Source organism: Malus domestica, chromosome 16 (assembly GCF_042453785.1).
Source record: "Malus domestica chromosome 16, GDT2T_hap1".
Lineage (NCBI taxonomy): Eukaryota > Viridiplantae > Streptophyta > Magnoliopsida > Rosales > Rosaceae > Malus > Malus domestica.
The window spans coordinates 8,241,563-8,377,531 of record NC_091676.1 but is presented as its reverse complement, the minus strand read 5'-3'; the positions used below and the strand labels follow the sequence as shown (position 1 = coordinate 8,377,531).

Here is a 135,969-nt window from a genome sequence, read left to right as displayed (position 1 = left end):
ATTAATTAGTCAATAAATTAATAAACTATTAAAAATAATACTAGAAAAACCATATATTTAACCATATTTATAAACTACATAATGTGAATGTTAATAATTAAATTATTACTTAATTATTTTATTAACGAGCTTATTTTATATTGAGTCACATCATATGGTTTATAAAGGACCGTGAATATATTGGCAGTAATAAAGTAAGACGTTGAACATTCATGCAAAAGTTCAAACCACTAGCTTTTATAAAATAGTCAAAACAATATTTTACAGTGTTCATGAGCCAAAGGTTCCTTACATACATTTTTATGTAGAGGTTTGGAGTGTCCTTTCCTAACCCCATTTTCCTGGCCTCAGATACATTATGCAAACCACGCCCTAGCTACTTCGATCACTACTCACACCATTGCACAATTTTCAATCAGTGCACTGCATTATATTTCCCCTAATTATTCATTACACTAGCTTAGCGAGCTTCATTAACTCATAATGCATTGCGTGGGACAACACGGCATGTGAGTGGTTTCTTCATTTCGAGAGAGAGCCTCAAACACTCTGAAAGGTCTACAGGCTCCGTCGGTAACAATTTGAATTGGTGCAAAAGCCTAGCAAGCCACAAATGCACGGTAGCTAAACCCAACGCTTTGCCTGGGCATACTCTCCGACCAGATCCAAATGGTGCGAGCTTGAGGTCCGAGCCCATTATTAACACATCCTCCTCGATGAACCTCTCAGGCCTAAACACCATCGGGTCCTTCCAGATGGACGGGTCGTGGGTTATGGCCCACATATTGACCATCGCAGTTGTGCCAGCTGGGATAAAGACCTTGTCCACATGGACATCATGGACCGCAAGACGGGCCCATGACAGCAATGGGCCCGGAGGGTGCATTCGGAGAACTTCCTTGACTATGGCTTGTAGATAAGACAGGTTTGGAAGGTCGGAGTCTCGCACGTGCCTATTGTTCCCCACGTGTGTGTCAAGTTCTTGTTGTGCTTTGGCTTGGATGTCTTGGTGTAAGACCATCCTTGCCATAATCCACTCCAGAAGTATTGCAACCGTGTCTGTCCCTCGAAATATCATTTCCTGGATAATGTCACAAAACCAAAAGACAAAAAGGCTTGGTTAATTTAAGCACAGAAAATCTTATGGTTGTACTAGGAGCTAGGAGATCAAAATTATTAGGGAAACAAATCTTAGTATATATGTTAATTTAATCTAAATTAGTGCAATGTGCATGTTCCACCAAGAATCTTAAAGTCCCATGAAAAATATGGTAAACAGGAAAGAGATCAACGTGGATAGCATAAAAGAGATATTTAATAATATAGATCGCCATAATATAGGCCAAACTTAGATAAAATTCGTACGGAGTATGATTTAGTCCTAGTGGATAATGGATAAAAATATCAATAATTAATCCCCAAGAACAAAAATAGCATGTGAAAGGTTCTCCATCATCTTATTGTGGCAATTTCTAATTTTAACTTAATGATGACGGAGTCTAAATCAATCTTCTTGATTACTTTGAAGCATTTAGCGTTGATATATTTGACAATGGTATTTGATTAAATGATTTAAAAAGAGTGATAAAAGACTGCTAAATCAAATTTAATACTTAAATACGTGTTGAAATTGAGTTCAAATATACATTCAAGAAAAACCGACTCTAAATGGAACCATATTATAATTTAGAATCTTATGGTCAAATGCCAAGTTAGCAGCTAGGGTATGGTGTTATTCAATCATGACTCTAGATAGCTTTTGCAGCAGGATTTTGGATTGTCACTTTTATAAAGTCCTGGGAACTATAGGGAAAAATATCCCCCATAATTATTGATCTGTCAAACGAACTATAATAAACTTAACAACAATTATTCACATACATATAGATGATCGTTAATTTGTAAGTTGATAAGTTCTAGTATATGTGAATTAATAATTGGCAGTTATTCACGTATGTAAGGGTCATATAAAAATCTTATACGAAATGTTAATCACATTTGTTATCGAAGCAATATATATCTGGTTTTATGAATCTGTACGTTTATTAAAGATGTGATCAATATTATATGATGCATGCAACAATATATAAAATGACATATATATATATATATATACATATACATATACATATATATTGAGCAAATATAGTGAATTATATCAAGAACAATTTAAAGTTTGAGAGATTTTTTATGGCTCACCCACAAAACAGCCACCGTGTCTGAATCATTTAGTTTATCTTCTTCCGGCAAAGCTAGCAAGGCACTGAGAAAGTCACTGCCGCCACCGAAATCTCCTGCTCTTTTTCTTTCCCTCACAATTTGCCCCACCACACACTTCACCTCAGCCGCCAATTTGTGACACTTCCTCTTCACACCATAAAAGTCCAAAAACCTCAAGGGAAAATAATCCTCCAAATTAAACCTAGAAATCAAGTCGTACCCTTGTTTAACTAGCAACATTAACGTTAGATTAGTACTCACCTCCTTCTCTAAACCTAAATAACTAGTGCCAAAAACACTCTGGATTATGTTATCCAAAGAACCCTTTTGCAATATTGCTTTTAATCCCACAACCCTATTTTCCTTCATCTCATCCCAAATTGTCACCACCATTTCATCGGCCACTTTTTGCCTTACGGTTTCTAGGCCTCCGATTCTCTTTGGTGAAAACATATGGACAGCTGCTATCCTGCGCAGGTGGCGCCAATACGTTCCTGAAGGAGCAAACCCTATGGCACGCTCAAACATTAGCAACTTAGCTGATTGCTTGATCGGACGGTCGGAAAATGACGAGCCTCCTAGGATTTGCCTAGCAGTGTCAGGATGGCTGCTGATGATGACACGAGTAGTGCCTAAGCTGAATGCCATGAGCCTTGTTGCCTTGAGTGAAGTTGCCATAGTGGAGAGTTTTTGGTGGGCAAGAGAACCCATATGATGGGGTAGGAATCCTAGTATAGGCCACCCAGCTGGTCCCCGGAGGCTGGAACCGTTTTGAGAATTTTGGGTATGACTGTAACATGACCATGCAAAACCTCCGGGGACAAGGCAGTGGCATAGAGAGACAAGGAAACGGTAGAAGAATGAGAGGAGGAAGAGAGTGAGAGTGAGAGAGTTTGAGTACGACGTCGTACCTCCAAACCAAAAGACTAAGATTGAAAGGTTGGCTAGCACGAAGAGTTTCATAACTATAACTATTTGAAGTTAAGCGGGGAAGTCTAAAAGCTAGTGGAATTGCCTAGAAACAGACATTTGTCATGAGGATGGAGTGTGGGCTGATTTGAATATATAGTACGTGGAAAGTTGATTAGGGTTAAGGGCCTAGGTCAGTTTGTTAACCATGGTTAAGCATGCCCAAGCTAAGGACCATTTCCATCTTGTTAACAGTTAATATATATTATTCATCTTTAAAAATGTTACTCGATGTTATTGAATGCCGTTCACTAACGTATATAACACGTAGAATAATAATATTGTGTAGTAACATATCGAGTACACACAAGAATTTTACGCTATATTTAAAAATAACAGTTCACAAAATCTGTATTTTGAAGTAAGGCCAAATGGGTTTCACGTGGGTTTCACGTCGAACCCACAATTTGGAATTCTATCCCACCTCAAAATCAAAATCACAATCACGAATCCAAGCCTTTTGTTTTGTTTTTTTTTTGTAGATTTATCGAAAAACAACTTCACGTTTGAAGATCCAAGAAGATGCATATTGTCTAATATCTTAGTGAATAGGTGTTAGATTTCCAACTTTTCATCCATGCGTTTTGGGTTCGAAACTCCATCTTTTATAAATTATTTTAATAATTTCGAACCCTTCCATATTAATAATAAATTCAAAAAAAAAATCCAAGAAGACCATCAACGACCGTCCCTTTTCAATGTATTCTTTTTGCCTTATACTCATTAAGGGCAACGATCACATGATGTGTATGTCGTAGGTTGATGATGGCGTGTGTTTGAAGATATATTTATTCTCATCAAACATGAGAGAATTTTGAGTGTGACAAACACATACTGGTATTATGATAATTATTTTCGTGTTATAAGTTATAATATGGGTGTACAACATGATCGATACGTTTGCTCATGGTGAGCAATTATCAGTTTTTGTTATAGAGTTGCACGCACTCAAGGCTGGATTGTTTCCAACTCATGAAGATTTTCTCCCTTATAGCGACTGAAACAAATTGTTTGGAAGCGATTTAGGTAGTGAACTCACCAGCATTGACTGTTGATGGTATGTTGGTGTACGATATTTGAAATTTGATGGTATATTGGTATATTGTAAGTGTTATGCCAAAAGAGTCGAATATGGTGGCATACAAGACGCTTGTTATGCGGTGCGTGCGAGAGGTTTTTTTCTTTCTAATAACTAGTTTTGCAATTGTAAGGAGAGCGGGGTGCTTTTTTCCTTGTTTGGAAGTTTTCACAATTAATTTTCTCCGAACAAGGTTTTCACAAAAACCCCCTCACCTTCTACGACTCTTTTTAACAGAGTCAATAATGTTTTACTATTTTTACAAAAGCATATAAGATTACTAAATAACTGTGCATAACACATACAATGGTAAATATCGATATTATCCCGATATTTCCATCGAAATTTTCGTGTTTTTGGACTACCGATATTTCCGATATCATCGATATTTTAGACCTTGATAGGAACTCTATATGGTACTAAGTCACTCATGTATCTTACCATGCAATGTATAAAGTGTAAAATATTGTACTAATTCATTATATATAAATGATTATGGTGTGTTTAAACTTCTTTCATTAATTACTACATATCTTATACACTCACAATGTTTGTCAGCTCGCTATATAATCAACTTAAATCAGTTAAATTCATCGTGCAATGCATTTCCTTCCAATTTTTTTATGATAAACTAATAGATAATTGACTAAATAAACATCCTACAAAGTTTCAATAAAAATTTCCAAGTTTTTATTACAATTTCTGTGATTTTTATTCAATTTTTATCGATATCGATAATATCCCGATATTTCCATCAAAATTTCCGTATTTTTGGACTACCGATATTTTCAATATCATCGATATTTTAGACCTTGAATGTTATTGACAGTGTGACGGCCACACTGAAAACTTATCATGAAACACAACAGTGGGTGCCCACCATGAAACTGCCGGGTTGTCACCTTGGAGGCTTGGACAATATTTTAGCTTGTGAAAATAAAAGCCAACGGTCCAGAATCTATACAAGGCAGCTGGAATGCATTAACTCCGACATGTCTAATTATCCACACTTGTGGTTAACAATATTCAGCTTTGTTTAAACTTAAAACCCAGCTAAATTAAATTACTAAATTCAACCTTCGATTCGACGGCTGTGTCGGTAGGCGTCGGCCACACATTTAAAAATACTTTTTATATTACCACTTAATAGTACGGTTTAGTAATATTTTTTTTATTTGTAAGTAAGAGATCTTTAGTTCAATTCTGCTAAAGGCAAATTCGAACTAAATTATCATGACTAGCTCATTATGAGACTTAACTCACTCTCTCACCCCTTAGACTAAACACAACCTTTGGCTATTTGCCAAATTTCCCCACTTATTCCCTCCCCCAACCCAAGCCAAATCTTTGGGTTAAAAGCCAAATGCCAAACGAAGGCCAAATACCCCCCAAGAAATAGCCCAAAAACGTGTGGACGTGCCCAAGCCCAGCCCACTCTAGGCTTGGTGACCCGCACACGCAGGCGTCAGCCTTCAGTGCCTGATAGGGTGGGACCCACTATCAGGGCCACTGTTGGCCACAATTATGAGCCCAACGGCTCTTTTGTTCATCAGACATCTCACATTTTTGGACCGTTGGTTGATCCAACGGTCCAAATTCGAATTTTGTTTTTAAAAAAATGTTATTTTAAAATACATTGAATCCAACGGTTGAGATCAAATATAATCAAATCTAACGGTAAAAAAAAGATCTAACGGTCCAAATTTAAATTCAACAGCTAAAATAATAAAAAAAATTATTTAACTCAAAATTCACCCAAAAACTCTATAAATACCTATGTATTTGTTCAAACATCCACACAAAACTCAAATTTCTCCTACAATTCTTCCAATTTTTCTTTCTACCATTTCCAAACTATTCAACATGGTAAGAGAGCATATTAGAGGTCGTAATTGAACTTGTGAGGAAGATGTTGCTTTATGATTGGCATGAGTTTCTGTTAGCGAAGATGGTGTAGTTGGCACAAATCAAAATAAAAAGGTTTTGTATGTGCTTCATATGTGTTCTGTGTGTTTTATGTATTTTGTGTTTATACATCTCTATCATGATTTTTGTTGATGCACAAAATCAGTGAGGACTTTGGTACAACAGAAAGTGTTAAGTTTGTGACATTCGCTAGATTGCTCTGGTCACTAGTGTGGATAAGTATGTAAATGGATAGGGACAGAAAAGCAAACACAAGATGTACGTGGTTCACCCAAATTGGCTACATCCACGGAGTAGAGGAGTTCTCATTAATTATGAAGGGTTTACACAAGTACATAGGTTCAAGCTCTCCTTTAGTGAGTACTAGTGAATGATTTAGTATAAATGACATTATGAAATATTGTGAGAGAATGATCTCCTTTTATAGAAGAGAGTTTTTAGCTTTGTTTTGACATTGACACGTGTCGTGTTGTGATTGGCTTCCGATGTTGACACGTGTCGTGATATGATTGGTTTCTGATGTTGACACGTGTCGCGCAATGATTGGCCTTCTGGTTGGAGGGAAACTCTTTTGGGTCCTTGCCGATATAACGTTGACCGGTGCTCGGTAGTTTTAAGATTGGTCAAGTATAGTACAAACAGTGCTCCCCTAAGTTCCCGAGTGAGTGAAGCTCCTCGGTTGGGGACTTGCAAGATCCAAGTCGTTGAGTAATCACGAAACTTCTAAGTACCGAAGTGTGGTATCGTCTTCACTTGCCTTATTTGTCTCATAGGTAGATGCGATATATTCTCTGGAAGTACTATTCCTCAATCCAGGGGTGGTATCTTTAATCGGTGGAGATGCACAAGGTAATGTATCAATTTCACTTAAAACTTACTTGTAGTTTCAGGCTTGGTCAAGCGTGATACAAACCATGTAATAGGAGTCCTCCAAGTCACTGAGCTAGGAGATCTGCCGAAAGAGGTGACAGACAAGGTAAGCAATCAGAGCTCCCAGTAATCAGTCCCAGATCAGAAGTTTGATTTTGAGTTCCAGCTGATTGTTCTCATTCTCCCTATCTTGCAGGCAGTAGGAAGGATAAAGAGAAGAAAAAAGATAAGATAAGATATGAAATACTTTTGCTTTTAAAGAAATAACTTTTCACATGCTTATTCTTGAACTCGGCTGGAGGGTTTTTTGGTTTCCTCCAGAGTATAAGGTCGACTCAAGAATTTGAAGGTCAAAACAAGTCCATCAAATCAAGAGTGCGTTCGACCTTGATGATATGGGATACTTTTACTGTTGACAAAGTAATAGATGAATCGGCACATGTTCTGTTGCGCTTATCTCCACATGCTTCCTTGTATCCTTTTCACTTGCCCTATTTGTTCCTTAGGCAGATGTGGTATCTTTTCTGGAAGCATAAGATGTTGAAGATGAGTACTCGAAAGCAATGCCAGGCCAGTAATCAGGCAAAGAGTTCCAGGTAGTCATTTCCTGACTGGAAGCTTGATTCCAAGTGCTAACTGATTGCTCTCTTTCTCATTGTCTTGCAGGTAAGAATAAGGTCAAAGGAAAAGACAGGGAAAAAGCATGATATGGGATAATCTTGTTTTTAACCCTGATGATATGAGATACTCTTGCTCTGGTGTGACTTGTTTGCAGAGGTATTATCGGGGGGAAAATAAGCTGAGTATTTCGAAAGGCTTCGTTGGGAATGCCCTCTCAGATATGAGGAAGGGTTGAGCATTTTTGCAGGTCTGCCTGTCCGTGAAGGATAGAGGTCGACATATATAAGAGTCTCCCTAACAACAAGTAGTAATGTTATTCCTTTACCCTTCTTGGTCATAGCAATGCAGTGGGAGCTGCAAGCTTCACGTGTTTTAACTTTGTCAGAGCACTTTGAAAAAAGTGGTCTGTGGTATCTGGAAAACTGAAGTTGCGTGTGAAGATTGCAGACAAATTTTATCCAAGGAAATCTGGCTCTCGAAGTTCGGAGAATGGTACCTCTTCGGTTTTTGAACAAGCAATCTTGTTGGGGATCTGGCTCTCGAGATTCGGAGAGCGTTACCTCTTCGATTTTTGAACAAGCAATCCTATTGGGGATCTGGCTCTCGAGATTTAGAGAGTGGTGCCTCTTCGATTTTTTAGAAAGCGATCCTGGTAGGAGTCTGGCTCTCGAGATTTGAATAGCGGTGCCTTTTCTATTTTTGAGAAAGTAATCCTGGTGGGAGTCTGGCTCTCGAGATTCGAATAGTAGTGCCTCTTCGATTTTTGAGAAAGTAATCCTGGTGAGAGTCTGGCTCTCGAGATTCGGGGAGCGGTGCCTCTTCGATTTTTTAGAAAGTAATCCTGGTGGGAGTCTGGCTCTCGAGATTCGAATAGTAGTGCCTCTTCGATTTTTGAGAAAGCAATCCTGGTGAGAGTCTGGCTCTCGAGATTCGGGGAGCGGTGCCTCTTCGATTTTTGAGAAAGTAATCATGTTGGGAGTGTTTTCTCGATGTGAGTAAAGGTTGGGCATTTTTGCCAATCTCTCTTGCCACGGAGCACGGAGGTTAACACACATAGGGACTTTCCAGTTATCAAGCAGTGGTGTTGTTCCTTTTCCCTTGTGGGTAATGGTAGGATAGTTAGACCTTCAAAATTTATGTGTCTAAACTTTGTCAAATATCTTTGGCAAAGTTATCTATGGTACCCGAGGAGCTAATGTTGAGTGTAGGGATTGTTGACATATTTTACTTAGGAAAATCTGCTTCTTGAAATCCGAAAAGTGGTGCCTTCTAGATTTTTGAACAAACAGCCATGCTGCCCTTTCTTTTATAGGGCACCAATTGTGTGCAAGAAGTACGTTTAGAGAGTTATTGCTTGTAGGAATTTTCCCTTTATTTTCGTACTTCAGAGATTTATTGGACCTCATTTCTCCTTCATCATTTCTAAAAATGTCTGGCCCATCCAACCATCGTTTTGACTTGAACTTTGGTGAAGAGGCAGCCATGCCTCCTCAAGACAACATATGTCACCCATCATTCTTATCCCCTACTGGTCATTTTACCGTCGGAGACTTTGTAATGAAGAATGATATGACCGCTACAGTGGTGGCCAGGAACCTTCTCACTCCCAAAGATAACAGACTACTTTCCAAACGGTCTTATGAGTTGGCTGTCAAGGATTCTTTGGCTCTCAGTGTTCAGTGTGCAGGTTCTGTGTCTAATATGGCCCAACGCCTATTTGCTCGAACCCGCCAAGTTGAATAATTAGAAGCTGAAGTGATAAGTCTCAAACAGGAGATTATAAGGCTCAAGCATGAGAATAAACAGTTGCACATGCTCGCACATAACTATGCTACAAACATGAAGAGGAAGCTTGACCAGATGCAGGAATCTGATGGTCAGATTTTACTTGATCATCAGAGGTTTGTGGGTTTGTTCCAAATGCATTTATTACCTTCGTCTTCTGGGGCTGTATCGCGTAATGAAGCTCCAAATGATCAACCTCTGATGCCTCATCCTTTTGGGGTTCTATCCAGTACTGAAGCTCCGAATGATCACCCTCTGATGCCTCATCTTTCTAGGGCTCTGCCGATTGCTGAGACTTCTCCTAAGCAACCTTTGTGAAGGCTCTTCTTGTTTATTTATTTTGATTCATGTATATATACATATTTGTAACTTATCGGAGATATCAATAAATAAGCTTTGCTTCATTTCAATGTATTGTGTTAAATACACCAAAGCCTTCTTCACTAAGTTCTTTGAATTTTTTCTTTTGTTGAAGCTTGTATGTTGAAGCTTTGTGAGTGAAGCATGTATGCTGAGGTAGTGCTCCTTTAATTTTCCGAGTGAGGAAAACTTCTCGGTTGGAGACTTAAAAAATCCAAGTCACTGAGTGGTCGTGAGACTTCCGAGTATCAAGGTGCAGTAGCATATGGTAGGAGTCCCCCAAATTTCTGGTAGAGAGAGTTGACGAATGAGGCATTTCCTTTCTAAGTGGTAGCCCAAAACTCATCCTTCATATATATTTGTCATGAAAGTTGTTAGGCCCAAAGAAGATGAAGCCTAGGCAATTTTTTTTTTCGAATTTTTGAATATATATATATATATTAAGTTTTGTAGGTGAAGCTTTGGTGTTGAAGCTTTGTAGGTGAAGCTTTGAGGTTGAAGCTTTGTTGGGTACCATGAATTGATTTTGCTTCACACTATCTTGATTAAGAGTGTGTGAAGCTTTATAGGTGAAACTTTTGTGTTGAAGCTTTTGTGGGTGAAACTTTTGTGGGTGAAGTTTTTGTAGGTGAAGCTTTTGTGGGTGAAGCTTTTGTGTTGAAGCTTTGGAGTTGAAGCTTTGTAGGTCAAGCTTTTGTGTTGAAGCTTTTGTAGGTGAAGTTTTGGAGTTAAAGCTTTTGTTGGGTACCATGAATTGATTTTGCTTCACACTATTTTGATCAAAATAGTGTGAAGCTTTTGAGAATTTGTAGTTGTCTTTCATTGATGAAGCTTTTGTTGGTGTAGCTTTTGTAGGGGAAGCTTTTGTGGTGGGGAGTGATGAGTGATCGGCTCGGGAGGGGAGCGAGGAATAATTGCGTAGCGTTAACACTTATTACATGAGCGGGATATTCTGATGGCATCTTGGTGGAGTGTTGGCCAGTAATACCCTTGGCGAAAAGCCTTGTGTGCTAGAGATCGAGATCCAGCATGATCTCCGCAGACTCCTTCATGTATTTCCCGAATGACAGTTTCCGCCTCTGTGGACGTAAGGCATCTTAGGTATGGTAGGTTAAAACCCCGTTTGTAGAGTTGGTCATTATTGATCAAGTAACGGGTAACGTTGTATCGAATCTTCTTAGCTTGGACTTTGTCATTTGGAAGGGTGTCGTGAGTAAGGAATCTATAAATCAGGGTAATCCAACTATCCTCTTGTTGTAAGTTGCACACTTCCGCAACCATAGTGCTTAGTACTGCCAACAATTCGACCTGAATTTTTCTCCCAATCTTGTCTTCCACCGCTGCGGTGAGGCGAGCCAAAGCATCTTCATGACTGTTTGCCGCTCGAGGAATTTGGGTGATATGGTAGTGGAAGTGATTGAGCAACAATTGTGTTTGTGCCAGATATGCTGCCATAGAGCTATCTTTAGCGTCAAAGTTGTTTGTGACCTGGTTAACCACCAATTGGAAGTCACTGAAGATATCAATTCATTTAACCCCAAGGTGTTTGGCCAAACGTAAGCCTGCTATGAAGACTTCATATTCGGCCTCATTGTTCGACACCTTGAATTTAAAACGAAGAGCATACTCTATCGCCACTTTGTCAGGGGTCGTAAGGACTAGTCCTACTCCACAACCCTATTGGTTAGAAGAGCCATCAACATATAAACTTCATGCTGGGGCTGTTGGTTCTATTTTCTAAGCTTCCGAGGGTAATGAAACCACTTTTTTAGGCGTAGAAACAATGTCAACAGGATATGTGAAGTCGGCGATGAAGTCTGCCACTGCTTGGCCCTTCTCAGCTGGCTTTGGTTGGTATGAGATGTCAAACTCACCCAATGTTATCGCCCATTTGATCATTCGCCTGGAAGTGTTAGGACTTTGGAGTATCTGTCGAAGAGGATAATTGGTAAGCACGATGATGGAGTGTGCTTGGAAATAAGGGCGAAGTTTTCGAGCAGACATGACCAATGCTAGAGCCAATTTCTCAATGTTGGAGTATCGTGTCTCCGCATCTTGTAAGGCTTTGCTAGCGTAGTAGACAGGCCGTTCGACATTACCATCATTTCAAATGAAAACGGAACTTACTACTGAAGTCGATACCAACATATAGATAATAAGAGTGTCACCAACTTCAGGTTTGGAGAGTATAAGGGTTTTACTCATGTAGCCTTTGAGGTTTTTGAATGCCTCGGCACATTCATCAGTCCATGTAATGTACTTCTTACTTCTCTTAAGTGCTTTAAAGAAATGAGCACATCTGTTTATGGCCTTAGAGATGAACCTAGTTAAGGCTGCCACCTTGCCAGTAAGGCTATGAATGTCTTTTGAAGTTACTGGTTCCTTCGTGTCGATGATTGCTTTGATCTTCTCAGGATTAGCCTCAATGTCTCGTTGGCTTATCATGAAGCCTAAGAATTTGCCAGAGCCTACGCCGAAGGCACATTTGTTGTGGTTCAACCTCATTCGATACCTCTTCAGAATGGTGAAAGTTTCAGATAGGTTGGTGATGTGTTGGTCAACATGTTTGCTCTTGACTAGCATATCATCAACGTAAACTTTCATGCTCTTCATAATCTGTTCGGCGAACATTAAATTGACCAGTTTCTGATAAGTCACTCCTGCATTCTTTAGGCTGAAGGGCATGACGTTATAGCAATATAGTCCCCTATCAGTAGTGAAGACTGTGTGTTCTTGGTCCGGAGGGTTCATGAGGATTTTGTTGTATCCTGAGTAAGCATCCATGAAGCTTAGGAGTTCACACCCTGCCATAGAGTCTATAAGTCTGTCTATGAGAGGAAAAGGAAATATATCCTTTGGGCATCCTTTGTTTAGGTTGGTGTAATCGACACATATTCTCCACAAGACCTTTTGAAACAGGAGACTTTCCTTGGTCGGATTCTTCTTAACAAGGATAACATTTGCTACCCACGTTGGATAATTGACTTCGCAGACGAAGCCTATACCTTTGAGTTTTTCAACTTCTGCCTTCATTGCCTCGTACCATTCAGCGTCATAAAATCTTCGCTTCTGTCTCACCGGCTTGGTCTTGGGGTCAATACTTAAGCGATGACAGATGATATCGGGAAAGATGTTTGGCATGTCCTCGTATGACCAGGCGAAGACCTCAGTGTCCTCTTGCAAAAAAGAGATCAATGTCAACCGAATTGGTGGTGACAAGGTGGTGTCAATCTTCACCATGCAATCTGGATAATCTTTTGAAATAGAAACATTCTTCAACTTTTCAGCGGGTTGTGCTTGCTGGGTGAAAGAGTCGTCTCGAGGATCGTCAGGTTGACTATTGCCACCGTGAATATCCAAGTTGGCTTCGTCTGGGCTGGTCATGTATAGAAAGGGTTTCCTTGGGCACATGCAAGTGCTGTTGCTTGACCGAAGTGATGTAACATGATCATGCACTAAGTTAATCTCCTATAATATAACCATTACCATAGGGGGTTGGAAATTTCATCAACAACATATATGTGGATACCATGGCCTTGAGATTTGATGCATGTGCGTCCCAAGATGACATTGTATGTCGTTGGGCAATCAACCACCAGGAAGTTAGTGGTAATGGTAGCTGTGTAAGGGCCTGTACCAATGGTGAAAGGTAAGTGTATGCTCCATAAAGGTTGCACGATATCACCGGAGAAGCTTATCAGAGGAGAAATCGAGCGATCGAGCAAATGTTCAACTACATTAAGTCCCAGAAAGTTTCAGCAAACATGATATTGACCAAAGCCCCCGTGTCTACCAGGATTCGTCGTACTTCAAAGTTAAATATGTGAGCTTCCACGATCAGTGGGTCGTTGTGAAGGTAGATGATACCTCTTTCTTCCTTAAGGTAGAAATATATTGGATCCCAGTTAGGCTTTTGATACTTGCCTCCTCTAATGTCTTCCACATGAAACACTTGGTGGCCAGGCCTTAAAGCTCGTTCGCTGTTTTTCATAGCCTTGTTGGAAGATTTAGATATGGGTGTGCCGCCACTTATGGAATATATCACATTCACCTAACGTTGGTTACGGTTACCCCTTGGAGGGTGAAAGATGAATTGATCAATTTTTCCTTCACATGCCAAAACTTCAATATGATCACGAAGGGTAATACACTTCTCGCCGTCATGGCCGTTATGCTCGTGGTAGTAGCAAAATGTGCCAATGTTCTTCGTGGGCTTGTAACCCGGGTGCCTCGGCTTTGGCTTCGGTATCAGGTGTGCTATGTTGGGGTAAATGGCCACACATGTGGCGTTTAAATGTGTGTATGCCTCATACCTTGGGGTAGGGCCTATCCTGACACGTGCTTGACCCACTGTGTTGACTGTCTGGGGTCAGGGATTATCGTGGCGATACCCTTGGTTATCGCGATAGTGTCTCTTACTCCTTTTACTAAAATGAGACTAGTGAGGATGGAAATCTTTCATTTTTCCCTGAGATTGATATGTCTGTTGACTTGGCAAAATATTAAGTAAGGTAGGGGAGGCACCGCTGCCGTTTGGAAGGTTGAGGTATTCTCATTTGGGTGGGTCTGACTTCCACTTCCTACTTGCTGATAGGGGATGGTAGTTAGGGATTTCTCTTGGTATGTCCTTGCCTCGGCGGAGGCATGGTTATAAGCATGCGTCATTACCTCAGAGTAAGTCTTCCAAGTGTTGGCATTGATTATGTACTTAAAGAAACAGTCACGTAGGCCTGCCGTGAAGGCTTTAAGGGCAGTCTTGTCATCTGCCTCGGCACAACGGAAATACTCATGGCTGAAGCAGCCAGCATACATACGTAATGACTCGTCTGGTTTCTAGCGAATAGTGTACAAGTCATCTGCAGAGTGCAAGCGATCGGTCTGGAAAATATGTTGAGAAACAAACAGTTCCTCAATTCCTCAAATGAGTCTACCGTCTTAGGTGGAAGACGACAATACCAGTTTAGAGCTCTGCCAGAGAGGGTGGAAGGGAAGAGAAGACATCACTCTTCGTCGGTGTGCATCCAGTATGCCATGGTAGACTCAAAGAGGTTAAGGTGTTCAATCGGGTCCTCATTTCCAATATAGAGTTGCAAGCCAAGCTTCTGCTTTGTTTTTGCTTGGAGAGGGTGTCGAGGATCCTCCTTGTAAGAGGGTCATGCCTAGGTTGGTTCCAATCAGGTATCTCAGCTTGTCGTTCGGCCTTCAACTTGTTTAATTCCTTAAGGAGCTGTAGGACAAGAGGGTCATGAGTAGAGTCATGTACCACTGGAGCTTTCTTTCATAAATCTCCATCTCCTCTTGGAAGTAGGAAGGTTTGATCAAGAGCATGTGATTTTTCCCTGGACTCGCCGTATTGACTTACAAGGTATGTCTGTCGGAACATCTCTAAGTCCCATATACCTTCGTGTTTCTCTAGGACTTGTTGCCTCTTCCCCAAATTGGTAGCGGACCTGGGACATGAGAGGGGACCGTGTCTTTCAGAGACCCTTGGGTCATTGATCTTTGAGCTTACATGGATGGGATTGTCTCGACGTTGCTTTAAAAAGTCTCGACCGTCGCGAAATACGGCTTTCGATCCTTCCACTCCTTAAGTAAGAAGGTGCATTCCTTCACTCCTCCTACTTCAAGTCGAAACAGCTGGGTTGAAAGAAGTCTCATGTTAGTCGCTATTTCGATGAATAGCTCGCTCCTCAACAGGAATACCCATGTCAAGGGCAAATGACCCTCCGTGTTGGGGGGCACCCAGTTGATGGTAAACTTCTACATGGGTAATGAGCTATTGTGTTTTAGTATATCTAGCCTCGTGGAGCATCTCGAAGACCTTCTCATACTACTCTTGGAGTATCTCATTCTTCATCGCTATCTTGTTGTTCCGAGCCTCCAGCTCATCGACTTTAGCCTGAAGAGCAAACTTCTTTTGTTCCTTCTTTCGTTGCTTCGCACCAGGTGCAAGAGGGGTGTCATTCTGTGTGTTGTAGCTTCCTTCGCTCCCATGTTGGAAAGGGATGCCTGGTCAAAAGAATGTACGAATAGTGGAAACCAGCTTAACAAAGCTGAAGAGTGGGAATAAGTGTCTTTCCCACAGACGGCGCCAAATGTTAATGCACAAAATCAGTGAGGACTTTGGTACAACAGAAAGTGTTAAGTTTGTGACCTTCGCTAGATTGCTCCAGTCACTAATGTGAATAAGTATGTAAATAGATAGGGACAATGAAGCAAACATAAGATGTACATGGTTCACCCAGATTGGCTACGTCTACGGAGCAGAGGAGTTCTCATTAATTGTGAAGGGTTTACACAAGTACATAGGTTCAAGCTATCCTTTAATGAGTACTAGTGAATGATTTAGTACAAATGACATTAGGAAATATTGTGGGAGAATGATCTCCTTTTATAGAAGAGAGTTTCTAGTTTTGTTCTTACATTGACACGTGTCGTGTTGTGATTGGCTTCCGATGTTGACAAGTGTCGTGCTATGATTGGCTTATGATGTTGACACGTGTCTCGCAGTGATTGGCCTCCTAGTTGGAAGGAAACTCTTCTTGGTCCTTGAAGATATAACGTTGACTGGTACTCGGTAGTTTCGGGATTGGTCAAGTATGGGACAAACAATTTTCATGTTCTTCCATAGTGTTTCATAAGTTTCTTGTATCGATTTAGTGATTTTTCAATATTTATCGGAATTTAAATATTTTTAGATTAAAATGTTTATAAAATTAATTTACGATAGTCTATATAATTTTTTTTTTTTAAAGTAAATTTAAGAAAAAAATTAGTTAAAAAGTAAATTTAAGAAAAAAATTAGCCAAAGTTCATTTTTAATAATCTCGGGCTAAAATTTTAGGCTAGAATGGTTGAACCAAAAAAGCTGTTTTTGGATTAAAAGCTAAATTTTGCGGACTAAAAAATTTGACTTTTAGCCTAAGGGTTGGAGATTGTCTTAGTGTTGATAATATCGTATGTATTAAAAAAACTTAATACTTTGCCACTCATATTAGAATAGTTGGAAAATCTCAAAGAGCCCGTGTGCTTCCGGCTGATTCTGAATTGCCCAAGCAATTGCGAACCACCGAGGCTTTCCGGACGATTCTTTGCAGCTCGATGTACATGCCACCACCGAATCGTTTCCAACCATGTCATTCACAAAGCATTCAAAAAAAAAAACAAAAAAACAAAAACCTCCCACTCCCCCACACGTTCTCTCTCTCTCCCCCTCTCTCCTTCTCATTTTCTAAAAAAATGTGTTCATACACACAAAGTGCGTAGTCAAATACTAATTACAATAAAAAAACTCAGCTGAGACCAAAATTATGTTTTGGGACGAACATAAAATTGTGGGCAGTGAAAGATGGTAGGGAAATGGATTGGTAATTCAAGTAGGATTTTAACCCTTTCCCAGTCGGAGCCCAGCATTCAACCTGATACAGATGACCATTCCAACCATCCGACCCAGCATTGATCAAGCGTGCAACACACAATTTCCTAATCATGTTATGTCGTTCTGTTAATAAATCTCACCATTAGGGGAAAACTCGCAAAATCAATGATCCAGATTGACAATCTAAAAAACCACGGCTAAAAAGTATGCACAATGTCTCGCAAAATCCATAACAAAACCTCACCAAAAAATTGATGCAATTTCAATTCCGTTGCAGCCTAACCATTCAGTACAATACAAGCATGATATGTTCCCGTAGAATACGGGTGCAGAAAGACCAAGTTTTCACAGATCATTTTGTAAAAGATTCACAAAGTACACACAAAAGAGATTCCCCACTTAATTTAATTCCCAAATTCCTGCATGCGCAATATAAAGGCTTCCAAACCACATACTAAGTAAACTAATTAACAAATCAAAACCAGCTTTAGAATTTAAAAGCCAAAGCCAGAAAAACAAGCCCTCCCTCAACCAAATACAAAGCATACAACCCATTTGCATCAAAATATATACAAAAATGTACCATCTAAACCGACTTTCAAGAGAATTTAGCCGACGCTAGCATCCAATACTTGATTTACCAATCAGATTAAAGGTTGCTCTCAATCCAAAAGCACCCGATATCATTGGGGCCTATCAACAATAAACTACAAAGGAGGCAAAGCAAATGACCATAAAGTTGGTAAAATAAAAATCCCACAACACCGAAGGAAGGGGTGTGGAAGCCTCTCCTCCATCAAAGTCTCATTAAACTAAGAAATTATTAATGATCATGAGGACTCTACTTTGCTCAAAGCACGACAGGCAGATGATAAACAAATCAACTTGTGCAACCTAATAGATCCCTTATTGGTGAAAAGAGAAAATATATTGAACTATGAGCAGTGTTTAAAAAGAATTAAATCTCGGACACAGACCACCAATTGGTATTCAACCAATGGGGATCAATCAAAGAGGACACAAAAAGTAGGGAGTCTTTGCGGCAGAAACTATATGTTCCATAGTCCTATAAGGCTCTCCCAAGTATTAGCCAGACCCTTCTGGGAGGATCTCTTAGAATAAACCCTTAAAAAATGCAACCAAAGTGGAACACTTAGCTAACTATTGCTGCTTTTAACATTATCAAAGTATTTTCCTAGCATCTACGCAACAACCAGCCAGAAAATATCAAGGACTAAAAGCATATTATAGTCTAGAGAGCATCTTTGTTTCCACTAATGGCAAGGTGTCCAGTGTGTATATGACACCTTACCCACTACTACATACCAATAATAGAAACTGGCAGCAGGTCCTACAGAAGAAGGAAACAACCTTGATACCAACAAGGGGTGAAGTTTTTTTAATAATTAAACACGATGCTGCATCCTGGATTCTGCAAATCATCCCTACAGGCACCCCGCTTCAATCACTCAACCCAGTTCTTTTAGAGACTTTACCAGTCAATCTATGTAAGTTTATCTTACATTGCTGGTCCCAAGCCCGGATAAAGGAGGAGGGGGAGGGCGTCGGGTAGTCGACAGCCGGCACTCCTAGGTTACGTCGAATCCTTATGAAATCTATTAGGCTTCCCAACAAGACTCCTATTTGGTATTCAGATTTTTCGTGTGAGCTAAAGGGGATAGTCTACTCCTATCTCTATGATAAAATGTTCGATTCAGAGAGTTTGACCCTAGTTAATTTTTTCTCGCAAAAAATAAGAACAATTTCATCTCTGTCATCAGAACTGCAAGCAAATGGCCTCCTTCAAAATATTAGATGACATTGACATTTGATAAACAATATGAACAAGAGAAAATTGGAGCAATAGTCTCTGAACTTTGGCCCAATTGGAGCTTTGGTCTGTAAACTAAAAATCTGCGAGTAGTGGCCTATGAACTTGTTATAATGTGGAGCAATGGTCCTTTTGGCTACTCCGTTAGAACTTCCATCCATTTTTTGTCCCTTTAAACCTTTTATTTTGAATGGAAGTTCCAACGGAGTTAGCCAAAAGACCCATTACTCCACATTATAACAAGTTGAGAGACTAATACTCACCGATTTTTAGTTTAGGGACCAAAACCTCAAGTGAGCTAAAGTCCAGGGACACTTAGCTAACTATTGCTGCTTTTAACATTATCAAAGTATTTTCCTAGCATCTACGCAACAACCAGCCAGAATATATCAAGGACTAAAAGCATATTATAGTCTAGAGAGCATCTTTTGTTTCCACTAATGACGGTGTCCAGTGCGTATATGACACCTTACCCACTACTACATACCAATAATAGAAACTGGCAGCACTACTACATACCAATAATAGAAACTGGCAGCAGGTCCTACAGACGAAGGAAACAACCTTGGTACCAACAAGGGTGAAGTTTTTTTAATAATTAAACACGATGATGCATCCTGGATTCTGCAAATCATCCCTACAGGCACCCCGCTTCAATCACTCAACCCAATTCTTTCAGAGACTTTTTACCAATCAATCTATTAGGCTTCCCAACATGACTCCTATTTGGTATTCAGATTTTTCGAGTGAGCTAAAGGGGATAGTCTACTCCTATCTCTATGATAAAATGTTCAGTTCAGAGAGTTTGACCCTAGTTAATTTTTTCTCGCAAAAAAAGAAAACAATTTCATCTCTGTCATCAAAACTGCAAGCAAATGGCCTCCTTCAAAATATTAGATGACATTGACATTTGATAAACAATATGAACAAGAGAAAATTGGAGCATTAGTCCCTGAACTTTGGCCCAATTGGAGCTTTGGTCTGTAAACTAAAAATCTGTGAGTAGTGGTCTATGAACTTGTTATAATGTGGAGCAATGGTCATTTTGGCTACTCCGTTAGAACTTCCATCCATTTTTTGTCCCTTTAAACCTTTTATTTCGAATGGAAGTTCTAATGGAGTTAGCCAAAAGAACCATTACTCCACATTATAACAAGTTCAGAGACCAATACTCACCGATTTTTAGTTCAGGGACCAAAACCTCAAGTGAGCTAAAGTCCAGGGACCATTGCTCCAATTACCTCTATAAACAACTTTAGGGCCACAAAACACGAACCAGAATTAGATATGACAAAATAAATAAAGGACGGTGTTAGATTTACAAAGAGATTTATACTTTGCCTAACAAAAAGTTACAATTTCCCAAGCCTAGACCATTGTCTGAGAATTGCACATTTATGAGGACAAGAACATCAAAGTTTCATAAAGAGTGGGGCTCATAATGTTCTTATTATAGTTTAAACTAAGAGAATCATTAATTTGAAGGTCAATGATTGTTAATATAAAAAACTGAATGTATAAAAATAAGATATTTACCAAAAAAAGCAGTGTTCCCAACAAAATTGGTTCCACAGTGACCAAACCAAGAGCCAAAAGAAAGAGAATCAGAAATATTATCCACTGCTTTATTTCAAAGGATTTTGCCTCACTACTTTTCTTCTTAGACATCATTTCCTGTACTAGATATGCCCTAATAAGTCCTATCCCGAGTAGGAGTTATCATTAACTCGGTCCACATTGTAGTCAACTCAATTATTGAGGATACTTGAGTGTTGACTGTTTGAGACAATAGATTTATAGCTAAAAAATGATTGAGATTTTGCAAGTAAAAAGAACTTTACGAAGCTAACTTTAAGTTTTCAAGCACACAACATATTTCTACCTGTAATTCTAGCTTCCAGGGCTTGGTCTTACACATGATGAGTCAAATAACTGGTAAGAAAAGCATAAGAACTATATTTCCTTGGAAGTGGGAGATTTCTATTGGTCCAATGATCAAAGTGAACATGCTAGTGTGTGCCCGTATAGGAGTTTACAATGTAAAAACTTGAGAGGCGTTCTCTTAGCCTATAAGAGGACTTTCAAAACAAAATAATGGCCTTGAGATAATATATCTGACCAATATTATACTTCACCTCATTAAAGATGTTTAACAACTGAATCCCTAGTTTTATATTTACTATTAGCAAGTGGCAGCCTCCCTACGTGTATATTATATTTATCACTTATGGTTTAGCGCACCTGTTTATTTTTGTAGTCCATGTATTTCCAAAAAGAATAACAAGATTACTTTTTTCACATGCTCATTTTTCTTTCTAATAAAACATCTAATCATTCATGTAGAGGAACAAAACATGATTCAAGACTTGGTTCTATCATGATTGCATCCAGCTCATCATAAGAAAGTAACTTAGTATTTTACCAAATTATATGCTTTAGACACTTAACAATGATGATATATTAATAATTAGTTTCCGGGTTAATAATTGATCCATTAGTGGAAAATCAAAATGTGCAATACCAGATTGAGCCATCTTAGTAAAATACTAAAATTACATTAGCAGCAGAAAATTCAACTGGAGTAGTTTATAATTTTTTTAAATGGAAAGTAATAACAAAAGATAACTCTTCATTCCCAGGTTTTCACTCAACTTTTATGTATGTCTGAACCTAAGAAGAGGACTGGTAGCTTCAAACAATAGCTTGACCTATTAACACTGAGGTGAAACGTTACTACAAGTTAAACGAAAGAGTTATTTACAAAAAAGGCCTGAACTCCACTTATTTAAAGAGAAAATAGCTACGTCCCTTAACAGTTTAAAGAATAACCAACTTTTACCAATTGGGGACTAAACCATCCTGGATTACCTGGGGAAGGAAAAAAAAAACTGCATTTAAGTCTAAATTTCCTAAATCTCCAAAAGGACCAAAACCAAACCCCAAATTTTCTCTCCCTTTGTCTCATGCAAGAGAGAGAGGGGGGACTGAAAACTCCATTGATATCATTCACCAATTGCTTCAGAACTTTTTGCTAGCCAGACGACCCACAAAAAGAGGAGAGCAAACTCCGTTACTACCGTTAACTTTGGTGCTGTTCCACTAGTATAGTGACCACTACGCTAATGGCAAAAAAAAAAACGACAAATGGAGGAGGGGAAGACAGTTGATTGTGGAAAACTCGTCATGCAGCCGAGTATATCCTTGAAACATGCCGCCAATTTTTCATACAAACTCAATTCAAATTTTTAGGCAGAGATTATGTCGGTGAAGGGCCTTCAGCATACATTCCAAAGATTGAGGAATACGCCTTTTCTTTTGACTTCTTTGTGTGTGGGTTATGACTTATGAGAGATGGTGAGTTATCAGATTAAGGGTATTCTGTTATTCTTCAGTGAAGCTGGCTAGAATTACATGCTTTAAAAGGTTGGCTAATTCAGAACTAATAATAAAAGACAAAATTCTAGACCAGACCTCCCTAGAGTACGGATATATTACACCACAACAACAACAACAACAAAGCCTTTTCCCACTAAGTGGGGTCGGCTATATGAATCCTAGAACGCCATTGCGCTCGGTTTTGTGTCATGTCCTCCGTTAGATCCAAGTACTCTAAGTCTTTTCTTAGAGTCTCTTCCAAAGTTGTCCTAGGTCTTCCTCTACCCCTTCGGCCCTGAACCTTTGTCCCGTAGTCACATCTTCGAACCGGAGCGTCAGTCGGCCTTCTTTGCACATGTTCAAAATCACCGGAGCCGATTTTCTCTCATCTTTCCTACAATTTCGGCTACTCCTACTTTACCTCGGATATCCTCATTCCCAATCTTATCCTTTCTCGTGTGCCCACACATCCCACGAAGCATCCTCATCTCCGCTACACCCATTTTGTGTACGTGTTGATGTTTCACCACCCAACATTCTGTGCCATACAACATCGCTAGCCTTATTGCCGTCCTATAAAATTTTCCCTTGAGCTTCAGTGGCCTACGACGGTCACACAACACGCCGGATGCACTCTTTCCATCCAGCTCGTATTCTATGGTTGAGATCTCCATCTAATTCTCCGTTCTCTTGCAAGATAGATCCTAGGTAGCGAAAACGATCGCTTTTTGTGATCTTCGCTAGATTGCTCCGGTCATTAGTGTGGATAAGTATATAAATGGATAGAGATAGGAAAGCAAACACAAGATGTACGTGGTTCACCCAGATTGGCTACGTCCACGGAATAGAAGAGTTCTCATTAATTGTGAAGGGTTTACACAAGTACATAGGTTCAAGCTCTCATTTAGTGAGTACAAGTGAATGATTTAGTACAAATGACATTAGGAAATATTGTGGGAGAATGATCTCGTAATCACGAAACTTCTAAGTATCGGAGTGTGGTGTCGTCTTGACTTGCCTTATCTGTCTCATAGGTAGATGTGGCATCTTCTCTGGAAGTACTCTTCCTCCATCCAGGGGTGGTATCTTTAACTGGTGGAGATGCACAAGGTAATGTATCAATTTCACTTGAAGCTTACTTGTAGTTTCAGGCTTGGTCAAGCGCGATACAAACCATGTAGTAGGAGTCCCCCAAGTCGCCGAGCTAGGGGGTCTGCTGAAAGAGGTGACAGACAAGGTAAGCAATCAGAGCTCCGACTGATTGTTCACCTTCTCCCCATCTTGCAGCAGCATGAAGGATAAAGAGAAGAAAAATGAGAAGAGATGATATGAGATACTTTTGCTTTTGAAGAAGTAACTTTCCACAGGCTTATTCTTGAACTGAGCTGGAGGGTTTTCTGGTTTCCTCCAGAGTATAAGGCCGACTGAAGAATTTGAGGGTCAAAACAAGTCCATCAAATCTAGAGTACGTTCCACCCTGCTGATATGGGATACTTTTGCTTTTGACAAAGTAATGAATGTATCGGCACGTGTGCTGTTACGCTTGTCTCCACATGCTTCCTTGTATCCTTCGCACTTGCCCTATCTGTTCCTCAAGCAGATGCGGAATCTTCCCTGGAAACATAAGATGTTGAAGATGAGTACTCGAGAGCAATGCCAGGTAAGTAATCAGGTAAGGGGTTCCAGGCAGTCAGTTCCTGGCTGGAAGCTTGATTCCAAGTGCTGACTGATTGCTCTCTTTCTCTTTGTCTTGCAGGTAAAAACAAGGCCAAAAGAAAAGACAGGAAAAAAGCATGATATGGGATACTCTTGCTTTTAACCCTGATGATATGAGATATTCTTGCTCTAGTATAGCTTGTTTGCAGAGGTATTATCGGGGGGAAAGAAAGCTGAATATTTCGAAAGGCTTCGTTGGGAGTGCCCTCTCAAATATGATGAAGGGTTGAGCATTTTTGCAGGTCTGCCTGTCCGTTGGGGATGGAGGTCGACATATATAGGAGTCTCCCTAACAACAAGTAGTAATGCTATTCCTTTACCCTGCTTGGTCATAGCACGGTAGTGGGAGCTGCCAGTTTCACATGTTTTAACTCTGTCAGAGCACTTTGAAAAAGTGGTCTGTGGTATCTGGCTCTCGAGATTCGGAGAACGATGCCTCTTCGATTTTTGAGAAAGCAATCATGCTGGGGGTATGACTCTCGAGATTCGGAGAGCAGTGTCTCTTCGATTTTTGAGGAAGTAATCATGTTGGGAGTCTGGCTCTCGAGATTCGGAGGGTGGTGCCTCTTCGATTTTGGAGCAAGCAATCTTGTTGGGAGTGTTGTCTCGAATGTGAGTATAGGTTGGGCATGTTTGCTAGTCTACCTTGCCACGAAGCACAAAGGTTGACACACAGGGACTTTCCAATTATCCAGCAATGGTACTGTTCCTTTACCCTCTCTTCGATTTTGAGAAAGTAGTCATGTTGGGAGTCTGGCTCTCGAGATTCGGAGGACGGTGCCTCTTCGATTTTGGAGCAAGCAATCTTATTGGGAGTGTTTTCTCGAATGTGAGTAAAGGTTGGGCATGTTTGCTAGTCTACCTTGCCACGAAGCACAGAGGTTGACACACAGGGACTTTCCAATTATCCAGCAGTGGTACTGTTCCTTTACAGTTGTGGGTAATAATATGGTAGCTAGACCTTCAAAATTTATGTGTCTAAACTTTTGTTAGTGCTGTTTCTTTGCTATTCTTTTACCTTTCTTGGTCAGAGCGATGTAGTGGGAGCTGCAAGCTTCACGTGCTCAACTTTGGCAGAGAACTTTGGCAAAGTTATTTGTGGTACCCATGAGCTATTGTTGCGTGTGGGAAGTGGGTGATTGAACAGTAAGATTCATGTGCTTTCTACTTCACCAGAAGTCTTCGACAGAATGCCCATAATTTCTGCAAAGCTGAGTGTGCGTGTGACAGGTGTTGACAAGGCTAGAAAAGTAGGTGCCTCTTCGATTTCTGAGATCGGCCCTCGTGGTCTCTGAGCAGCCCAGCTTTTGAGAAAGCGAGCGCCTCTTCGATTGATTCAGAGAACGATGCCTCATCGATTTTTGAGAAAGCAATCATGCTGGGGGTCTGGCTCTCGAGATTCGGGGAGCAGTGTCTCTTCGATTTTTGAGAAAGTAATCATGTTGGGAGTCTGGCTCTCGAGATTCGGAGGGCGGTGCCTCTTCGATTTTGGAGCAAGCAATCTTGTTGGGAGTGTTTTCTCGAATGTGAGTAAAGGTTGGGCATGTTTGCTAGTCTACCTTGCCACGAAGCACAGAGGTTGACACACAGGAACTTTCCAATTATCCAGCAATGGTACTGTTCCTTTACCCTCTCTTCGATTTTTAAGAAAGTAGTCATGTTGGGAGTCTGGCTCTCGAGATTCGGAGGACGGTGCCTCTTCGATTTTGGAGCAAGCAATCTTATTGGGAGTGTTTTCTCGAATGTGAGTAAAGGTTGGGCATGTTTGCTAGTCTACCTTGCCACGAAGCACAGAGGTTGACACACAGGGACTTTCCAATTATCCAGCAGTGGTACTGTTCCTTTACCCTTGTGGGTAATAATATGGTAGCTAGACCTTCAAAATTTATGGGTCTAAACTTTGTTAGTGCTGTTTCTTTGCTATTCTTTTACCCTTCTTGGTCAGAGCGATGTAGTGGGAGCTGCAAGCTTCACGTGCTCAACTTTGGCAGAGAACTTTGGCAAAGTTATCTGTGGTACCCATGAGCTATTGTTGCGTGTGGGAAGTGGGTGATTGAACAGTAAGATTCATGTGTTTTCTACTTCCCCATAAGTCTTTGACAGAATGCCCATAATTTCCGCAAAACTGAGTGTGCGTGTGACAGGTGCTGACAAGGCTGGAAAAGGCTGGAAAAGTAGGTGCCTCTTCGATTTCTGATATCGGCCCTCGTGGTCTCTGGGGAGCCCAGCTTTTGAGAAAGCGAGCGCCTCTTCGATTTTTGAGATCGGCCTTCGTGGTCTTTGAGCAGCCCAACTTTTGAGAAAGCAAACGCCTCTTCGATTTCTGAGATCAACCCTCGTGATCTCTAAGCAGCCCAGCTTTTGAGAAAGCAAACGCCTCTTCGATTTCTGAGCAGGCGCCTCTTCGATTTCTGAAGCTTCGTCGAGTGCAGATTTTTATAGGGGCTGGCATTAAGTTCCAAAGCACACTTGAATCTCCACCAGTAGAAGCTTCATTCTTGCACTTCTAAGATCTTGATTTGTCCGACCTCTTCTCTCTTCAACACCTTTGAAAATGTCTGGCCCCTCCGACCGTCGTTTTGACTTGAACCTTGTTGAAGAGGCAGCCCCGCCTTCTCCAGACAACATATGGCGCCCATCCTTCGTCTCCCCTACTGGTCCTCTTACCGTTGGGGATTCCGTGATGAAGAATGATATGACCGCTGCGGTGGTGGCCAGGAACCTTCTCACTCCCAAAGATAACAGACTACTTTCCAAACGGTCTGATGAGTTAGCTGTTAAGGATTCGCTGGCTCTCAGTGTTCAGTGTGCAGGTTCTGTGTCTAATATGGCCCAACGCCTATTTGCTCGAACCCGCCAAGTTGAATCATTGGCGGCTGAAGTGATGAGTCTCAAACAGGAGATTAGAGGGCTCAAGCATGAGAATAAACAGTTGCACCGGCTCGCACATGACTATGCTACAAACATGAAGAGGAAGCTTGACCAGATGAAGGAAACTGATGGTCAGGTTTTACTTGATCATCAGAGATTTGTGGGTTTGTTCCAAAGGCATTTATTGCCTTCGTCTTCTGGGGCTGTACCGCGTAATGAAGCTCCAAATGATCAACCTCTGATGCCTCCTCCTTCTAGGGTTCTGTCCAGTACTGAGGCTCCAAATGATCCCCCTCCGGTGCCTTCTCTTTCTGGGGCTCTACCGACTGCTGAGACTTCTCCTAAGCAACCTTTGTGAAGGCTCCCTCTTGTGTGCTTATTTTGACTCATGTATATGTACATATTTGTAGCTTATCGGGGATATCAATAAATAAGTTTTCCTTCATTTCAACGTATTGTGTTAAATACACCAAAGCCTTCTTCGCTAAGTTCTTTGAATTTTCTTTTGTTAAAGCTTGTATGTTGAAGCTTTCTGAGTGGAGCATGTAGGTTGGGGTAGTGTTCTCTTAATTTCCCGAATGAGGAAAACTTCTCGGTTGGAGACTTGGAAAATCCAAGTCACTGAGTGGGATCGGCTATATGAATCTTAGAACGCCATTGTGCTCGATCCTGTGTCATGTCCTTCGTTAGATCCAAGTACTCTAAGTCTTTTCTTAGAGTCTCTTCCAAAGTTTTCCTAGGTCTTCCTCTACCCCTTCGGCCCTGCACCTCTGTCCCATAGTCGCATCTTCTAATCGGAACGTCAGTAGGCCTTCTTTGCACATGTCCAAACCACCGTAACCGATTTTCTCTCATCTTTCCTTCAATTTCGGCTACTCCTACTTTACCCCGGATATCCTCATTCCTAATCTTATCCTTTCTCGTGTGCCCACACATCCAACGAAGCATCCTCATCTCCGCTACACCCATTTTGTGTACGTGTTGATGTTTCACCGCCCAACATTCTGTGCCATACAGCATCGCCGGCCTTATTGCCGTCCTATAAAATTTTCCCTTGAGCTTCAGTGGCATACGGCGGTCACACAACACGCCGGATGCACTCTTCCACTTCATCCATCCAGCTTGTATTCTATGGTTGAGATCTCCATCTAATTCTCCGTTCTTTTGCAAGATAGATCCTAGGTAACGAAAACGGTCGCTCTTTGGTATTTCTTGATCTCCGATCCTCACCCCTAACTCGTTTTGGCCTCCATTTGCACTGAACTTGCACTCCATATATTCTGTCTTTGATCGGCTTAGGCGAAGACCTTTAGATTCCAACACTTCTCTCCAAAGGTTAAGCTTTGCATTTACCCCTTCCTGAGTTTCATCTATCAACACTATATCGTCTGCGAAAAGCATACACCAAGGAATATCATCTTGAATATGTCGTGTTAACTCATCCATTACCAACGCAAAAAGGTAAGGACTTAAGGATGAGCCTTGATGTAATCCTACAGTTATGGGAAAGCTTTCGGTTTGTCCTTCATGAGTTCTTACGGCAGTCTTTGCTCCTTCATACATATCCTTTATAGCTTGGATATATGCTACTCGTACTCCTTTCTTCTCTAAAATCCTCCAAAGAATGTCTCTTGGGACCCTATCATACGCTTTTTCCAAATCTATAAAGACCATGTGTAAATCCTTTTTCCCATCTCTATATCTTTCCATCAATCTTCGTAAGAGATAGATTGCCTCCATGGTTGAGCGCCCTGGCATGAACCCGAATTGGTTGTCCGAAACCCGTGTCTCTTGCCTTAATCTATGCTCAATAACTCTCTCCCAGAGCTTCATTGTATGACTCATTAGCTTAATACCCCTATAGTTCATGCAATTTTGTACGTCGCCCTTATTCTTGTAGATAGGCACCAAAGTGCTCATTCGCCACTCATTTGGCATCTTCTTCGTTTTCAAAATCCTATTGAAAAGATCAGTGAGCCATGTTATACCTGTCTCTCCCAAAAGTTTCCACACTTCGATTGGTATATCGTCTGGGCCTATTGCTTTTTTATGCTTCATCTTCTTCAAAGCTACAACCACTTCTTCCTTCCGGATTCGACGATAAAAAGAGTAGTTTCTACACTCTTCTGAGTTACTCAACTCCCCTAAAGAAGCACTCATTTCATGTCCTTCATTGAAAAGATTATGAAAATAACCTCTCCATCTGTCTTTAACCGCGTTCTCTGTAGCAAGAACCTTTCCATCCTCATCCTTGATGCACCTCACTTGGTTTAGGTCCCTTGTCTTCTTTTCCCTTGCTCTAGATAGTTTATAGATATCCAACTCTCCTTCTTTGGTATCTAGTCGTTTATACATATCGTCGTAAGCCGCTAACTTAGCTTCTCTGACAGCTTTCTTCGCCTCTTGCTTCGCTTTTCTATACCTTTCACCATTTTCATCAGTCCTCTCCTTGTATAAGGCTTTACAACATTCCTTCTTAGCCTTCACCTTTGTTTGTACCTCCTCATTCCACCACCAAGATTCCTTTTGGTGTGGGGCAAAGCCCTTGGACTCTCCTAATACCTCTTTTGCTACTTTTCGGATACAACTAGCCATGGAATCCCACATTTGGCTAGCTTCCCCCTCTCTATCCCACACACATTGGGTGATTACCTTCTCTTTGAAAATGGCTTGTTTTTCTTCTTTTAGATTCCACCATCTAGTCCTTGGGCACTTCCAAGTCTTGTTCTTTTGTCTTACTCTTTTGATATGTACATCCATCACCAACAAGCGATGTTGATTAGCCACGCTCTCTCCTGGTATAACTTTGCAATCCTTACAAGTTATACGATCCCCTTTCCTCATTAGAAGAAAATCTATTTGTGTTTTTGACGACCCACTCTTGTAGGTGATCACATGTTCTTCTCTCTTCTTAAAGAAGGTGTTGGCTAAGAAGAGATCATATGCCATTGCAAAATCCAAGATAGCTTCCCCATCCTCGTTTCTCTCCCCAAAACCATGGCCACCATGAAAACCTCCATAGTTGCCTGTCTCCCTGCCCACGTGTCCATTTAAATCTCCTCCTATAAATAACTTCTCCGTCTGAGCAATTCCTTGCACCAAGTCTCCAAGATCTTCCCAAAATTTCTCCTTCGAACTCGTATCCAACCCTACTTGAGGTGCGTACGCACTAATCACATTGATAAGTTCTTGTCCAATTACAATCTTGATTGTCATGATTCTATCTCCTACCCTCTTGACATCTACAACATCTTGTACCAAGGTCTTGTCCACGATGATGCCAACACCGTTTCTCGTTCTATTTGTGCCCGAATACCAAAGTTTAAACCCTGAGTTTTCTAGATCATTTGCCTTACTACCAACCCACTTAGTTTCTTGTAGGCACATAATATTTATCCTTCTCCTCACCATAACTTCCACTACTTCCATAGATTTTCCCGTTAAGGTTCCTATATTCCACGTTCCTAAACGCATTTTGCTCTCTTGAACTCTACCCTTCTGTCCTAGCTTCTTCACCCTCCCCCGTCTAATAGGATCAAAGTACTTCTTTTGTGTGTCCCGGGTAAAGTTGATAGGAGCATATGCTCCCAAACAACTTTGAGTGGAGTCGTTCGAAAAGAAGTTTCTATGGCCCCCTTGCTCATTTAACACTGCATCCGGGTGCCGATGGAGATACAGCGACCCTTGCTCACTTATCACTGTGCTCAGGCCACACAGCGCGCCACTTACGGGTGACGCCCTAGCTTTAGCGCGATTTTGTTCTGGATTCATTTTCATAAGGATTCGACGTGATCATGGAGTGCCGGCTGTCGACTACCTGACGCCCTCCCCCTCCTCCTTTATCCGGGCTTGGGACCGGCCATGTAAGACATAGGCCATAAGCAAACCAATCAACAGACTATCCAATATTTGCAAGAGCAAACAATAATTCATATAAAAAATGATGTTCTAATTATCATAGCAACATAAAAAAGTTATGGTCAAAATCAACATGTAGTCAACATACCACATGATTTACTTGAATTACTACAGCTCAACCAGATGGATATCTTAAAGAAAATATTACCCTTTAACCAAATGCACTGGCAGGGTTACTTCCGTCTTACGATAAATAAAGCTTATCTTGGGGGTGGTGGTGGCATGTGGGATTTTGCCATTCCAACCCATGCAACAATGCCAACAGCAAGGATAACCCATCCAAATATGTCATACTTCAGATCACTGCTCTTCTTGGTCTTGGAACTCTGGGATAAATAAACAATTTAATTAGAAGTTCCTAAGAGAAGACTGAAACATTCTTGCATCTACACACTGAGAAATGTAAACTATCCTAAGGAAACTTATACATGCACTAATAAATATGTCTTCAAGCTAGTTTCAAAATAGGGAAAAGATGCTACAAGTAACCGAAACTAAATAAAAATAATAAAATTATAGTGATATTATGTGCTCATTCATGTGTGCTATCTATAGTTAGACACAATTTATCCTTGCCCTTTGTGTGTGTGTGTGTGATTCTAACCCTGACCACATCCAGTCAAAATTGAAAGCCATGTGCCATGCTCCGTAACCTTTATGCCTTTTATGGTAGCAGTAACGTATTCATATCACGAGAATACAGTATGACATAACTGAATTAACAAAAAAATCCAACAGTAGTTTGGGTATTTATAATTTGTTAACCAATCAGATCCCATATGACTGGTGACAAGGCAAATAAAGTGTAATTTGATACAAAAAGAAGAGTAATATACTTGTCAATCACACTTCTAAATGGGGCAGCAGTGTTAACCGACGGGTACTATTTGAACCACTAATTTGTGTAACGTATGTAGACTTCAACCATTCTATAACATATACATATCTGGAAGCCTGATAGTTCGCAATCAACCAGAAATATACATATTACAACCTTTAAATAGAATTGTAGTAGTAATTGAGCATGCAGGTTCCTAACCAAATAATAAGTTGAATGACAATATAAGAGAGTTGTTAAACATCTCAATACAAGGAAATTTAATATCAATGATTCAATATCAATTACATGACGGACAGCTAAAAACCAAACACAAAAACATTTGCGACAAACAACATGTTGATGTTGGAACATATTGCACTTAGAATAAAGAAATAAATTGAGAATCTAACCTTTGTACTGGATGATGAAGGAGCAGGTCCCCCACCCAGAGTTTGCTGACCCAACGGTCCCAGTCCATGCTTATGGATCTCCATATGCAATTCTGGTGCCTATGGATACATGATCAACAATTACCCTTGTTGCACTTGCAATGTAAATTCAATACATAATAATGTGTATTAAACCAACTATGACAACAATCTCCTAAAGTAATTTGTTGGTACTCAGCTGGATAGAAGGTCCTAAAGTTATCAAATTTACAAAACATGATTGCTTCTGCCCAGCCATATACCCATAACCAATTAGAATATATATATTTTTAAAGTGAAATGAAACTTCTGCCCAGCCATACCCGTAACCAACTAAATAGATCCACGTACGGGTGCAATTTAGCATCCATGACCCTTTCTAAACATTGTCATAGCCCAAAGCGAACCATTTATGAATAGTTTTAAAGTTTGAATTATCATAAGTCTACAAAGCCCCCTCCTTTTTAACTTTATTACCTACTAAATTCGTCATGCCATTGTATTACATACTAGGCCACCAAATATTTGAACATTCCAATCAACCACAATATTAACATTAAATTCAAGTATCTCTAAGGTAGCCAAGCAATCTCCGAGGTCAATCTACGAAAGTTACACAATACATTACTATAAATCACTAACAGAATAACCTGCCAAGTGGAATAACAATAGCAATACCTTAGATGTAACTTCTAAGGACTTCTGATAAAGCTCGTTACCGGGGTCCTACAAAATCAAACTCGCTGTCAATACTCTCTCTGATTCTAGAATGCTCAAGTATAATATAATATAAAAACTCGGATATCCAATATATAACCTCATCGGCCGCCCTCTGGAAAAACTCAGTGGCCTTATCGAAATAAGGCCTTGCCTCGTCGAGATCAGGGGTCAGAAATGCAAAAGAGGTGTGGGCATTTCCTAGGCACCACAGAGCATCGTGCTTCGTGGGATTTATCTGCAAAGCCTCCTCCAGCTTCGAGATGCAATCTAACCAAAATTTCACGTTCAATTGAATCCTCATTACAGAACACAAATTGCAATCGAAAATTGAAAATTGAATGGGAAAAAAAAACACCATAACAACTAATAATTAGGGTTTATGAAAACAAAATAATAAAAAAATTACCAGTAATCATGCTCTTCGAATCCGCAATGCTCTGAAACTGCGACAGTTCAAGCAGCGCTCCTCCCCATTTCGTCAAATTCTGCGGTAAAAAACACCACGGTTAATCCAAGCCGGGTGAAAATTGAGAGAGAGAGAGAGAGAGAGTCCGAACATCGGCGTCGAGAGGGTTCTTGGCGTAGTTAACTTCGGCGGTTTTGCGTGTGTGCTCGAAGAGCAAGAGGCGATCGAAGTCTTCCTGGGAGAACTGCATGGCGGCTGACGGCGATTTTTGGTGCAAAATAGGTTAGTATGACTCACTCTCTGGCTCAGAGCAGGGAGTTAGGGTTTGTACGTTTTTTTGGGAAGGGAGGAGGAAGAATAGTACACAGCTTTGAGCTTGCTTGAGCGCGACAAACCACGGCAGGATTTCGTGGTTGACACGTGTGCTATCTACCACTTGGCCCGGTTCACGTGACCGGTCTTACAACTCGTTTGAAAATACTTTTAAATGACTAAAATCAATTTTTAGGGTTGATTCGGATCGGGATCCCTCATTTCTCGAAATTCAGGATTCTCGAAAGTGTTTCAGGATTTTCGGCTCACTTCAGGATTGGACCTTGAAGCCCAAAATGTTGGGTTTTTTAAACTTTTTACAATTTTAAGCTGTTTAACAAGTAAGCCCATCAATTTTTCAGAAAAAAAAGAAAAGAAAAAAGGAACAATTGTAGGCTTGCAGGTTGCAACCCACTGCCTACACGCACAGCCCACTTGTTTCAGACTTTCAGTTTCACAATTTCACCACAATATCACATAAAGTTTCACAATATCACAATTTTAGTTTCACAATACCACCACCTGTTACAATTTTCATACCAAGGAAGCAACAACTAACAAGTTAAACTTAAATTGTCTACCAAACTAGTTAATTAAAAGTGCGTGCAACCAAAATGAAATAAGTTAAGTTTTACAAACCAAACTTCCAAATGAATTTAGATTAAGTTACAAACCAAAAACAAAACATAGTTTATAAGCAAGAAAGTACATGCAACCAAAACGAATCTTAAGTAAGTTCATTCCTTTTAGCCCTTTCGGCCCCTTCTCCTTGTTGATGAATGACCCGTTGCCGTTGATGGTGAACCCCTTCCTCTTGTTGATAATTGAACCCTCCTTTGTGTTGGTGTAGATGCTTTTGAAATGGGTGGTCGCGGAGGTAGTGATGGGCGGCGTTGAACTTGAGGTGGTGGAGGATGTGGCATTTCAATTTGTGTGGGATTCTCCTCACCTCCGATATTAGGCAACTCTAAAACGATAAAAACAATAAAACACAAAATATATTTAGAAAGTGAATGCATAAATTATAAAACTAAGAAAATAAAAACATGAAATCAAATACTTCACTTACCCTTATCCAAGACTTCAAGTTCCTTGTAGAACATGAGGTCGTCAATTGTAGGCTCCTTGTAGAAGGACATTTCATTCCCCCTTAGCCAATCACTTGTATACACCAAAGCCTCAACTGTTCTCGGTGTTAGGGAAGGAAGGTGAAGAAAAAAAAAATTCCCACGGAAAGGGTAAGTTCTCGTTGACCACGGCCTACAGGAACCGGGGCCGAGCTGACTGATGATAGCCTTTTTAGCCTTTTTCGCGGAGAATCTTTCCTTTCGTCCTTCTGGCAAGGGTTCCCCCGCTCTTGAAGGATTGGATTTGGTGGAATCATTTGGGTTTAAAAAAGTACATCCCAACATACCTCCCCCTTTAGATATATAAAAAAGTCCCGCATTAGATATATATAATATTATCAAAAAAGCCCCGAGAAGTACATCCTTATATGTAGGCGATTCTCCCCGGAAATTCCCATAGCATGTGCTCTTTACAATGAGAAAGTTGATGCAGATCCTAACTCATGGTGTTAAAGAGTGATCTATAAAGATCCTGGGTACGGCAACGGAAGATACCGAAATTTAGGAACTCAGTACAAAAGCCCTCAGGGATCAACGCATTATATAAAATAAAACTGAAAGCCTGTTTGTACTTTTTATCTAGATTTAAGACGGTGTTCAGCTTCGCGTGCACACAAAGAAAGCTATTGGTAAACAATCTCAGGCACATCCCTAAGACGGGGTCTATTTGGTGATTTAGGGTCAATGTTAAGCCCTAGGGAGGTTATTCAAGATTATGGTGGAATCTGAATAATACAGCAACAGTGTATCTAGGTACCAAATCCCATATAGAGATTACCGAGGTCGAGAATGTCCGGTAGTCGGCTCTGCTAGTGGAGGGTCTAGCATCCGGTGGAAGCTATAAATATTTCAGTCTCCAATGAAATTGTTTACCGCATTAAAGTATGAAAAAGTTAAGTTCGATAAGGGGAAATTTAGATTTATTTGTAAGTATTCTACGTATAATAAGGAGGATATTCTTGAAATATTTTGGAATAATGTATACAAAGAAATCAAAACTGAAAAGAAATCTTGCAATATTCATAGTAATATAAGTACCCCCCTTGAGTATCAGCTAATGTTGAAGGTGAAACAACCTTAGATTCCCAAGGTAACGTCGTAGAAATCATGGGTATATTTAATTTAAGAGGGAGTAGGGATAAGTTGAAATTGAACAACGCATAACAATATGCCGTTTTATAATAATTATTACCTTTTATCTTTGGTGCTTCATCAATTTTCATATTTTCATAAGAGATCAAACCTCTCATACACAATAAGTCTAACAAGTGTTTACCAATAACATAATTTCTTTTTATCGTATTATTAACATCTTTTTTATAAACTTTGTTATATCTAGTTTCTATCAATACAACTGATTGGATCTGTTCAAGCAGAGTAGCAACCTTAACAACCGAAAAATTATCTAAATGGTTGAATACTTTCCCTAGTACATTCAGAAGTATTGCTTCTAGTGTATATTGACCTAAGTCATTAATCAAAATAAAATCTTTTTCGGATAGATTTTGACTCTTTAGAAATTCCTTTGCAGTTATCTTTTCCTTATCAATTAATTTACGCATCAACTCGGGATAGTGCTTATAAAGACTTTGATAATCGCAATTTAAAGTAATATTTTCAATTTCAGTCTGTAAATTTACCAAAGTGAGGATCTACAATTTTTCCACCAAGACTAAAAGCATTCTCACTAGCAACGGTGCTACTAGGAAGAGTAAAAATATCTTTAGCAACCTTACTAAGAGTTTGATATGTTCCACAATTGACTTTCCACCAATCCAAAATATTGAAACCCTCATATGTTAAGCTTTGGTGAGATCATTGAAATACATATCCACTTCATTGGATATCTCGTTTTGTTAGGCCGCCACTCTTTTTTTATGGATCTTCCTTTGCATTCTTGTAGCAACATCATCATCTTCCAACCCCGAAGAATCATCTACCACGACAATTGGCCTTTGATCCACGGTAACACTATTACTACTAGAAACCTCTGCCTCCTTATACGTCTTAAACAAATCTGTCAAGTTTTTTTTAATACTTGTCTTCACATCCAAGATTGCCTCACATGAATAGCGGAGTTCCTCTAGGCTTGCCTCCAACATTTCAAACTTGTACATCAGGTCGAGTGCTTGGGCTATAAAGAGTATATGGTTAACCTTTTCATTGTCCCCCCAATACTTGTCAAACTTAAGATTCATGGAAGTTGCCACACTTTGCAAAGTGGATTAGAGGAATTGCAAATCTTTTCTTCTATCTCCACTTGCTATGCAATCACCGTGTCAAGTATTAAGTTTGAAGTTGGAGTTAGGGTTGCACTAAGTGTCAAGGTGGCATCATAAAACCTTTTAAGAAAGTGAGCAAAACTAACCACCCTCTCCTAATCTTCGACCACCGGAGGACCCACCCGTTTCACCTTGGTTGTGACCCCATTAATCTCTTTAGATACCTCCTCTTGAAAAGTAAGAGATGAAAGTGTTGCACTCATCCGCCATCCTTGAGAACACTTGCTTAAATTTGAAGGCACTATTGAGCATTTCATAGGTGGCATTCCACCTTGTGACAATTAAAAGGAATATTCGACATCTTATCAAATCTCATAAAGACGTAATACTCCCTAAAAGTCTCCCACCTCGCAGGGGATGAGTGTATGAATTTGACACAATTCCTTATCCCTTCAATCTCACGACTAAATTCTGTCATTCCATCTTTAACTATCAAATTGAGGATGTGGCAAGCACACCTCATGCGTAAGTGAGCCTCGTCAAGTACAAGAGTACCATTGGACTTAAGCCTTCTCTTTATGTATGCAATAGTGATGTCATTGGCACTAGCAATGTCAACGGTAATGCTAAATACCTTGTCTATGCCCCAATTATTCAAGCATACCTTTAGACACCTCCCAATATCATCACCCTTGTGAGATGTAATTTGAACAAAATTTAGGATCCTCTTATATAAAGTCCAATCATTGTCCAAAAAATGTGCCATCACCACCATGTAATTAATATTTTGGATTGAGGTGTAAGTATCGATAGTGATATTCACCCTCAAACCATCAACCACCCTCTTGATTTTTTCCTTCTTTGTAAAATACAATTCCAAAACCACCGCCGCCACCTTGTGCCTATTTGGAAGCTTGTACTTTGGATTCAAGTCATGGATCCAATCTCTAAAGTCCTCTTGATCAACCGCCCTAAAAGGCATCTCCGTTTTTATTATCCACTTCACACATTTCATATTAAGTCTTTTTTTATTGAAAGTGTGAGCAACAACTTAACCCCTTATCACCCATTGTGACAACAATGGTTGTTTCGAATTCGGTGCCTCGTAAAAACTAGAATCTGGGCATTTCTTCAAATGATTAAGAATACCTTTTGTCCCATGTCTAGAAGACTTCGCCGACACTTGCATTTTGCAATGACTGCACTCTGCCATAACCGTTGTAATTCCAAATTCATCGGTCACATTTACCTTAGTGGCATCATTCCAAGCTAGACTTGGCCCCTTAGTCCTATTACTTTTTTTCCGTTGACCCACCCTACTTGCTAATGTGGCCACCGAAAGCATCTGCCGCTTGTCCAATTCAACATTATCCTCCTCACCTTCTTTTTCCTTTATTTCTTCATCTATTTCTTCTAACCCTATATCAGCATCCATATCAGGATCATCATCACAATAATCTTCATAGTATTCAGTTCGAATGTACTGTGGCTTTCGTTTTACTAAAACCGAGATCCTAGGTGTACTAGTAGATTGTGACTAGCTACCACTACCACTACCAGACCCGTCCATCCTAACAATGCACAATAATATATCACAACATAGTTCAACATATATATAATATTCATATATCTCATCTCATATACTGATCAAACACATATATATCACAACCATAAACTGATCCATAAACTGACAGAGTGCACATTCCATAAAATGATCCATAAACACATATATATCAAAGTCAAACACATATTTATCTCAGAATATAATCAAAATATTCTATGTTAAAGTATTTTCTCTCCAAATGTAAGTTTGAGCATGCCATGGAGTCTAAAGATAGCATAAAGATCTTCAAAATCGATACATTAATTTATTCATGTTAGGAGTATGGCATACAATACAACACAAAGTGAAGTGAAGAACATCACAAGATGTGTTCAAATCAGTGCAATCAATTATGAGTGCGATATACATAACAATGGGAAAACTACAAGGGGATGAGAAAAATAGACCGGAGATTACGAGGGAAAAAGCAAGGCATGCAAAAACAAAAATATTTGATGCTCAATATCTTTTAGTTAAGAACTAACCACTTCAGATATGCATGTTACCTGTATATCCGATATTGCTCTGTTGCTGGAATTAGACAATGAAAGCTCTACTGTGGTCTACTTCCTTTTACAAAATTTATGTTTCAGATCTTCCTAAAGTCGTTTGAATATTGGTGAGAATGCTCCTGCAATTAACATAGAACCATATCTTATACATTTTCCATTGCAAAACATTTGGAGAGAAGATACTTTGACATAACACATAGAACCATATCCTGCACTTACCCACCCTAATTCGAAACCCACAATCCTCAAACCCTCACTCACACATTCGACAATATACTCAGAAATCAAGTTAATCAACATGAAATTTGACCATAAACACTAAAGAACAAAACCCCAGTGAAAATCAGAAACCCTTACCTGGATTTTGGGATTCGATTGGTGTCGACTTCGAGACTTCCTTCCTACGTTTGTGTGAGTTGATGGAGGAGGAGGAGCGACGTGGATTCGAAGAAGGAGCGGAGCGGCAGGACTGTAAGTGAGAGTGTGAGTGACTGTGAGAGAGACTGAGAGAGTGAGCGAGAGCGATTGAGAGAGAGTTTGAGAGACCTAACAAATGACCTAACTCAATGGACGGTTGGATTAGATCTTCTTAACAAATCCAACGGTTCAAGTAATTTATAATTAAAAATTAAAAATACATAAATATATATATAATATTCGGTTCGGTTCGAGATTACCGAACGCTTTCAAAGTTGTGGCCGAATCTCAAACAGAAACTTTCGGGACGGGTTCGATTTCGGGTACCAAATTTTTCGGGAAATTCGGAAAAAAAATTCCACCCCTAGCGTTTTTAGAGAAATTTTTTTAAACCACTTAGTAAAATGCAAGCTTCTTATGAAGAAGCACTTGAAGTTGTACTTGCTAGAAGCACATAATTAATGTTTCTTGCAAAAATCACTTTAAGTGATTTTGAAATCCGAATACATTTTTGAGATTAAGGGCAATTCACAAGCTCCTCCTTCTTATATGGGCCCTCTTCCTTAGCCCACCACCTCAAACCGATGTTTCTTGAGCCTTCTTGGTGGTGAAATGGGCTTATTCGTGGGCTTAGAGGTGGGGTTCCACCACATCTAATAAAAAAATATCTCTTTTGGCGGGAACGACATTTCGCATGGCGGGTACAAAACGTTTTTGCCCAAATAGCCATCGATTAAAGTTGCAAAGCTACATCAACTGTCACGACTCGCGGCACACAACTAGCGCAATATTGTCCATCCGAAACTTATCAACTGAATATTTCCCGCCGATTCAAAAACCTAAACATCGTTTTCCCCTTTTCCACCAGTCATTCCGGACCAGAGCTTCGCCGCCATCAATGGCAGAAGAAGAGATCGCAGCTCCAGAGGAAGCGAACCCAGCAGGAGAAGAAGAAGAGAAGTCAGTACAAGAAGAAGAGAACCCAGTACCAGAAGAAGAAGAAGAGAACCCAGTACCAGAAGAAGAGGAAGAGAACCCAGCAGGAGAAGAAGAAAACCCAGCACAAGAAGAACAAGAGAACTCAGTACCAGAAGGAGAAGAGAACCCAGCACGGGAAAAAGAGAAGGCAGCAAAAGGAAAAGGGAAGGCAGTAGCAGAAGAATGGAACGCCAATCGGATCCGACCCGAATTTCCGAACGGTCGGGTCAAGAGGATAATGAAGCTGGACAGGGACATTAACAAGATAAACTCGGAAGCCTTACTCCTCGTCTCGTACTCCGCCCAGCTTTTCCTCGAATTCCTAGCGGAGCGGTCGGCCGAGGTCGCTACGGAGAGGAAGCGCAAGGTCGTGAAGCTCGAGCACATGCGAGTCGCAGTCAAGAGGCACCGCCCGACATGCGATTTCCTAATCGATGAGCTTACTGTGCCCTCTCAGCCGTCCAATCATCCGGCAACCGACCGGAGTCAAGGTCGCTCTGTCGTCAGTAGTTCAGCTCCAGCTAAACGAGACCGAAGCCGCACCGCTGCCGATAGACCAGCTCCAGCTGGTACTCGTCTGATCGATGGTTTCTTTCACAAACTGGCAAAAAAATCCCCGATCCAGACAGAAGAAGCCCCGATTGAGATCGACGAAGCCTCAATTGAGACCGACGATGCCCCAATTGAGATCGACAATGGTCCAATCACGAACGACGATGCCCCAATTGAGGTTGATGATGTTCCAATCGAGAGTGACGAAGCTTCAATTGAGAATGAGGAACCCCTAATTGAGACCCACGAAGCCCGAATTGAGATCAACTAGTCATAAATCTTCGGTCTTTGTAGGCCGAAAAAAGAAACATTTTGTTTGGTCAGGTTGTAATGGTGAGAAATCAATGGACCAGGAGACTGATTACAACTTTTGTAATTATTTATCTAATTATCCAATGCATTTGATATTTTGATCTTGGTGGTTACTGATTACAATGTTGTGTATGCAAGTTTTGTTCTCATTGTCTTGTATGATAGTTGAATCTGCTTGCTTCTTGTCATGATCATCGTCGAGAAGTGGGGTATCGAAACAGGAAGGAGGTATTTCATCTTTTAGTTTTGTTCATGAGAAGTGATTGAGCTTCCTGTTGTTTTTCTATGTACATGATATGGTAAATGGAGCAAATGCATTAGATTAGTGCATGAGCAACAGGAACAAACCTATTGTTGATGACAGTCGAAGAGACGAGAAAAGCAGAAGGCATGCCCTTACATTTCTTACATACTTATAACAGCCAATCTTGTTCAAAGGAATTGGGGAAAAATTCTACCATTCTGCTCCCATGTATGTTTTGTGTTGTTCAAAACAGAAGTTCTTTACTTTCTGGCTTGTGTTCATATCCCAATTATTGCTTCATATTGTTCTAAATTTCGATAACCCCTTTTCTGTGCTTTCTGTTTTCCATTTTAATTCTTATTTTTGAATTAGGTTGGTCTTTTGATGCAATTTCTTCTTGTCCTGTTGAGATAAACACATTGTATGTATTACCAATCTTGATTGAATAGCTTAAATGAGAATCACAACAATCCTTGCAATATTACAGTCTGAAACCCATGATTTGCAAGCTGCTTAATGTTTTACTTTTTCTAACCTGCAGTGCATGGTAGTAATAAGAAAACAATCTTAGAACTTGTTTATTTTTATTTGCAATTACAGTTGTCTAAAAATTCTAGACTCTTTTGCTGGTACTGGGGTAATTCTTAAAATACAGTCTCTTTAGCTGAATTATTAAACTGAACTTATTCTTCTGGATGATCTATTAGGTCTTTCCGCGCAACTAGCTCTCACGCCTTTCTCCTCCCCCATAGGACATGGCAATTGGCAAATCAGACACAATTCAGGGAGATTGTGGACCAGAAAACGTTGACACCACTGAAGCTGTTTCATCTCTAAGATGAGAAACAAGGCCAGGTCGAGCAAACATCTTTTGTCTGTGTGCCTTCTTGCCTTCCTTCATAAAGGAAATGCCTTGAGGGGCTGAGTTTACACTGTTTGGTCCCAATTGCTGAAGGCCTAGTGAAAGCCTTCTGTTTAGAGGCATGGCGTTGCTAAAACCTCCGTTCAAAGTCCTGCTTGAAGTTTGCCTTGTACTGGTGCTTGGCCTGGTTATGAACAGATTTTCTTGCTCAACTACTACTTGGCTTTGGACCTTCTTCACTTCCTGTGAGGGAAAACTTGCCTCATCACATTGGTAATTAATACATAGGCCAATAGACCATTACTGAATGAGAAATTATTCTATCGAGTTACATGCAAATATCTAGGAGGTCTAACTGGAAAACTGCAAACATAAAACAGTTTCTGCAGTCTGATGAACCTTTAATTACATTGTCAAATAAAACTAACCCGTTGTCTTTGCTTATCCTCCTCCTTTTCCTGCCTTAGCACATTATACTCTTCCAACATTTCTAGGAGTGGTACCTGCATGACATGTTTTCCCTGAAATTGTAGTTGACTTGGAATACCAGTCTACCAGAGAGAGAAAGCATGGAAAATTTTGAAGACAAATAAATACAGTGTAAAGATGGAAGCTACTGTGATACGTGGAAGTACAAAACTTAAGACATTCATAGAACCCTGGGACACGTAGGTCCATAATTTCTTGTCATCCTTAAAGGCTTAAACCATGTTACATCCAGCTTTTGTATCTTCTTATCAGATCGATTAATGTGTATGTGGCTATTTTTCAGTAATATTCATGAAACAAGAAGTTGCATTTAACATATTTATATGCATTCAACTAACGTTTGAGGTCCACTGAACCAAGTGACAAGGGAAATTTTTTTATGTTTGAGTGGAGAAAAAGTCTAACAGAAACACCAATCTCTTGAATTCAGGTTCTGAAATTTCAATTTATTCCTTGTTCTGAGTGATTTTCCTTTGATTGTGGAAATTTGTTGAACACAAACTTCTCTACTCTAGTTTCAATACAGTATAGCATATTGTATGTAAGGCATAACAATTCTTTACGTACCTCATCATACAAGAAAGTTTTCTTTCTTTCTTCTTCCCAACTCTTAGTATTTGTTATTAGCAAATCCACCAAAGCTGCATTTTATGATATTGTGAGAAAACTTATCTTTATTGGATCTCAGTAACTGTGTGATGCAAAAACATGGCACATACATTAAAGATTTCCTTTCTTCTTTGATTGATATCTAGGGAGAAACTGCAACTCATCTGGCTAAGATATTCTTATTAGTGTTACGTATAACATCAAAGTTTAGTGTTTGTATGTAAACTTTGATTGGACCTATTACATATGACAATCCTGCTTCTGTTGTACGTGAATGTGTATAGCTAACAAACAATTTTTGGATTTACCTGGGATTTTGTTGACTAATACTCGGGCACGTTCTGCACGTCTCAGGTTCTTGTGTGCACCTCTGCTGACTGAGTACCGGTTCTCGTCCTAAAGGAGGTGCTCTTAATTAGTAAAACTGAAGTCTATGTGTGTACATATAAAGGTATGAGCCTACTATAAATGAAGATCCATATACTGACTCTAGTGTATTCTTCCAACCAACGCTCCTCGTCACGTGCTAGCATCCACTTCTCCACCTTTTCCATGATAGTCATTCTGCTAGAAGCTTCTTCTTTTGCTCTTGATATCTGTTGATCCAAGCTCATTAGGAGATCTGCATGGTCAATCTCCCCTGTTGTACATCAAGGTAAGTTTACAGTCTACTTTATCCATAAACAAAGAAAATCATCTTAGTTCTTACGAAAGAAATGAAAATCACAGAGTCACACCAGAGTTGATGAGGTTAATAAGATTATCAATCTCTGATTGCAAAGGAATTTCCATGTGCGATTTATTGCATATCTCCTTGAGCTCATTCTGTTTCTTGAAAAATAGTTCTTTCATCTTGCTTGCTTTTAAGTGATCCAGTCTCTTGACTTCAGCTTCAGCCTTTAAAACGAATTTGAATGATGTTATTACTCTTTTCCGATACAACGAATTACCATCAAAATTTATACTTGCCTGTTGTATTATATTTAGGGTCAGGCTTCCTGGATCTGATACTTCTGCCGATGAGAGTGATAATAAGCCAGTGACATGGGAAAACGATTGACGATCTTTATAGGGTGTGTCCATGAGATCCCATAAGTTTGTCAATGCTTTGCCAAGATGGTGAAGCTGAAAATATATATACAGAAAGATATGATACTGATGCTTTATCTGACAAGTGAGATTGTATCTTGAAAATCCCAGAAGAATAGAGTTGTATATTGAAATGGAAAAATAAGCGAAAATAGGAAAAATGAGAGAAGTTGAAATACCAAAACCATGGAATTTATGCTTGAGTTTACCATAACTTAGGCTACTTAGTCAGTTCTATGAATTTCTTTCTGTAATTATATCTCTGTACAACTAAGACATCTTTAGTGAGAACTGGTACAACTGCGTAGGTAATTGTCACCTTTTCGAGTCGCTTTTGCTTTTCTTCCTCTAGGGATTCAACTGTGCTGTTAAGTTTAGCCAAAATATTGTTGCTTATGTTTTTGGCCAACCCACATAATTCATTCAAGCTTGGATGAACCTTGGTGATAACCATTGAGGCTTCTGTTCCTAATATCGAAGACAAATTGTGGACTGCATCTATATATTTTTCGACTCTCATGAGCCTTTCATTCTGCAAGACAAACAAAAGAAGGAGATTTGAACTTATCATGTAGAAGGACATATTATTCGTTGTCCATGAAACAATTTCTGAACTACATTATGGTACCTTCTCGTTGTGGAGTGTTTGTAGCTCCGTCTGATACTCCTCTAGTTTTTTCAACGAAAGATCATTCTCATTCACCACGATATTTGATGATAAGTCTCCGTACTCTGACTGACCTGCTATTTCTGCAGAAATTTTCTGAATTTGCCCTTGTACTGCTCGAAACTTATTCACCCTATCTTTTTTCCTCAATCTCATCTCCCTCAATGCCGGCGTGAGTGAATCCAGCTGCTCTTTCAGCGTTCCCGCCAATTTTTCTGGCTGATGGGATAATATAAGAATCACCCCAAGAAAGTAAGAATTCCTTATATTTCCTCCAAGTTCACATATGTATATGAGTTCTATATTAACATGCATGCAATGTTAATAGTCATACTAATTTTACAGAGTTAACCGGTATTGCTAAATGATGTACCCGTCCAGGGAGAGACCGTTCGCCCAGCGACAGAAGAAGATGGGTGAACTCAGCCTCAGCTTCAGCCAACTCCTGGTGCAAGCGAGCTCTCGAGGTATTTGCAGTATCAACCTTCTTCCTATAAACCTCCAGACATTCTTGCTCTAAATCCAGCAGCACCTTCTCCCTTTCAAACTGATCTTGCCCAACTTCATTCCAAATCATCTGCTTCCATGTAAGTTAAACAAAACAGAAATTTAAAAGTCTCAGAACGAGAATCATTCAAAGGCATTATAGTTAAGCAGCTTCTTCCGATAAATGTAGAATGAAATCTTGCCTGCAATTCCTGAAGCAAGTATCCGCACGAAGTTTCCAAAAGCGTGGAGCTTCGCATTCCCATCGGCGTCTGAAACGAACCCATCTGACGTTTTTCTTTTTTTCTCCGGTGATCAGGGCAAACCTGGCATGCAGTGCGGAAAGAGAAAGAACGTGGGATGTTCCTTGATAAGGCAGATGTGTTATGGTGGACCTCTTGGGTGTGAGTTTTGCTTAAAAGACAAGTGTGCCAAAAGGTAGGTATTGTCCAAGCTTTGGGTTCAAGGATCTCTGCAGGTTTTTGTTTTTACAACCCTTGAGCTTTTGTGGCTTTTGGTCGGTCTTTTTTTTTTTTTTTTTTCCTTCCCTCTTTTATTATTTGAATAAAAACTTGAGGAGAAATTGTTGTAGTTAGGGTTTCTTATTCATAGGTGCACACCTGTTTTTGCACCGCACCGTACCGCACTGGCCATGCTTTGACTTAATTCCTAAGCAATGAAGAATATGGTTCTGCCTTCCCTGTTAACTGTTTTAGGTTCTAATTTGTATTAGCAGCATTCCAGGTTGGGCCTTTCATTACTTTATTTGGAAAATCTTCAGTTATGTATTGGCCCATTAACATTTTGATTGAGCATTAGCCTTTTTTCATTTTTTTTAACGTGAAAGTAACTCGAACTTAAGATCTTTTATGATATTTGGGAGAGTGTGCCACAAATTCATTTGAAAATGCTTGTATGGGAATCGTTACAACGAACAAGTGTTTTTTTTTTAGTACGCACAAGTGTGTTTAGTTGGTAGAAAGCGTCGTTTAGCCCTTCTAGAAACAATCTTAAACATATTTTAAGATCCAATTCAAAATGTTTATGTAAAAATCACTTATAAACGCTTTATGTAAGAAAGTTACAAAGTCTTTGAATCAAGGATTATTTTCAATTTTTTCTGCAAAATGTTATCACATATGTTTTTTATTATATGAAAGCGCTGAACGATTCCTAACAAGTCTTAGAGTTTGTTTGGATGTGTTTTTTAAAATGACTGAAACCGTTTTTGGTGAAAATGTTTTTAGAATTGATATTTACTAAAACTGTAAGTGAATCTTGGAAAATTACTTAAAGTACTTTCTTGAAGAAACACATAACTGGTTCTTCAAATGCTTTAGGAACCTAAAACTATTTTTCCTAAAAGCGCTTTCAGTCAGTTTAAAAGTACATCCAAACAAGCTATTAATTGATAGTGGGTTGTGGTTGATTCATTAATAATCACACTAATAACATTTGTCTCTCTAATATCATGTGGATGAGAAAATGCAACGTCACTAACCTGCATTAGGTGTGGGATTAAAATCTTAATAAGATGATTAGCACCACACTTAGAGCTAATTAGCAAATTCATAATGTGACAGTCTTTTGGCTTGTAAAGAGGATAAGATACCAAGAGTGGCTGTGGCTGTCACCCAAAGGAGGCATGAAGTAGAAATTGAAACCGAGTTCCAGATCTGCCAAGAAGGAAAGAAAAAGAAAAGTTGAGCAACCCAATCTCTCTTCATATTACGCAAACTGGACTTGTCAGCTTTCAACCACGAGAATTTGGGAAATCAAACTTGAGGAGTATTTTGTTCTACTCCACATGAGAATTGGTTTTCTTTGTGGTTGACAAGTAAGAGGGAAAACCTACAAAATAGCACTTTACGATCTCTATTACAGGAAAGAACTTAAATGAAACAGGTCCACAATTATTGTGACGTCTCGGGCCAATTTTACAAGGTCATGTTAAGAGTCTTATACATGACCTTGTATTAGTGGTTCAGGATGCCACGATGATGATAAACATGTTTTATGTAACTCTTTCTTACTCTGAAGAGGTATTACCGTATTATTGAAAATATATCATCATTTGAGTGTCTTACTGTTCACGTACTACAAAAAAATAAGTATCTATGTTAAATTTTAGGGTATTTTTCAAGTTGATATTCATTTGGGCTATATGCTAGGAGAAAATGATCATTAAAAAAACGGGGCAAAAGCAAAGCCCAAATGCTAAGGTCACGTTAAGCACACCATAAACCATTAGGTTAGTCGGACACATCCCCAATCGGTGGCCGGTAGCAAATCACAAGCATTTCCCAAATGTAATTAACACAGAATTTCCTTGTTTCCAAAAAAATAAAAGCAATTTTTTTTAGTATATCGATATTTTTACACTAAGAGGATGAGTAGTTCGGCTAAGCTATACAATGGCCAGCCTAATTTAATATCGAATTTGCCATCAACAAGATTTGAACCTAAGACCTCTTACTTCCAAGTGAAGAGAAATACTATCATACCGTAGTACTAAATGGCAAAAACTTTTTTAAAATCAAAATAAAATAAAACCCACATTAATTTTATGTTTAAAATTTGGAATAGAAAATCTCCCAAGATTAAATGAAGTTCATTAAGAAGGCAACCAAGATGGTTCATAACCATTTTAATTACCACAGATAAAACTGTCTTAATTATTTATTAGAAAACTTCAAAATGAGAGTTGTTTCTTGCTCAGCAAACTAACAGAGACGCCTGCAGAGGGTGAGTCCATCTCCGATGGAAACAACGGCTAGCTCAACACGGTCATCCGCGGCGAGAAAGCTGTTGAGTTCCAGCAAATGTTTTCTGCCTTTCCTTGCAAATTCTTGCACATTCTCCTCAGGCTCCGCCACTGTCCCAAACCACAATGTGTTATCATAAGCTATGATTCCTCCAACCTTCACAAGCTTCATCAGCAGCTTGTGATATCCCATGTAGGAGTCCTTGTCGGCATCCACAAATGCAAAATCAAAGCTCCCTTCTTCCTTCCCCTGCTTAATTGATTGCACGTTTAATTCTCCAAATCAAATAATGTATTAACTACTACTACTTATTACTTAAGCTAATTATCGTGATGATATATTACATCCCAAATTCATCATTATTTACTTAGAATCAACATTATATTATTAAACACTCATAAAATAGGTTTAACATGCTAATTTGAGAGTGCGGATAACATTCTCCATAACAATGTAGCTTTCTCTTTGTTTTAAAGACAAATGCTAGTCATATTTACCAATTTGTTACTCGAAATTAGTGTTTCAAAAGACTCGGCTCGGAGCACGCCTAGGCGGCCTTGGAGGCAAGGCTGCACCATTTTCGCCTCTGTTTTAAGGGAGTCGGCGAAATACACGCCTAGGCTTCTTGGGATGCGCCTAGGCGCCTAAGGCGTCGATTGGGCGTTCCTTTTTATTTTTTAAGTTTAAAAAATCTAGAAATTTTTTAGAGTTGTAGAGCTGTTTTGAGTTGCAGGCCATGAACACCAGTGACGACTAGGTTTTTTAGGCTGAGTTGGTGTTTTTAATTTTTTTTCTTTTTTTTAATGCTTAAACTGACCCCACTTTGTCACATTTATTACCCCATTATCTTCACTTTTTTTTAAAACTAATCCCACTATAAAGACATTTATTACCCCACTATCTATTTTCTCTTCATTTTTTTATTTCTAATATTTATTTTCTCATATACTAGATATATATTAGATAAGCATTGTTTTGTTTTTGTTTTTATTATTTTTCTGAATATTCTCATGATTGGTCGTAGAAAAGAAAACATCTTTTTATTTGGATTATTAGTTTCTTAATGTTATATTATTCTTTTTAAAAAATTCGTTATATTTTTTCCCTTATTTCTCTTTTTTTTTAAGACTACATATCCCACCCAAATATTATCCAAAAACTCTCATATAAATAGGCACTTACTTAAGTAGATGTTTGAAATTGATTAATTTGATTGCTTGATTAAACTTGGTTATGTGATTTAAACTTGTCTGTGGCTATTTATTGACCCTAAAAACTACCAAGCCTACGTGGCGCGTAGGCCGAGTAATCTATAAGCTAACTACGTCATTCGGTGAATGCGGGGCGTGCCAACTCGTCGGCCGAGCTTGGCCGAGGAGTAAATTTGTTGATGTTGCGTTGGGTGCACGGCTGACTTCTGAGTCTTGCTATTGCAGCCGAGAAAGGAACACGTCTCGGCCTCTTGGGTTCTCGAACCTGAAGACAAGGCTACTATTCTTACTAAGTTCACGAATCGATGTTGTCGGATTCGGTCACAGTGATGGTATTCGTGAGAGTAAACTCACGTCGAATCGACACCAAAGTGTAAGGGCACAAATACTCAAAGCAGATATGAGTCTTAATAGTGAACGTGGTTCGACCGTCTGAATGCCGAACTCTAAATCCTACTTGAGAATATCCAATCATAAAATAACTCGGCGTGCAATGCGCCGAGCTCAGTAAGCTGTAACACCTCACTTCGCCGAGAAGGCTAATAAGATGACCTCAATCAATAAGGATTCAGAAACCCTTCTCGACTGAGACTTGGATAGGTAACCAGCCGTCCTCACCGCAGTGTTGTTGGTGCCAACGGAAGATGTTGTGAGATCGGCTGATTCTACGAGGACAGAGCTATCTATGCCGACTGAAGATATCACCGGTTGCTTTCACAGTGCTGTTGATGCCAACGGAAGATGTGTCAGTGAAAAGAAAAAATAAAAATCTCAAGTTGTTAAGAGAGTTTGCGCAGGGCAATTGTGTGTTGAATTGGAGGTCCCTTGAATGTTGCCTGTAACTCTGTATTTATAATGACGAATACGCACTGGTTGATAAGATGAGAAAGACTCCCAAACTATTAAAACTCATTTTATCTCATCGAATCCAAGATAACCTGCATGCTTGGATAACGTCCATCTAATCAACCATCAATTATATACATATATATATATATATATATGTATGTATATATGGCTGGTAGCCTTTGACACGGCATGCAGGCCATGTCCATCATCAATTCACTTCATCTGACAACATCCATAAACCTAGCCCTCTTATATATATATATATATATATATATATATATATATATATATATATATATATTCACTTCATCTGACAACATCCATAAACCTAGCCCTCTTATATATATATATATATATATATATATATTTGGTGACATTAGGTCTGCGAACTCATTGGAAAGGTGCAAACTTTGTTTTATATATATATATATATATATATATATATATATATATATATATATATATATATATGGCTGGTAGCCTTTGACACGGCATGCAGGCCACGTCCATCATCAATTCACTTCATCTAACAACATCCATAAACCTAGCCCTCTTAAGTCTCCTATCTCATCCTCACCTCATCAACAATAGCCATCATCATTCTGATCAAATGAATTTTAAATCCATTTTACTTCCAAGTGTTGTCAGACATCCCAAATCAATTCGAATTGTACTGCTTATTCGGGACATGAATCGCATTCTATTTATCTGGTTTAAGAAGATACCGAGATAATTATAATATTATCCTTTAATAACCAAATTATATCCACTTTCTCATCTGACGGTTGAGAATCATGCCCACTCAACGGCCTTGATCGCTTGGGCCGATGGTGTAAAATCGGGTCCAAACACTATTATATTTTTATATGTATAAAATATGTATTAAATAAAAATTAGGTCTCGTGAGGCTTCGTCTCACGCTTTAAGGCTTTTGCCTAGGCGGGTTTATCCATCAAACACTTCGCCCACGCCTTCGTCTTTTAAAACATTACTTGAAATCTAGAGACAAACTTAGGTGGGCCAGCTTGACCAGCTTAATGATCATGCACTCTACCGAAGAAAAGAGCTCCACTGTATATAGGTTCCTTCCAACCACACACAAGTACAATTTTCAATGCACACAGGCCACCCCGCGTTATAAATTATAATGGCCTAACCTACTTTCTCCCAACATAAATCACAAACATTAACTTACTTTGGTAATGAGATCATTTAGGAGCGTGAAGGCATCTGACTGGCAGAAGTTAGTCTTATGTTCCACCCCAGCCTTCTGAATAAATCGCAGTCCAACCTTATAGGCTTCTTTATCTACATCGACTACTGTTATCTGAAATTTTGAAATATTAATCTAGCCAACCACTACACGTAAAAGGATGAAGTTAATCTAACTATTTCAAAGAAAAAAAAAACACATGAATAATATTAATAAACGACTATTACATACTTTGCCATCAGCAGGCAGTGCAAGAGCAGTAGTGAGAAGAGAATAACCAGTGAAGACACCGAGCTCCAACGTCTTCTTCTCATTCATCACCTTCAGAAGCATCGATAGAAGCAGACCTTCATCTACCGGCACATTCATAAGACTCCTGCGTGTTCGAAATGTAATCCTTTAGGCTCAAGTAATTATATATTCATTTATGAAGAAGCGTCAGGGCCGTCTTTGAGATTTTGGAGGTCCTGTGCGAAATTTATAAGGCCATGTCCAACCGATGACTGGCTAGAGGGCTTGTTTTAGCCCTATGGCCATCCAAGATTCTCCAAGATATTAATATTTTAATGAACAGTACATGACCATATTTGCCTTCGTCTCCAACCGAGGGCCAGAGGGCCAGAGGGCCAGATGGCTCGTTTTGGCCATTTCACAAAAAACCGTCTCCAACCGAGGGCCAAACATAATTTATTATTTAAAAACTACAACTTAAATGTTTTTTTAAAATGTTGTTTAAGTTTCATGTTGTATAATTTTTATGTTGGTTAATGTTATTTAATGTCGTTTCATATTGTTTAATGTTGTTTCATGTTACTTAATTTAATTTAATATTGTATAATGACTTAGGAAGTTATAGGAAAAAAAATAGAATTTAAAAAAAATATGAAACAAATTTTGTGAAATAGAAGTTATAGGAAAAAAATGAAATTTAAAAAAAATATATGAAACAAATTTTGTGAAATAGAAGTTATAGGAAAAAAATGGAATTTAAAAAAAATATGGAATAAATTTTGTGAAATAGAACTTATAAGAAAAAAATAGAAGTTATATGAAAATTTTTGTAAATAAAATAAATAATAAAACTGTAAAAAAAAAAATCAAATGCAACAGCTTTGTAAATAAAAAATAATAATAAAACTGTAAAAAAAAAAAAAAAAAAACAAATGCAATGGCTACTAGCCGTTGCATTTGAATTTTTTCTTAAGAAATCATGTTGGTTATAACCGACAGAAATAACAAAACATTAAAAAAAAAATAGCCAGCTCCGAGCTGGCTAGCTGGCTGCATGAAGCCAACCCTCTAGCCCTCCAGCCCTCCAGCCCTCTCCGATTCCGTGGGGCCCTCCCAGATTCCAGAGCCCTCTGGCCTATCCCTCGGTTAGAGACGGTTTTCAGGCTATTTTCGGCCCTCTGGCCCTCTGGACCATTCGGTTGGAGATGGCCTAAAAGGGCCCGCCCTTAAGATAGTTTTAAAAAAGGTAGGACAATGTATAGACGCTAAAAACCAATCACTTAAATCAAAACTAAGTTTAGCACTCACTGATTGCAAGTTTAAAAATGTCATTAATAATAAGTATAAAGAGCTACAAACATACTGTTCACTAAATAATAAAAAGCAGTTCAATCTTAAAAAAAAAAAAACTTCAAAAACTCTAACTTTGCTGTTTCACTTGAATATATAACATTATTATATAATAAAATTGACAAAAAAATACCATTTTTAAGGTGTTATTATTGGCACTCAAAATATTTCATTATACTCCAAATTTTTATACTTAAAAGAAAAAAATTACGCTTATAATGAGTGCACAATGAAATTTAAAGTGCTAACATTATTACATAACAAAAATAATTTTTAAATATAGAAAATTATTACATATAATTATTAGATGACAAAAAATTTGGGATCCTTTCAAATTTGGGGCTGTGCGACTGCACAATTTGCTCCCCCTCAATGCCTCATCTGAGAAGCGTACAAGAGGATTGGGTGCAAAATGTGGTCTCGTTAAAACCTTGGCGGGGATTTAAGCCCAGTACGAAGGAAAAGGAGTACTACAAATATCAAACCCTACCAGACTGCATATTTCTCGATGGTGGCCTCCCTTAGTTGCTTCAGTTGCTCGTGTTCTCTTGGAAAGCAGCTTGTTTCGAAGATTTACTGTACTATCAGAAATTAAGGCCGTTAATTGACTGCGTTTGTTTGAGGATAAGACCATTAGTTAATGCAAAATATAATTAGCACCTTCTGTTTCTTTAGTTTGTAAATATTTCAACAACAACAAAATGTGGACACGTAAACCTGAATTTCAATAATTTTTGATACAACGATATATTTATGAATTGATTGCGAATTCGTCATTTCAAACCGTTTTCTTAAAACAAAATAAAATAAAATGACAAAGAAAATGGTTTAATGCAGAAGATAGACATTTGTACATCATGATATATGGCCATCTCATAATTTAAAAATTAAAAAAAAAAGTATCCGATTCCCTCGTTGAAAAATTTAATAATTAAAAAGTATCTGATTTTTAGCTGAAAAGACTAAAGATTATCAATGTTTATTTATTTTTCCACAGTACGAGAAATTTTTATTAAAAAAAATTAGAGCGAAAATGTTGAAAACTCCAATCCGAATATGAAAGAAAGAATCTGGAAAATGAGAAAGAACTAGGCAATACACTAAGGATAGAAAATCACTTATATGAAATAGGAGGTCAAGACGGTGGTGTTACAAACTAATCATGGAACACCGTGTAAGAAAGTTAAAATGCCTGATAAGTTTGGAAGAACGTCACTCTAGCGATCTAGTTTCATGTGAAACTCTCTTTTATAAGAATGTATATGATCTGTAAAAGCGACGGGTTACATTAGGGAAAAGAAAACGAGAGTGTACCTTGAGAAGTGCTGGGGTTTTGAGGATTATCTTCTCCTGTCTGTCGTCTGCCATGGCGGAGTGAACAACAAAAGAGCAAATGTTTATTTTCTTCAATTTCAAATTTTCTGTGAAATAAGCAGTTGGGTGCATTGTGTGTTTTATATTGGGAAATTGGGAGTAAAGGGGTAGGTGGCAATAACATGGCCTTAAAAGGAAAGGTCGTGCCAGACTTTTTGATTGGGTTTCACTTTTTATTTGATAGGTGTGGGCCGTGTGGCTGGTTGGGCTGTTTTAGCTATGTGGAAAATAATTTATATGTAACAGGTTTATTGTTAAACATTATTTTTATTTAACGTTTATGATATAGTATTAGTAAATAAAAGATAATTATTAAGGAGTGTATTGTATATAACGTTCAATGGATTTTCACAGAGCTATGAACATAAAGATTTTGAGGGAGTTTAGTTGCCTTTAATAAGTTCATGTGGATTTGATTTGAATATTTTCGTAGATCTTAACAAAGTATGTGAGATTTTTATCATGAATTTTGGAGCCCTTATTCTATATAAAATTTGATGGACTTCAAAAAGTTTTGTTTGACTCTCAAATTCAAGTGTATACAATATAATCTCGTGGTATTCAATTAAGATTTTTGTAAGTCTATATAGGTGTGTTCAAAATTTCTTTGATTTTAAAGGATTTTATAGACTTTGAGTGCTTTTATAATAAATATTTTGTCATTGTGAATCCAATCACTACCCATAAGATTTTGCTGGATTTTATTTTTCCCACTTCTAATCATATACTCCATCACTCACCATAATTAATACAATAATTATCACTAGCTACCACCACCACCACCTTACCATGACCATCTATGTGTCACCTCACCGCCACTACACCACCACAACTATTATCACCTTGCCATGACCATCACCATGATCCTGTCACCCCCACCATCACCTTATCAATACCACCACCATAGTACCATAACCTCTTACAATCACTCGCCGATGTCATCACTACCGTGACTACCATCTCTACTACCAGTCTACCACCATCTTATATACCTTAACCATCGTCAACACCCCCTTTACAACTACCATAACCTTCTACGACTATCTTATGGCCGCCACTCCTGCCGTGACCACCAACTTTACCACCATTATCACCACCTCATCAAGATCGTACCCACCCCCACTCCTCCATCACCCCAACACCAGGCTACAACCACAATCTCACCACCCTTACTCTTATCTCCCTCACCAACGACTAGAGGTGGCAAATCAATTTATTGAGTTGTTAATGGGTATGCGTTTAATTTGATATCACCATAATATAGAGGTAATAATGGTAGTGGTGATGATAGTGTAAGGTGAAATCAAACTAAATGAGTCTTAATGGGTTTTCTGATTTGCCACCTCTACCAACAACGCCACCTTTACTACCACCATCTTGCCTACAGCCGCTACATGTAACTTCCATCATCATAATTACCGTCACAACCTCAAACGTTGCTGTACCATGATCATATCATCCTCATCACATGATAAAATTGAAATATCAATATTTATTAAATGGTCATTAAAAAAGTCATGACAATATATAAAATTCTATTAAGATGACGGTATTACGAGTGTTAATAATATCACATAACAATACCTTGTCACCTATACTATTTTATTTGCAATTACCATCCATCATCATTAGCCATTAATCCATCCAACTTTTCTTCGAGACCATTCTCCATGTCTACTTTACTCTATTGATAGGGACCATTGCAACTTGAAAACTTATTGAGGAAGTTGGGTACTTTAATGGAGGAATAACTTAATCTGGGTACTGATATGGTTGTGCCGTTAGCCCATCAATGGAGATTACTCGCATGAATATTTTAGTTGAGTTGTGTCATTTGCTTGTGGAATTTAGTGTTAACGGTACACCTAACCTTACCCCACACACACCCCCCCCCCCCCCCCAACCCCACAAAAAAAAAAAAAAAAACCAAAAAAACCACACTAAGATTATCCTAAATAACATCCAGGTGCATCTTCACCACAATTCATCATCTTTGTCCGAACATGAAAATACAACATACTCTAAAAGTCAAAATAAAATAATAATTATGGACTGTTCTCCATGAATTGGACTTGTTAACACGAGTACACTATCATTTTAGTTTTTCGTACTAATAATATAAGGATATGTGTTAATTTCTCTTTACATATTCTTATATCATTGACACAAGATATCATCATGACAGTTTACCATACCATACACGTTGCTTTCTGCTCCCCATGAATAAAGGCTCGAGCCAACATGCTATGGGCAAAAAATAATTTGAACGTTAAAAAACCGATCGAACCAAATCATCATTGAATATGAAAAATTTCAAATGTGCTCCGTGTATCTATTATCTTGAATTTTTAACCGTTAAATTTTAGTCATCGTATCTTTGACCACAATCTATGACACGCCCCGACCCAGAATGTCCAACTGAATTCTGAATCGAGCTGTGTCGGTCGACACCAAAAATGTGACGAAGCCATAAAGTGTAGTAATATGGAAAACATGAGTAAATTTAAACTTATAGGTGACTAAATGCAATAGTGCACATGTTAGTGGGATTGAACCCAATTCACACGTGATGTCAGAACATAAGTACAGTACAGTACAATAAAAGTAAGATAAGAATTATACCATCGAAGGTACTCTTCTATACCAACATTTGTCAAGAATCCTCGTCGACACGAAAGCTTGGTCACTAAAACTTGGAGGGACGAAAAACAAGGGTGAGTGAGCCTAAAAATAATAAAATAGTAATTTTACAAAAATATCTTTTGGATTCGTAGTTTTGTAAAATCTTTGTCGTAACTCCGATTTCAATTCTGCTTGCGCCCACGTGTTCGTAGTGACGAGTACTACGATAATATGCTAAGAATGGTTCATACGTGTTATGATACGACATAGCCAACGAAGGTCAACAATCTCGCCTCCAGAGGCATTTTCATCAATTCGCTCTTTTAAAAGTGATAAAATCATAAAATTAGAGACAGGTTATTACAATCTAACAATTAAATATCCGAAGTATAGGAACCTCACAAATGCCACCACCACCACCACCACATATAAATAGAAACTTCAAACTTGTGGTCTCTTTTATTTTCAGCATTTGGTTAACTTTAACGAAACAAAATCCCCTGCTTTTCCCTGTGTTTTCTGTTCGTTGCATTTGTAAGTAAAATGTCAGGTCTAAGAGCCCCGTCTGATTATTCTGAGGAGCCACCTCGTCATCCAAGTCTCCTTGTTAATTCCCAGGTCGGATCACGACATGAATATTAATATAATTATTTTATTTATCCATTTTCTTGTCTATATATGATATATCTGTTTTGCGTCGTGCAGGAACCTTTTAATGCAGAACCACCACGTGCGGCGTTATTAGAGTCGTACGTGACACCGGTGGATTTGTTCTACAAGCGAAACCATGGCCCTATCCCTGTCGTCGATGACATTGAAAGGTTCAAAACATCTTACCATTTTTTACAATAATTTATTTATAATAATAATTTCAAAAGACATAAGCTTGCTAAGTTGACTGGAGCAGAATGCTCTTCTCAACGCTCGAGAAAAGACTTCAATCCAATTTTTTCTTTACTCTTTTGTTCAATTTCATGAATTTTCAATTGTCTCCTCCAAAGCAATGTTATGCCATTTTATATTTACTTAGTTAGTGTAGTCCTCGTGACGACTCTTAATGTTAATGAGAAATACTTCGAGAATTGAACCAAAGAGAAAGACGTCAACTGTTAATGTTTGTTGCAACAACAATTGGGTTCAAAGTTTCTTTTGTTCTTCAAAACGATGTTTTGAGTGTTATTGACTACGGCAATGGAGTTTTTGCGGGCTTGTTTGTGAAGAACCCGTTCACTGACGGCTACAACATTTTTGGCGAAGCAGGTATCGATTGTCTATATGCGGTTTGGTGGAGAAACCCTTGGAGATATCAATGGTTGACATTGTGTAAGTACTTATTAGTATATCGGAGGGAGACCTAATCATGATTAGTTAATCTGCTTAAACAATAACATTTCGGTTTTGCGAAAACAGGAATCTGCCGAAGCACATTGTGACAGCCACTCTACAAGTAAGTTTGTCAACTGTGATGCTGAGCATTGTATAATTTAGTTACAGCTGCTCGATAGTAATTCGATTTGGTTTGTTTCAAGCTAAGCAGTGTGCAGGTAACAGAAGGACCGCAATGAGCAAAGTGAAAACAGTGAAAGGCGTTGGCTGGGACGTTTCCGCCATTGGAAACGGTAAACTTGCTACAATCTGTCCTTATTAATTTCCTTCACTGTTAAAATGTGAGTATTTAAAGTAAACTTGATCGTGTTTGTTTGTCTTATGTCTTCTTTCAGCCGTTTGGGGTGGGGCTAAACTCGCTGACGTTCTCAAACTTGTGGGAATCGCTAAGTTAACATCAGTTTCCCCGTTGGGAGGAAAGCACGTTGAGTTTGTAAGCGTTGACATGTGCAAGGTGAGCTGCAATTTTTGTGCTACATGTTAATCGCATTACTCGGGAATGTTTTATATGGTACAATGATTTCTTAAGGAGGAAAAAGGAGGACCTTACAAGGCGTCAATACCGATGATTCAAGCAACAAACTCGGACGCTGAAGTTTTACTAGCATATGAAATGAATGGAGAGGTAAAGGAATAGCTTGCGTGAAACTCTTTTTGTTTTGGATCAAATTTCTTGAGTTGTTCTTATACTATCTGACCATGTTGCTATTTTAAAGCCTCTAAACCGGGATCATGGGTATCCGCTGCGTGTAGTTGTTCCGGGTGTTATAGGTGCCCGTTCTGTCAAATGGCTGAGTTCCATCAACATAATCGAAAACGAATGCCAGGTTGGTTTTCACAAATCCAATTGCGTGGCCTGCTCTTTATGCTTGTGACTCCTGAGATGGATATAATAATTGTGTTTTGTGGTTGAACAGGGATTCTTTATGCAAAGGGACTACAAAATGTTTCCTCCTACTGTGAACTGGGAAAATATCGATTGGTCAACCCGGCGGCCTCAGATGGATTTTCCTGTTCAGGTACTTCTAGATATCGATAGTCTGCTCCTAGCCTCCTGCTACAACTCTTTGCACGTCGTTACTGTTTAATGCAGCTTCAGTATCTAACTTTACTGATATGATTCTCGTTGAAATAATGGATATTGTATTTGATGGTTTCTGCAGTCTGTAATTTGTTCTTTGGAGGAAAAAAACGCTGTAAAGCCTGGAAAAGTACGTTTTCTGTATACAATTAGTCATTACATTTTGTCACACTGCCCTTCAAAATTTACTTACATTTGATGTAATTTTGCACACAAGCGCGTGTTTCTGTGCAGGTAGTAGTTCATGGATATGCCGTGTCTGGAGGTGGGCGGGGGATTGAGCGAGTAGATGTATCGTTCGATGGTGGCAGGACGTGGGTGGAAGCAACCCGATACCAAAAGAGTGGAGCTCCATATGTTGCAGATGATGCGAGTAGCGACAAGTGGGGATGGGTGCTTTTTAAGGCTGAGGCGATTGTCTCTCGCAGCACTGAAATCGTCGCTAAAGCAGTAAGTAACCGTTGCTTATAATTCGACTACTTCTCTGCTCATGTTATCTTACACATGAATCTTGTTGAACAGATCGATATAGCTGCAAACGTCCAACCCGAAAATGTGGACGCCATCTGGAACCTGAGAGGAATACTGAACACATCGTGGCATAGGGTTCGAATTCACGTTGAACACACCGATTTGTGATTCTTTTTCGTTTGAATATTTGCTGGTGTACACATTGTGCGCCCTTCGAGAGTTGCTCGGTGATCCAAATGTAAGCTCTGTACGCAATTCAAGCAACCAGGATTCTAAGCCTACTACAGAACCTGGGGATTTCAGTTGCACCTTATCACTTTGTATCCAGTCTGCATGTTTGTTCATAAATATGCAATCATTCTCTATAAGATATGTAAGATTCATACTGATTTATCACCCGAGCGGTGTTTCGAATCATATGATATTCAAGTTAGAAAACTCTCGGTCTGCTACCAATTTAGATGATGCCTTCAGCAATTTAGTTTCATTAAACAAATATTACATAGACATCGATCTGAATAGCCTAATTGGAAACCACATTTCTTGGGAGGGCCGTCAATTTGTTTAGCCATCTCGTCAAAAATCAACTGGACGACTACCCAAAAGGATACTATACACCATTTTTCTGCATAGAAAATATACCACGATAGCCAAAATCAGCAGCAATGCGAACAGCCATGTTATTACAACATTAGAACTCAAATAAATTTACAGTGCTTGAGAGTCCGACAACTAGCAATTGTTAAAAAATTAGTGACCCGATGCAACTGATCATCAAGAGAAAATACCTCCCAATATGTGACTTGAAGAACGGTACTGAACCTCTCAAATGACACAGAGAATTGGCAGGGTCAATGAATAGATAAGCCGCAAGCTATGAAGAACGCTTTTGAATCTCTCAAACATTACCCGCAGAATCTGCGGGTGTTGTGGTGCCTATATTTCTTTACCCCGTTAGGGGTTGTCAATATGATCGAAAAAAGGATCTTGAATATACAACAAACGCAAGCTCCTGAAATCACTTTCTCCTCCGCCACCAGTCTGGTATTTTCAACCTTTGGATTCTATGTACAGAAAGTTTGACAGCAGAGAGCTTGTGCTTCACCTGTCTCCATAGCATATCGATTGCATCCTCTTTCTCTGGGGGGTAATTGAATTCAAAATGGTGGGAGATATTCTTAAGTGTCCTCCACATTTCAATCCATCTCTCCTTTGAAACATTACGGAGCTGATTAACCATGTAATCAGGTTTCAAAGCCTCTTTGAATGAGAAGAATAGTGAGAATTTGGTGTAGTCAATTTCATCCTCAAACGGGAGCTCAATTTCATCACTGACGATGACAGGAACACAGTGGCTCACAATAGCATCAAATAGGCGACAAGATGAAGGAGTGTCTCCAGCAGGATGCAGACAAAACTTTGATAAACGCATCCGCTGCGTAGACTGAGATAGCAGAAAGAAAAAAGAATGAGAAACATTAGAAGTTATATTTATTTATTAATAGATGAATCATTCCTCAAACTTCTGATGGCTACCAAAAAAATCCTCCTATGCCAAGGGAAAGTTATCCATCCGAAGGAAAAAGCAGATCACATAAATGTAAGTTTCCAACCTTCCATGCACCCTCAACCTTCCCGTCTTCTTTATGTGAGGCCATATATTAAAAACCTTCTTGAATAAAATAAAAGTAAGGAATTTATTCTTGCGATCATTGCATTAGATATTCAGATAGAAACTACAAGTAGGGGGATTACGGTATGCACAGAAATAGTTTTAATAAGAAGGCTAAAGATCATAAAGAAATGTAAATGATGCCAAGGACGACAAAGAATCATTTCCAGTGACTAGTGTGTAAAATCCATACTTTCCAGGATAAAGAATATGCACGAAACAATATCACCTATGACCCATTATAAAACTCCATACTCCATACTCCATACATACCAATTTTATGTTCTCTCCTGTTGCAACACTTCGCTCATAGTGAACATCATCATAACCAGCTAAGACTTTTGCCAGTTTAACACGAACAATGCCTTCCTGCATATAACATGACCAGAGATAATCAATTGTAGATCGAAGTACAAGGTTTCAAGATAGGATGCTGTTATTTCAAGCAACTTTGAAGATAACATACATCTTTCCTGTATGTCCTTCCCTGAAAGAAAAGAAGCGTAGTACGGGACTCAAATGGATCTGGACGGTCATCATCTGTAAAGGAATCCACAACATGTACGTATGGGGTGACCACATCTTTGCTCAGATTTGACATTACATGAGGATACCTGCCAAAATCTACAACGATCTGAATTGACGCATTGACCTGTGGCCGAAGAAATCTGAAAGCATTGGGATGTGTCAAAGGGATAACATGGTCTCGCCCTCCAGATCTTTGCCAGTACTTTGATTCTCCCAAGATTTTCAATAAATCTATCTGAAATCAGAAAAATAAATAAATAAATAAATAACTAAAGTTTAGTCATAACAAGACTATGGAATTCCACACGGAAAAAGGTCAATTGGAAACACAACAAGGATCTATTTGACAGTGATTTGGAAAATCGGTAGCGCTAGAGAGAGGACTTAAAATTTGAGAAGCCTGTTGACAAAGACCAAGTAAAGATAACAGGTGGAGACACATTCTAACTTACTAAAAATTGTTCTACAATTTCTTGTATAAATGTAGAAATCAAACAAGGCCCGGGTCTCGAATTCGATATGTCAGCTACACAAGAAAATCCCAGTTTTTACATCGCATCTAAACCCAGCTAACCACTTTAATCTCAATTTCAGCAGAAGACTCTGTTCAATTGCCTACAAAACTACAACTTAAAAATGAAACTTTCATGTCCAATACAAATAGGGTAAACAAACTCAATCAAGCCACCGGAATTCGATGTTTTCGACGACCCAATTCAACACAAAACTATCAAATTTAAAAATCAACAATCAAAGCCCAATGTTTACCTGCAATTGGCGATCAATCCGAGTATCCGGGTCTGTCATGTTGTGCCCATGAGTATTGAAGCTCAACGAAGAGAAAAACGGCACAAAGAACGCATCGGCCAATTCCGGATCAGAAACCCTAACCGCCTCTCTCCCGTCACCGCCATTACTGTCGAACAAAAGCGAGCCCATCATCCAGTACTCAATACTGTGCTGCCTCTTGAGCCCGGAGTTCTTTGGCCACGGAGGCCAAGTCCGGGCGGTGACAGGAGTCTGGTCGGTGCTCCGGCGGTTCATAATTCCGACGTTGAAGCGGCGCGGGAGATCGTACATGTAGACCTTGAGAGGCGGGGAGGTGGTGACGCAGAGGGACTGGACAACCGGCGGCGGCGATGAGGGGAGGAGCGGGAGGAAGTAGGATCGGATGTCGACGGTGCCGATGAAGATTGAGTAGGTGAGGAGCAGGAGGAAGGCGAAGATGAGGGCGAAGGCGGCTTTTCCATACATTTTGTGAGATCTGGCGTTTGGCATTACTGATTGGCCATCTGCTGAACGCGCGGGCGGTATAATAGTACTGGGACTCAACTGTCCGTTTGATTCGGTTAGGGAGGCAATATCAATGGGAATAAATTGCACTTTTCACGCCTTTGGGCCATTTGCTTTGCTTCAAGCATTCATTTGGGAGGAGAAAAGAAAAGAATTTTATAGCCAACACTCTATTAGTAGAGAGATTTTTTTCTTTCCAATATCACAATACAAATGGTTGAATCCTTAAAAAAAATAAGCAAGATTTTGAAATTTGAAGATCAATTTTACTCTATTTTATTTTACTTTGTATTTGGCGCTAGGTTCTTATGTCGGACTTGGATTGTCTGCCCTCCTAGTTGTGGTGCCCTTCCATGCCCTCCTATTTTGTGCGGTCACGGTTAAGCCACGTTAATATTTTATATTAATTTTTTAATGAGATAATAAGACAAAAAATAATTAAAATATAAAATATTGACGTGATTTAACCGTGACCGCACAAAATAGGAGGGCATGGAAAGGCACCACAACTAGGAGCGCAGACAATCCAAGTCCTCTTATGTCGTTCTACTAGCGTCAAGAGGTTTTTAGAATATTGCTAATTAACCATTTGCGTCATAAGTGATATTACTATGAAGAGAAAAACCCAACCATCAAGCCAATTGACTACTTACGAATCCTCGACTTTTTAAAATCGTTTAAAATCCGATGTTCAAATATAATTACGTGGTTTTAACAAAAAAAATACAATAAAATTCCTCCAAATCCTTAATTTTTAAAAATCTTTAAAACTTCCAAACAACCCAATCCTATTTCTATAATTTTGTATTAAAGCATCTCCAACAATATTGGCCAAGTTTATTTTATAGAACTTTAACGAAAAGCTTCACTTTAACAAAAAACCATATTTTTACACTAAAAATCAATTTTAGTACTATTCATTTTACCCTTTATTTTGTCTTTATCGTTAAAACTCAAAGTTTTTAAACCATTTGCATTAATTTTTATTTTATTTTATTGTAGCTAACCGAATGACTCAAATGTTAATTTAGCTGTTCATCAATTCCAACAACACTAGCTATTTTATGTTAAGTTAAAATACCTTACTATTATTTTTTCATAAAAATAACAATCCAAGCCCTTTTTTTTCTCTTGAAGTTTATAAACAAAGCAATTTTATAGTTTTAACTTTCTCTCTCCTCCTAGTTAAATCTAGCTAGTTATTGTTCACAAAGTTAAGATAGTTAGGGATTTAGCTGGTTTGTTGGAGCTTGATTTTTCTACAATTTATTGTTAAAGTTACCCAAAAATCTTATCAAAACATCTCTAAAGAGAATGTCAAATTCTAAGTGGAGACACCACTATGCATATTTAACATAAAAATTCATGACAAACAAAGTATTATTTGCTGACTCATTTTGAAACCTTTGTATTTTTTTTGTCAATGAAGTTTTTGTGATTATGAGTCAAATTTGACATTAATGTTGATTTTATTTTTGATTAGTTTAATAACGGATCCCTTCTTCCACTAGCATTTCAAACAATAAAATGTTTCAACAATTTTTCTAATTTATACAATCATTTAAAGCTCTACACTATAAAAAAAAAACAATTGAGTTACAGAAACACAAAATTTAAGGTAGATTATAGAGGCTTTTTAGGCAAAATGATCATGAAATTTGACATAACTCTTCACTTTTATATCTGAGATTTGAAATCAATAGAAGTAGTCATTGATTTTGACCACCATTCATCATTTTTGTTCTTTTATGAAAAACCTTTAGTAAATAAGATAAAATGACAAAATACTCTCAAATTTTTTCAAATTATTTTGACTATTATTTATTAAATTGAGAATAATTTTATTACTTTGATACTTATTTAAATTTTTTTTTACGAAATAATCAAAATAATTAATGATGAAGAATTATGAACACTTGTATCGAAGTGAAGAGTTATCATTTTAGACTAGAAAGCCAATTTATAATTGGCACATCGGGCATCAATTACTTTTATATTGGGTTTTTATCACATGGTGAAATTGAATATCGTAAATCAATATAGTTCTTTCGTCACAACTTCCGTTAAAAATTCTATTATATTCTGATGTGACACGTAATTGGATTCTACAATATAATAAAGAGTAAATTGTACAAATGGTCCCTCAACTTTAATCAAATTGGAGCAATGGTCCCTCAACTAAAAATCCATTACCTTTGGTCCCTCAACTTATCAAAACGTGCAGCTATGGTCCCTCAACTAAAAATCCATTACCATTGGTCCCTGAACTTTAATTCAAGTGGAGAAATGGTCCTTTAACTTTAACCCAATTGTAACAATAGTCCTTCCAATATAACTCGTTTTGACAAATTTTTTGACATAGTTGACGAAAAGAACCATAATTATACACTTTGATGAGTTAAGGGACCCTAATTATATAAATGGTTATTCCAACATAGCTTATTTTGACAATATTTTGACAAAATTGATGAAAAGGACTATAGCTACACATTTTGATAAGTTGAGGGACCAATGGTAATGAATTTTTAGTTGAGGGACCATTGCTCCAATTTGATTAAAGTTGAGGGACCATTTGTACAATTTACTCTATAATAAAATATTGTCATGTGGATTAAAAGTATTTAAATAATAATTAAAAAACTATTTTATATAATTAAAAACAAAAAAAAAGAGAAAAAGAAGAAGAAGATGACTGTTCATCATCTACTTCCCTTCTTACCCAGCGACCCACCATTCTCCTCCCCTTGAAACGACACCGTCGCACCCCTTTCCCGCAGTCCTCGTGTTTGCCGGTGACGGTAATTTGAAATGAAACTTCCTCGATATTGCTCGACCTGGAGGTGCAGGCCGCGGCAAACAGGCGCTGAAAAATGGAGGGAGTTCCGGCGCCGCTTCCGACGCCGCAATCGAAACCTTAAGAACCAGAGGATGGTGCTTCGCGACCACGAACAAGTGGAGGCGATGATCCTGATCCACTCTGCCTTGTCCGACGACAAGCGTACGGTGGTGAATTCAGTGGAAGCCGAGCTCACCAACATGGACCTCAAATCCATCTCAGCCAGGTTCTTGCCCGACCCGCATACGCTCCGAAAGTCCTCTCACCTCCTTGGCTCCAAAGTCCTCCAGGTAAATCACACCTCTCTGTATTTCTCGTTAATTTTTCTCGTTTTCTGTTTGGTTGCTGAGAAAATAGATGAAGGGAAAGAAAAATGTGGTCTTTCTTTTGCGAGGAATTCGAGTAGTCGGTGGCTTTTGAAACTTGGGCTCACAGAAGCTCGTTCCTGGAACCAAGGTACTTACTGCTACATGATGCTTGCTCAATGCTCAGCTTGTGTTATACATGTAAATAAGTAAGAGATTTCTTTGATTGATCAATTTTTGGATTTTGAATATGTTCAGTTTAGTATTCAAGCTAGTATGAAATTGAGCTAAATTATGAAAATGGTGGGTCGCTGGGTAGGAGGGAACAACAGTCATCTTCTTCTTGTTTTTCTCTTTTTTTTTGTTTTTAATTATGTAAAATAATTTTTAATTATTATTTAAATATTTTTAATCCATATGATAATATTTTATTATATTATAAAACTCAATTACGTGTCATACCATCGCATAAGATTCATTATATATAAATGATTATGGTGTATTTAAACTTGAGTAAATTGTACAAATGGTCCCTCAACTTTAATCAAATTGGAGCAATGGTCCCTCAACTAAAAATCCATTACCTTTGGTCCCTCAACTTATCAAAACGTGCAGCTATGGTCCCTCAACTAAAAATTCATTACCATTGGTCCCTGAACTTTAATTCAAGTGGAGAAATGGTCCTTTAACTTTAACCCAATTGTAACAATAATCCTTCCAATATAACTCGTTTTGACAAATTTTTTGACATAGTTGACGAAAAGAACCATAATTATACACTTTGATGAGTTAAGGGACCCTAATTATATAAATGGTTATTCCAACATAGCTTATTTTGACAAAATTGATGAAAAAGACTATAGCTACACATTTTGATAAGTTGAGGGACCAATGGTAATGAATTTTTAGTTGAGGGACCATTACTCCAATTTGATTAAAGTTGAGGGGCCATTTGTATAATTTACTCTTTAAACTTCTTTCATTGATTATTATATATTTTCTACGCTCACAATGTTTGCTAGCTCGTTATATAATCAACTTAAATAAGTTATATCTATCATTTTTTGTGATAAACTAATAGATAATTGACTAAATAAACATCTTGCAAAGTTTCAATAAAAATTTCCAAGTTTTTCTTACAATTTCCATGGTTTTTATTCAATTTTTATCGATATCAATAATATCCCGATATTTTCATTGAAATTTCTGTATTTTTAGACTACCGATATTTCTAATATCATCGATATTTTATACCTTGGATTTACTGACACTTAATTTAAAAAAACTATCGATTTTCAATTTTAAGAATATCTTGATTGTGTCGGTCAGGAGCATTTGTAATAAAAACCCCTTTTATATTTGATGCTCGTGGGTTCCCCGCTTCGAGACAATCACAACGATCACAAGTTCCCAACGTCCCGTGTCTGGGGAAGGTAGTTCTTTGCGTGCGCACTTCCCCACTCTCCGACTTCCTTCACCTCTCCGAACCAAAAGCCACCATCTCCAATCGTCTCTTCACAAATCCGCACACCCACCAACTGCATAGAGATCGGAAAAAAAAATGGCGTTGGGATTTAGCTCCGGCGACGCGCCCGGCTTCAAGTTGCTGCTCATTCTGGTAGCGACGTACGGCCTCATGGCGGCGCTGGTTCACTCCGTACTCTACATGCGCTTCATCAAGCCGCTCGACATCGACGCCCCTCTCGATCGCTTCTCCGAAGCCAGAGCCGTCGAGCACGTTCGAGTGTTGGCCCATGAGATCGACGGCCGCCAGGTGAGTTCATTTTTCAATGTCCTCACTGTTTTTTCTCCATTTTTTGTCCAAATTGAAAAGAAAAACAATTTGGGATTTTTTCTAGGTTTGATTTGAATTCGCCATTGTAACTGCTATTGGAGAGATTGGGGACAAATTTTGGTTTTGGGTTGAGGTAATTATTCGCAATTTCCTAATTTGTTGATAGGAAGGACGCCCTGGCTTGACCGAAGCTGCTCGGTACATTACAGGGCAGTTGGAAATGATAAAGGAGCGAGCTGGGTCCAATGTTAGGTCTGTAATACACTATAGGGGCGTGATATTCACACACCTCATTTTACATTTTACTTTTCACACAACAAGAGCTGTGTAAGAAGTAAAATGGGGTGTGTGGATATCACACCCCTACACTATAAAATTGTTTCTTTTTTATTTATTCATTGTTTATCCGAGTTTCGTGTGGCGATGGTGCCTAAATTTTTGTACTTGCAGAATTGAGATAGAAGAGTCCGTTGTTAATGGCACCTTTAATATGATGTTTTTGGGCCATGGCATTTCTCTTGGTTACAGAAACCACACAAATATTGTGATGAGGTAAACTATATACACATTTTCGATTACTTTAATTTCTTGTCAATATTTGACAAAAAAAAAAAAAAAATCTTGTCAATATGCTGCCGGTCTGTTTTGTCACTACTTATTGCCGTTGCTATAAATATCTATTGTTTTGGTCAAAGTTTTAAGATTATTATGAGTAATGTAGTGGCATTGATGTTTTCATCTTGCTGCAGTTTAGTGAATTTCACTTCACATTAAGTTGTATTCAATGGCAGGATATCGTCAATATATTCACAAGACAATGAACCATCAGTTTTGTTAAATGGACATTTTGACAGTCCACTTGCTTCCCCAGGTGCTGCTGATTGTGGTTCATGTGTAGGTGTGTGGAAACGAACTTTCACTTGATTTTAACCATTTCTTTCATGTTCATGTCATTTTCTTTAATTTTCTATTCTTTTGCAGCATCAATGCTGGAAATAGGAAGGCTAATGGTGGATTCTGGATGGGTTCCTCCTCGGCCTGTTATTTTTCTTTTTAATGGGGCTGAAGAGCTTTTCTTGTTGGTAAGTTATTTCCATAATATTTAGTCTGGAAGTTATTGCATCATTTGCTACCAATTCAGGTTTTATATAGTTTCAATTTTTTTTTTAGCTTGTTATTGGCATCTGATACGTTTAAGCTCATTGGAGGTGATTTCTTATGTTATTAGGGTTCTCATGGCTTCATGAAGACACATCAATGGCGTGAGACTATTGGGGCTTTTATAAATGTGGAGGCATCAGGGACCGGCGGTCCTGGTAGGATATCATCACTTGTCAATATTAACTTCTTCAAAATGTTTAAGTTGTTTGTTTAACTTGGTAATGCTACTCCAGAGTGCATCTAGGTGTTTGTTATTGCTTTTCATTTTCCTTGATAATTTGGGAGTAGTTTGTCACCTAGAATACTCAAACTACCTTGCTTGGATGACCGAGTTATAATTTAAGTTGCCTTGAAGAGATAGGATGCATTTGCTTTAGAAAATATCTTTTCCAGATGATCTCTTGATGTGACCTTTATTGGCATAAGAATTGACTACATTTTGAGAGGGTGGTGCTATCCACACACCCGTTTTTACCTTCCACACATCCCCTCAATTTCCGTCCGTCGGATTGAATGAATTGAGAGGATCAAAGGACAAAAATTAACAAGGGGTGCGTGGAAGGTAAAAGAGTGTGTGTGTGGATAGCAATGAATTTCATTTCCAGTTTTATTGCTTTGTAAAACTGGATTTTTTTATGCATTCTTTGTTGATTTCTGTACTCATGAGTTTTGCAGATTTAGTTTGTCAATCAGGACCTGGTTCTTGGCCCTCTCAGGTCTATGCTCAATCAGCCGTATATCCCATGGCACATAGCGCAGCTCAGGTTAATGTTTTGCCTTTTCCACTACTAATTTTCAATTTTGATTTTGATGAGTGCAGCTTATTCTGACTTGCTCATTCATTTGATATCTTACATTGTTGTGTTTTGTAAGTGTTTAGTTTTGCCTCCTGCTAAATGCATCAGCTAACTTTTTCTGCAACTCCAGTTTCATATTAATAATGAAATTGGATAAGCGGGATATTTTTACGCTATTGATTCTACCCATTACAACGTTACGATCTTCTATTACCTTAGAATCTTTAGTGGCAATACTAATTCAGATAATATATATATTTTTAGTTCGTCTCATTTTATAAACTGGCTTACTTCTGGATTGATTTATGTGCCATCTGCAGGATGTTTTTCCCGTCATTCCTGGAGATACAGATTTCCGGATATTTTCTCAAGATTATGGCAACATTCCAGGCTTGGATATTATCTTTCTCCTTGGTGGTTATTTTTATCATACATCCTATGATACAATGGAGAGATTATTGTATGCATTACATCTGCTATTTTGGTACATATTTACTTAATTTGATTTTTCAAACCACTTCGTCCCTAAGCACTTCCTCTGATACATTCCAATGCCTCCAGACCTGGAAGTATGCAAGCTCGTGGAGAGAATTTGGTTAGTGTAATTAAGGCCTTCACCAATTCTTCTAAGCTACAAGTTAAACATGAAAGAGAGTCGAATGCATATCACTACGACGGAGAACATGCTGTTTTCTTTGATTATTTATCATTGTTTATGGTACGGTACCAAGCTGGTGATTTGTAGTATTTTCATGATACTGTTGATTTGACAAGTATGTTCTTGGCTGATATATGATACTCGTCCTTTCTCTCTCATGATGAGTATTACAGATTTACTATACGCGGAAGGTAGCCAGGCTACTTCACAGTATTCCTATTGGCATCTTCTTAGCTATGCCGTTTTTTTCATACAAGCAGAATCGTGGGCTCCTTTCTAGGTTTTCAACTTTCTGCGATTTTATGAAAGGTAAATCCTCCACCTTTCAATGTAAATACGTTCCTTATTGCTAAAAGTCCTACTTTTGCACCCAACAAATTTGGTTCTCTACGTAGTGGGCAGAATTCATTATTTAACTTGCGTTTGTCTTCGTATTGAAATATTTGACATTTTATCAAGAATTTTCAACATTGTTGTCCCATTTGTTAATTTTGCAGGAATGATTTTCCATGCTACTGGGATTTTTCTGGCAATTGTATTTCCAATTATCTTTGCCATCCTGAGATTGCTGTTCACTAGTTGTGCTATGAATTGGTTGGTTCATGTTTGTTGAGTTCTTCCTTTAGAATTTATAGTCCTTTTAGCATTGTGCTTTTACAAGATTATGAGTCTAGCTTTTAATCAATATTGAAACTTTTCAGTAGAATTTAATTACACTCATTGATCAGACACTTTTATTTCAGCAGTTAAGCTTTATATCATTGATGAATGGGCTGCCCGTTTTAGTTTCTATGGTTTATAGTGATAACAGATAAATTTCTTTCCATTGAAATGGTGTGTCTCGCTTGGTTGAAGTTCTGGATCATATTGTATTAAAAAATCAAGTTAAATGTATAATTTCTAGTCCACTAGTTCTAGCTCCTACCAAAAAGAAGAGAAAAGAAATCTATCTAAGCTCCTGATATGTGTATTTTGAAGATGGAGCTTTGTTCCTTGAAACTCTCACTTACCTTTTGTGTTCAAATGCAGGTTTGCTCATCCATATTTGGCTTACTTGATGTTCATCCCGTGCTCACTTGTTGGTATGTTGATTCCTAGAATTATGTGGAGTAGCTTTCCCCTCTCTCAAGATGCATCAGCTCTCAAATCTTTAAAGGAGGTACTCTTGTGCACCAGACAAGACCAAGTTTATCTTTTTTCCCCCAATAGAAGACAATTATGGAGACATGCGTTTTCTTTTTTCATTTATTGGTTGAAAAGTTATAGATTTCTTTAAAATCTCATTGATTACATTATCTGGTTTGTCAATCAGCTTGCATATAATAAGAAAATGTTTTGAAACTATGACCTACAAAGTTTTGCGTGGGCTTATATTTCTGCCTTAGAAATTAATTTGGTGGCATCATGTCTCTTTTTCAGTCTGTAGACCTATTGTCTAATGTCTGTGTAGTAATCCCAGCATGTTAAGTTAGCAAATCAATCATCATACGTGTGAATCTTGCAGGCTTTATCTGATGAAGCGAGGTTTTGGGGAGCATTTGGATTATACGCTGTATCAACTTTGGTAAGTGGCATGGTTACTTTTTTCATAGTTTCACTTAAAAGTTTTATTGATCACTTAAAAGGATGAATCATGAACTTAAGATGCGTAACTCATATTTGTTTAGTTAAACCTGAGACAGCTAAAACTATTTTAGTGAAAGCAGGCTTACCTTTTAGCTGGGCTCAGCGGAGGCTTCTTGACTTTTTCAATGTCTACCTCTATGCTTCCTGGATGGATTTCATACTGCTTATCAGTCAAATTATTTGGTCACCAGTCACTCAGGTACCCGTTTCCAGAGTTATTAAAGTTATAATGTAACAGGTGTTTTTGTGTATTTCCTGTCTTACAGTTCTCAATAACATTTTAGTCCTGTTCTCATATTTCGAAAAGAAATTACAGTTCTTTAACAGAATATATATCATTTCTCTCAGGTCAACATTATTTTACGTGTTACCTATACTTCCATGCCTTGCATACTCTGTATATTTTGGTGGATTTCTTATACAATTTGTGGTTGAAAAGCTGGGTATGATGGGTGCTTTGCCACCTCCATATGGTTAGTATTTTTGAACCTTCCTTTGTTACTGCTGTTATGAACCTTCACATATGAGTTATTATGTTCTTCAAGTCAGTTTTTTTATTAAATCAATATATGGTGGTTTCCCATTTTTATCATAGTTGGGAGATGCAGTTCTCTATGGATACGTTGTGCTTGCAATAGAACAAGATTATTAAGATTTTGTTGTTAAATATGGTTCATTCTGAAACTTTGAATTATGCTGCAAGTACTTCGGATTCCTGTTATTCAAGAATTCACAAAATCTTTTTTTAATCATCAGTTGCATTCTTGCAGGTTATTTTGTTCCTGATGTTGTGATGGCAACAACAGTGGGAGCTGTGACTGGTTTGTGTGTAGGCCCTCTGATACCAATCTGTGGTCGCTGGTTAGCTAGGTCATCCATTTTGCAGGTTTTGCTGCACATTAGTGTGCTAGGCTTGGCTTTGTCGTCTCAGTTCTTTCCATACAGTGTGGACGCTCCTAAGCGGATTCTTTTCCAGCATACATTTCTTACTGCAGGTATTCAAGCTAGCAAAATGATTAAGTATACTTCCAAAATGCTTTCCTTTTGATCAGATTTATCCTAGATCCCATGCAAACAGTTTTTCTTGCGTGGCAGATGCAAATCAGGTTATGGACTCCAGCTATGATCTTTCTGTTGTAGATTCCAATTCTTTACTTTTTGTATTCAAACATGCACCGGAGGTGGCAAAGGAATTGCACATTAGTTCAGAGTTATCTTTTGAAACTGCAAAGTTATCTCAGCGGGAGAATTTTATGGTATGTAAGATTGTAATGAGTTTACGTCAATTAACTATTAAAGACAGTCTTCTTTGACTTTTTTTTTTTTGAACTCTAGTTCTTATCCTTGAGATTGCATCACTCATCCTAGAGTATTATCCATGGTCCTCGTGTCCTGCACTTAGTCATTGTTCTCTGTGTCTGATTAATCACCTGAATGATTTTTTTTACTGATGAGCCTAAGATGTACTTGAGATTCAAGAGCAGACCTAGACTTTAGTCTTACTGTAATCCATGGATAACTTGTTCGTGCAGGTCAATTGCTATGTTCAGTTAATTGCGATGAAAAAATATCTGATGGCCTTTTTGTATGTATGTGCAGGGAATTTTTCCTGTGTCTTTTTTGTTCTCAAGAAGCTTGAAGTTCCCTGCAAAAAGTGACGGTATTTTGAAGCAATACAGGCAGTTCCCCCATCTGTCTACTTATGAGCCGCATACGGTTTTCATTGAGGGATCTCGGAGAGTATACTTGCAACTGTCTTTAGGGTGAGTAGAACAAACCACCACATACATGACCTACTATTGGATACTGAATAGGCTTTCAACACCGTTTTTCTGGATTATTCTATTAATTTCAGTTGCAAGTTTTAAAGTTTACTGTGTGATACCTTTCTGTCAGTTCCTTAGAGGAGGTTTGGGTTACCGTCGTCAACATAACAGGCCCTTTATCCAGTTGGTCATTTGCAGACAATACACTTCCAGGTAACGGAAAGTTTTTTGCGTTTTGAGTTTCTTACACACATTTACCTTTTCACATGGTGTATGCTTATGCTTGAGAAAAATTGGAACAGCTACAGTAACGAATGACGGAGGTCCACCGTCATACATATGCCGGCTTAGTGGAGCTAGCTCTGAGAATTGGAACTTCTGGTTAGAGGTAAAGCTCTTTTAACTGGTCATATCGCAAATCTCTCCACCAGCCGCTTTAGTTTATTTTCTTTAGCTGCTCCTATTGCAAATCTCTCCGTCAGCCGCTCAAGTTTGCTTGCGATAATTGCAGGCTAGGGGATCTGACGGTTTGAGGGTTGACGTAGCTGTCATAGACCAAAAAATGGTTGACGAAACAAAGAAGCTGAGAGGCCTTTTTCCGGAGTGGGTGGATGTCGTTGCTTATTCAAGCTTCTTGTCAAGTTATATCTTCTAGTTTAGTTTTACTTTACCACCGGAACCTGATGTAACGTAGAAACACGAAATAAGAGCATGTTTACTTGCATTTTTGGGGATGAGACGTGAAAAATATAGTAGTTCCACTTGCAATAGCTATCGCCATGGGTTAGGAACAAACGCAGGCTCTTCATGGGCACCGCACAAGCGTTCCACGTCCTCCCACTTCTCATATTTCACCACCAAGACAAGTTCACTCACCGACTCCACCAAGTATATAGACTCGGGCTGCATGTCACGGACGAAGGAACAATCGGCTTGAACCTCCTCTGCGTACGCCATCGACGGATAAAGAATGTCCATAACCTGGGGACTGTAGCTCTTGCCACTGAGGTCCCATACCTCGATACCTCGAGTGAGGGTTCGTTTGGATGTGCTTTTAAAATAACTGAAAGCGCTTTTAGAGAAAATATTTTTGGGTTTCAAAAGCACTTAAATGCTTTCTACAAGAAGCACCAGTTATGTGCTTCTTCTAGGAAGCACTTCTAAGTGTTTTTCTAGGATTTACTAGTATTTTTACTAAGAATTGTTTCTAAAACATTTTCACCAAATGCGCTTTCAGTTATTTTAAAAGCACATCCAAACACTCTCTGAGTTCTCCAATTCCTAAGTTTAAATTTCGTGTAAATAGGTGTAATTTCTAAATTTTCATGAGTGAGTTTAAAAATAACAAATTCCGTATTCAAATTTCATTGTTCTTTTATGTTACAAGAAAATTCACACTTGAAAAAAAAATCACAAATTCTAGAAAAAAAAATCTCATCATCTCAATTTCGATCATTTTAAAATTCTTTAATAATCTTTAATTTTCTTTAATTTTCTTATTCAACAAAGTGTGACGATTTAGATGATAGGTTAGACCACACGCCTGCAGTAGTGTTGATGCGACCAAGACGATGGAGTTTTACTGCTTTGTCGACCATTGTTTTCGGGACTACAAGCACAAAATTATGCTCTGAATCACTTCCCAACTTTTAAGTTTTAAATTCCTAATTTCGGTTTATTTTTTAAATATTTATTTTTGAATTAGTATTGGGCTTGTAATAGAGCCCACATAACCAACATTAACAGAAGCCCAAAAAGCCCAATTGAAGGTCCAATAGCATATTAGAGGCCTGGTTTTACTAGGGTTTCATTCCATTTGTTTATAAAAGCACAAGTCCCACAAGAACTCGTCTCTTCTGCGTATAAGCAAAAGCGTAAACCCTTCACTGACGCAGAAGCTCCATCGGCCGCCATGGTAACCCTTCTCACTTCCTTCCCCTCAATCTTCTCTTTCTCTCTTCCTCCTTTTCGAAATTCAGTTTGTTTCTGAATCTCTGCGCCTTCAAATGCAATGACAGTGATTTTGTTTTGTATTTATTTATTTTTCCAGGTGAAGTACTCCAGAGAGCCCGACAATATCACCAAGTGTATGTGCTCTTATCGATTTACTGTTACGGATCTAATGGCTTTTTGTATACGAATCTTGGGTTTGTTTTTTCCAGGAAAATTGTTTTGATGTGATTGTGGGTTTTGATTTGTTTCGTTTGTTTCAGCTTGCAAAGCAAGAGGTTCTGACCTGAGGGTTCATTTCAAGGTATTGTTACTATTCTTTGTTGTTCGTAGAGTTAAACTTTCGAAGTTACATGCTTTTGGGTTTTTGTTTTAGCATGTGATGATTTGGTTGTGAAATGTGGGATTTCTATTCGGTTTCTTTTGCCTATGTCAATGAATCTGCTCTGTTTTTTATTGTTGGGTAGAGATTCAGTAGTTAATGTGGTATTTTGAATTGGTGATATCGTTCCGCTTGTTGTGGGATGTGTGTTCAGTTTACTAAAGTTTGTTGTCTGAGAACAATTGAATTGGTATGGTGGCTGGATTTCTAGTTTTACGTGTTTTGCGAATCTAGTTAAAGGTGTTTGCTGTCCAGTTTTATGTTTAGAAAAACTGGAGTTAGGAGGTAGTTGGGTTTTAGAAGTTTGTACAATTAGCTGAAGATGAGAAAAAGGTTGTGATTTCATGCTCTTTACTGACTTAGTACTGGCTCAAACTCTGGTGGTTTGGTTCGCATATATACATGCATTAATTTGTTGAACCCTGATGAAAAAAGCAGGGCTCTGTTGCCTTCTGTGAACCGAGCTCCCGTATACTTCAGGAAGATCACTAGCATTGTTTTTGGGTGAACCTCTGTACTTTGCATATGTTGCATTTTGTGACTGAAGGTTCAGTTAATGACGCCACATTTTCTCATTTATGAATTCTTTCATGTTTTTGAAACCTTATTTTTTTTAAAAGAAGGGTTATTTACCTTCTGTGAACTTGTCCCCTGTAAATTTCAGGAATCTATTACATTGTTTTTGGGTGAACCTCTGTACTTTGCTTCTTTTGCATACTTAATGATGGTTCAGTTGATGACGCCACATTTGGTCATGTTTAAGTTTTTTTTCAATTTTTCAAAACCTGACTTAAAAAAGCAGGGCTTAGTTACCTTCTGTGAACTGGGCTCCCGTAAACTTCAGGAAAATCAATTGCATTGTTTTTGGGTGAACCTCTGTACTTTGCATCTGTTGCATTTTGTGACTGAAGGTTCAGTTAATGACGCCACATTTTTCTCATGAATGTTTATTTTTGTTTATTTCAAACCTGATTCGAATTAAGGATCTTGTGACGTTTTTCATAAATCTAGTATAAGAAGACATTAGGATCACTTCTGTAATGTGTGGATAGTACCATGATTTTGCTGCCTTGTATGGAGTGTTGACACTTGTAAAAACAATTTTATGCTTGTGTTTTAGAATTTTAGAATTTGTTTTTAATTACTAATTTTGAGGTTTTGACTTGCTTAGCTATTGTGTTTAACAGAACACAAGGGAAACTGCGTTTTCTATCAGAAAGATGCGCTTGGACAAGGCAAAGAGTTATTTGGAGGATGTTCTGGCTCACAAGCAGGCCATTCCCTTCCGTCGTTTCTGCCGTGGTGTTGGGCGTACTGCCCAGGCAAAGAACAGGCATTCCAATGGGCAAGGACGCTGGCCTGTCAAGTCTGCCAAGTTCATATTAGATTTGCTTAAGAATGCTGAGAGCAATGCTGAAGTAAGTTGCATCATCTTACATTCTGCTTATCACTTGGTATTGTTATCCTTATCTGCTATGGAGACTAATAATTTCTAATCAAATTTTCAGGTGAAGGGTTTGGATGTTGATTCCCTAATCGTATCTCACATCCAGGTCAACCAAGCACAGAAGCAAAGGCGCCGAACCTACAGGGCTCACGGAAGAATCAACCGTAAGTTCCAACCAATTATCCTCTCATCTTATTTTCTTGTTGAGAATTGTTGTTTTATATTGATTTGTATTGCTAAACCAATTGCAGCTTACATGTCATCGCCCTGCCATATCGAGCTGATCCTTTCCGAGAAGGAAGAACCCGTCAAGAAAGAGGTAATTTGAAGATTGTACATTTAGTATGACTGTATGTCGTTGAAAATACGCGAGGGAAGCTGTTAACCAGTTCGATTATCTGTTATCATTGCAGCCCGAGAGCCAGTTGGCAACAAGCAAATCGAAGAAGTCTGCTCTTAAGAGTGGTGCTTCCTCTTAGAGCGTATCATTCGGGTTGCTGGTTTCCTTTGATGAGGGTTTTTTGCTGCTTTTTATTTAGTTTGAGATGTTATGTAGACAACTTTTGGGCCTCTTGTTGTTTTATTACCAAATTATGTTTTGTTTGGGTAATATGCTTGATAACTAATGGTAGACATAATTTCATAATTAAGCCCCACATTATTATGCCTCTGGTGCTCCGTGTTTTTTTTTAACGAACGATATTATTCACATTTAGGGGGGAGGGGGTGGGTGGGCTTAGCATTGTAATGGGTTAATAATAATGTGGTTTAGGGGTGGTTTGGGAGTGAGGTGCTTAAAAAAAAAAGGAAAACTAATGAAAAAGGTTTGAAAATTTTGAGTTTTAATGATAAAGACAAAATAAAGGGTAAAGTGAATAGTACCATGATTGAATTTTTAGTGTAAAAATGTGGTTTTTCGTTAAAGTGAACAGTACCGGGTGCTTTTCGTTAAAGTTCCCTGAAAAAAAAGCACTCATGAAAAAAACTGTGAGGGTTTTAGGTGTTTGGTAAACTGAAAAAAAAAAGGGGTTTATTTTGGAAGATGCTGTGAGAATAAGCTGAAATCAAAGGAAAAAGCTGAAGTTGTTATTTGTAGCTTTGGAAAATTGGTTTTTTTTCAAAGAACACGGAGTTACAGTGCTCCTTTAATGAAAAGATCTACCATCAGACTTTTTTTTTTCAAAAGCATTTTTACAAAAAAGTTTACTAAACACTGCTGATTTTTTTCACAGCCGCTTATTCTCATAGCAGTTTTTTTTTTCAAAGCACAACAATACCAAACCAACCCTTAAACTTGTTTTTGGCGAGAATCGAACTTAAGACTTTTCATTTACAAGTGAAAAGAAATACTACTAAACTGTGGTAATAAGTGATAAATTTGTTTTTGACGAGAATCGAACTTAAGACTTCTTATTTATCTTTTTTTGTATGCTTCATAAGTGCTCCTTGGAAATGCTTTTGTTAGAAGCAGAACACGATTCAAATTGAAAACCAATGTTTCTTGGAAAAGAAATTCACATGGAAGGGGTTTACAATCATATGGTGTCGGTTGGAAAAAAACTTACATATGATAATGCATTATTAGATTGGTTATAGCTTAAATTCTTTTTAAGTAAAAATATTCCCAAATTTAGCTAAATTAATCTAAAAAAATTTTTTTTTTTCAAAAAGTTAATGAGAAAAAAGATTAGGCTAAAACGATATTTAACAGTTTTTTGGCCTAAAATATAGGCAATGCCATTGGTAAAAGTTGTATCTGACCAAATGAATAAGATGTTGAATTTCTACTCATACGCTTAACATTCGAAACTCTCTTTCTCTAAACTAATATAACAACTTCGAATTCTCCCCTTTCGTTAGTAATTATAATAATTACAAAATGAAAATAAAAAGAAAAGGAGTTGGCATCCCTGGGTTAGAAATCGCAGGCCTAGCGAGTTGGGGAACTTTCAATTGGGCCGGTAAAAACCCCGGAACTTAATCGACCCGAAATTTATCAAACCCACCAGAGCAAACCACGTATGCGCCGTGCTCATCAGCCGTCAGATTCAAAATCAACGTCCACGATCTCTTTCCGAGATTCAACGAGCGGATCGATTTTATTTTTCTAATTTCGCCCCCTCAGAAATTCTCAGTCTCTCCCTTTATCGCTCGCCCGTGCTTTCATCAGTTGGTCCGTTCGCAGGTAAAACCTCACTCCTTTTCTCTCTCTCTCTCTCTCTCTCTCTCTCTCTCGTGGAATTTCAGTTTCTAGGGATTTAGTCCCAATTTTTGTTCAATATTTTTCTTTTCGATTCCGTCATCGACTTTTATGAATTTGGTGCTTTTTTGTTCTTTGGCGGCTGAATAAATTCATATCCAACCAAATAATTTTCATGATCTCGTCAATTTTCTCTTTTATTATTGCTTTTTCTGTGAAATTATGGTAATGTAATTTATGCTTCCAAATTTGTTTAATTTTTCAGCTTGCAGAGGGGTGCTTACCTCAGAGTTCATTTCAAGGTACTGTTTCTAGGGTTTTTGTGGCACAGTTTCGAATGTTGCGAATTTGCTTAATTTTGTTTTGATCCGATAATTAATCCGAATGAGGAAGATCACTTGTTTAATTTTGTGGTATAATTTGCAGATGGATTGGCAAGGGCAAAAGCTAGCTGAGCAGCTGATGCAGATACTGCTACTGGTGTTCGCCGTGGTTGGATTCGCCGCCGGTTACATCACTGGGTCTTTCCAGACGATGGTTCTGACTTATGCTGGTGGTGTGGTTCTCACCACATTGGTCACCGTCCCCAATTGGCCCTTCTTCAATCGCCACTCGCTCAAGTGGCTGGACCCGAGCGAAGCCGAGAAGCATCCCAAGCCGCAGCCGCAGCAGCCCGTGAGCTCGAAGAAGAAAGCCTCCAAGAAGTAAGAAGTAGGTCAGTTTTTTCGAGACTGATCACGGCAATGGGATATTAACATTGTACTCAAACTTACATTTTCAGCACTTATACAATGACTAGAAGAGAATTTCATGGTATTTGCAGCATTGTGTTTTGTGCGATCTTGTTTTAATAGGTTTGGTTTCGGATTCGTGAATAGGAAACCCTTCAATTTGCTTTTGATAGTGTTTTAGGTAAAACCGAGCGTCTAAGATTCGCACGGCCGACCCCACTTGGTGGGATTTGTTGTTGTCGTGGATGTTGTTGACTTGTTGCGCCCACATACAATCCCTATCTATTGAATCAAGATTGAAGCACGATTGAAAGTGTAAAGATCTCTGAGATTAAATCGGTTGCCAATTATAAACGTTGCTTGCATTTCACTACAAAAGAATCCAGTAATCTGATTACACTCGCGCTGTTCTGTACGGCTGAGGTCAGTCTAAACACCGTTACAACATCACGGCTCAAACTTTAACTATTTACAACGTACAAAATGAGTGAGCTTTCTACTGGTTTTCATCCCTCATTGCCTTCAAAAAGGCATCATTTTCCTCATCTGGTAAGTTGTCGTCATCATCCAGCTCGTCTAATTCATTGAGCAAAGATTGGTTCGTACTCTTGCGAGATACTCTCCTGTGCTTCTTCAGCTCCAACCGCGGTTCAGCTTGTTGAACGCCCTTATCTCCCGCCTTGTACCTGCAAACAATTTGTCCATTCAGGCTCATTAGCAGGATAAACAAAACATACGACATTTGTGCAGATACTAATTAAGTCTGCATAAGCACAACGATGAAATACTAGCTGCTTTCATACCACTATGTTTCGGTGGAGCATATGATTTCTTTTTCACCGTAACAACCATGGTAGTGCATATTATCAGCATTCAAGTAGTTAAACCACAGAAGTTGAACCATTAAGTCGAAAAGCATGCATAATCAAGGTTAATACCCTGTTATATATAACACAAGCATACCTGACATCACCCTCCTTTTTAGTTCCATACGTCCTTAACTGAAATTCCTCTCTGATTCGGATCTCATCAAGAAGTTGGAAATAGTACGGATATCTTTCCCATTCAGCACTAACGACGCACCCCGGTTCACCAAGATGCAGGCAATCATTGAATGAGCATTTAGCAGGCTCACTGTCACTGAGCATCTTCCTGATCTGATAGGATAAAAGCGAAAGTAGCAGTAGAAAGTAACAAAAGTTAACATGTGCCAACAATGTGATGGAAACGAACTTAAAGGGCATGAATCAAGTGAAGGGCATAAAATAAAAAGTACACAAACCTCTGGGAATGTTTGTGCTAGAGATTGCTTTGTGACTTTTAGTAAACTAGGCTGGTTGAAGCCAGGAGTATCAGCAAGATAACCACCAGTAGACAAAGGAAGCAACGAGACATTGCGAGTAGTGTGCTTCCCTCTGCCACTTCTTGTTGAAACCTGTCCAACAAGCTGATCCCCATACCATTTGCTGCCTAGAATCTGAAATAAGTACAGGAAACAACGGATATATGAGCACCAAACTCACATGAACAAAATGATCGAAACAAAAGAAAAAAGAACGAAGGGAGTGATGAAACCCACCGGATCAAACAAATTTTCCCCTTCTGCATCATCGGAAGCATGGTGGTTGCTCCTCAAAGCATTAATCAGACTAGACTTGCCGACGCCACTTGGACCCACAATTACACTTGTTTGATCTCTCAATATGAATGCAAGAGAATCAAGTCCATGTTTAGATTCAACACTGCAAAAAACCGGCTGGTACCCCCACTTATGCAGCCTAGACTTCCATGCAACCTTTGCCTGAAAATTTCATCGAAGGCTAGCACGCTTAAGAATCAATACTACCAAAACAGAGTATACAGAAGACGGACAAAGATTATATAGCATCCATAAAAGTAAACCACATTTAGCATGCCAGAACAATTCATCCCAATTCACGTTCCAATTCGGCTCCACAGGTGATTTTACCATACGGAATAAGAGTGGATTACAAGGAGAAATATGATCGAGCTCAATAACTACTTGTAGGCGCAGTTGCGCACTAACGTACGATGACAGATTAGAACGAGTCTTCACCGGATCAAAATTTCAGAACCAGTTTGATGCTTCGCTGAACTATTATACAAAAAACATACAGCACATGATCATAAATTCAGAAACATTTTGATGCTGCATTGGATCATTCTACTTTTTCTCAGAGGCCATTTCTCATCAGGAAAACTAAGTTTACTCACATAACACAAGAGATTAACAATAATTAGAACTAAGCAGCAAACTAAGCACCAAATTAAGGAAGAATCTGATCAAACCTCTTCGTCAACCAGCTCAGACTTGTTGAGACCGAGTGTGAGCGGAATTCCGGTGGACTCGGCCTCGATCAGGAACCTGGTGAGCGCGAACGGCTCCAGCTTGGGCAGCTCCATGGAGAAGAGCACGAGCAGATGGTCCACATTCGCAACCGGAGGGTCAAGAATCTCGGAGCTCCGCTGGTATACATTCTCAATCATTCCCCGGCGGTCCACCCAATCAATCGACCCTACCAGCACCTTGTCCCCAACCAGCACCCTCCTCTTAATTTTCTTCAGCACCGCCTTCACGACGCACAGCAGCTCCACTTTGCTCTCTTCCATGCTTCTGGGAGGCTCCACGATGACGCGCATGAAGTTGGCCTGAGCGGCGGCAACGGTGCCGACGGTTTGGGACTCGGAGAGAGGGGGCTTGTCCTGGGGAGACAGGACCGGGGCGAGGGAGGAGTAGTCCTTGAAGGTATGTTTGGCTCTGAGGAGCTTCTTGTTCGGGGGCTGGGATTTCCTGGAGACGTTAGGGTTCTGGTGCTGTTTGGCTACAGCGACCGAGGCGCACCGGAGGGTTGAGATTTGGTGGATGAGTTTGGAGACGGTTGGGAGAGCGGCGGTGGTGGGGATGATGGTGCGGTGGCGGAGGATGGACATGGAGGAAATTGGCATGGAGATTGTGGCGGTGTTTGGATACAGAGATTAATTTGGTTTGGTTGCGAATAATCTGTTAGGGAATTTGGTTCAGTTGAAAAGGGGATTATGGTTATGGAGATTCTTCATTTCTGTTATCAGCAGATGGGAGTGAGCACTGCACAGTGCACAGGCATTCTGCATTTCTCAGCTGAGTCGAGACTTCATGGGTGTATACAAAACGACGTCGCATGGAGAATTCATGGTTTGGACCAACACTGGATTTAGGCCCAATTTTGTGCAGCAGACTTTATAACTTGATTTAGCCCAATTTAGCCCAAAGTTAGGCCTCATAAAATGTAATGTAGCCTTTCTTTGGGTCTTTGTAACATTTAGCCTTCCATTTGGTTTAGTGTACTCCTCCCTTTGTTTTTTGGAGTCTTATTGGTGCGTTAATCAAAATTGACAAGACTTTTATGTGACAAGCTAAAAGTTATCGCATAATGTAGAGTATGGTAACTCATGAAACATGACCAAAAGCGTCTCCAATAGAGATCCTACAATTGTAGAGTTCTTAAATATGAGTAGAAAAGATTTTCAATGAGTCGGAATAGAAGTCCTCAAAATATCCCAATAAATAGAGGACTTGCGAGATATCTCAAAGAAATCCTCAAATATAAGGACTGTATACAAGGACTTAAAAGGTGGGCCCGTCTGTTGATTTTGAGTGGGAACCAAACCCACCAATGTTTGAATGCTCCACAACACAGCTTCGTTCTGAGTTTTTTTTTATTGTTTTTTTTTTAACCAACCCACGTGAATGATTTGTGCAACTTCTTGTTTTTTGAACCAACCCACGTGATAGCTTTTTTATTTTTATCAACGACCACAATACTACAACGAGATGAACAATAATTTTTTAATATTTTAGTTCCTACATTTAGGAATTTTACCATCAGAACCTCCCATTACAGACAACATTTCTTTAGAGACTCGAATATTACATTAAAGTCTCTCAACGAGACTTCAAAGTTAGTGGTGACCATTGAAAATGCCCTAAATTTGGCAACGAAGTCAACAGCTAAATGAGGGTACTTTTTCTTTTTTTTTTTAACTATTTTGTTTTTCTTCGTCTCACAACCTATACGATGCCATCCATGGATAAGATAACCATTTCATCGAATCCAAGTTTCAGACAGGGGAGAACGTGCACGGGAAAAGGGGGAATAAAGAATGGTGAAGGAACGACGGTAGAAGAAATATAAAAAGAATGTGCATCGAATTACAGACAAATAGAAATCACTTTTGTCGTTTTGTTATATTCTCCTTTATTTGTTTTCTATCCCTCCCACTACCTCCCTTATTTATTATAGGGGTCTTTTAATATGGGTTCAATTAGATTAAAAATTAGATCTATTTCAAAAGTTAAAAGTCACTAAAAATTAAACCTATTTCAAAAGATAGGCTATAAAATTTGACCTCTTTCAAATTTTCCCTTTATTCTGAGTTCTTCGTTATTCTCAATTCTTCGTTACTCTCATATAGGATTTGGATCCTCGCCGAATCTCCTCTTTAGAATTCTAGAAATCAACGCACGTGCACTGTTGATTAAAAATCATGTGGCTTTTTTTTATATTTTTAAAAGGAAATTAGCCGTGTTTTGCGTGAAAAATATAAAAAGGAAAAAATTGTGACCACACGATTTTTGATCAACGGTCCATGTGCGTTGATCCCTAAGAAGGGGATCCGGCAAGGATCCAAATCCTCTCATATATGCTCCTCCTCTATACTAGCACCAAAAGTAAAAATTAAAAACGAAAGGGTTATCAAATGACTCTTAACTTCACAAAACACGTGACGAAGGAGATCATTTTAGTAAAAAATTTTGCAAACGTCAAATTTGTAGGTGAGTTACATAAAATAAGAGCTTGTGCTTTGGTCATTATCTCATAGTGTTTGGCAAATCTTGTGCAATCTATGGGAGTCAATGGTATTATACTATCCCGGATATGATGACAAACATAACCTCATTTCATACACTAACAAATTCTTTTCCCTTCTTCTATGCAATACAGCAACAACTTACGTTTCATGATAAACATGAAACTCAAAGATAATCTACAGCAGCAACGCCTTATTTTATTAAGTGGAATCGGCTTTATGAATTCTAAAACGTTACTGCGCTTGGTTTTGCGTCAAGTCTTTCGTTAACTCTGAGTACTCCATGTATTTTCTTAAAGATTCCTTCCAAGTTTCCTAAGTTTTCCTCTACTCCTTTTGCCCTAAACCTCTATTCATATCTTAATTTTAATCGGAGTATCTTTAGGTCTTCCACTTATATGTCCAAACACAAAGGTAATCACTAAACCAATTTTATGACTAAATCAAATCTTCCTACAGAACATCACCATGTTTATTAAAGATACAAATTCTGCCTACCCAACTTTTATAGTAAGTAGTGTACGTGTAATGTATATCTCTAAAGCGTTTTGAAATGTCGGATAAACAAGAGGATACTACTTTCTTTATTGTTGGTCGGGTGATATTAAGAAGATTAAATTTTTTAAACCTAATTTGCAAATCAAATGATATGAATGTTAATGATTGAATTATTACTTAAATGATAATTAACGTGTTTATTTCTTATTAATAACACATCATTTGATATACCAACTTAATTTAAAATTTTAATCTTCCTAATATTATCTTTTTTTGGTACAGAACACCACCATCTTTATTAACGATGCTTTTTGCTGTCAACTTGCTACAACTTGATAAAAGCCTAAGAGCAATTTAGGTCAAAAATGTCGGTTGTTTATTTGATGGACACTAGGGATGTCGGTTGTAAATTTGCAAAAAAATAGCAAAACATATTCTCTTGGTTTTCCCAAACTGATTTCAACTTAAGGATGGATCAGATGCTTGGTTTTGTTAAAAATATCTAATTAGGTAAAATTCATTTGTTTTGTTACACAATTAGATTGATCTTTAGGAGAAAATTCTTCGCTATTTCCAATTGTATTTTCCTTATAGTTATCTTGCAATTACGTATCTTGATTTTCATACGTGAGAGATAAACATCCCGTTTGCAAAGCAGAATCTCAATTGAGACAGACACCAAAAACAAAACCAACCCCTAGAGGCCTGCACGCAAGGATCATTGCCCATTTAGGTAAACTACAACATGCATAGGATAGGCATAACCACAGCCACCAGATGATAGCCCTATTGACGAACAAGGATTGTCTGCCCTCTTTGTTCACGTGCCTTCCCATGTCCTCTTGTTTTGTGTGGTCACGGTTAAGCCATGTCAATATCTTATATTGTTTTTTATAGAGATAATAAAACAAAAATGAATAGTAATATAAAATGTTGACGTGGCTTAATCGTGACCACACAAACAGAAGGCATGGAAGGGCATAGGAATAAGGAGGGCAGACAATCCTTGTCCCCTATTGACATGTTGCATGAGATTCTGAACTAAATCACAATTACCTACTAAATAAATTTTTTAATGCTTTCTTCGAACAATCAAGGAGCTTAATTATATTGGAAATACTAACTAATGCGTGATTTATAATCTAATGATGATTTAGTAGCCAAAAACATATAGGAATGTGACCCACCTGCTCTGCCCATTACGGGAAGGCCAAGCTACCCCCCATCCGTCCACTTCACCGGCCCTTTCAACTTGTGCCCACCACACCCATCCAATGGTCAATCCGCCGTCGACTTCGACCCATATTTCCCTGTCAGTCGACCTATCCAACCACACCCACACAACGGCAGTAGAAAACGATTTTATCCCACCGCAACAGAAAACCACAAATCCAAACATAAATTACGTCGATCCCAGGGAGTATTTTTCATGTGATTCTTACATGGTCATGATATATCAATCGTGTTGCTATAAATTGTTTAAGAGAGTATTATATCATTTAATTATAGTATAATATGTGGATTGTTAACAACGTTTGGCGAGATAACCGTTTTATGCAAATTTTCTGAAATGATAGAAATTCATGTCGTGCTAATTTATAAAGGAAAAAGAGGAACAGACAGAAGGAAAAAAGAAAAAAAAAAAAGAAAAAAGAACAGTTCAAAAATCACTATGAAGATGTCGATTTTCACCTCACTTTGCATGAGCATCACAAAAATTGGGGGAATTATTGTTGAAGTATTAACCTACCAAGTGGCGTAATTTGAAGGAAATCAAGGAATGTTATAGATTATGTTGAAATTGACCGTTTAATGGATAAGACCACACATTTTCTTCTGGCTCTCGAGAGTTGATAGCAGCCTTAAACACTGAGAATCTCTTGGTCCATTTTCAACCTAGAAGCTTATAAACCAACAATCTTTTATATATTGTTCTTAGACACCATCCACACACACACACACACACACACCACCTATATATATATATAGGAATTAATTATGGAACTCACTTCATACGAACTTCAACGATCCGAACTGTCTATTTTGTAAATCTCGATTCATAAATCATGCTTTCAAAAATTCAATTTAATCCCAAACCATTTGTCCATTTAATTATGATGATGAAATCTTAATGTTTCTTAAAACATAATGTTCATTAGTTTCTTTGAAATAAATTAGATGCCTTAAATATTTCTAATTTTGCTAATATTTTGCAAGAATTATCTATGAGGTGGATCCTGAAAAATAGACGATTCAGATTGTTGAAGTTCGATGTGATGCAAGCCCCACAATTAGTCTGTATTTTGAAAAAAAGGATGTGTGAAGCCAATGAAATAACAGGGGGCACATGCCCTCCTCAAAATTTTGGACTGGAAGAAAACATGCGATGAATTGATATGCTTGTGTGGCATTTTGTGATCGCATTCATGTACTTGGAGCATGACTCGCATTGCAATAGGTACCAGATATTTTTAGAATCTCTTGTTTTCACCCGAGCAATATATATATGTGTGTGTGTGTGTGTGAACCATTATATATGTGTGTTTCAGTATTTGATGCCGACTACGAAAATGATGGAGATACTTGTATGGATTCCATAACGAAAAATATCTTGAGAGTAATCCGTTCTCTACCATATATCTTTTATTTTTTTTGTTTTTTGTTAATGAGAGTGAGATTTTGAATTGACAATTTTTTTAGTAGTGGTGGTTTTATATAATTAACAATATTATTGTACAATTGTAACAATTTTTCGTCTATTCTATGCAGTGGTGAATGCACATTGAGGTCAAGGTGATCTTAGTATCACTTAGAGTTTGAAAAATATACATGTAAACATCTTTCGAAGATTCTTCGAATTTTTGGAATGGGTCTATTATGTGCCCACTAAGTGTTTTAATAAATACTTTCTAGTTATATCCAAGGTTCTAAAAGTCGCTAGGCGCTAGTCGGGCGGCGGGCTGGGACCTAGTGCCTAGGCGGCTAGGCGGGAGCCTAGGCGGACTAGGCGGATTTAAGTAAATCTATCATATTTCATGTAAATAAGTGTCTGCTTATACTTGAAATATATATAATTTCATCGTAAACTACAAAATAGAATGCACATATATCATGAAATATTGAAACATAATGAAAACATGTGAAATAAGGATATAATGTGTGTTCATTTAAGTATGCAACAAGTTTATTACAATTTATTGGAAAAAAAACAAAATACAAAATGAAAATTATCTATTTTAAGTGAGTTGCAACCTAGGCGGGTCTAGGCGGGTTAGGTGGGTGCCTATGCGGTTTAGGCGGGTGCCTCAACAGGTCTAGGCGCAATTTCTTAATTTTCAAACGCCTAGGCATTAATCGGGGTGGCAGGCTGGGGCCTAGCGTCTAAGCGGGGATTTTTAGAACAATGGTTATATCTTGGCAGCACTCAGCAGATTGCGTCGAAGACATTTGATACGTACACGAGAGAAACTTACCTATAACATAAGTGCAATCTAAGATTCAACACCAGTAGCTCAAGTACACAAAGAAAACTTACAACTTACATTCCAGTTGCATGGTTGTTCTTGATAGAAAACTTATGATTGTATTTCTTAATGAATAAGATTACAACAGAAGATTATATATACAACTAATTTAACCTATGAAAAATGACAGCTCATCTAACTAATTTACAGCTCATGAAAACTAACAATACCAGAAAAATATCTTATAAGTTTTATCTTTTACAACAGTAGCCTTAATAGTTCTTATCCAATTACTGTGAATGATAATATTATTTCTTTTGTAATTTTTTGCTGTGAATCCAAAAACCAGTCGATCCAACTTTGCAGACGTCCACAATGTCATCAAGGTCGGATTGTACTTCCCGATGCCCGATCCATCCTCTTCAACTTAACTGTCCGATCCCATCTTCCCATAAATGTCCACTCATTTATCTTCTGAAAATAAATTCACAAAATTCACAAAAAAGGAAAATACATAAAAACACAGTATTATACATGTATATATAGTACTCATTATTTCTTTTTCCCGTATAAATCCAAAAGTGCTTCTGAATCCTAAGTCGTCCAAAAGTGCTTCTGAGTCGTTCATCACTTGTTTTCATGACCAAGTGCGTTGACCGGGAGTTCTGATTTGGTTAACCTCACTTCTGCTCCACGCAGATCATTCACACAAAAATCAATCTCCGAGTCATTACACGCTGGACAATCCCCACCCGTCATTCTGACAATCAAACCAAATAAAGAACAATGATTGTCTGCCCTCCACTTTCGGTGCCATTCCAGTACCTTCCTGTTTTGTGTGGTCACGGTTAAACCACGTCAACATTTTATATTACTATTCATTTCTATCTTATTATACCACACAAACAGAATAGCGGGCACCAGAAGTGGAAAGCAGACAATCCTTGTTCCAAAATAAAAACAAAAAAGATAACTTCATAAATAAAAAATAGAAAGTTAATTTTATTTTCCCATTATTTCGTAAACAGAACTAAGATCGTCTGTTTCGAATCGATTTTTTTTTATTTTTTAATTTCTATGTTCAAAGTTGACGAAGTTAAAGGTTCATATAATTTATTTTATATTATACGATTTTTATTAACTCATCTTATTGTTTATATCACACAAATTAAGAATCTGAACCATTTTTTTAAACGGCTCAGATCTCTTGTACTTTGGTTCCGGATGGAGAGAGAGGATATCGATACGTCAGTTTTCTTACTCTGACGTGGTCGGGGGCTTTGTCGTCAATTTAATCCTCTTCCCATGTAATTCGGGTCCTATTAAAACTCCTCGTGTTCCGCTCTCTGAAGCACTCATCAAACATTCTGATTGTTTCTAATTTTAGCCTCCTCCTTCACACGTTATAATCTCTCTCCAAATTCTGTGAAACTTTTCTGGATAATCTCCCTTTTTTAGGTAATCTTCATTAATCCTCTCTGTTAATCTCAGATTTACATTCCTGCTTTTGCTTATGTATATGATCTTGTTTTCAACATTTCCTAATCAGGTTCAGCTTCCATTTTTTTCTTTTTGATTAAGTTTAAGCTGTTTTGAATTCGAGCGTTATTCTAATCTAATCTAAATTACGGGAGGAGATCTGAGCTTGAGTAGGGGAGCACACTGGTTTAGCCAATTTGGCTACGGCCAGGTTTGGATATAGTTTATGCTTTAATTATGCATAATTAATTATTATGTTTCACTAATCCCATCTTAGCTAAGCTAACCCAAATCGACATATTTGGATTTCATTCCGATTTGTTCAAGATATTGGTATTTTTACGTGTTCAGATATCATTCAAATTTTCTGTTATCGAGAGTGTGAATCACGTCGGAGAATTAAAACCTTGCCTGCTGGTTTGAATGATAATATTGGAGCGGTTTTAGCTCTCAGGAGCTGAAATTTGTGTATATTTGCAAACGTTTCGAGGCTGTATCTTCTTTTTCGGTTTGGGATTTTAGTTGATGATTTTCTGCATTGGTTTTGATCGAGATATTATGTTATGTGATCGCATCATTGTCTAATTGTGATTGGATCTGGTTGTCTTGAGCTCCATTTTTATTGTATCCTGAAAGGATTATTAGATCTGTTACTAAAATTAAGATTTTTTGAATCTGATTAGCTAAACAAAGTGGGTAGGCAGGTTTCTTCCTTAGCCCGTCTGGACTAGTTCTGCTGCCGGCCTTGGCTACGAAGGCCGCCAGTAGTTGATCTGCTCGTCGCTTGTATCAATCTTTTGTGTTCATGTCTTTGTATCTGAAGTTTTTACAAAGTTAGTGTTACAAATAGGCACTTCCCCCGAAAGTGATATACGCGAATTGAATGCGGAGTATAGTTTTTTTTTTTGTTGAATTTCAGTTGTTGCTGTCTGAATCACCGATCACTGCCTTGTTGTTTGAAGTGCTAAAATTGTGTTATGGCAATATTCGAGCTGAAACTTCTGACACATTTGTGATTCATTCAGGTGATTATCCACCTGGACATGTTATGGAAGTTACTGGGGGCTAAAACCTGCCAAGAATATAGCATTGACTGGTATGATTTCTTCGACCTATCTTACTCCTCGACCGCAGATGAAATGTTTATCGTTACGATCCTATTCTTGTAACAAGATTCCGCTAATTTTGCTCCACGATTTGCAGGTACTTGGGCAATGTGTGGTGCAAGAAAGAAGTTAAGGAGCAGCTACTTTGGGAACAGAACTTTTGTTATGGAATTTGAACCCTGGAGAAGACACAGAAAATTTCCTGCGTATACTGCTTGTGTTGTGCGTTCTGCGACATATTTTATGCCTTGGTCTTGTAAAATTCCTATAGGTGACGGATATCATGAATTCCTTTAATCAAAAGTCTGCTGTTAAAAAAAGAATACGCATTGTTGGGAGATACTTAACCGATCATAGGGGATATAGCCTGCATCTCGTTTGACATACATAGCTTCTCAATCTACAAGATGCCGGCTTTTGTGAGTGAAAAGAAGAGGTTCAAAGATCCAAATATGGGCCTATCCAATTCGGTCAAGCAAGATACACCAATTCGTGAAAAAAGCTATCGCAGTTTGACTTCTCTGGTTGTAGATGATTTTGACAGCCCCATTCTGCCTGGACTGCCAGATGACATAGCAAAATATTGCCTTGCGCTTGTTCCTCGTTCAGACTTCCCTGCAATGGGTGGTGTGTGTAAGAAATGGAGGTATTTTCTTCAAAGCAAAGAACTCATCACTGTGCGGCGATTAGCTGGGTTGCTTGAGGAGTGGCTCTATGTGTTGACAACCGATTCCGAAGGAAAGGAAAACCACTGGGAGGTTTTAGATTGCCATGGACATGAGCACCATGTTCTTCCTCCCATGCCTGGTCCAATGAGATCTGGGTTTGGGGTGGTGGTTCTCAATGGAAAGCTTCTTGTCGTTGGTGGATATTCTGTGATCACCGAGACCACCGTTGCATCAGACGATGTTTACCAATATGATTCTTGCCTCAACAGGTTTGTTTTGTGTCCATTTTCAGTGATCAGTCTCTTCCTTTAATTTCCTTTCTGCAAAACCTTCATAAATGTATAAGAATGCCCCTTATTTTCCCTCACCATGGCTACTTTCGCTGACATATTAGACTCTAACGAATGTTGTATGTTCAATGTGGTTCTCTGCACAAGCTTAACTTCATAAGAATCCAATCTTATCGTTTGTTCGTAATTGTAGGTGGGGCAAATTGGCAAACATGAATGTTGCTCGATATGACTTTGCTTGTGCAGAACTAAGTGGTATGATTTACGCAGTTGGAGGATATGGTATAGATGGCAGCAGTCTATCCAGTGCCGAGGTGTACAATCCTGACACCGATACTTGGACCCTGATAAGCAGTATTCGCCGCCCCCGCTATGGCTGCTTTGCATGTGGATTTGAAGGAAAGCTGTATGTTATGGGCGGAAGGTCAAGCTTCACCATTGGTAATTCGAAGTTTGTTGATGTCTACGACCCTGAGAGTCACACCTGGTGCGAGATGAAGAAGAATGGTTGTGTCATGGTCACTGCTCATGCTGTGCTGGAAAAGAAGCTGTTCTGTTCGGAGTGGAAGAACCAGCGCAAACTTTCAATTTACAATCCCTACGACAATTCTTGGGAGATGGTACAGATTCCGTTGACAGGAAGCACAAGCATTAAGTTCCGATTTGGGACACTGGACGAGAAACTTTTGTTGTTCTCGCTCGAGGAGGAGCCTGGTTATCGTACTTTGTTGTACGATCCAAATGCAGCACCAGGATCAGAGTGGCAGACTTCTGAGGTAAAGATGTCCGGTCCGTGCTTGTGCTGTGTTACAATCAAGGTGTGAAACTGTAAGGTGTGCCCGAAAGGCGAAGGTTAGAGGACGTTCGTAAAACTCTAAAAATCAGTTGGTGAACTTTTTGTATTGACTGGATTTTAGGACACTCTAGTGCAACTGTATTTGTTTGCTCCGTTGCCCCGATTAGGACGCTAGAAATCAGCTTCGTGCATTGCTCGGAGTTGAGTCTACTTGTATTAACCTCATTGCATTCGATTATATTCGTGTCGGATCACTTTGTGACTTCTCTCTTTATCTTCTTGAGATTTTCATTCTGATACTCCAATTTTGATCTAAATACGGTTCAACTCCAATAACTCGATTACAAATGAATCAAATTTTTTTTTTAATAAATTTTTTGTAGAGAAGTATTAGGCGAGATTAGCTCTTCGTCAACAGTCTTGTCGAGGCACCAACCGTCCTCCAAAGAATCAAAGGAGAAAGGATTGTTGCACCTAGGTTTTCTACGTCCCCCTCAATTGGATTTTATAAATCTACATTGGTTAATCTCTCATTGATACATAATTGTCCTCAACTAACATTAAACATAAAATTAACCATAGCAAGTGGCTCAGTGGTAAGGGCGCGCACTACAGCTCCAATAAACAAAAAAATGTGAGAGGGCCCGAGTTTGATGCTTCGAACTGATGAGTTTGCTTGATTGTGGCACGGGTACGGAGAAATTTCCTATAGCCTTTCCAAGTCTGATATTGATGAATAACCGTGCCTTGTCACCAGTTGTCCCCCTTACAAAAAAAAATTGAAAAAAACCCCCAAAAATAAAATTTTTAATATAAAAGAGCCCCCAAAATTTTGAAATTAAAAAGAACCCCAAAATCATTTGATTAATGTGAACGAGAGGGAAAAAGACTGAGAGCGCACACCGCTGCGCCTGCTCGCTCTTTAAATCTAGTGAGAGAAAAAGCGGGGACAAAGAAACCAAAAGCAGGCACAGGCAAAACGTCGAACAGCTGAGCTACACCACTCTCTCTCTCTACATTCAACAGCGAGTGAGATCAGCCGCAGCGGCGACAATGTTCGGAGCTCAATCTTCGTCGTCCCCCTTCGGGACGCCGTCGTCGACCCCAGCGTTCGGCACGCCGTCGTCGACCCCAGCGTTCGGGACTCCGTCGTCGACCCCAGCGTTCGGGACTCCGTCGTCGACCCCGGCATTCGGTACGCCATCTTCGACCCCATCGTTCTTTACTCCTTCGACCCCGGCCTTTGGAACTCCGTCGACGTCTGCATTTTCCGCCGGTGGCTTCGGCGGCTCCTTATTCAGCACTCCGTTCTCTTCTCAAACTCAGCAGCAACAGCAACAGCAGCAAACGCCGTCGTTTCAGCAGCCTCAGTCTGCTGGCGGCTTTGGGTTTCAGGCTCCGTTCTCTACGCCGCAGCAGCCGACGCCCTTCCCTAATTCTCAATTGACGACTCAGATGGCTCCTGTCGCTCCTCTCGCTTTCTCTCTCGCCGATCGCGATATTCAAGTAAGCATTTCCTTTTTTCTTTTCTTTTAATTGATGATTCAGTGCCAAAACCGTAACCTAACCCCAGCTTTCACTTTTCGTTTTGATTTGACGGATTTTGGTTTTCTCTGCTAGGCAATTGTTGATGCTTACAAGGACGAGCCTGGAAACCCTAAATATGCTTTTAAGGTTCTTTTCTAATTTTTGTTGCATTAATTTTGTTAGATTTTCGAATGCATTGGCTTCACGCCCTTGATATCTGTACCTGTCTGTTTGGTTCCTGAGAAAATGGCAGTAAGGTTGTGAATTTTGAAGGTGCTGAATCGATTAAGTTCATGTTTGATTTAAACCCCTAATTTATTATCTTCCTCTGCTTTTGAGAAACCTAGTTTCGGAGATTCGTGTGAGAAATGAATGACTGTCTTGATTTTTGCAGCATTTGCTGTTTAGCGTAACTGATCCGCAGTTCAGGGTGAAGCCTGCTGGTGTATCGGATGTGAGTTTATTGTTCCCTTTTTATTTCCTAGTGGGATTATCTGGCTTTTTTTTTTTTTTCTTTTTTCTGGCTAAGTTTGGAGAATAGTTTGCATTGCCAGATAATGTGGGCAGAGGCTATGGCGAAGCTTGAAGGTCTGGAAAGTACTGATAGGGAACGCCTGTGGCCTCAGCTTGTTCAGGGTTTTAAAGATCTCTCTCAACGACTGAAGGTAATTGTTGTTAGTTTGAAGCATAGAGATATTGTTTAGAGCATTTTTGTGTGTTATTGCTACTTGGAAATAGTACATTTAAGTAATATTTTGAGTCTTTTTGTTGTTAAAACTTAAAATTCACTGGTTGGTGTTCGTGAATGCCAATTTTGGATTAAGATGTTACCGTCCAGGGATATTTATGAGTTCTGAGATGGCAGTTACTGACTGAGACTTGGTAAACTATTCTGTAAAATTGTCGGTTACCCACTAGAGTTGCTGTCCCATGTCTATGGTTGGATCACTGCTATTATGCAAGTATTAAACTAATATGGGGTTTGAGTAGAAAAAAATTGCAAGAACCAGTTGGTGACAGCAACGTATATATTTGGAGAAATTCGTTATCATGTACTAATGTCTGATGTTGTCAAACTGAATTGATGCAGCTCCAAGATGAAGTCCTTCTTTCAGATGCTGAGAGATTGCAAATGACCCAAAGCAACGTCAAGATGGTACCTTTTATTGTTCAAATGTGCATCTACTATTACCACATAATTTGAAAATGGGTCTCACATCTTTTACCATTTGCAGCTTCAAAGGCATTTTCAAGCTGACACTCTTCCTTGGATCGAAAGAATGAGACAAAAAGAACAAGGTCTTCAAAGGCGCCTTTTGAGGGTGGGTACACTTTCTCCAATATATTAAAAAAACTGTGAATAACAAGTAAGATGGGTTTCATCAGTACCTTGTAATTTTCTAGTCTACCTTAAGCTAAAAGCTTCACATAGTAATGAAGTAAAATAAGGTTCAGAATAAAATACCGTCATTGCAATCTGGCCCTGTGACTTACAGTGCTTAACCAACATCTAGAGGGCCGGATTTATGATTGTTGTTTGCTTGGAGGGTTTAAATCATGTTTGTGCAGGTAGCTTATGCATTTTGTATTTTGCCAAGTGTTTTTAACATCTTTGTTCTCTTTTGTTATTCCAAAAGGTGATGAGAATACTGGAGGCACTAGAGGGCAAGGGTTTCCGACTGCCTTTAATGAAAGGTGAAGCAGAGTTGGCTGAGAAGTTAGCTGCAGTTACAAGACAGGTACGTTATTATTATGCCCCTTATCCCTTTTATGTGCATCCTACTCTTTGTCTGTCATTGGGTGAAGATACTAACAAGCAGATGGATTTCCAGCTGAAAGGATCAGGAGCTGAGCTTTCTAGGAGGGTACAAAACCTATTAACCATATCCCGTGTCCAAGAGAATTCTATTGGTGGCGGTGGTTTAGGTTATCTTCCAGGATCAACCAAAATACATGAACAGAGTCTTGCTGCTATGCAAGAGGTAAGAGCAGACTAGTTTGAAACACTTGCTTTATATAATAACATCAGAATTGGTTAAATGAGTGTACTTTTTATGTGGAGCAGGTGTTACAGCAGCAGACGGAAGCCGTTGCGAGACTCGGCAATGTTTTGAAGCGAGATATTAGGGATATGGAGATTATAATGGCCGAGGATATGGAAACAACACAGAACGGGAGCTAAGACGGGAAAATGAAACAAATTGTTGGTTTGTTAATTGTAATATTTTGATTTAAATTTTCGCGTTTGATTCAGCATCGATAACCCCTGAATCATTAACAGAGGTCGAGTTAAACTATGCAAATCAATTCAGCTGGCCACCAGAGATGAGATTCAGTGTTATACTTGCAGCATCATTTGCAATGAACATTAACTCTTATTTTCCAAAGTTTCAATGGTCGTTGCAAGAAGGAGATGCACTTGTAATTTGCGAGAAACCGGGATTACCCAATTTCCTTTTTCTTTTCTGTAATACTATAAGGGTGTGTTTGTTTGGCTTCACTAACCTTCACTAGACTAGACTAGACTAAAAGTTAGTGTAGTGTTGTGTTTGTTAATCACAAGGACTAACTTTAGTGGGACTAGGTGGGTATCGTCCCGACTATCGATCTCGCTAGAGGGTCTCAGATAGTCCCCCCAAAATGAAGCGGACTGCTAAGACCGCTCTTTGCTTCGTCTACTTTGTCTACTCGCGTCGCGTTCTCTTCCTACTGGACGACCTCGTCGTCAAATCCTCCCACTCTCTCCCCGCATGGATCTTCCCTTGCTATATCTCTGTGCACCGCCAACCCAAACCACCACCTGAATCCCAAAATCTATTTACCACCACCGATGATGGGTCGGGCTCGATCCGTGGACCAATTAGAAAGGAGAAAGTTTACTTGATATTACGACCGGCTGAGGGTTGGGGTTGACGACCGAAGGCTAGGTTTGAAAGTTGAGGTTCGAAGACAGAGGTTTGAAGGCAAAAACGGATTGCAAAGATCTGCTAGAGAAATTGGATCAATTTGGGTTTTTCCAAGCACTACTCTCTTTTGATCTTTGGGATCCAAGCAGTGAACTTGTCATCTGGGATTTTAACAATTTGTCTAGTTTAAAAGATCTGCTGGAAAATTGGATTGTTTGGGTTTATTTTTAATTGGGTTCAATTGGGTTTTCTGGATTTGAATAATTGGTGATATAGATCGGTTCTTTTGTTTTGGTCATTTTTTGTTTTACATTTATTCTTCGAATTTATGTTGTTCTTACATTGAAGATAAAGATTTGGAAATGTTGATTGTGCTGTTCTTCAATGGATATTTTACAAGTTGTTTGGTTGTTGAGAAAACTGACGAAGAATCGTAATTTTATTTGCCATAGATTGTGGGTTATGGATGCATGTTTGATTCCAACTGTGGTTGCAATGTCTGAAAATTAGTTGAGTTTCTTTTGACGTTGAGAGCTCAAAAGCCCCCCGTTTCTTTCGAACATTGATAACTATTTCATTATCCTTATTTTTAGTCCGACACTGCACCAAACGTTTCACTAAGCTAGTCTAGCTTAGTCTAGTCTAAGCCAGTCCAGTTTAGTCCCTGCAGCTAGTCCAGTCCGAGACAGTCCGGTACAACAAACACACCCTAAGGGTGTGTTTGTTACACCTTCTTATAATAGACTAGCAGGGATTGGCTTAACTAGGACTATAGTCCCGTGTTTGACATGGTCTTGGATTAGAGTTAATGGTACTCGCCTCGACTACGAGGCGCCCCGCACTTCACTAAACCTCAATATCTAGTCCCACCGTTTCACTTGGTATTAAGCAGGACTAACAAAGAAACAAATCGACGACCTCAGCCCACCTTTTCTCCGCATGCGTCTCTCTCTCTCGTCACAAATCCATGTGATGCAGCCATTCCTCTGCAGCCCCCAAAATTGATTCCCACCACTCTTGCGGCGCATCCTTTCCTCCGCCGGTGGGAAACGACGGTTACAACGCCATTTTTTTTCTTCTGGGAAGCGTTGTTGATGGTGCTGGGTGTGTGGCAGCTTACAAAACTGGGTATTTCTGGGTCTCTCTCTTTCGGGTTTGGTTATTTCTGGGTCGATTGGGTCTTCGAAAATCTGTTGTCGCAGACTAGTGAGTTGCTGCGGTAGGGAAGCAATTGAATCGCTTTAATAGATAAACAATTGAATTGGGATAGAACATCTGGGTATTTCTTTATTGTTGGTGTTGGAGAGTTGCTGCGATAGGAAATTAAAAAAAATTGCTGGCAATTGAATTGGTAGACGAAGCATCTGGGTCCTTCTTGGATAGAGAATATAGAAGCAATTTAATTAGGTTTTTTTAAATTTAAAATAACTACAAAATAAAATTTTATAATATAAAATTTAATATTTTTTCATGTCTGGCTCGCCATACCAAACACTTCATTATTTTTAGTCCTGCTTAGTCTAAGCCAAGCCAGTCCAGCTTAGTCCCTGAAGCTAGTGCAGTCCGAGATAGTCTGGTGCCCTTGCTGGTGGACCCCACCGACAATTATTCGTTTATACAATAGAATCTACGAAGTTTAGGGACGGCCTTGAGGGTAGCTGAAAGAGGTGGTTGTGTATTATGGTAAGAGGGGGTTTGTTTGATTAGAGTCTCTTATCTCAATCTCATCGTTAAAAGATACAAACTCCAACTTCGCCTTCTGAATTAATTTGATTTTCACGTACAACACAACTATTTACTTAGCACCAATTGGTAAATTAGTATCATACAATTTTGAAAAAAAATTATTTGAAAATTTCACCCACCAATGCCCATGAACGTTAAATCAATTGAAATTTTAATTTTATGAAATTTAAAACAATCATATATCAGCCAAATTGTAAGAAACACAAGTAAAAAAAGAAAGAATAAAGGAGAGTATAAATGTATTTGCAGTGTAAGGAGAGTGATAGAATTTTGCTCACATGAGATACTACTTTTTTTTGTAGGACCTATTGTTTTTTGGAACTAGATGTAGCCCAATTTTATGCTGCCAAGAAAGGAAGTTGCTAGCTCCTAGTGGATTTAGTCTCATTTTTTCGGTTCATTGAGGATGAAATTTTTCATTAAGACTTAAACTGTAGTAGGTTCATGAAGACTAAAGCCCCTGTTAGGGTTTGATGATTGCGATGTTCATAGCCATGGCGGAGATCGGGCTAACTCTAGTCGAATGAATAGCAATGGAGGGAATAAAAAACAACGTGGTAAGGGAAAGATCGGAGGCAAAAAGGATACGAGAGGAGGAGAACTTACATGCAACGACAAAGCAACGGAGGAAAGCGATCGACCGAATTGTATCGCCGGCCCCATGGGCAGTCATCCAATGGCTCCTCCATTATCAGGAAGGATGGTGCCTTGGCATCCTTGTTACCAACAGCAACAGCGACACATGACGGCGACGGAGTACGAACGACACGAGGCACATCGGGGTTATTAAGTGTACTCGCCGTCGCCGGTGATGATGAATCAACAGAGAGCAGCAAATATGAAAAATATGTTCCCACCACCTTGCGGTCCTTGCGGGTGCGTTTGGTACGCAGATGGGACGGAACGGGACGGGACGGGACGGAACGAAGGCGTAATTTTTGAAAAAGACATGGGGTATATTTGTCTTAAAATGGTAAAACATTGTGTTCCACAGACGTGGAACAAACCCGTTCCAGAGGGGAGGTGGGACGCAAAAACACCTAAAATCTGTCCCGTGGAACAGCCCGTTCCACCCATTTTTGGCGCACCAAACGCGGGACGGAACGCCTCGTCCCGTCCCGTCCCACGTACCAAACGCACCCTGCATGCACGCATGGCCGCATCATCCGCCCATGAACAAGGGATAACCAACCTCAATCGGTCAACTAAAATTCTTATTATCTCGATTCTCAATCGTGTTATTGTTTTTAGTTTTCTGTTTTGGTGTACGAAGAACTTCGAGTGTTTATGGAACCCAAAGACATTTTTTCCAAAAAAAGCTTTTTCAATCATTTTAAAATGATCATTAAATTCAGCAATGGGTAGATTACATTCCTTGGTCTCACGTCACACTACAAATATATCATTTTTAGTGTTTGACACTTTGAGACTGCTGCTGAAAAATCTGAACCGGCTAAAAGTGTTTTCTAACAACCAAAATCGCTTCTAAGGCTCTATTGTATCAGTACTAGTAATAACGCTATCGGTATACTATTCTCTTCAGGCTAGATTACACCAAATTTTGCTCATTCTGGCATTTTCGACGTTGTGCTATAAACGGAGCCTTGCCCCCTTGTACATTTCAGAATCCAACCACCAATTTTTGTTCTTACGCTGTGCGCTCTAGCTAGAGTAAGCTTCCGCCATGATTAACAACACGAGAGATGTCCAGCCATTGAATACGCGTGCGCCCTTTCCCTTGCCGTTCTTCTGATCATATTGTTCCCAGAAGAACCCGCTTTTGTGATAATTTTTCACCACGTTTCTGCAACAGTGGAAACGCGTTTAAATCCAGTGAATATAGCAGGTTAAGCACAAAAAATAAATAGGGCATTACAATTTACATGGGTAGAAAATGTCTCACAATACCTAATCAAATTGCCTCTTAAGTCATCATAGATAGTTCTCGCTTTTTCTCTGTACGGTCCATCCACTGCAACGATTCAAACCATAAGACAGTTATACATGAAGAAACAAAACTTTGTTTTACATTGCAGGAGGCGTTAAGCTGCTTACCTCGAGAGTAATGATAGAGCGACGAAAGAATCATGTAATTCATGTTCATCCATATTGGACCCCTCCAGTAAGGCGCATCATGCTCTGTGTTGTATTTCATGTACAAGGAACTGTCACGTAAAAGATCAAAGATTTAGTGCTCCCGAATTAACATGGTCTTCAGAAGTCCGAGAAAATTAACTCAACCAAGAGACCAATACGGTTAACATATCTGTACTTGATCACCTTGTTTTGGCAAGAGAGCGGAGTCCAAAATCTGTCCATAAGATACTCCGATTTGATATAATGTCTAGCTGTTTTTCCAATACCTTTGAATCCTATAATCAAACATGAAAAAAGCGGTCTGAATGGTAACATGACAATAATACTAGATAATTGGAAAAATATTCAACCAGATGAAAAAAACTTACAGCCGGTATAATCCTTCCAATGAAGGGGAATAGACTAACAGGGCCAATGTGAGGAACCAGTCTCAGCTTGGGGCTTTCCAATACCTCCCGTACAAGCTCTCGAGTTGCATAATTGTGTCCTGTCATCGTTTCTTTCCAAACTAAACGAACCTAGTATGATCAAACCAAAGCCCAATTTTAGCATGCAACTATTGTTACCGAAAAGCAAAAACGCTATCCAATTGTAGACATTCACAACCAAGAAGAAAAAAGGAATTATATTTACTACATGCAAGTAGCATACCTTTTCCGTATGATTTCCGAAATCAAGATATGTTCCATATGCATCGTCATAGTGCATCTGTTCATCATCAGGAGCATATAAGATATAACTTTAAATACAATGAACTGAAAGTCTAAAATAGTAATTCACCATGAAGATGTGGTTGTCGGAAATTATAATCCCCAAACAAATGCCAAAAAACAAAATGATGGCGTGGAAATATGCCACAATAAACTATAGACACAATAATGACAAACTAACCTGATTCAGTACTTCAAAATCCGAGAGTAACTTAACCGTAGCACTGTATTCCTGCATAATTTTTTAGGAAAACTAATGAAAAGGGCTTGAAAACTTTGAGTTTTAATGATAAGGACAAAATAAAGGGTAAAGTGAATAGTACCACGATTGACTTTTTAGTGTAAAAATGTGGTTTTTCGTTAAAGTGAACAGTACCGAGTGCTTTTCGTTAAAGTTCCCTAATTTTTTTCTATGTTAAGTATTTGATAAATCCAAGTAGAGTCTCCAGATGCATTTGTTTCCCTTACATACCTTCGCAGACTTATTTTCCTTCTCAAACAGTTCCGCAATGGAATGCAAGCAATCTGCTGCAAGTAGCATCCAGCATCTAAGATCTACGTGACGCTCATCCTCGCTAGGATGGGAAGCACGTGGATAATCATCCAATCCGGAAGTCAGCGTCTGGAGATGCCATAATAAAATCTCGGATTATTAGCAGTGTCTTTAAACAGGAAGTTTTACTTAATTTGATCCAAACCTGAGCAACTCAGGTATATGATGACAAAAATAATACCACTCTTGCAAAGTTAAAACAGAAGGAGAGACTGTTTTTTGTTTAAAATCAAGTTTTTAACAGAGTCCGAAATTCCAAAACAGAACCTTCGGGTTGAGTTCCCTATTTGTTATGTTGTCTCTCCCATGCCAATAGTAGCTGCCCACTTCCTTCCCTGTGTTCATCGAATCATACTCCAAATAAATAAAAGATTTCAAGAGTCAAAAACGAAAGTTGACTTTAGCAAGTTTGTAAGACAAACACGTGGCCACAGCCACACACTCCACCACACGCATACAAGCACAAGCACAAGTGTGCATGCATATACACATTTCAGACTCATGGTGTTTGATTCCATTTCCCAGAATCGTGACTTATCAAAGATGTGCCCTTGGGTAAACATATCACTCAGTAAAACAACAGACCATACACATGCATAATGGCCCTTGTCCTCCTATAAAGAAACACCCGTGGCAGAGACTTAAGATTGACAAACCCTTATATACCTGACTGGGTAGTGTTGAACCATTGAAACCATGCTTCTAGACGAACAAAAGCTCGTTCTACGAATGAAGATATTGCATCACTTTCAGCAGCAGTAAACTTGTTTTTCTTTAAGCCGTGAACTAGGTCTGGAAGAAGCAAACTTTCAGACCACATCATAAATAATCTATACATCAAACCACCTAAATCTTCAGGTAAACAATATACATTTTGAGGGATATGGAAAGAAACTAGGAAGTCAAAAGTTCAAACATATGTCTCACAACATAATGTTCTTGAACAACTAAAGTTAAAATTTTTGGGGGTTACGGTATGGACAACAAAATAGTCTTTCCAATTTTGCATGGACAGAAAGGTTTAATAGAAGGAAAAGAAAAAAATTCAGTTACCACGCAACGCCAAAAGCAGAGCTGGTGGATTTCCATTTGTTGGAAGCTGAGTAACAAAATCACTTGGGACTTTACTGCAGGTACACCAGAAAAAAAGCTTACATTCTACTTACACTGACAAAATCTAAGCTGACATATACACATATTTGGACAAGGTCACAAGAATCTTACCTTAGAGCTTCAACTCCTAAAATTTGCTCACGTGGAATCCATCCATCAATATTCATCAGATCTAACCAGTGTCCTATGATGTCCAAGGAAATATGTGTATCCCAACGCCTGCTCAACATTAAGGATACATATATGAAAGAGTATGTAGAGGAGTGAGAACAATGGCGTACTTGGATCTAACGAAGGACATGACACAGGATCGAGCACAATGGCGTTCTAAGATTCATATAGCCGATCCCACTCAGTGACTTGGATTTTCCAAGTCTCCAACCGAGAAGTTTTCCTCATTCGGGAAATTAAGAGAACACTACCCCAACCTACATGCTCCACTCAGAAAGCTTCAACATACAAGCTTTAACAAAAGAAAATTCAAAGAACTTAGCGAAGAAGGCTTTGGTGTATTTAACACAATACGTTGAAATGAAGGAAAACTTATTTATTGATATCCCCGATAAGCTACAAATATGTACATATACATGAGTCAAAATAAGCACACAAGAGGGAGCCTTCACAAAGGTTGCTTAGGAGAAGTCTCAGCAGTCGGTAGAGCCCCAGAAAGAGAAGGCACCGGAGGGGGATCATTTGGAGCCTCAGTACTGGACAGAACCCTAGAAGGAGGAGGCATCAGAGGTTGATCATTTGGAGCTTCATTACGCGGTACAGCCCCAGAAGACGAAGGCAATAAATGCCTTTGGAACAAACCCACAAATCTCTGATGATCAAGTAAAACCTGACCATCAGTTTCCTTCATCTGGTCAAGCTTCCTCTTCATGTTTGTAGCATAGTCATGTGCGAGCCGGTGCAACTGTTTATTCTCATGCTTGAGCCCTCTAATCTCCTGTTTGAGACTCATCACTTCAGCCGCCAATGATTCAACTTGGCGGGTTCGAGCAAATAGGCGTTGGGCCATATTAGACACAGAACCTGCACACTGAACACTGAGAGCCAGCGAATCCTTAACAGCTAACTCATCAGACCGTTTGGAAAGTAGTCTGTTATCTTTGGGAGTGAGAAGGTTCCTGGCCACCACCGCAGCGGTCATATCATTCTTCATCACGGAATCCCCAACGGTAAGAGGACCAGTAGGGGAGACGAAGGATGGGCGCCATATGTTGTCTGGAGAAGGCGGGGCTGCCTCTTCAACAAGGTTCAAGTCAAAACGACGGTCGGAGGGGCCAGACATTTTCAAAGGTGTTGAAGAGAGAAGAGGTCGGACAAATCAAGATCTTAGAAGTGCAAGAATGAAGCTTCTACTGGTGGAGATTCAAGTGTGCTTTGGAACTTAATGCCAGCCCCTATAAAAATCTGCACTCGACGAAGCTTCAGAAATCGAAGAGGCGCCTGCTCAGAAATCGAAGAGGCGTTTGCTTTCTCAAAAGCTGGGCTGCTTAGAGATCACGAGGGTTGATCTCAGAAATCGAAGAGGCGTTTGCTTTCTCAAAAGTTGGGCTGCTCAAAGACCACGAAGGCCGATCTCAAAAATCGAAGAGGCGCTCGCTTTCTCAAAAGCTGGGCTCCCCAGAGACCACGAGGGCCGATATCAGAAATCGAAGAGGCACCTACTTTTCCAGCCTTTTCCAGCCTTGTCAGCACCTGTCACACGTACACTCAGTTTTGCGGAAATTATGGGCATTCTGTCAAAGACTTCTGGGGAAGTAGAAAACACATGAATCTTACTGTTCAATCACCCACTTCCCACACGCAACAATAGCTCATGGGTACCACAGATAACTTTGCCAAAGTTCTCTGCCAAAGTTGAGCACGTGAAGCTTGCAGCTCCCACTACATCGCTCTGACCAAGAAGGGTAAAAGAATAGCAAAGAAACAGCACTAACAAAGTTTAGACCCATAAATTTTGAAGGTCTAGCTACCATATTATTACCCACAAGGGTAAAGGAACAGTACCACTGCTGGATAATTGGAAAGTCCCTGTGTGTCAACCTCTGTGCTTCGTGGCAAGGTAGACTAGCAAACATGCCCAACCTTTACTCACATTCGAGAAAACACTCCCAATAAGATTGCTTGCTCCAAAATCGAAGAGGCACCGTCCTCCGAATCTCGAGAGCCAGACTCCCAACATGACTACTTTCTTAAAAATCGAAGAGAGGGTAAAGGAACAGTACCATTGCTGGATAATTGGAAAGTTCCTGTGTGTCAACCTCTGTGCTTCGTGGCAAGGTAGACTAGCAAACATGCCCAACCTTTACTCACATTCGAGAAAACACTCCCAACAAGATTGCTTGCTCCAAAATCGAAGAGGCACCGCCCTCCGAATCTCGAGAGCCAGACTCCCAACATGATTACTTTCTCAAAAATCGAAGAGACACTGCTCCCCGAATCTCGAGAGCCAGACCCCCAGCATGATTGCTTTCTCAAAAATCGATGAGGCATCGTTCTCTGAATCAATCGAAGAGGCGCTCGCTTTCTCAAAAGCTAGGCTGCTCAGAGACCACGAGGGCCGATCTCAGAAATCGAAGAGGCACCTACTTTTCTAGCCTTGTCAACACCTGTCACACGCACACTCAGCTTTGCAGAAATTATGGGCATTCTGTCGAAGACTTCTGGTGAAGTAGAAAGCACATGAATCTTACTGTTCAATCACCCACTTCCCACACGCAACAATAGCTCATGGGTACCACAAATAACTTTGCCAAAGTTCTCTGCCAAAGTTGAGCACGTGAAGCTTGCAGCTCCCACTACATCGCTCTGATCAAGAAAGGTAAAAGAATAGCAAAGAAACAGCACTAACAAAAGTTTAGACACATAAATTTTGAAGGTCTAGCTACCATATTATTACCCACAACTGTAAAGGAACAGTACCACTGCTGGATAATTGGAAAGTCCCTGTGTGTCAACCTCTGTGCTTCGTGGCAAGGTAGACTAGCAAACATGCCCAACCTTTACTCACATTCGAGAAAACACTCCCAATAAGATTGCTTGCTCCAAAATCGAAGAGGCACCGTCCTCCGAATCTCGAGAGCCAGACTCCCAACATGACTACTTTCTCAAAATCGAAGAGAGGGTAAAGGAACAGTACCATTGCTGGATAATTGGAAAGTCCCTGTGTGTCAACCTTTGTGCTTCGTGGCAAGGTAGACTAGCAAACATGCCCAACCTATACTCACATTCGAGACAACACTCCCAACAAGATTGCTTGCTCCAAAATCGAAGAGGCACCACCCTCCGAATCTCGAGAGCCAGACTCCCAACATGATTACTTCCTCAAAAATCGAAGAGACACTGCTCTCCGAATCTCGAGAGTCATACCCCCAGCATGATTGCTTTCTCAAAAATCGAAGAGGCATCGTTCTCCGAATCTCGAGAGCCAGATACCACAGACCACTTTTTCAAAGTGCTCTGACAGAGTTAAAACATGTGAAACTGGCAGCTCCCACTACCGTGCTATGACCAAGCAGGGTAAAGGAATAGCATTACTACTTGTTGTTAGGGAGACTCCTATATATGTCGACCTCCATCCCCAACGGACAGGCAGACCTGCAAAAATGCTCAACCCTTCATCATATCTGAGAGGGCACTCCCAACGAAGCCTTTCGAAATATTCAGCTTTCTTTCCCCCCGATAATACCTCTGCAAACAAGCTATACTAGAGCAAGAATATCTCATATCATCAGGGTTAAAAGCAAGAGTATCCCATATCATGCTTTTTTCCTGTCTTTTCTTTTGGCCTTGTTTTTACCTGCAAGACAAGGAGAAAGAGAGCAATCAGTCAGCACTTGGAATCAAGCTTCCAGCCAGGAACTGACTGCCTGGAACCCCTTACCTGATTACTTACCTGGCATTGCTCTCGAGTACTCATCTTCAACATCTTATGTTTCCAGGGAAGATTCCGCATCTGCTTGAGGAACAGATAGGGCAAGTGCGAAGGATACAAGGAAGCATGTGGAGACAAGCGTAACAGCACACGTGCCGATACATTCATTACTCTGTCAAAAGCAAAAGTATCCCATATCAGCAGGGTGGAACGTACTCTAGATTTGATGGACTTGTTTTGACCCTCAAATTCTTCAGTCGGCCTTATACTCTGGAGGAAACCAGAAAACCCTCCAGCTCAGTTCAAGAATAAGCCTGTGGAAAGTTACTTCTTCAAAAGCAAAAGTATCTCATATCATCTCTTCTCATTTTTCTTCTCTTTATCCTTCATGCTGCTGCAAGATGGGGAGAAGGTGAACAATCAGTCGGAGCTCTGATTGCTTACCTTGTCTGTCACCTCTTTCAGCAGACCCCCTAGCTCGGCGACTTGGGGGACTCCTACTACATGGTTTGTATCGCGCTTGACCAAGCCTGAAACTACAAGTAAGCTTCAAGTGAAATTGATACATTACCTTGTGCATCTCCACCAGTTAAAGATACCACCCCTGGATGGAGGAAGAGTACTTCCAGAGAAGATGCCACATCTACCTATGAGACAGATAAGGCAAGTCAAGACGACACCACACTCCGATACTTAGAAGTTTCGTGATTACGAGATCATTCTCCCACAATATTTCCTAATGTCATTTGTACTAAATCATTCACTTGTACTCACTAAATGAGAGCTTGAACCTATGTACTTGTGTAAACCCTTCACAATTAATGAGAACTCTTCTATTCCGTGGACGTAGCCAATCTGGGTGAACCACGTACATCTTGTGTTTGCTTTCCTATCTCTATCCATTTATATACTTATCCACACTAATGACCGGAGCAATCTAGCGAAGATCACAAAAAGCGATCGTTTTCGCTACCTAGGATCTATCTTGCAAGAGAACGGAGAATTAGATGGAGATCTCAACCATAGAATACGAGCTGGATGGAAAGAGTGCATCCGGCGTGTTGTGTGACCGTCGTAGGCCACTGAAGCTCAAGGGAAAATTTTATAGGACGGCAATAAGGCTAGCGATGTTGTATGGCACAGAATGTTGGGTGGTGAAGCATCAACACGTACACAAAATGGGTGTAGCGGAGATGAGGATGCTTCGTGGGATGTGTGGGCACACGAGAAAGGATAAGATTGGGAATGAGGATATCCGAGGTAAAGTAGGAGTAGCCGAAATTGTAGGAAAGATGAGAGAAAATCGGCTCCGGTGATTTTGAACATGTGCAAAGAAGGCCGACTGACGCTCCGGTTCGAAGATGTGACTACGGGACAGAGGTTCAGGGCCGAAGGGGTAGAGGAAGACCTAGGACAACTTTGGAAGAGACTCTAAGAAAAGACTTAGAGTACTTGGATCTAACGGAGGACATGACACAAAACCGAGCGCAATGGCGTTCTAGGATTCATATAGCCGACCCCACTTAGTGGGAAAAGGCTTTGTTGTTGTTGTTGTTGTTTGTTGTAGGCATCTACACTGACATAAGGTACTTAACTTTATATTTTTATAATTTTTCAGGAAATTACAAGGCGGCAGCTTAACTGAGACAAATTGGAGTAACATGCATATTGAAAAACACAACTCACCAGATCAAAAGTTGATGAAAACCTTCATCCCACAAAAATCCCCTTGGAAAAAACGGTCGACTTGGAACAGCTGTGTAAAGCTCAGCAGGCCAATATAAGATAGAATTATCATGACTTCCCGGCTGCAAGAGGAAATGGCCAGCTGTATGATTTTGTCAGATGTCCACAATGATTTGATTACCAGGCATAATAAATAATTTGGTCACTTTCAATTAACTATTCTGTCAGAAAATAGTTACTGTGATGAAAACTCACTGATATCATATTCTAAAAATGTTGTGAACATCATGGCTTTTCATTCCAGCACTAGCTCATATTTGGAAGCAAAAGAGGTGGATTTCACTAACACTGAGTTAAGCAGGAACCATTAGCATGTGTGATCATGCAATTAGTCATGTGATGCTTTTTTTCCTAAATTATGGAAATAAAGAGGGAAACTGGAAAATGAAGTCTTTTTCTTTAAGAAACAAAATTGTGAAAACAGAGGAAAAGTAAAAAGTTTTAAAAGGAAGACCAGTAGCACAATAGAGGTAACCAATAACTTACTAACATATCCCCAGAGACGCCAATTTTTGACTGGCCAAAGAAGTAGCCAATGCCACCCAACAAGTTTGCTATAGCGGCCTTACCAGCAACAATAGATTCAGAATCAACCTGAAAGCATAGTAACAACGAGTTTAGAAGTCTTTTGTTGCATGATTATATTTAAGCACATTATGTGAAACTTCAATTCTCATGATGTACATAACTATCTCAGTTTTGTTAAATTTTTTAATGTCGGTGTTTGTAACTGCATATGTAGAACATCAGCCTCAACTGTCCTACTGAAATGCAAGACATGCCCACTAATGCCATAAAGGTTTTTCCTTGTGTGGCCAAAAGACAGTAAAGACTCCCAAACTCCTATAGAGACAACATAAAATTGAAAAAGGCGGACAAACTCATCAGATTAAGCTACCAGGATGGACTGGCTTATTCTTTTTCACCATGTCATCCAAAATCACGAGTATATCAATGAACAACACTCAATGTTTCATGTCATCGTGTGACTACATATTAATATTTCACTTTCAACATGACATTCAAATAGCAGACACAGTTCAATAGTTTGTAACAACATACACTGTCCTAGGAAACTGATTTCCAAAGTACCTTGTCAACCAGATTAAAGCTCTTCTCAAATTTTGTGTCAAATTCTCTTTGCTTCTCCTTCAGTTGATTGGTCAGTGAGGTACCTTGATTATAGAGTAACTAACTAAAAGTTAAGGGCAATATAACATTAACTTGGAAGTCAATCATGAAATCATGAAATGCACACAGAGATATTAAAGAATAGCAGAAAGCAAGATACTAATTTCTGGTTCTTCACAAAGCCGAAATTTGAAGGAACAGCATTAAGACTTGGACGAATAACATTGGGATCAACATTTGAGTTCATGATTGTGAAACATCAATTATTCAGTCCTCATGACCCCTTAATGGAAGCCTGACACAGAGCTCGATTTATTTAATGATTCTCACATTTTCAAGTCTCTTAGATGCTTTTGTGTACTCAGTGGAACTGGAACCCTCTTGTGCTTCTATCATTGTTACTTATCATGATTATATGGAAGACGAACCTGTAAGGCTGCTGACACGTTCTTCTACTCTTGAACTTTCCAAACGAGTTCCAGATATGAATGCAACATCTGTCCTGAAAGGAGCCCTAGCAGAAATCTGCATAACAATGAGAAACCACAGGACATGGTAGATAAAAAAGAAAAATCAAGAGTGAAAAATAATGATTAATGATTAGTTAGACTAAAAAAGTATTACTCTTTACCACCATGTACCTGAAAAACTAGAATATTTGGAGAGTCAACATATGTATCAGGTAGCTGCAGTCGACCAAACTTCCTTACCTAGAAACATGGAAGCGAATCCAGGCATTCAAGGCAAGAATTGTAGATATTAAAAAGCTGATTTATATTTCTGGATATATAATAAAATGTGTCATGAAACTCTGATATACTTGTAGTCCAAGAGTCTCCTGAACAAGATCTGATAAGTTGTGAATATGAGGCGTCTTAAAACCAGCATAATGAACTTCCAAATCGTCCTGAAAAGGAAACACAGAGAAGTAATGGATCAGTATTGGAGCCTTCAACAATATACAGCAATTGAAAAATGAGTAAGAACGCAGATTAGGTGGAACCAGTGACGGACAAGCCATAACTTTGGGGTGTCTGTGACCTAATGATGGGGGTAAGTTAGGATGGGGTGGGCTGGGCGGGTTTGTTGGGTAAATTATTAGAGGGTTTTCCATTTTTTCCCATCATGTTCTAAAGATTTTCCTACTTTGTCCAATTTGTTCCTAATTTTCACGTTGGCTCTAGTCTAGCACATGTGAACCTATCTTTGCTGTCCCTGGCCGGAACTGACATTGATTTGTCCAAGAGACATGAGGTGAAATTTATCATAAATACTCCAGCTGTAAGAAAGGATATGAATTTTTATCCACAAATTTAACCAGATTATTAATTATTTTTAGCTATTAACACGAATACCACAAAGAGCAGGACACTCTAGCAGCATTCAATGGATCCTATCTTAATGAGGTAGACCAAGAAGACGTTCAGGGAAATATATTTCCTCATCATAATTCATATGACTTTGTCCTTCAAAATAAAAGATATACTTTTTTTATCTCAGTCTCTTCATAACATTACCAGTGATTTTAAATGTAGCTGCCAATTTCCAATGTCCATCCGTGAACCAGATGCAAGGAGAGGGTTCTCATGACTGTCCAAGGTATCTCCACCTAAATTTAGAGTATTTCCATCTTCATCGGCCAAATAGAAAAAGAGATGTGCACTTCTTGAAGCTTCCTCATTCCCTCTAGATCTGGAAGCATGATGAAAAGAGTCAATAGAAGATTCATGTATAAAGAATGCCTGGTCAATTCCATCTATTGTTAGAAACAAAAATGCCACAACCGTGCCCCCACCTGGGAAGGGTCCCAACGGCCAACAAAGAAATTAAAAAAAAACCTCTACGCATTTTTCTTCATTACATCAGCATACTGGTAAGTATAATCCTCACACCGTCCAATCAATCATAAATTCACCTCATTTATGCCTATACCCTGTCCATTTAATAAAGCAAACGTTCCAGAATTAAGCCAGGCTATTTACTTGTGGTTCTGCACATCAATTTGAACTGCCCAATCTCCGCCATAGCCACTGTCTTCACCCTTGGATTTCAAGAAACTTGTTCCCAAGTTCATGTCCTGGTCAACAATGACTTGATGTCCAAAACTACGCCCATCATGTTGTGCCCAACCATATTTACTCAGATCATCAGAATCTTGGCAAACATGCCGCATGAAATACCTCCCATCCTTTATACCAATCCACATTAACCCGGCTATCAAAGACCGGGGAGTCCTGCAAGGTGCAACAGCTATAATTACCACCACATCATTCGCAAAGTCTAAAATACATAAAAGAAAAAGCAATGCATCCGTCAACATAGTGAAATGCGATAAAGTGCAAGATCGTGGACATCAAGAAACAAATGTTGATCAACAATTTGATCAAGTGCCTAGTTTTAGTGACAAGAGTAACAAAACTTACTACCAAAACATAAATTTATGCTCAAAATTCCTGACACAACCTACGATATCAACTAAATGAACATGAATTCTAAACAAACAATTCAAGAAAAGAAATTTATGATCGGCAATGCAAAAGGCATACCTAGCCCGGATTCCGAGATAAACGTTCGGGCGATATGTTCCCCAATACAAGCTCTCCTTGTGCTCACCTTGAAACTGCCACAACCGGTAAAATGCACAATCAACTTACAGAATTCACACATTACATAGTCTGATAGTCAACGAAGAAAAATCGAGTACCTGAGGGAGGTCCATGAGCTTTGGAGCCGGGAAGGGCGTGACGACCCTCGGCGTCTGAGCTTGTTCGGCATGGGTCATGAGGTTGATGATCAAATACAAGACGGCGAAGAAGGCGATCGCGCTGAGCCCTAGCAGGACTTTGAGATCGACGTTGAAAGTTCCGATTGAAGTTTGATTTCTGCCTCTGCCTCTGCCTCTGCTACCTCTCTGCGGCCGAAAATTGGGAGTTGGGCGGAGAGGAACGGCGTCTCCGTCAATGCCGTCTCTGGAGGAGCTGACTCTGCTCCGAGAGCTTCTTCCAGTTCCGGCCATTTTAGACTTTTAGTATCCGTTATCTGTTTCAACTTTCAAGTCGAGGGAAGTGTTAAAAATTGGGGGGTGTTGTAATTGGAAATTAATGGGCCCAACTTCTTGGACCACTAATTTGGGGCCAAAACTCCAAGGGACTTTGAAAACTCGGCCCACAAAATTTCATGCGTATGTTAAAAATACGAAGGTGGCAAAACCCTTTTAGGCGAGGAAGATCGGGATGGCTTGGAAGGTCAAGCTGATGTCGTAGGATTGGAGGAGTGTAGCCCAATTTTTTTATTTCTAACTTGTTTTTTTCACGTATGTGGACAAAATTTGACTGTCATATCAGAAAAAATATAAGTAATGTATATGTCACATCATCACTTAATGCTCAAATTAATATTTTCACTAACGGATATATAAAATTGAAATAAAATAATAAAATATGTATGAGATTGAAATGTTTTGAAGATGTTTATAAGGTTGCAATTGACCACAAACCTGAGAGGTAAAATGTAATCGATGAACCATATTGATACTTATCGTGCAAGAAAAGCTTCGAATCTCTGGATTCTCTCGTTATAACTATTCACACTTCTTCGTCCTCACCCACAAACCCCATACTAAAGTAACTTATACCATACAGATCGAACTTGGAAGTAGCAAAAGAAATTCAAACAAGCTAAGATTTCAATCTGAACGAGTTTATGCTCGACAAGCATAGCTGCATTTCCTTTCTTCTGTGTCTCGTGCTGCTTAGGGGCTTTTGGACATCTCATCTATCGGAACCAAAGCTTGATATGTTATAACCCATCAGGGTCAAGTTCTTTACCATGTGGTTGTATTTTGCGGACCAGTACGCAGCTGCTGAAGCAGCCTTCTCTGTCACGCTCTGGACTTCAGGGTAGTGGTCCATCCACAACTTTGAAGATTGGTTTAAGAGATGCTGCTTATATTCGGTAGCTGCAGAACGAATAACCGTGCGTGTGTCCCCAGTTTGAGCATCCTTTACTAATCTTTGGGTCTGTTCCCATTTTTTCTGGATGAAACTGCGAGCTTGGCTCATAACCTGCTTAGCGAAACTGGGAGGAGCATGCTTATCGAACTTGGTGACTTGATCTACCTGTGTTAAAAAATAAAAACATCACTTAGTTCTACAGCTTTTGAATACTATGAAAAAAATCTTACGAGATAGAGATCTATCAAGAACCCCAATGGATAATTTTGACAGGTCTATTCGTAATGATTATATAGTGCATTTCTAATCCCACTTTGTAGTCTATTTCTTCCTCAATCCTTCGGAATTTTAAAGTCCCTCGCACAAACATAGCTTAAGTTTTCACCATGTTATCCAAAATATCAAAATGATTATAGAACAGTAATTCTGTAACTATTGTACTTCCAATGAAAATACATTCGACCAGTTGCATTATACTACGAAGATGATTTCTGAAATACCTTGTTAGACAGATTAAAGCTCTTCTCAAATTTTGTGTCGAATTCTCTTTGTTTTGCCATCAGTTGACTGGTCAGTGAGGGACCTACATATTACAGAGAAACGAAAAATAAGTTTTAAGGAGGCCATGGATGATGTCCCAATTGGGAGTCACTCCCATGAAATCGGGGAAATCAAACACAAGAAAAGCAGAAAGTAGGATTGCAATTTGTGGTACTCGAAAAAACCCAAAATTGATGGTAAGGTTATCAATGATTTCTGATTGTGAATCAGCTGTTTCTGATTCAGTCCTAAAGATCCCTTATGGAAAGAGTATAAATTCTTTTATTTGTTTGAAATAATTTTCTCTTCCACATTTATGAGTGTCTCTTGTATACTTTCGTATACTCCTTGGAACCCCTGTGCGCTTCTATCACCGTTATCAAGATCAAATGGAAGAGGAACCTGTGAGGCCGCTGACACGTTGTTCTACTCTTGAACTTTCCAAATCAGTTCCGGATATGTATGCAAAATCAGTCTTGAACGGTATCCTTGCAGAAATCTGCATAAGAAATGGGAAACCACAGGAGGTAGATGAAAACTAAGATGTTTCCCCACATAACCAATACTCAACAGGGTTTACCACCATGATTACATACCTGAAAAATTAGAATATTTGGAGAATCATCGGCTATGTCAGGTAGCTGCACTCGACCAAACTTCCTTACCTAGAAACATGGCAGTGAAACTCTGAGCGGTCAAGGCAGGTAATACGATAAATATTTACGCTGAAAGTTCTTCCTAGATATATAACAAAATAATGGCATGAAAATGTCACATACCTGTGGTCCAATATATTCCTGGACAAGATCAGATAAATTGTGAATACGAGGCATCTTAAGACCAAAATAATGAACTTCCAAATCATCCTGGACAGAAAACACAGAGGAAGTATGCCACATATCAGTGCTGAAGGCCTTAACAACACACATCAACTTAAAAATGATTAAGGACATGGATCATGGAACTGACGGTGAAATTGGGCATACAGATGATACATACAAGATGAAATTTTTTTCATAAACACTGGACAGTGAGAGAGAGCATTTGGTTTTGTCCAGAAAACTGACAAATTGGTCAGATTATTTGTTAGTGTTAGCTATAACCTTAAAGTAATTAGTACAGAGACCATGGTATGGGAGTCCACTTTTATGTCATGGAGATAGACCAAGTGTACTTGGTGGTTCATGGAAACAGATATTTCCTAGTTTCCACCGTTATATGACATTTTCAATAAATAAATAAATAAAAACATTTGAACACTACAATGACGATTCCTTCCTAACGTTACCAATGATTTTAAATGTAGCTGCCAACTTCCAACATCTGTACGTAAACCAGATGCAAGGAAATAATTCTTATGAACGCCCAATGTATCTCCACCTAAAGCTAGAGCATTTCCATCTTCATCAGCCAAATAAAAAAAAAGATCCGCATTTGTCCGAAATTCCTCATTCCCCTTAGGCCTGTGATTGACGCATGATGGAAAGTGTCAATATAAGATTCATGAATAGTGAGTGACTAAAGCAAATGTTACCAAACAAAGTAACTTGTGGCTGTTTACTTTCGGCTTTGCTGCACATCAACTCGAACTGCCCAATCTCCTCCATAGCCGCTGTCTTCCCCCTTAGATTGGAAGAAATTTGTAGCCAAGTTCATGTCATGGTCAACAATGACTTGATGTCCCAAGTTTTGGTCATTACGATGCTTCCAACTATATATGCTCAGCTCATCAGAATCTTGGCAAACATGGCGCAACAAATATCGCCCGTCCTTCATACCAATCCACATTAATCCGGCAATCAAAGATCGACGCGTCCTGCCAGGGACAACAGCTTATAATGACCACCACCACCACCACCATATAGTCATTTGCCACCCACAAAGTCAAATTTAACAGAACAGCCTAGTTCTAGTATACTTGGAGTAACACAATTACTTCCAACTTCAACTTATATGCTCAAATTCGCTGCTGAAATACGCAACGAATTGCTGCGACAAAGACAAACCTGGCACGGATTCCGAGATAAACGCGAGGGCGATATGTTCCCCAATACAAGCTCTCCTTGCTATTCTCCTCATCACCTTCAAAAAACTGCCACACCACCCCAAAATGCAATCTCAGTCTCAATTCCTGACCTCTCAATAAACACACGCAACAATCGAAAACAAAAATTCGAATCGCACAATACCTGAGGGTGAGGGGATTCCATGAGCTTTGAGGAAACAGTGATGGGCGTAAGAACCCTAGGACCTGGAAAACGGTTTAAGAGGTCGAGGATCAAAAGCATGGCGACGAAGAAGGCGAACACGCCAAGCCCTAGCGTGCGTTTGACACTGACGGAGTTGAAAGCTCCGACTGAGGTGTGGTGGTTTCTGGTTTTGGAATCTCTGCGCGGTGGCATCAATTTGGGAGGCTGTGCCTGACGGAGATCAACGCCGTCGAAGTCATCGTCGTCCTTGGCATGATCTCTGTGGGATTTCGCTCTGCTTCGAGCAATTCTTTCACTTCCTGACATTTTACTTTGCTTGACTCAAAGACTCAAAAGTCTGATTGCCTAAGTGTAAGAATTCGGTGTCAGTATGATTGAGTCCGACTACGTATTTGGGAAGCCAATGCTCAAATACCACGGGAATTTCAAAAGGTTTCGCTCCAATTTTTTACGGGACAAGGATTGTCTGCTCTAGTTGTGCCCTTCCATACCCTCTTATTTTGTGCGGTCACGGTTAAGGCACGTCAATATTTTATATTTTTATTATTTTTTATCTTATTATCTTATTAAAAAATTAATATAAAATATTAACGTGGCTTAACCGTGACCGCACAAAATAAGAGGGCATGGAAAGGCACGACAACTAGGAGGGCAGACAATCCTTATCCTTTTTTACGTACCACCACTAAGCCACGTGTCCTATTATATCATTATTTTATTTTATTATTATGACCTTCTAAAGCTAATTGGGCCAGGTTTCTTTGACATTATTGTGTTTTAAAAAAATAGAATCTTAACGAAACATTATTGGTACTGTTTACTTTTAACGTTAAAAATATTTTAACTTTAAAAAGTCATTTCTAGTGTTATTCACTTACAATATATTTTTATCCTTTTGGTTAAAACTCAAAGTTTTCAAATTCTTTTCATTAGTTTTCTTTTTAAAAAAATATTGCTTCTATTGTGCTAGAATAATAAATTGCTGTAAAATAAAGTTGTTGAGTATTTATTAAAAAAATTTCTGTAAAGTGCTTTTAACCAAAAAAAAACAATGTGAATGTTTGGTAAATTTTTATATAAATTGATATGAATATGTTAAATGATTAAGAAGGATTGGTATTTAATGTAATATAATAATTGTCAAAGATAATAATGTAGGAGCAAAGATTGTAATATTAAAAAATGTGTGGATATACTTTTCATTGAAAATTTCATTAAATGGACACTGATTACTACTATAAGTGACAACAGTTTTTTTTAAAATAATATTTTTTTTTTGTTTTACAAAACAATTTGATGCTCCATATTTTTTAATAAGTTTTTTTTTAAAGCACCACAATCTCAAACAAACTCTTAAAATATCGACATATGTGGAAATATTGATGCAAATATGGAAGCATCGATATGAAAATATCGACGGAAATTATGGTCAAGTCTCTTTAATAGTGTTGTTTCACTTCACATCACATTATTACTAGTCTACTATGAGACTTAGCTCACTTCCTCACCCTTTAGTGTAGATAATATCGTTTATTCAAATCATGCTTATTTTTATTGGTTACACATCACATAATTTGTAAATTTGTTTAAAAAATTGTTCCACCTAACATTATTCTCTTCTAAATCGAGAAGCCGCACAATATCCTAATGTGGTTTATACTTATTTGATTTATATCGGATTGTTTTAATCCTCTCACATGTACATTGATATACACCGAACTATTACATATCTAAAAGGATAATGCTAGAGACACCATGTTTTGGCTACTGCCCGCTCACATGACTTGGACTTGATCACATCACATCTCACTTTCTTTTCATGAATCCAAAACTAGAGATGTTCTACCTGATCCCGAACATGATGTACCCCTAAAATTGAGGGCTTTATAGATCAGAAGTGGTCAAATATTCGTCTTCTTTATGCACCACAAGATTCCTGAAACATGTTCGAAGTCAGGAATCGTCAGGAGGAGGGGTGAAATTTATAAGGGTAAAATATCTCAAAAATGTAGACAACCAAATCTGAGTAGACAATATTAACGTCATTCATAATTTATCAATACAAACCAAGGTTATAAAAGACGTTAGACACTAGCCGGACGGCGGGCTGGGACCTAGCCTAGGCTTAGGCAAATTTACGTAAATTTATTATCTATCATATAAATAAATACCTTTTGCACTAAATAAATGTACTATATTCTATAAATAAACATTGAACAATACTTATGTTATTTAAAAAAAAAAGGGATAACAAAATGTTTACATGTTATTTGGGAGTTTTTTTTTATTAACGAACAATTTTATTTAGGTGTGTTACACATCCCTTGATAATTTTTGTATGTTGATCTTTTTCAATTCATATGATCTAACGGGTGAAAATTAAAAAAGTGTGTGAGAAGTAAAATGGGGTGTGTGTATATCACACCCCTATTATTTATCTTAAAGAGGAATGAGCTAAACTTCACATTGAGCTAGTTACAATAAAGTGGTTCATATTCTCCATTGACGATAATCGAATCTAAGACCTTTTACTTATAAATAAAAAAAATATCACTAAATTATAGTACTAAGTAGCTTACTATTTGGGAGTTTTAGGTAAATATTTTTATATGGAATACAATTGAGAAAGAGGATGACGTCGTCCCATTAAAGGAAGGATTTTTTAATTTTTTTTATCAGGACCAAAACGATATCTTTTTGGCCCGGAGGTTTTTTTTTTTTAAATAAGGTGTTTTGATATAAGTGCCTCAGTTTTGAAATTCTTAGATTTAACATCCATAGCTTTTAGACTTTTGATCAAACATTCTAATCTAATTTTTAATAACAAAAATTACATATATTTGGTTTACCAATCAAATGACAAATTAATATCACCTAAATCCTAAAATCTAGGAGATATATTATCCCATAATTCATTTCAAACAACACTTTTCATTACTCAAATAAAAAATATCATTAAAATTCTAAAAATACAACTAACATCATATTAAACATAACGTACCAATTATGGACATGATACATGAATGCACATATGTATTAAACATAACATACCAATAACTTGATATATAATTAGTACATTATATATATAATCTTAGTTTGGATACGTATTAATATTTTGGTACATTACATATTACTAATTTTGGTACATTATGTGATTCTTGTTTTAGTATGTACCATGGTATTGGTACAATGTGTTAACCTAACTTTGGTACGTACAATCTAGTGGTATGTTATGACCCTTAAAAAAGAGAGAATTTTTCATATTAAAACTTTGTATTGAAAATTAATTATATCAAATTATTAACAATTAATTAATGGGATAATGATGACTCAATCAAAATTTTCAAACTTATTTTCTTTCCACGAATTTAGGAATTTTAGATCTGATCAGTTTCAATATAAATAACATTTTTTTTAATTTTTTTTCTTTAAAATTTACTTAAAATGATGAGTTGAAAATTAAAAAATGACATGGATAAAGATGGAAGCACCTTAATCAAAATACAAAGTGTTTTAATAAAAAGTTGAAAACCCACAAATGTTTAATTAATAAGATGCAGAATTGGAGCGCTTTTATCTAATTTTGCCAAATAATATTGAATTAGCTTTGTTGTTGCGCAGCAGAACCAGACACCGGACAGCAGCAGCAGTGGCGAACCAGTCGGGTTTTCCAGCGAGGGGAGAGGCTGAACCAGATCTCCAGTCTTATTTTCCGGCGAGATGAGGGGCTTCACCTCAACACATACCTTGTTAAAACCAGGTGTAATGGCAAAGAGCTTGACAGGAACAAAAACACGACAACTTCAATATGCAGGGAGAATCTTTCTTATTGAATTAGAAAACAATCATGGCTATTAAATAGCCTTGAAAACAAACTGAATGGGAAATAACAACCACGACTTTACAGCCCTAGAATCGTGGAGAAAGACTAAGTCCAAAACAGAAGATAACATGTCCCTTAAGACTAGGGATTATTATGCATGGCTTCAAACCACTACGACCTAGAAACAAGGAAAACCTAACCTTATCAGCTAGGAGACCACTCCAGGCTTCTTCGGGAGTCTTGCACTGTCCAGTTTACTGCCTCAGGCCAGAATTTCTTTGGAATTTGTTTCTCTTACAGCATGTTGCGCACCATATTCATGATAGTGCGATTCTTTCTCTCCGCGCCCCCGTTTTGTTGAGGTGTATATGCAGCTGTTAATTGCCTTTGAATACCATTCTCATCACATAAGTGAGTGAATTCTTGTGAAGTAAACTCCCATCCGCGATCAGTTCGAAGTTCCTTACGAATGCACCAATTTCTTTCTCAACCCTAGCTTTGTAGGACTTAAAGCTTGCAAATGCTTCTGATTTTTCAACCAAGAAATAAACCCAAGTTTTTTTCTGCTAAAGTCATCGATAAAGGTTATGAGATACCTTTTTTTGCTGTTCGATATTGGATTTATCGGCCCGCATATGTCTGCATGCACAAGCTGAAGCACTCCGGATGCCCTCCATACGCTTTCCTTTGGAAAAGGATCGCAATGTTGTTTTCCAATCAAGTAGTCTTCACAAACATTCAAGGGAGCCTTCAACTGAGGCAGTCCATGCACCATATTCTTCTATTGAATCACCTTGAGACCAGTCCAACTAAGATGACCATAATGACGATGCCAAAATTGAGTTTGATTTGCAGTTATAGTGGAGAAACAGCTTTCCTCCTTTGATGGACGTCGACCAATGAGGCGAACATTCTATTACATGTCATCTCGGTCTCCATTAGTAAACCTCTTTCAGGATGGTAGATCTTGCATTTTTTTGTGTTGCATGACGACCGCAAGACCCTTTTCTTGAAATTGTCCGATGCTTAGTAGGTTGTTCTTCAACTCGGGTACAAAGAACACTTCAGTAATCACATGCACGATCCCATTCATCTCCATGCGAATGTTGCCCTTTCCTAGCACAGTAGGACTTGTATCATTACCCAGCTTCACTGTTTCTCTGAAGTTATTGTCGAACATTGAAAACAACTCTCTTTTCCCACACATGTGATTGCTACATCCCGAGTTAAGAAACCACAGGTAATCTCTTCCAGCATCAGTGTCGTCTACATACGCCATTAAAAGCATCTCTTCACTAGTCTCGACAAAGTTGGCCTTTGTAGCTCTTGCTCTTTTGGGACATTCCCACTGAAAATGGCCTAACTCATGACAATTGTAACATTCTAGGGTAGATTTATCAAACGTACCCCTTCCTCTCCTTCTTCCTCGGTACGAACTTTTTCCACCACTTCTTCCTCATTGCTGAGGGCTGTGAGTGATCTGAAAGGCTTGTTCTTCCATAGTGTGGCGGCTGATCCATTGTTCATGCACCAAAAGACTACTTTGAAGCTCATCTATGGATAGGATATCCAAATCATTCGATTCCTCGATCGAACATACCACATAGTCGTACTTGGAAGTCATGGATCACAGGATCTTCTCAATAATCACCACATTTTCCATCCTTTCGCCATGAATTCTCATCTTATTGGCTGTGGTGAAAGTTCTCCCAAAGTAGTCATTCACCGATTCCCCTTCTTTCATGTGTAGCATTTCAAACTCTTTACGAAGAGCTTGAAGTTGAGCACACTTGACTCGTGTTGTCCCTTGATATTTCTGCTTCAAGGAATCCCAAATATCCTTCGCTGTATCCTTTTTCTGTATGGTCTCCAGAATGGAGCGATCAATGGCTTGGAACAGATAGTTCTTGGCCTTCAGATCCTTCAACTTTTGGTCCTCAATCACCTTCTTCTGTCCCTCAGTGAGATCCGTCCCTTCTGCTACTGCAGAGATCCCAATTTCTATCAAATTCCAATATTCCTTTGAACACAGAAAGTTCTCCATAAGCATACTCTAGTGATCGTAATGGCCATCAAACCGTGGGATAGCCGGCTGCACAAAGCTACTCTCGCTTGTCATGTTACTCCTTCTTGCTGATTGTTATGGTACAAACTGTTGGTCAGGCCCCGTGATGGGGTTCTGATACTAGATGTTAAAACCATGTGTAATGGCAAAGAGCTTGACAGGAACAAAAGCACGACAACTTCAATATGCAGGGAGAATCTTTCTTATTGAATTAGAAAACAATCATCGCTATTAAATAGCCTTGAAAACAAATTGAATGGGAAATAACAACCACGACTTTACAGCCCTAGAATCGTGGAGAAAGACTAAGTCCAAAACAGAAGATAACATGTCCCTTAAGACTAGGGATTATTATGCATGGCTTCAAACCACTACGACCTAGAAACAAGGAAAACCTAACCCTATCAGCTAGGAGATCTTAACAACTTTAACATACCTATCAACTCACCAAACACCAAGATATATATATTCATAGATTTTTGCAGAGTTACAATTCATCCAACAAAAGGAAAAAAAAAATACTACTACTCAAATAGTAAGTGGACATTCTTGAATCTTTGGAAGCAGAACTCATTGTCATCAGTACGACGATCAACGTCTCTTCCTCTCACTACAGCTTAGGCTCCGCACCAGTTTAGGCAGACAGCAATATTGTGCAAACAGTGTAGCTTTTCTTGTCCTGCTGGGATTCGAATTCGTTTTCGGAACTGTCACACTTCTGAAAACTATGTCCGCTACAGACTCATACGATAAACTTTTATTTGCTGAATTTTGTGGCAGGTCGAAAATGGAAGGTTCGTCTTCTGATCCATCACTGTCGCTCTCATGGAACAATTCAATCAGCTGCTTTTTCGCATCAGTTTTTATTTCATGGATCGGAGTGTTGCTTGCAGATGGGGTAAGATCTGCATAAAATAAAATATAAAAAAAAAAACCAAAAGTCGAACTCGACATAACATTTTCGGGGGAGATTGTAAAAATATTGGTGAATTTTACTTGATCTTAGTTCTTACCACCATTGACACTGAAGAAATCTTCACGATCAGATTCAAACTCTTTCCCACCTACAAAGTAACAAGTATATACTCAAAACAGTAAAATGCGATAAAATCGAAGTTTTCCGGCTACAAGTACATGATAGCCATGAATTTAGCAGGTCGAGTTAGTGTAGAAATACTTGGTTCTTGAAAACTGCTCGCGCGGGGGATTGCGGTACCTATGGAGTTTTCTCGAACAGGGAGTTCAATCAGGATGCATTCTGTCAGGGAAGTGCTTGAACATTTGAGATTTGAAGCAGAGTCTTGGGTCTTATGAACTGGAACACAATTTCCCATCTCTTCAAGAAGATGTGGAGGGTTTGTTACATGGTTGGTTTTGTACATTAAGGAAGTGATGCAAGGTTTGTTTGGCGCAACTAGAATCTGGTGAACAAGTTTATTGGTCTTGAAAGCTAAGCATTGGCTTTTGCAGTCCTTGGGTCCGACCATGTAAAATCGTTAGCATTTGAGCAACGGTCACTTTCCAATCAACGAAAGCTTTTGTTTACTTGTAGGGCATCGATTGTGGGAGGTGCTAGGTAGTGCTTTCCGAAGGTTGAGTTCTTGTGTAGGGGGAGCTTTCATGCCACGTTAATTGCACGTCCGAGACACGCACAAACGGATTCCTTGCATTCGAATCCCACACGGCCTTATTTTGGGTGGATCCCAGTGCCAGAGCGTCTCTCTTACTTTTCACTTTTTTCTCAAAGTCTAATTTGGACCAGTTTTTGTGAACGATAGCGAGAGAAATATGTTTTCTCACTGAAATTTTTTTCGCTTAAAGTCCACTTTGTCATTGCTGTGTATATGAACCTGATTATTTCAGTTTCCAGGATCTTGGAATAGGATATACAACTTAGAAATCAAAGTTTTAAAGTCGTATTATAAATCTCGAGTGGATCGGAGCGTAACACATTGTTCGCAGGTCTTATGGATTGTTCTGAATCCATGGCGAGTTACAGCACAAATCGATTTAGTGGTTTGTGTTAACATGTTAACGATCGACCACAAAACTAGGACTGAATCGAGTAAAAATACTATATACAATTGGCATTTACAAGCCAAGTTTCTTTGGCCTCAAATATGTAGAAGATCCCTTGTGCAAACCTGGCATCGAGACTTGCTGCTGCTGCTTCGATCTCTTTTCCCTCTCCTTCCGCTTGCTTTCTTTCTCTTCCTCCGCTTGAGTCTTCCTCAGGTTCTCCATTTCCTCCTCCATCGCTGTTTTCTCCTCCTTTTGTCTCTTCTTATGCTCCAGCATCGATGTATCTGAATCCTTCACAGAAAAGAACATGGGCCCCAACTCGGCCAACCACTGCGGCTCCACCGCTGTGGCGCACTGCATGTACTCCTTTGCCGTCAAAATCAGTTCATGATAAACCACATAATCTGGAGTGCACCCCATACCGTAAAGAGCACTGCTCGGATGTAAATGGCATGGCATCCCGGTCCTGCAGTTCACATACTCCCCAACTCCCTTCAATCTTGCAGAATTGTGGAAGTACGAGGAGCATATAGCTTTTCTCACAAGATCAGTATCGGGCCAACAGGATGTTAGAGGAATTTTTAGCGTCTTCAGGATCTCCAGCAGTTGGGACCTCACCTCTCTAGCCTTTCGTAAGCCTTTAACATGCAAAAAATGATCTCCACACCAGTCCCCCCGATACTGATGTTGTTTCCACTGCTGGTAGACATTATACAGCGTCAAGTGGTCAGATTCTGGAACAGAGAACTTCTCCCTTGCAGCATCGCTCTCCTCTGCCCTATCTTTAGGCCTAAAGAACACTGATGGCACCGAAAGCATAGACACAATTGTCAGAACCTCATCCAGGCATCCAAGCTGATCGCCCATCAATAACATCTTAGCAAGCGGGGGGTCCAATGGGAACTCCACCATCTTCCAGCCTAGTTCAGTTAAGCCTCCGACATTGTTCAGAGCACCTAAGACCCACAATTGGTACATAGAGTTGAGAATATTGTCCTGTGGAGGTGGGTCCATGAAATCAAAGTCTAACAAGTTCTCGACCTTAAGACTCTTGAGCAACAACACCACATTACCAAGGTTAGTCCTCTGAATCTCTGGCACAGGACTAGGCAGCAATTCATTTAGATATGCATTCTCCGTGTACAGCCGATAACATGTCCCAGGCCCAGTTCTACCAGCACGCCCAGCACGCTGGTCAGCAGCTGCACGACTAACAGGAAACACTTGAAGAGCATCCATACCCATTCGAGGATTGTATACCTTCATCTTACCATAGCCCGTATCGATCACGTAATATATTCCATCCACAGTCAAAGAAGTCTCAGCAATGTTGGTTGCTACAATGCATTTACGAGCTCCATCCTCAGCTTTTTGAAATATCTTTGCTTGCAAATCAGCAGGCAACTGTGAATATATAGGGAGTATCAAGAGTTTTGGAACTGCTTTTTTGGAGGACGAGATAAGTTGTTCCATCCGCTCGGCAAGCGCATAACAAGCTGCCTCAATCTCATCTTGGCCTGTCATGAAGATGAGGATATCACCGGGAGGGCTCGTGATGTGAATTGTCATGGCCTGCTTCACTGCACCTTCAACATAATCTTCACAAGGGGTTTTGCTGAACAAGATATTTACAGGAAACGTTCTCCCAGGAATGTGAAAAATTGGTACACTGCAACAAAATAAATAGTCATATTAAGCAAGCAGAGCAAGTTGATGTGAAAACGATGACAACAGTACAAATGAACTAAATTACCTCCCAAAGAAATTTGAAAATTTCTGAGCATTTAGAGTTGCAGATGTCACAATGAGCTTAAAATCACGACGTTGGGCCACCACTTTTTTCAAAATTCCAAACAGCACATCTGTGTTTAGTGACCTTTCATGGGCTTCGTCCATGACAACTACACTGCAAAAGCAAAAACCTTGGCAGTAAATAATTTTGTGCTGAATGTAAATTACCAGTTAAATTCAGAGATAAAGAGCCTTTCCAAAATTTGGAAATTTTCATACCGGTATTTGTCAAGATCAGAATCTCTGAGCGTTTCGCGCAGAAGTACTCCATCAGTCATGTACTGCAAAAGATTAAAAAGGCAAGATTTAATATAATGATGTAAAGGTTATGACCGTAGGTAAGCTGTACTTCTCTATAAAATATGGGCAAATATTGGTTTAAAAAGCAGACAAAAGAATTACCTTTATTATGGTATTTGGCCCCGTCACATCCTCAAAACGAATAGCATAGCCAACTTTATCACCAAGCTCAGTCTCCATCTCTTCACTTACTCTTTTTGCAACACTCATGGCTGCTACACGCCTTGGTTGGGTGCAACCCACTATACCATTTACTGTGTATCCATCTTCATAAAGATACTGTCAACATAATCAACATAATGAATGCCAGTTAATGGAGTACACCGTTCATATGCATCCACTCTCATAAATCCAAAAAAATGAGAGAGAATTTGATGATACGATATTAATAAAAGCAAACTTACCTGTGTCAATTGAGTTGTCTTTCCAGAACCAGTTTCTCCAACAACAACAATAACCTGATTTTCTCGAATTACCTATCCAATGGACATTAAATCAGGGTTAGAATATAATGTTTAAATACACGGCCTAATCAAGTGGAAGGGAGAGATCAGTAAACAAAACATCAGCATCACAGGTCACTGAAACTAATTAATAATGACAGTTCGAATTCTCAATGGAAGGGAGAGATCTGCTAGATATTATTTCTTTCCAAACCAAACAAAGTATTAGGCACAAACAGATAAACATTATACCTGCAATAACTCATCCCGCACAGAAAATATGGGCAAATATTGTCGTTGCTGTGAGAGTGTTTTTGACAATGCAAAATCACTCACAGCCTCCCCGCTCTTCATATGTTGTGCAAACTTCGCATCTTCTTTGAAATCAATTTCACCATCTTCACCTACTGCAGCAGTATCCGCATCAATCTAGCATTAAATAAAAATGAAATGCTTAGTCCCAAACCTTAATAGTGCAAGGCAAAAATCAGAACTTCCTCTCATAAGTTCAATATACCTGCTCCGCCGTTTTTTCAACACCAAGGATATCACCCAGTTTGGAACCTGCAAGCTCCCAGAAACGTTGACGTGATTTGTTCTGACTTTGCTTCTCATGGATTTCCCTAACCAGAGTAGACCCTTTGCGTGAAATTATGGCCATATCCGATGTGGGATCCTTTATAGGCATTATGGGCTCTGCTTGTTTGGTAAAAACAACCCTGCCATCCAGGAAAGGAGGCTTTGTATCTGGGATAACATCATAACAGTAGTAGATATTATAGCAAACAGAGATTTCCATCTTCTATTCATAAACAGAAAAGCAAATAGTTCATCAATAAAGTGATATGGCTAGTTATGCACTTATGCTATTTTCTTACCATGGACAAGAAGAATGACTCTCCGTTCTTCTTCATCATCAAACTCAGTCTGCACCTCGGTACCTCTAACAGCACCAGATCTTAAAAGTTGACGATCCTCCCACTGAGCATTATCAGCAGTGAGTTGAGACAACTTTTTGCTCTGAGCAAGAGACATCTTAGTTCCATCTTTTCGGACCTGAAAAGAAAAACAAAATATATAGTGACCATGACAGAAATACAAGCATAGCCAGTACACTTTGGCCAATATACAATCTGACTTAACATAATAAATGAATAAATTTAGCCACTAAACAAGTTAGACTGAGATAACAAATCAGACAGGTAACAATCAGAGAGATGACTGAAAATTTATTTAAAAGTACAACTGATGTGAGTATTTATCATATTTACAAATGTTACTAAATAATGTTAGAGCATCAACGATTGGTTATTTTCTATGACTTTACATCACTCTCGAGTTCACATTCTCATCCAAGAGGATAATCACTTACTAGCCTCCTCCACCTTAGGAAGCCATCATCATTAGAAGAATAAAGAAGATACTTCCAGTCCTTTAGTCCACTCTCTTTTTAAATAAAAAGCACTCTGTAATACTCATTCATCAACAAAAATATAGTTCAGATAAAACTCTGCAAATTAAAGGAAAAAAAACAATCAACATACCAGCCTTTTCGCCAACTCTGCTTCCTTCTTTTGAAAAGAAGCATCGTTTGCATAAAACAAGGACGAGTCATCAGTCGTATCAAACATTGTGTTTCCTTCTTCTCTATCATACCTGTATAACAAGTTTATATGAGTCAAATGAAGTTCAAAACTAAGCTGCCCTACTAAATCATAACATGAGGTCCACAAGGGAAATACAGTGCAGCAACAAAACATTATGTGTGTAGCTACTACTTAAAAGCTGAGACGAAATAGTAGGGTTGTTCTAATGATAACACTATTAAGATGTTTTACTGTTAAACAAAACAATTGTGAAAATTTGTACAAATGATGTGCAAAATTTAGCACAGTCAAGGCAAAATAATATTGACAGAATGGTGCTCTACAGGGGATCTCTTTTCCCAGGAAACGACCATCACATTTGATCATCCCCTAAACTTGCTTTTGAGGACATGATTTAAGGTTCATTGAGGAAAAAAAAAACTTATCTGAATTAACTTACCATGCACGATCAGAATTGTATTCCATCTCTTGACGCATGCTTTCAGTAATCTCGTATGTGTGTTCTTCGGCCAAATTATCTTCTTCCCCATCCTGCAAACAGGACTATCACTGATCATTGACACAGCCAAAACAGGCGAAAAAACTCATTCAACAATCTACAAAAATTAACCACAAATTCACAAAGAAAACATACCTTGAATGATTGTGAACTTTCTGAAGAAAAAGTAAGTTGATGGGACCTCGCACCATATTTCGAACTTGAAGATTTGACTGAGTATCCAGAAGCACGTATTGGAGCTGGAGAGGGAGAGACATGATCCCAAGGAGAAGCAGCAGAACCTGTTGTAATTCTAAACGGGTTAAATCTAAAAATGAAGATAAAATAAAAACCAACCATCTCTATCATAAAGGAAAAATAAATCCAAATTTGTTCTTTTCCAATAAGGTTGATGTTTAAAGATCATACCAGGTGTATGGCCACCTAACCATGGGGAAACTAGTCGTGCATCAGGTGAGGCACCAAGCAGCATAGGTGCCGGTGATGGTTGATGTCGCCTACTGGTATTAGGGTAGTTATCACGTCGTGGTGACTCCTCCCATTCCCATCTCCCATCATCCCAGTCAGATCTGCCTGCAACATTTGCAAATATGGCATTAGAGACAGCAATATCCATGTAGTTACATAACTTAAGCTACATCTTATTATATAAGCTGCCTCCCACATGTACCTGTGACAAATAATTTAAATAAAAGAAGCATATGAGAACTCATTATTCTACGGTTTCCAATAATAAGTATAAGGAACCCAATTGTAAGCTCAAAGTATAGGTTCCTTGAAAGGAAAACCTACATAAAAGTTTCCGTACATAAGAGGGATACACTATTTCGATGTTTGTCCTCCTTTATTAAAAGAATCAAATAATTTAACAGAAGAAAAGAAGAAGACAGTGCATACCAGGTGTCCTCTTTGAATCTTCATATCTACTCCGCTTTCTTCCATATTCTCCACTATATTCTTGTTCATATCGGCTACCTTCCCTTCGACGATTATAATCGTTACCATTACTACTGTATCTTTGTCTTTCACTCCTACTACCATCCTGATACTCTCTTCTCTCACTACCACGGTCATCCCTGTCGTATCTACCCTTGTAATCTCTTCTCTCATTTCCACGATCATCCCTGTCATACTTAGGGGTCCGAGACCTGACACTGTGGGAACTTCCACTAGGAGACGAAACCTTCAATTAAGAGGCACAATAAGAAGCATGTCAGAATTTATTTAAGAAAAGCAAACACAACAAAGGAAATAGCATGTCACAAGAGCAAACTTCTAACATAAACCTCCCAAGAAAACATCAGAGTGGAGCAGAAGATAGATAACTTACATAGAGCTCGTTTGAATGTGCTTTTAAAATGATTGAAAGCGCTTTTGGTGAAAATGTTTTTAGAACCAATCTTTAGTAAAGATACAAGTAAATCCTGAAAAAGCACTTAAAGTGCTTCCTAGAAGAAGCACATAACTGGTGCTTCTTGCAGAAAGCACTTTAAGTGCTTTTGGAACTCAAAAACATTTTCTCCAAAAGCGCCTTCAGTTTAAAAGCACATCCAACGAGACCATAATCAAATTGACCAATCAAAAGCACTTTGAGTTCTCATTTACAAATCCATGAATTTCCTCCTTCATAACATTCATATGAGCATAGAGTTAAATATCAGATGCTCTTGCCTCCTACATATCTCTCCTTCACAACAAACAACAATAAAGCCTTTTCCCACTAAGTGGGGTCGGCTATATGAAGCGCTTAGTTCTGTGTCATGTCCTCCGTTAGATCCAAGTACTCTAAATCTTTTCTTAGAGTCACTTCCAAGTACTCTAAATATTTAGTACTCTAAGTACTAAATAAACAATTTGGTAATGCCTTTGGACCCTAAAGGACAAATTCCTGGATAAACAATTTCTAGAACAAATATAAATATCACTTATGATCTAATTTCTAAACAATGACATTAAAACAGAAGACAAATAGAGCGCTAGAAGTATGCTTACATCTCCACGCAGATGTTCCCTAGAGTAGCGATTCTCGTGCATATCATCAATTTTTCCTTCTTCTGTTACAGTACTTTCTGCAACACAAGGATTACAAAGGGCCTTTTAAGTAAAGAAACATATACTTAGAGAAAAGCAGATGGGAAGGAGTAAGATACTATAAGAAAAGTGTACCTGTGCGTGGTGTCTCACTCCCAGATATTTCCCGATATCGCCTCCGAGAGTGACTTCGTATAGCAGTGGGTTCATCAGTACCTTTTTCATCTGAAATTACAGACTCTGATTTTTCGTCTTCCTCCATTGATGAGACAACATTAGCACCTCTTTCTCTTGGGGTCTTGAATCCACCGTTAACCTTAGACCCTTCCCGTTTGGCAATAGCAAGGACATCTAACCCTGTTCCATCATAAATCAAAATCAGAAGGAAGCCCCCTAACGACACTACCACTTGCATTGGAGGGAGGCAGGGCACTGATTCCACAAAATTTCATAAACATAACAAAACACATGAACAAGGATATAAACTCGAAAGTACGGAACATGTTAAAGATGAAATCTTACCCAGGAGAGATTTCCTCTCTGGAGGTCTAAAAACAACTCTATCCTTCCCAGGTACAAATAATCCCCCATCGCTATTCGCCTCAGGTTCCAACGTCGCCGTTGTCTTGTCCAGGTCAATAGGTTCAGTGTGACCTCGTTTCTACACATTAACATCACAAAAATTAGGGAATATAATTTTAGTAAATACAAAAATGACTCTACTTTCTTGCTAAATCCCACGAATCGGATACTAACCTCCATGATAATCACCCGAACAAACTCTAAAATCGAACCCGCCGAGCAATGAGGGCACCTGCACATACAGCAACAGTGAAATCAGAAGCAAATTTCAAGTCGTAAGGCACATAAAAACAAGATTTTGCAATTTCAAATCTCCGGAAAATTGTAAAACCAATGGCGAATGGTTCCAGAATGCGAACTGAACTGAATTCGAACAAAACCCTAGAAATTTCTAGCTTCGAATTCGGACGCCGTGAATCGAGTCGTTCCCCAATTGAAATTTTGGAGAGGGGGAGAGAGAGAGAGGGACGTACGTACCTGTGGAAGAAGAGGTCTGCGAGAGTAGTGTTTCGTCGGAGTTTTTTTGGAGGGGTTTCAATCTGTAGTTTTAAAGAAGAAGACAAATGGCGGCGACTCCACCGACTTTCGTTTCAGGTTCTACTCGTCCCGAACCTCCCTACGGTTTTTTTTTTTTTTTGGATAAATTACATAGTAACTCCGGTCTATTACAATCTCATATAACATCTTTAAAGTATTTCAATTTCAGATCTCAATTATTATTTTATTTTAATATAATACATCCGTTAGATTTTCCACCCATTAATTTATTAAATGCTGACGTAGCTGACACATTTATGCCACGTGGCTGCTAAATGTGTGCCACATGACCAAAAAAAAAAAATTAATTTTTTTTTAAAACTGAATCTTCAACCCAAAAAAAAAAAAAAAAAACCCAAATCCAGATCCTATCACCCCACAAAAAGATTATCCCTTCCCCAAATCCCCCATCCCACCCCCAGTGATTATCCCTCCCCCAACCCCCCTCTGCGACCAACCTCACTATAGCACCCCCCAACCCTGCGACCCACCTCACTCAAGCCCCCCTTCTCCCTCTGCTCATCTCTTCTTCCCCTTGCAACTCAGAAAAGAAAGGGAAGAAAAAAAAAACCCAAATCGCGTCTACACATCCATCGCTGGGTTCGTGAGATGGAATCGGGTGCGGGTGCGAAGGAAGACGAACTGGGTTGTTTTTTTTTTTTCCAGGTTGCAGGAAGGGGTTTCAGGGGAAGAAGATGAACATGAAGGAAGGAGAAAGGGGAGGGAGGGTGAGTGCGGGTGCGAGGAGAAGACGAACTGGTTGTAGGAATGGGGATCTTGGGAGGAAGGGTCGCAGGTGCAGAGGAAGACGAACTGGGTTTTTTTTTTTTTTTTTTTTGGGTTGCAGGAAAAGGTTTCAGGGGAAGAAGATGAACATAGAGGAAGAAGAAAGGGAGGGAGGGTGAGTGCGGGTGCGGGGAGAAGACGAACTGGTTGCAGGAATGGGGATCTGGGAGGGAGGGTCGCGGGTTGGGAGGTGTTCTGGGTTTCTTGTTTTGGGGTGGGGGGGAGTACGGGGGTGGGGTTATGATTTCAGTTTCTTTTTTTTTTTTTTTTAGAAGATTTAGGTTTTTTTTTTAATTTAAAAAAAAATTGTCATGTGGCACCCATTTAGCAACCACGTCATCACTTAACAGATTAATGGAAGAAAAAACTAACGGACATATTATTTTGAAATAAAATGGTACGTGAGGTATGAAAATGAAATGTTTAAAAGACGTTGTATGGATTTGTGCAAGATCTCAAACCTGAGTGGTTACTGTGTAATCTACCCTTTTTTTTTTTAACATGCAAGACAAAACGGGTGTCTATTTTTCGTTTATTTTTTATTTTTAAATTTATTTTTCATATTTTGTGAGATGTGGGTTTACGAAGTTAGTTTGGTTTTTAGTTTGTGAAAAGGATCCAATCTCCAACCCGAAGTTTAAATACATGGGCCTCCAAAATGATTTAAAACTTTTTGTGACTTTTTTATGGTCAAGAGATTTTTTGTGACGTACAATTGGACCTGA

General features: G+C 38.9%; 19 protein-coding genes and 3 non-coding genes across 33 annotated transcripts; 10 read left to right on the top strand and 12 right to left on the bottom strand.

The window, feature by feature from the left end:
- Positions 1-217: 217 nt before the first annotated feature.
- LOC103425531 (cytochrome P450 78A5-like) lies at positions 218-3,256 on the bottom strand. Its single transcript, XM_008363622.4, has 2 exons — positions 2,200-3,256; positions 218-1,081 (listed from the first exon to the last, which is right to left on the bottom strand). Exons 1-2 carry the CDS (start codon positions 3,181-3,183, stop codon positions 479-481), a joined length of 1,587 nt encoding a protein of 528 aa, XP_008361844.3. The 5' UTR covers positions 3,184-3,256; the 3' UTR covers positions 218-478.
- Positions 3,257-30,908: 27,652 nt separating this feature from the next.
- Positions 30,909-33,748, bottom strand: LOC103416576 (mitochondrial import receptor subunit TOM20-like). Its single transcript, XM_008354821.4, has 6 exons — positions 33,444-33,748; positions 33,293-33,371; positions 32,984-33,153; positions 32,845-32,892; positions 32,149-32,247; positions 30,909-31,244 (listed from the first exon to the last, which is right to left on the bottom strand). Exons 1-6 carry the CDS (start codon positions 33,540-33,542, stop codon positions 31,119-31,121), a joined length of 621 nt encoding a protein of 206 aa, XP_008353043.3. The 5' UTR covers positions 33,543-33,748; the 3' UTR covers positions 30,909-31,118.
- Positions 33,749-40,189: 6,441 nt separating this feature from the next.
- LOC108169685 (transcription regulator complex subunit bur6-like) lies at positions 40,190-41,428 on the top strand. Its single transcript, XM_017323484.3, has one exon. The coding sequence runs from the start codon at positions 40,384-40,386 to the stop codon at positions 41,284-41,286; it is 903 nt and encodes a 300-aa protein (XP_017178973.3). The 5' UTR covers positions 40,190-40,383; the 3' UTR covers positions 41,287-41,428.
- Positions 41,429-41,990: 562 nt separating this feature from the next.
- LOC103403158 (65-kDa microtubule-associated protein 8-like) lies at positions 41,991-46,243 on the bottom strand. 4 transcript variants are annotated; one of them, XR_011577098.1, is made up of 12 exons: positions 45,977-46,243; positions 45,661-45,864; positions 45,249-45,506; positions 44,940-45,152; positions 44,501-44,656; positions 44,269-44,428; positions 44,020-44,171; positions 43,840-43,927; positions 43,642-43,695; positions 43,490-43,563; positions 42,862-42,984; positions 41,991-42,676 (listed from the first exon to the last, which is right to left on the bottom strand). XR_011577098.1 is itself a non-coding variant. In XM_008341986.4 (11 exons), exons 1-11 carry the CDS (start codon positions 46,058-46,060, stop codon positions 42,353-42,355), a joined length of 1,836 nt encoding a protein of 611 aa, XP_008340208.3. In that variant the 5' UTR covers positions 46,061-46,243; the 3' UTR covers positions 41,991-42,352. The 4 variants fall into 4 exon arrangements, 2 of the variants coding, with proteins under 2 accessions (XP_008340208.3, XP_008340209.3); XR_011577097.1 differs by having other exon boundaries at positions 42,137-42,676; positions 42,862-42,936; XM_008341986.4 differs by lacking the exon at positions 43,642-43,695.
- A 2,092-nt stretch (positions 46,244-48,335) lies between these two features.
- Positions 48,336-54,847, bottom strand: LOC103403159 (flavonoid 3',5'-methyltransferase-like). The gene is made up of 5 exons (XM_070815376.1): positions 54,707-54,847; positions 53,883-53,968; positions 52,043-52,187; positions 51,794-51,925; positions 48,336-48,787 (listed from the first exon to the last, which is right to left on the bottom strand). The coding sequence occupies exons 3-5, from the start codon at positions 52,178-52,180 to the stop codon at positions 48,497-48,499; spliced, it is 561 nt and encodes a 186-aa protein (XP_070671477.1). The 5' UTR covers positions 52,181-52,187; positions 53,883-53,968; positions 54,707-54,847; the 3' UTR covers positions 48,336-48,496.
- Positions 54,848-57,811: 2,964 nt separating this feature from the next.
- LOC103403160 (sulfite oxidase) lies at positions 57,812-60,764 on the top strand. Of its 3 annotated transcripts, none has more exons than XM_008341989.4 (12): positions 57,812-58,006; positions 58,094-58,209; positions 58,649-58,711; positions 58,799-58,835; positions 58,926-59,007; positions 59,110-59,228; positions 59,304-59,399; positions 59,491-59,601; positions 59,692-59,793; positions 59,938-59,985; positions 60,090-60,305; positions 60,378-60,764. In XM_008341989.4, the coding sequence occupies exons 1-12, from the start codon at positions 57,932-57,934 to the stop codon at positions 60,492-60,494; spliced, it is 1,182 nt and encodes a 393-aa protein (XP_008340211.3). In that variant the 5' UTR covers positions 57,812-57,931; the 3' UTR covers positions 60,495-60,764. The 3 variants fall into 3 exon arrangements, with proteins under 3 accessions (XP_008340211.3, XP_070671473.1, XP_070671474.1); XM_070815372.1 differs by having other exon boundaries at positions 57,849-58,006; positions 58,923-59,007; XM_070815373.1 differs by having other exon boundaries at positions 57,850-58,006; positions 58,918-59,007.
- On the bottom strand, positions 60,751-64,050 carry LOC103416575 (probable arabinosyltransferase ARAD1). Its single transcript, XM_029095850.2, has 4 exons — positions 63,295-64,050; positions 62,465-62,761; positions 62,272-62,367; positions 60,751-61,770 (listed from the first exon to the last, which is right to left on the bottom strand). Exons 1-4 carry the CDS (start codon positions 63,802-63,804, stop codon positions 61,345-61,347), a joined length of 1,329 nt encoding a protein of 442 aa, XP_028951683.2. The 5' UTR covers positions 63,805-64,050; the 3' UTR covers positions 60,751-61,344.
- Positions 64,051-68,294: 4,244 nt separating this feature from the next.
- Positions 68,295-75,487, top strand: LOC103431888 (uncharacterized). 5 transcript variants are annotated; one of them, XM_008370063.4, is made up of 22 exons: positions 68,345-68,734; positions 68,820-68,888; positions 68,965-69,007; positions 69,206-69,307; positions 69,547-69,653; positions 69,737-69,837; positions 69,984-70,071; positions 70,592-70,680; positions 71,034-71,173; positions 71,275-71,431; positions 71,545-71,680; positions 71,869-71,965; positions 72,401-72,530; positions 72,876-72,935; positions 73,078-73,196; positions 73,346-73,470; positions 73,768-73,992; positions 74,093-74,253; positions 74,597-74,760; positions 74,894-74,976; positions 75,066-75,151; positions 75,275-75,487. In XM_008370063.4, exons 3-22 carry the CDS (start codon positions 68,976-68,978, stop codon positions 75,416-75,418), a joined length of 2,346 nt encoding a protein of 781 aa, XP_008368285.3. In that variant the 5' UTR covers positions 68,345-68,734; positions 68,820-68,888; positions 68,965-68,975; the 3' UTR covers positions 75,419-75,487. The 5 variants fall into 5 exon arrangements, with proteins under 5 accessions (XP_070671468.1, XP_070671469.1, XP_070671470.1 ...); XM_070815367.1 differs by lacking the exon at positions 68,820-68,888 and having other exon boundaries at positions 68,295-68,734; positions 68,922-69,007; XM_070815368.1 differs by lacking the exon at positions 68,820-68,888 and having other exon boundaries at positions 68,335-68,734; positions 68,922-69,007; positions 75,072-75,151.
- Positions 75,488-76,593: 1,106 nt separating this feature from the next.
- On the top strand, positions 76,594-79,206 carry LOC139192735 (large ribosomal subunit protein uL22y-like). Its single transcript, XM_070815375.1, has 7 exons — positions 76,594-76,678; positions 76,814-76,850; positions 76,977-77,017; positions 78,283-78,513; positions 78,604-78,706; positions 78,794-78,861; positions 78,956-79,206. The coding sequence occupies exons 1-7, from the start codon at positions 76,676-76,678 to the stop codon at positions 79,019-79,021; spliced, it is 549 nt and encodes a 182-aa protein (XP_070671476.1). The 5' UTR covers positions 76,594-76,675; the 3' UTR covers positions 79,022-79,206.
- On the top strand, positions 77,524-77,665 carry LOC139193256 (small nucleolar RNA snoR74). The gene has a single exon (XR_011577652.1). It is a non-coding gene; the product is annotated as a small nucleolar RNA snoR74 (small nucleolar RNA).
- LOC139193257 (small nucleolar RNA snoR74) lies at positions 77,709-77,845 on the top strand. Its single transcript, XR_011577653.1, has one exon. It is a non-coding gene; the product is annotated as a small nucleolar RNA snoR74 (small nucleolar RNA).
- LOC139193255 (small nucleolar RNA snoR74) lies at positions 77,888-78,029 on the top strand. Its single transcript, XR_011577651.1, has one exon. It is a non-coding gene; the product is annotated as a small nucleolar RNA snoR74 (small nucleolar RNA).
- Positions 79,207-80,612: 1,406 nt separating the features above from the next.
- On the top strand, positions 80,613-81,558 carry LOC103452127 (signal peptidase complex subunit 1). The gene is made up of 3 exons (XM_008391621.4): positions 80,613-80,727; positions 81,008-81,044; positions 81,169-81,558. The coding sequence occupies exon 3, from the start codon at positions 81,169-81,171 to the stop codon at positions 81,448-81,450; it is 282 nt and encodes a 93-aa protein (XP_008389843.2). The 5' UTR covers positions 80,613-80,727; positions 81,008-81,044; the 3' UTR covers positions 81,451-81,558.
- A 255-nt stretch (positions 81,559-81,813) lies between these two features.
- LOC139192734 (small ribosomal subunit biogenesis GTPase RsgA 1, mitochondrial-like) lies at positions 81,814-84,629 on the bottom strand. Its single transcript, XM_070815371.1, has 5 exons — positions 83,784-84,629; positions 83,053-83,274; positions 82,756-82,950; positions 82,437-82,630; positions 81,814-82,159 (listed from the first exon to the last, which is right to left on the bottom strand). The coding sequence occupies exons 1-5, from the start codon at positions 84,438-84,440 to the stop codon at positions 81,970-81,972; spliced, it is 1,458 nt and encodes a 485-aa protein (XP_070671472.1). The 5' UTR covers positions 84,441-84,629; the 3' UTR covers positions 81,814-81,969.
- Positions 84,630-91,503: 6,874 nt separating this feature from the next.
- LOC103403152 (F-box/kelch-repeat protein At1g67480) lies at positions 91,504-94,897 on the top strand. Of its 2 annotated transcripts, none has more exons than XM_008341979.4 (4): positions 91,504-91,762; positions 92,809-92,879; positions 92,987-93,826; positions 94,041-94,897. In XM_008341979.4, exons 3-4 carry the CDS (start codon positions 93,297-93,299, stop codon positions 94,669-94,671), a joined length of 1,161 nt encoding a protein of 386 aa, XP_008340201.3. In that variant the 5' UTR covers positions 91,504-91,762; positions 92,809-92,879; positions 92,987-93,296; the 3' UTR covers positions 94,672-94,897. The 2 variants fall into 2 exon arrangements, with proteins under 2 accessions (XP_008340201.3, XP_070671475.1); XM_070815374.1 differs by lacking the exon at positions 91,504-91,762 and adding an exon at positions 91,805-91,994.
- Positions 94,898-95,502: 605 nt separating this feature from the next.
- LOC103403153 (nuclear pore complex protein NUP54) lies at positions 95,503-98,557 on the top strand. The gene is made up of 9 exons (XM_008341980.4): positions 95,503-96,149; positions 96,264-96,317; positions 96,565-96,624; positions 96,725-96,835; positions 97,261-97,326; positions 97,406-97,492; positions 97,808-97,909; positions 98,003-98,152; positions 98,236-98,557. Exons 1-9 carry the CDS (start codon positions 95,697-95,699, stop codon positions 98,350-98,352), a joined length of 1,200 nt encoding a protein of 399 aa, XP_008340202.3. The 5' UTR covers positions 95,503-95,696; the 3' UTR covers positions 98,353-98,557.
- A 3,585-nt stretch (positions 98,558-102,142) lies between these two features.
- LOC103431926 (mannosyl-oligosaccharide glucosidase GCS1-like) lies at positions 102,143-115,119 on the bottom strand. The gene is made up of 22 exons (XM_029095668.2): positions 114,760-115,119; positions 114,602-114,675; positions 114,038-114,289; positions 113,573-113,747; positions 112,876-112,962; positions 112,697-112,765; positions 112,484-112,580; positions 112,017-112,099; positions 111,411-111,518; positions 110,865-110,986; positions 105,407-105,514; positions 105,236-105,309; positions 104,849-104,974; positions 104,450-104,517; positions 104,102-104,251; positions 103,811-103,861; positions 103,571-103,627; positions 103,288-103,437; positions 103,103-103,194; positions 102,878-102,987; positions 102,731-102,794; positions 102,143-102,626 (listed from the first exon to the last, which is right to left on the bottom strand). The coding sequence occupies exons 1-22, from the start codon at positions 115,069-115,071 to the stop codon at positions 102,485-102,487; spliced, it is 2,571 nt and encodes an 856-aa protein (XP_028951501.2). The 5' UTR covers positions 115,072-115,119; the 3' UTR covers positions 102,143-102,484.
- Positions 115,120-115,486: 367 nt separating this feature from the next.
- Positions 115,487-119,209, bottom strand: LOC103403150 (mannosyl-oligosaccharide glucosidase GCS1-like). The gene is made up of 9 exons (XM_008341978.4): positions 118,738-119,209; positions 118,555-118,640; positions 118,110-118,364; positions 117,837-118,011; positions 117,328-117,414; positions 117,145-117,213; positions 116,951-117,047; positions 116,509-116,591; positions 115,487-116,173 (listed from the first exon to the last, which is right to left on the bottom strand). The coding sequence occupies exons 1-9, from the start codon at positions 119,062-119,064 to the stop codon at positions 115,826-115,828; spliced, it is 1,527 nt and encodes a 508-aa protein (XP_008340200.3). The 5' UTR covers positions 119,065-119,209; the 3' UTR covers positions 115,487-115,825.
- Positions 119,210-123,533: 4,324 nt separating this feature from the next.
- LOC139192984 (uncharacterized) lies at positions 123,534-124,135 on the bottom strand. The gene is made up of 2 exons (XM_070815929.1): positions 123,989-124,135; positions 123,534-123,929 (listed from the first exon to the last, which is right to left on the bottom strand). Exons 1-2 carry the CDS (start codon positions 124,133-124,135, stop codon positions 123,534-123,536), a joined length of 543 nt encoding a protein of 180 aa, XP_070672030.1.
- Positions 124,136-124,208: 73 nt separating this feature from the next.
- LOC139192983 (uncharacterized) lies at positions 124,209-124,625 on the bottom strand. The gene has a single exon (XM_070815928.1). The coding sequence runs from the start codon at positions 124,623-124,625 to the stop codon at positions 124,209-124,211; it is 417 nt and encodes a 138-aa protein (XP_070672029.1).
- Positions 124,626-124,832: 207 nt separating this feature from the next.
- LOC103403148 (uncharacterized) lies at positions 124,833-126,171 on the bottom strand. 2 transcript variants are annotated; one of them, XM_070815366.1, is made up of 3 exons: positions 125,863-126,171; positions 125,660-125,710; positions 124,833-125,551 (listed from the first exon to the last, which is right to left on the bottom strand). In XM_070815366.1, the coding sequence occupies exons 1-3, from the start codon at positions 126,131-126,133 to the stop codon at positions 125,238-125,240; spliced, it is 636 nt and encodes a 211-aa protein (XP_070671467.1). In that variant the 5' UTR covers positions 126,134-126,171; the 3' UTR covers positions 124,833-125,237. The 2 variants fall into 2 exon arrangements, with proteins under 2 accessions (XP_070671467.1, XP_008340197.3); XM_008341975.4 differs by having other exon boundaries at positions 125,824-126,159.
- A 368-nt stretch (positions 126,172-126,539) lies between these two features.
- On the bottom strand, positions 126,540-134,812 carry LOC103403149 (pre-mRNA-splicing factor ATP-dependent RNA helicase DEAH7). The gene is made up of 18 exons (XM_008341977.4): positions 134,399-134,812; positions 134,096-134,153; positions 133,862-134,000; positions 133,475-133,696; positions 133,301-133,377; positions 132,206-132,491; positions 131,717-131,881; positions 131,444-131,589; positions 131,249-131,340; positions 130,747-130,858; positions 130,081-130,258; positions 129,720-129,949; positions 129,455-129,631; positions 129,164-129,235; positions 128,862-129,038; positions 128,679-128,740; positions 128,422-128,574; positions 126,540-128,337 (listed from the first exon to the last, which is right to left on the bottom strand). The coding sequence occupies exons 2-18, from the start codon at positions 134,099-134,101 to the stop codon at positions 126,738-126,740; spliced, it is 3,894 nt and encodes a 1,297-aa protein (XP_008340199.3). The 5' UTR covers positions 134,102-134,153; positions 134,399-134,812; the 3' UTR covers positions 126,540-126,737.
- Positions 134,813-135,969: the final 1,157 nt, after the last annotated feature.

Excerpts from the sequence above, each read along its gene's own strand:
- LOC103403148 (XM_008341975.4), bottom strand. The coding sequence starts at position 126,133 with ATGGTCGGACCCAAGGACTGCAAAAGCCAATGCTTAGCTTTCAAGACC. Across the intron at positions 125,711-125,823 it reads GAGCAGTTTTCAAGAACCAA|GTGGGAAAGAGTTTGAATCT; the intron begins GTATTTCTACAC and ends GTTACTTTGTAG. Across the intron at positions 125,552-125,659 it reads TTTCTTCAGTGTCAATGGTG|ATCTTACCCCATCTGCAAGC; the intron begins GTAAGAACTAAG and ends TATTTTATGCAG.
- LOC103403158 (XM_008341986.4), bottom strand. The coding sequence starts at position 46,060 with ATGGGTTCGTTTCAGACGCCGATGGGAATGCGAAGCTCCACGCTTTTG. Across the intron at positions 44,172-44,268 it reads TATTAACCTCATCAACTCTG|GGGAGATTGACCATGCAGAT; the intron begins GTGTGACTCTGT and ends GATGTACAACAG. Across the intron at positions 43,928-44,019 it reads GGTTGGAAGAATACACTAGA|GACGAGAACCGGTACTCAGT; the intron begins GTCAGTATATGG and ends CACCTCCTTTAG.
- LOC103403160 (XM_070815372.1), top strand. The coding sequence starts at position 57,932 with ATGTCAGGTCTAAGAGCCCCGTCTGATTATTCTGAGGAGCCACCTCGT. Across the intron at positions 58,712-58,798 it reads ATATCAATGGTTGACATTGT|GAATCTGCCGAAGCACATTG; the intron begins GTAAGTACTTAT and ends TTGCGAAAACAG. Across the intron at positions 59,602-59,691 it reads TAATCGAAAACGAATGCCAG|GGATTCTTTATGCAAAGGGA; the intron begins GTTGGTTTTCAC and ends GTGGTTGAACAG.
- LOC139192735 (XM_070815375.1), top strand. Across the intron at positions 76,851-76,976 it reads GCCCGACAATATCACCAAGT|CTTGCAAAGCAAGAGGTTCT; the intron begins GTATGTGCTCTT and ends CGTTTGTTTCAG. Across the intron at positions 77,018-78,282 it reads ACCTGAGGGTTCATTTCAAG|AACACAAGGGAAACTGCGTT; the intron begins GTATTGTTACTA and ends TGTGTTTAACAG.
- LOC139192984 (XM_070815929.1), bottom strand. The coding sequence starts at position 124,135 with ATGAGCTTCAAAGTAGTCTTTTGGTGCATGAACAATGGATCAGCCGCC. Across the intron at positions 123,930-123,988 it reads AGGAAGAAGGAGAGGAAGGG|TGGGAATGTCCCAAAAGAGC; the intron begins GTACGTTTGATA and ends GGCCATTTTCAG.
- LOC103416576 (XM_008354821.4), bottom strand. The coding sequence starts at position 33,542 with ATGCAGTTCTCCCAGGAAGACTTCGATCGCCTCTTGCTCTTCGAGCAC. Across the intron at positions 33,154-33,292 it reads TTCGAAGAGCATGATTACTG|ATTGCATCTCGAAGCTGGAG; the intron begins GTAATTTTTTTA and ends AATTTTGGTTAG. Across the intron at positions 32,893-32,983 it reads TCCAGAGGGCGGCCGATGAG|GACCCCGGTAACGAGCTTTA; the intron begins GTTATATATTGG and ends TTGATTTTGTAG.
- LOC108169685 (XM_017323484.3), top strand. The coding sequence starts at position 40,384 with ATGGCAGAAGAAGAGATCGCAGCTCCAGAGGAAGCGAACCCAGCAGGA.
- LOC103431888 (XM_070815367.1), top strand. The coding sequence starts at position 68,522 with ATGGCGTTGGGATTTAGCTCCGGCGACGCGCCCGGCTTCAAGTTGCTG. Across the intron at positions 73,197-73,345 it reads TTTGGTCACCAGTCACTCAG|GTCAACATTATTTTACGTGT; the intron begins GTACCCGTTTCC and ends CATTTCTCTCAG. Across the intron at positions 75,152-75,274 it reads ATTGGAACTTCTGGTTAGAG|GCTAGGGGATCTGACGGTTT; the intron begins GTAAAGCTCTTT and ends CGATAATTGCAG.
- LOC103431926 (XM_029095668.2), bottom strand. The coding sequence starts at position 115,071 with ATGGCCGGAACTGGAAGAAGCTCTCGGAGCAGAGTCAGCTCCTCCAGA. Across the intron at positions 104,252-104,449 it reads ATAGGGAACTCAACCCGAAG|ACGCTGACTTCCGGATTGGA; the intron begins GTTCTGTTTTGG and ends TGGCATCTCCAG. Across the intron at positions 102,795-102,877 it reads GCTCTATCATTACTCTCGAG|TGGATGGACCGTACAGAGAA; the intron begins GTAAGCAGCTTA and ends GAATCGTTGCAG.
- LOC139192983 (XM_070815928.1), bottom strand. The coding sequence starts at position 124,625 with ATGGAGAACTTTCTGTGTTCAAAGGAATATTGGAATTTGATAGAAATT.
- LOC103403159 (XM_070815376.1), bottom strand. The coding sequence starts at position 52,180 with ATGAATGTGCCGGTAGATGAAGGTCTGCTTCTATCGATGCTTCTGAAG. Across the intron at positions 51,926-52,042 it reads CACTGCCTGCTGATGGCAAA|ATAACAGTAGTCGATGTAGA; the intron begins GTATGTAATAGT and ends TCAAAATTTCAG. Across the intron at positions 48,788-51,793 it reads TAAATGATCTCATTACCAAA|GGGAAGGAAGAAGGGAGCTT; the intron begins GTAAGTTAATGT and ends TCAATTAAGCAG.
- LOC103403152 (XM_008341979.4), top strand. The coding sequence starts at position 93,297 with ATGCCGGCTTTTGTGAGTGAAAAGAAGAGGTTCAAAGATCCAAATATG. Across the intron at positions 93,827-94,040 it reads TATGATTCTTGCCTCAACAG|GTGGGGCAAATTGGCAAACA; the intron begins GTTTGTTTTGTG and ends TCGTAATTGTAG.
- LOC103452127 (XM_008391621.4), top strand. The coding sequence starts at position 81,169 with ATGGATTGGCAAGGGCAAAAGCTAGCTGAGCAGCTGATGCAGATACTG.
- LOC103416575 (XM_029095850.2), bottom strand. The coding sequence starts at position 63,804 with ATGCCAAACGCCAGATCTCACAAAATGTATGGAAAAGCCGCCTTCGCC. Across the intron at positions 62,762-63,294 it reads GGATTGATCGCCAATTGCAG|ATAGATTTATTGAAAATCTT; the intron begins GTAAACATTGGG and ends TTCTGATTTCAG. Across the intron at positions 61,771-62,271 it reads CAGGAGAGAACATAAAATTG|TCTACGCAGCGGATGCGTTT; the intron begins GTATGTATGGAG and ends CTGCTATCTCAG.
- LOC103403153 (XM_008341980.4), top strand. The coding sequence starts at position 95,697 with ATGTTCGGAGCTCAATCTTCGTCGTCCCCCTTCGGGACGCCGTCGTCG. Across the intron at positions 96,625-96,724 it reads AGCCTGCTGGTGTATCGGAT|ATAATGTGGGCAGAGGCTAT; the intron begins GTGAGTTTATTG and ends TTGCATTGCCAG. Across the intron at positions 97,327-97,405 it reads CCCAAAGCAACGTCAAGATG|CTTCAAAGGCATTTTCAAGC; the intron begins GTACCTTTTATT and ends TACCATTTGCAG.
- LOC103403150 (XM_008341978.4), bottom strand. The coding sequence starts at position 119,064 with ATGTCAGGAAGTGAAAGAATTGCTCGAAGCAGAGCGAAATCCCACAGA. Across the intron at positions 118,365-118,554 it reads TATCTCGGAATCCGTGCCAG|GACGCGTCGATCTTTGATTG; the intron begins GTTTGTCTTTGT and ends TGTCCCTGGCAG. Across the intron at positions 117,415-117,836 it reads AGCTACATTTAAAATCATTG|GATGATTTGGAAGTTCATTA; the intron begins GTAACGTTAGGA and ends TTTTCTGTCCAG.
- LOC139192734 (XM_070815371.1), bottom strand. The coding sequence starts at position 84,440 with ATGCCAATTTCCTCCATGTCCATCCTCCGCCACCGCACCATCATCCCC. Across the intron at positions 82,631-82,755 it reads TAGCACAAACATTCCCAGAG|ATCAGGAAGATGCTCAGTGA; the intron begins GTTTGTGTACTT and ends TTATCCTATCAG. Across the intron at positions 82,160-82,436 it reads AAAAAGGAGGGTGATGTCAG|GTACAAGGCGGGAGATAAGG; the intron begins GTATGCTTGTGT and ends AATTGTTTGCAG.
- LOC103425531 (XM_008363622.4), bottom strand. The coding sequence starts at position 3,183 with ATGAAACTCTTCGTGCTAGCCAACCTTTCAATCTTAGTCTTTTGGTTT. Across the intron at positions 1,082-2,199 it reads ACACGGTGGCTGTTTTGTGG|GAAATGATATTTCGAGGGAC; the intron begins GTGAGCCATAAA and ends GACATTATCCAG.
- LOC103403149 (XM_008341977.4), bottom strand. Across the intron at positions 129,039-129,163 it reads AGACAACTCAATTGACACAG|TATCTTTATGAAGATGGATA; the intron begins GTAAGTTTGCTT and ends TTATGTTGACAG. Across the intron at positions 128,741-128,861 it reads GGCCAAATACCATAATAAAG|TACATGACTGATGGAGTACT; the intron begins GTAATTCTTTTG and ends AATCTTTTGCAG.